Here is a 144179-nt window from a genome sequence, read left to right as displayed (position 1 = left end):
CAGACACTTCCACGAGGCCAGATACTCCTTTGGCGAAGGATAGCAGAACGGGGTTTGATGTTGTAGAAAAGAATGTAGCAGGAGAGGCTGTAAAGTCAATCCAAACAACGATGCACCTTGGGCAGATAGGTTGGTCCCAATCTCCTTCTGATTTTCAGAGCAGTTTTAGGCCGAAAGTGTTCCAAGTCTTCTGTTTTCGGTTTTGAACATCAGGTCACCTTCAGCACCTTAACCAAGGCCCCAGGGCTAGTGGGACTCACCTTGGGGGTATGGGACTCACTCAGGTAGGGCCCAGGTGCGGTATCCTGATAGTGGGGGCCTTTAGTGGGCCTTGTGTCCCTAAACAGGAAGTCAGCAAATTAGCATTTGGAGTCACTCTGATGGTTTAATTTGATTTGATGATTTGATTATTAATTTGTAAAGCGTGGCATATGCCCAAAGGCTTCTTGGTGCTGCTTGTTAAAGAGAAGAAGAATCAGAAAATATACTAGGGTAGAAGTGTTAAAAACCAAGTTTTAAGAAGCTTTCCAAAAGCCAGGAAGTTGGTAGAGTTCGTCAGAGAGCTTGACATTTGGTTCCAGAGGCGAGATGTGGAAAGAGAAAAATGTCTCCTTCCCCAGGAGACCTTACGAATGTGAGACACTGACAGAGTCTTAGAATTCTTTGACCGTAGAGCCCTGTTTGGGATATACCATGAGAGTTTCTTCTTAAGGATTTTGGGGCCATGCGAATGCACTTCTTTGTAAGCTATATACAAAGCTTCGAAAACTACTCTTTTTTTAACAAGCAGCCAATGAGGATCATCTCTGGCCTTGGTCACTGACTCCGATTTTTTAATATTTGTCAAAACCCTGACAGCAGCATTTTGTATTCTCTGGAGTGTGCTTAGAATACACTGCTGGGCACCGACCAGGAGTGCATTTCAATAGTCCAATTTCGATACGACTAAGGAAGAAACTACAGTTTTTTGTAACTCCAGAGGTAGGAATGAGATGATTTTTTTGCAAACTTTTTAGTGTATAAAAACAAGGTGAGATGGTTGGCATTATCCCATAAAGACAGCTTAGTATCAAATATTGTTCCAAGATTCTTGGATTTAGACACTGGACTGGGGACTGGACCCAGATCGCCTTGCCAACAGGATTTATTCCGAAAAGATATATCCCACCCAAAAAGGGGAACTTTGGTCTTTGCTGCAGTTAATTTCAGGCAATGGTTTCTCATCTATTGCTCAAAGGCGCTCATGCATTTTTTGAAACGCAGGGCCACTTCATCAATAGTGATAGTTGTGGGGACGATAATTTGGGTATTGTCCACATACGAGATTGTAAGAAAACCAAAATATCTTATCATTCATATGAGAGGGGCCAGATAAATGTTGAATAAGGTGGGGCTTATCGAGGAGCCCTGCGGGACTCCACATGGCAAAGAAAAGGATTCTGACCTAAAATCCCCTATGCTAACAGACTGTTCTCTTCCATCCAGGAAGGCACAGAACAGTTCTAAAGCCATACAATTGATGCCAATATCAAAGAGCCGCTGCTCCAGAATTGCACAGAAAAGCCACAGAAAGATCCAAAAGGACCACCTCAGCTCTCTCTCCACGGTCCTAAATTGGTCAAACCTCTATAACTAGCGCTGTCTCCGTAGAGTGGGCTTCCCTGAACCCAAATTGTGATTTTTCCAAGATGTTATGTTGTACCAAATTCTGTGTGAGACAGGTATTAAGAGATCTTTCAAGTACTTTTGCTAGATCCAGCAGTCTCGATATGGGGCGATAGTTTTGTTCTTCAGCTGGATCTAGGTATTGTTTCTTAAGGAGGGATAAAGTGGTAGCATTTTTCCACTCTATGGGAAAAGTTCCAGATTTTAAGATGCTGTTAAACATCAGGGAGAGTGGATGTGGAAACCATTCAGCTATTTTATGCAGCAACTTAGGGGGGCAAGGATCCGAAGGAGCTTCAGATTTCATTTGTTTAAGGAGATCTATCATTTGGCCTAAGAAAAATGGCAGGAAAGCTATCAAGAGACTGACGACCTAGATAAAGTTGGGTAGTAGCCTGTGGTTGATGGTTCAAACCACTTTTAAGAATGAGATCCTCGAAAACCACCTCAACTTTGTTTTTAAATAACCTTTCTAGATTGTCGCAAAACAGCTGTGAGGGGGTCCGAGTAGACTGGACAGCCAAGGCTGATAAATTGGACACCGTCTTGAACAGCTCACATGGCGAATTTGCCGACGATCTAATCTTTTTAGTGAAGAAACCCGTTTTCTCGGCTACAATCAGGTTTTTGTATTTGTGGAGCTGTTTTTTATATCTCAGTTTTTCCTCCAGAGCATAGTTAATTCTCCATTTCCTTTCCTGCTGATGACACATTTGGTAGTCCTGGGTTCATGTGAATATGGTGGCACAATGGCTGGGCTGGCCTCTGAGGGTCCTTCCACAGGTCCAGGAGTGAACTGAAGAGTGTGTCTGAGGGTACTATTTTAATACCATGGTGCCTTTCCACTGAAAGGTGTGAGAGGCTTCTAGAAAGTCACTTTGAAGTGCATGGAATTTCCTGACTCCCCTTCCCTGGGTCCGAGCTGGTTTCAGTGACAGTGTGGAGGTAATAAGTCCTTTGTGTGAAGGCAGAGAACAGCCAATTCAGTTGCAAGTGGGTCTGTGCTCAGCTCCGCCCCCTCATATTTACAGCAAATGGCCCATTAAGGTACACTCAATACATTTTTTTGTGTGGCTATCTGGGAGGAATTTGCAAAGTCCAACTGTCAGTTACACCCAGTCCTGTGACTCACAACCGGCCGAAGACTCAATAGGACTAAGGGCAAGAAAATGTCAACTTGCAAATTAACAATCACGCTGGTCGCAGACTCAAAGACTCAAAGAACAATAGGATTTTTAAGCAAAGACACACGGCGCTGCTCACAGGTAGGAAACTGATATGTATTAAACAATCAGTACAGGCACCTTCCACGCACCAACCGCTTGACTGGAATACTACTCTTTTTACAGAGTTTTTAACCAACACAAAATAAGAAAAGGGAGCTGTTGAACCGGCTGGATCCAGCTACACTCGTGCATAAGGTACATTAGTGTCTCCGACACCCGTTAGAAACAGGCAAATGGGCTTGAAAGAATAGAACACAAATAAGACGTCTTTCTCTTTTTTCCTTTCTGCACAAAAATTCCTTTAGATCAAGGAACAAAGTGAAAACGCCCTGATGAGACCGCGTTGATTCATTTAACCGGTTGAAACGCGTCGGCAGTAAGAAGGCCCCTCCAAAAAACACAAAAAAATGATTGTGATATAATATTAATTTATTTATATCCACTCGCCTTCTTGTAAAAAAAAAATTTTCTCTGAAGAATCACTATCTTGTTTCACTATTTGATACGTGTTATCACCATAAATAATCTTTTCTGTTTTTCACTATCTTAAGATATATCATCACTGTAAATAATGTGCAAAAAAATGTTTTGTATTGTATGACTTAATGTATTTGTAAATAATGTAGAATTGTCAAATTTCGTTTAATGACTATTTGTGTAGTGTTTTTCTCGTACATATCCAAACTCTTGATTTGAAATACCTAAAAAAAGCAAGGGCTAAAATAAATAAGCCTACGTAATCAGAAATTGTCCTGAATATTGTTTTTCTCTAAACAACAAGTTCTAAGTACAGGTGTGGGGGTCAAATTGTATGTTTATATTATTATTAACTTTCTAAAAGGGGCATTTACAAAATTGTAATAAAAAATCCGGCTTTACCATTAAAGAGGATTTTTCATTTCAATTTTATGGAGAACAAATATGAACTGACTACCTGGTCCCAATCAAAAGTTAGCATTTTTTAAATGTAATAAGGCAACCCAATGTTATGATATGGGACAGGTAGGCCTCACAGTAGTGAAAAACAAATTTAGGAGTTTTTCACTATCAGAGCCTGTAAAGCGTAAAAAAAACAAATGTCCAATACATTAATTACAATGCACCCTGCACTGTGTGTGAGATAATTCCTACCTCAGGGGTGACTCATATGCAATAAAAGGGGAGTAAATAGCTTGACAGGGGGTTTATATTGCCATTTGGCAGTTTAAAACTGCATTTAGGCTGCAATGGCAGGCCTAGGCCATGTTTTAAGGTGCAACATAAGTGAGTGGCACAATAAATGCAACAAGTTCCCTGGCAGCATTTAATTACAAGTCCTGGGCATATGGTATATCACTCTACAAGGGACTTAGAAGTAGATTAAAGATGTTAATCAATTGTAAGCCAATTAAACTATGTTTAGGGGAGAGAACATGTAGTAAAGATCATCATATAGTAAGTAGAAATAGGTAAGTTTATTCTTAAGGCAAACAGCTGCACAGGAAAAAGAGGACAAACATGCAGGAACTCCTCTGCTTTCAGCAACCGTCTCAACTGTTTCCTTAAAGCGCCATACACATTCTCTATGCTGCATCATCACATTCTACTACCAGGAATCTAAAGCACAGATGATTCCTTACAACAACTAGGGATGGCTGCAAAGGAGCATGTAAGATACAACAGGGCACTAGTTAGCAGTAGTAAAGTGCACAGAAAACAAAAACAAAAACGAATTTAGCAAAACAAAGTGGAGGGTAAATGCAAATAGTTCGGGGTGACCCTGCAGAGAGGGCCAGGTCCAACAGTACTCTTTAAAAAAGGGCATTTTAGGGACAAGCACATCTAATGCTTCATTTAGCAATCCCTTACTTCCCTTCAGTTCAACTCTAGTAACAAAGAAATAGTAAAATCCCATCCCCTTGCTTATTACAGTGTAGAGGTTTTGGCAATCTGAAAACTATGGGCAAAGCCTGTCTTCCTTTGTGCACTGCACCACACAGAGATGGAGCACTGATATGTACAAGAGCGGCGATATAATGCTTTCTGTCACCGTAACAGTGGGGTGGGGGAAAAAAGCTACAGACAGGAGGAAGTCAGCTGCAGAAACAGGAAATAAAGAAAACACTAGAAAATATGTGCGGATAATGAACATTAAAGGAGACCCAGGGAAGTAGGGAAAATTGAAAATGCAGGATGAAATAAAGCACATTTGTTAAAGGAAAGAAATACATAATAAATATTATTTATCAGCACCAACAGGAATGTCTTCCGTGGCCAACATATCTTTCCCAGCATCATTACTACCTTGGGCCCTATTCATGCTCCTGAAAGCCTTTCCCCTCTTGCCTAATTTGTCTATCTTCAGTTCTTATGGAAGGAGGAAAGATAAAGAGGACAATGATTAGTCAAAGTGTTAACAGAAGGGCATTCAAGCATTTTACTGTCTCACTAACCAATCCCATTCTTCCCTTCAAACTCCTCCCTAATATCAGTTCTCTTTCCTACACATTGTTTGCTGTCTACAATGATATTACTGCTCCTCCTGCTTTACACAATGTTTCTATTGATGATTAAAGTCTGTTTTCCTTCGCTTACTGCACTTACTATGTATTAGCAATATAAGGTCAGAGAGGATGTCAGCACCACTTATATCAGACTATCGTAGGAACTAACATCCTTTAAAGTCAGTCCAACCATGCACATGGCCCACTATGAATACAATCCGGGTTGTATGATTCTTTTGATGTCCACTCCACATCCTTTCTAATCCTCCAGTTCTACGCCATCCCTGTCAGAGTAGATATTGGGCAAGCATATCACATGCACAAGCACACACTGAAATGTACTGAGTTCTCATGGCTGTTCTTTTAAAATTAAGACAGTGGATGCAAAGAGTGCATTTATTTATGTGAGTGGCACATATCAACATTAAAACCCCCTAAAAATGACCCTGGTCCACTGCGCACATGGTACCACCATGCACATAACTACAAATACTTTTTGCATCCGATGGCACGTCTGTCCACATTCATTGCTGCAAAAGTTAACTGAATTACTATTTAAAATACAAAGAAAATGTAGGTGCATTCCCCGGTCCTGGACACTTGGCGGACATTAGAGTGCACTCCTCTGCAAAGAAAGGTGAAATCCTTATAGTTTGTATTCTTCGCGAGCCAACTAGCTGACAAGCTCACCTAGTATGCACCTGTGTGCCTGTGGAGTGGTACCGCAACCTGTGAAGACTTGGGCACCATTTCAGCATCCTCAGATTACTTCTCTCTGCTCTCTACTACTTCTGATCCCAACTGACGAAAGGCTAAACCCAGAAACATGTGTCTAGAAATAAAAGCAGTGCCTGTACCAACTTTTTTGAAAAACCATAGCAACTTTGAAGTAACTGTACTGCATTGACCAGAATGCAATGGAGTGAACTGTTCTGGAATGAGAGGCAGTGCGCACCCTCCAATCTTGTGTTTAAATGGCTCCCTTGAGCCAACACGCTCACAAGCTCACCTGAGATGCACCTGTGCGTCTGTGCAGGGGTACTGTGACATGTGAAGATGGGAGCACCATTTCAGCAACCCCAGATGACTTTTCTCTACTCTATATTACTTCTGCTCTCTATTGATGAAGGGCTAACCCCAGAAATAAGTGACTAGAGATAACCGCACTACCTAGCAACTTTGGTGAAAAACTGCAGCAACTTTGAAGTAACTCTACTTCATTTACCAAAATGCAACGGGGTTAACTGTACTGGGATGAGATGCAGTACACATCCCCTCCCCCTTGTGTTTAAAAGGCTCCCTTGAGCCAATGAGCAGATTAGCTCAATTGGGATGCATTTGCGTGCCTGTGGAATGGTACTGTGACCTGTGAAGTCCTGGGCAGCATTTTAACAAACCCAGATGACTTTTCTCTGCTCTCTACTACTTCTGCTCTCTACTGATGAAGGGCTAAACCGATAAACACTTGTCGAGAGATAGCAGCAATACCGGCACCAACTTTGGTGTCTGGGTTACAGCAGTGTCCTCACCTAGGAAAGATCCTCTAGTTGCCAGTGCCCACGCTGCTTCGTGTACCCTCTGAAAGTATCAATTCCCTATGTAGCCAGTGCACAAAACAGCAAAAGTGCCTTTGCCCACTTGGGTTGCTTGTGCTGCAGTTAAGAGAGGACCTGGTCTGGCATTTTAGTCTGGACTTTTGATTTTGGAGCAAGGTCAAGACTGATTCACTTATGTTCAGTGGCCAGGTCATTTTAAAAAAAGTTAGAAATTCACTGAAAAAAACAAAGATTACAGGGATGTTATAGTTAGGCTTAGGTTTCACTCACACATAACAGTGAAATTCAGCAATTATAGTTAGCTGAGCCAACTATAACTTGTGCCCCCACAATGCACTGATTATGAACTCACATATTACATCACTCAAGACATGGTCAGTGACATCACTGATGACATCACTTTTGGTCCTTGTGTAATGTTTGCTATTCTAAAGAGGGCACTGGAAAATATGTCAGCAGTCTTGGCCTATTTAACTTTCAATCTTTTCAGAGGGAAGAAAGCCTGGGACAGATGACATCTGGTCCAGGACCCTTTTACAATTGGTGGTGTTGGGAGGTCTTTGTTAGCCCTCAGCCTTGCTCAAAGATGGTATGCATATCATACTTAATCTCATTGACCACACAGTGCGATTAATGTATGTTTTTGTTCGTTTTTAAATATGTTTTGATTGGGTTTTCAATTTTATCAACAACTTATCAAACGTACATCACACCTCAAGATGTACATGATAAGGTGTACATGATACATTAAACATATTCCAATGACATCAGTGCTGTGCTAATTTTGAGAGTAAGTGTTACCTGAGCGCAGCAGACATGTTATGTTTATGTTACATTATCACGACTGTGTAGCCGCGGGTGAATTTCCCTTAGGCACCATGTATTGCTATTACTTGTCTCCCGACGCGCGATGTCTGGTAGCAACTGTATGGAGGGCATTAAAAAGGGGAAAAGAAAAACAACTGGGACTATTTACAAAATAGAACTATCTCAGAGCACCCCACCAGTGCCACTGTTTGGATTTGTATTCAGCTTTGCTTGTGACTGCTATCTGTATGCCCGCTCCCCACTCTGTGTCTTGTGAGCATGTGGATATATGTGCCACCTTTGGCAGTTGACCAGGTGTCTCAGCTAGACTAGAGCTGCCATGCATATATCTGCTTTCAATCTGCCAGGTCATACCCTGGGAGACTCTCTCCTTCATTTCCCATATTTCTTTACAATTCAGTTAGCACTGCATCCCAACTCAGAGCTATAGGGATCTTAAGTTTCCCCATAATGTCTTTGCGCCTAATTGCAAAACTCTCTACTTTGGCCCATGTGAGCAAAGAGCGGCGCCATGCCTGCGCATGCGGGGGTTTTGATGCCTTCCATCTCCTACTGATTAACCTTTTGGCTACCACTATCCCTAAATCGAGGAATCTGGAAGCTACGGGTTCTGCTGTATTGGTGGAGGATGTAGGTCGGCCATTCAAAGGGTATCACACATTCAGTACAGGCAAACAGCGCATCTGCCACCTCCCTCCTGTATGTGTGACAATGGGTACAGCCACACAGCATGTGTCTCAGGTCTACATTGATGATGGGATATCTTGGGCAGGCTGAGTACGTGCCTTTAAAGTACCTGTTAATTTTAGCGGACGTGAGATATGCTCTCTGGGTTATGTAGTATTGAATTTGCCAGAACCACATGTTTCTGGGGATGAGCACTGGGCTTTCCAATACCAGAGCCCATTCTATGTCTGAGAATTGGCGGCCTAGGTCCTGTTTCCAGTTACTCCGGAGTGGGCCTAGACTGACCTCTGCATGCTATCTAAGTGAGTCAGCAAGTCACCGCATGAGATGCCTGTCCTGGCCTACGACGTGCAGGTATTGCAGGGTGAGGTGTGTCTGTGGCTCAGTTGTGAGGTTGCCCCATTTGGTTGTGAGTGTGGCTACTAACGAGTGGTGCAGAAGGAATTGGCCCGGAGGCAGCCCCTCTTCCTCCACTAATACCATGTATGGGATGAGCGTTCCATCGCAATACAGGTCTCCCATGCACTGAATACCTGCCTCGTGCCAGCCCCGAAGGTCAACATTTGTAATCGGTGTCCGGCCTCTGGGAGATCCCTCCAAAGGCAGCGCTGGCACGTAGGGTGTTATATGTCTAGTTATGTAGAGGCTCCTGTGAAATCACTTATACGCCACCCAGAGCAGGAGGGGCTCCGGATGTCTTGCATTCGCACCGGGGTGGAATAGTCTTATCAGTTGCGTTAGTGTATGGGGCTGCTGCGTGGTAGCAGTACCACACAGTGGGATTCATCACACACACTTTTCCAAAATGCTGAGTATGTCAATTCCCCAGTTTTCCACTTTGGCCTTCCCACAAGAGGGATTGTTTATTCTCCCAATGTGCCCAAGGGCTTGGAGTATGTCATGCATAGGTTTGGTTCCTTGCTTAATAACGACGGTTGTTTATTTCATACTAACAGGGTTTGCCGAAGAACTTAGGTTATTTAGTGACTCTGCTTTTCCTAAAAACGATGGGGTCTTTTCTTTGTTTTATTCCTTGACTTTCCAACAAGGGAAAATGTCATGGGGTGTTTTAGACACTATTTCTTTGTCCTACATTTGTGAGTGTGTACTTAGTGCCTATCTGCCTTGCTAGCGAAGTGGAGGCAAGCTGTTCCACCTTGGCTGTTAGCTGGTGGATATATTTAAAGTCCACCCTGTTGCCCAAGGATGGAGGGTATTTGGTGCCCCTATAAATTGCCCATGAGAGGGGGAAGTTGTAAGATGGACAGAAAAGCTGCCTAGTTGTACCTGATTTCTCTCATCCACCAATATAATTGTCCATGTCTATGCTGCAATCCCTACTGGAGCTTAAACAGATTGAAGTAAAGTGTAAAATGTCACTGCGGCACCTGTGTACCACATCCTGTGCTCCACATGTTTATTTCGTGGGTATGTGGATTCCCAAATGCCTCTGCCTAGAGACCCAAACTACATATAAGCTCAATGAAGCAGAAAAATGTAAGGGGATTGGTTGCAGTTATGGCAGTGATGTAACTGGTCCCAGGACATTTGGACTTTGGACTCTATTGAGGGGGCGCAGGGGTTGACAAGATTAACCGCTGTATGGTTCTTATTGATCTGGTCCCATGGCCATTTGGGAAATGTTAGTAAAGTTGTGGACAGGCAGGGTCAGGGAGACCACCTGAGCTGGCACTAGAGTACATACTATCAGCACGTCTCTGTGTCATTTGTTTGCAGGCCAAAATGGCCTTTACCTTTCTCTACCGCCCCTCCCCTAGTAGCTGTTGGCACTCCTGACCTCCTGGAATTGGCCAACATGCTTCCGGTGTACACCTGAAGGTGTGCACTGGTGTACGGAAGCCATGTGCTCCCCTGGAAATGTGCGGTGCTCGTGCTGCACGAGGCAAGCACCGCACAGACCCCACAGTGCTGCGTGGGCATGTTTGAAGCAGAACAGCTCAAATGCAAAAGAAGAAGAAGCTAATTTATTTATGTGCATGACAACTTTACCTGCCGGACCCCTTTGTCTGCTGCAGCCTGGGTTCCTGCAGCCTTATGCGCAGGCCTCTCTTTCCCTGACATCAGCGCCTTGCCGCCAGGCTGTAATCACGTGGTGCCTGTATATCAGTGGTGGGGGCACACTGATGCTGTTTGTTGTGCTGGGTTTGGAGGGCAGATGAGAAGAAACGTGGCATTGCATCTCAGGTGCCAGAGGGAGAGAGCCCAGTCTACACACTATTGCCTGCAACCCAAGTAAAGACAGTCTGCAAGACAGCAAGGTGAGAGAAGAAGCCCCAGTCCCTGCACTCACAACACCCAGTAGTGTCAACTCTGCAACCACTGACCATACTCTCAGACTGTGTGCTCTGACCCAGGCACTGCCACCACCATGGCTAAAGTTCTAGCAAGCGCCCATATGGAAGGACTGGGTAGAACTAGCCCTGATGTTCTTCGAAGCCACAGATGTGGAGGATTGTTGGGAATGTCCCTTTCTGCAGGCTTATCTCCAAACATTTTGCTGTTCTCCTCCTACTTTTTTACCTTCTTATTGTAGGCTTTAGGACACTGGGCACTTTAACACTGCTAATCAGGGCTAAAGTGAATGTTCACTCACCCCTAAGACTTGGTATGATTGTCTTACACCTATTTGGCATATTTATTTACCTGTAAATCCTTTGTAAAGTGGTACATCAAATACCCAGGGGCAGTAAATTAAATGCTACTAGTTGGCCTGCAGCACTGATTGCGCCACCATTAGAAGTAGCATTTCAAACCTCTCTCCGGCCTGTCACTGCTGGGCCTGCCCGCGCAGTTTACTGCCACATTGGCTTGGAAATTTGAAAGTACTTGTTAATCCTTAACCTCCCCTTTTTCTACATCTATGTCTTTGACTGGTTGACAACTGCACTTTGTGCATACTTTCCAGACAGCCATCACACTAGAGTGGTAGGTCCTGATTGGCTTAGCTGCATACCCTAGCCAACCAGAAACCTAATTTATAACAAGGAAGAATGGAAAAGAGCCATGATCGTACATCTTGGGGGCAAGGCAATCCACAAAATCTCCAAAACAATCACGGAGGTGGCCGCAAATAAGCATAAAATAATCATAGTGGTGTTTAACAAGTATTTTGTACTAATCGAGAACTTGGATTATGAAAGTCTTGTATTCTGCCAGGCAACACAGGGAGGAGTCCCTTGACATATTCCACACCAGATTTTAAGAGCTAGCTGGCACCTGAGAGATTGCGGATAAGAGAGAAGATATGCAGGGTCAAATCATACAAGGTTGTGCTTCAGTGAAACTCCGTGAACACATCCTGCAGGAATCCAGCAAGTCCCTAGCTGACATTCTGATGATAAGTAGGACCAAAGAACTCTCAAAAGCCTTTGCTTCCCCCATTGAGGCAGCTCTACAAAGGGCAGTGAATACAGAACCAATTAATGCCCTTGGGCCCGTGCCAAGCCAGAGCAATCCCAAGAAACCAAATACCTTGCCGGGACCTTGCAGCTACTGTGGTGGTCCAACCCACTGTCCAGGGGCCAACCCAGCTAGGGGCAAAACGTGTGTAGTATGTGGAAAACTCAATCACTTCATGAAGGTCTGTTGATTCAACAAAGGACGTATTCCCCGCACCACTGTCAATATGGTGTCTGATACACATGGTCAGAACAATGACATGAATGACAATGACAGTGAGGAACACGTCATCTACTCAGTGTTCACCATAGGTACTGACTCACAGTCGCAGTGCCTGTTACCCCAGTACCATATTCATGTAGGTGTACACCCAATCGTGGCCATTGTGGATACAGGAGTGTCAATTAACATCATGTCCACAGAGGCATACCAAGACATGCCATCACTTCCGCCATTTTGAACAGCAGTCATCAAGGTGTTCACATATAGACAAGACAAGCCACTAGCCTTGAGGTTAAAATTCCATACCTCCATCTCTCATGGGTCTCAATCAGTGGAGTCCCAGATCTATGTTGCTGAAGAGGGCCAAGGCATGCTGTTAAGATGCCTGGCCGCGGAGCCCCTCTGGATAGTCACTTCACAGTTGGAGCTCCCACCTTGTTTGAAGGCATAGAATGTCTGAAGGGCAAAGTGATAAAACTCCATGTGGACCAGTCAGTACAGCCAGTGGCCCTCCGGGACAAGCGAATCACTTTCATGCTGAGGCCGCAGGTAGTGAGAGGGCTAGCAAAGCTGGAGGCGGTGGGCATAATTGAGTGCAAGTTAAGTGGTTTTATTTATGTACTTTTGACTATCCCGTCGTATGTGGAATTCCACTATCCCCCACCCCCCACACACCACACCACCCCTGCCCCGCCACACCACCCACCTCGTTTACCTGTGCAAGCCGTGACTGCTGCGCTGGCATCAGATTACATACTATCTGTGTGTCTTTTGTTTGCAGGTCGCGAAGGCCTTTTTCCCTCTCGACAGCACCTCCCCAGTAGCTGTTGCCGCTGCTCATCTGCTGGAACTGGCCAACACAACAGTTGCTACCTGGTGCAGTAGAGATATGGACTGGCATCTGAAGATATGCTTTTTTTGGCATGGTTGAAATGCCCCCTGTCTGCAATGGCGCAGACTCGATAACAGTGGATAGATTCCATTGTAGGAAAAGGTGATTTCTTGCACGATTTTTGAGAAACTACCTGATCATAAACATTGTGTTTGGAGTTAAATTATTCATTATATTTTTATATACCTATGGCGGGTTCTTTGGTTTGCCAAAAGGGATATTTGGGTTTAGTATGCTAAAAGCATACAAAGTTGTGAGCAAATATTTACGTCAGAAAAATGGCAGATCGATATCTTAATTTTCTCTGAATGCAGTTTGTAGTTATGTTACAAAATAAGGTTTGTTCATCTCTTTTGTATTTTCTTTATCTACTTTGCCATAGCGTTGCAAAAGAACACTTCTCTCGTTTTCATTTCAGTGTGAAGCACTGCAGCTGGCGGTGTAAATACATTTCCTCTTATGTTGTTGAAAAAACGACAGCAAGAGTTTTCAGTAAATGAAGAAAACAAATCTGCTCGTATTCAATAACGTAAAGTCCTTAGGTGTGAAATAAGAGCATTAATCCTGTTACTCTAACATGTTGCAAGGTGCGGCCTCACTCAGAGCTATTGCATTTATGTACAATTAAATCAGACGCCTTAAGCTTTGGTAACATGCCATATGGAGGTAGAGACATACTTAAAGTTTACTTTCATGAATTAAGCTGTGAACTGCATGCTCTGATTCGTTTAACATTTGGTAGGTTCAATATTATATTTGCCCTTTATTTATACGGAATGTATTTATTGAAAGTCACCTGATGTTATCTAATACCCATCTGGTGTGCCTTTATGTAATGTATGTTCCTGTCCCTAACTGCTCCTCCACTCTGCCACACGTATACGCATATGGGACATGAGCGCGAGTGCACAGAAATGTCAGGGCGCTCGCGCACCTGCTGTGCTGATGGTTTCTCCTCTGGTGTTGCCGCATACTGTGTGCTGGCCGTAATAGTGGGAATATCACATGCCATTTGTCCTCAACACTTTGACCCCCCCCCCCCACCCCCCCAAAAGACACTTTAGAAGTGTTTGGTGTTCACTGCAAACCTTTTATTACTTGTCAAATAACACCATCTTTATTTGTTGATAAACCTTCAACATTGACCAAATTTTATTAAACAAACCAAACACCCATTACTGAACATAAGGTGGCGCAGTATACATATGCGCCACAGGTTACCATGTATAAACAATTCGGCATCTCTAGATCCACTCTTGAGGCGTGTTGTGCCAACAGGAAACAACCCAACCCCTTTTCCACTACTTCCATTTGAGGTAACTATCCGTTGTCTACCCTTTAGACACGGACAACAGACCACTGCTTAGCGCCTTCCTGGCCCGAACCGCTCTCCCCATCTTGCTTCCTCTTAAGCACCGGCTACTAGGGTAGGGCCGGAGAGTCCAGGACTACGAGCAGGACGGCCCCCTCTCCCATCAGTCCAGAGCCCCAATGACTGCCTCCCTGTTGCAGGGTCAGCCAGTTTCCGCCAAAAGAAGTCCCCGGCCTTTTTCTCTTGTCCGGGACCCCGCCAATTCTACCATTAAACTTAGGGATGGGTGGTTGGGCAACTGCTCCAGCTGCGCCTTTCCAGCAACCCCCAGAGGCGAGAGAGCAAAGAGGCCTGCTCCCTCGAGTCCAGTATTTTATTTACCTTTGGGGAGGGATCGCAATCGCACCTCCCTATCTTCTCGCATTTCCTTGGGACCCTCTTCTTGACCAATTCCAGGGAAACTAAACCGTTCCCTCATGCCCGAAATCCCACTAAAGGCACCCCTCCCCTAGGTGCGGGTCGTGGCTCTCATAGTGGGGATATCACATGCCATTCGTCCTCAACACTTTAACCCCTCCCACAAAGACACTTTACATGTGTTTGGTGTTTACTACATAGCTTTTATTACTTGTCAAATAACACCATCTTTAATTGTTGATAAACCTTCAACATTGACCAATTTTTAATAAACCAAACCAAACACCCATTACTGAACATATGGTGGTGCAGTATACATATGCGCCACAGGTTACCATGTATATACAAATTGGCATCTCTAGATCCCCTCTTGAGGTGTGTTGTACCAGCAGGACACAACCCAACCCCTTTTCCAATACTTCAATTTGACGTAACTATCCATCCTCTACCCTTTTGACATGGCTAACAGAGCACTGCTTAGCGCCTTCCTGGCCCAAACCGCTCTCCCCATCTTGCTTCCTCCAAAGCACCGGCTACTAGGGTAGGGCCGGAGAGTCCAGGACCACCAGCAGGACGACCCCCTCTCCCACCAGCCCAGAGCCTCAATGACTGCCTCCCTGTTGCAGGGTCAGCCAGTTTCCGCCAAAAGGAGTCCCCAGCCTTTTTCTTTTGTCTGGGACCCTGCCACAGGGCGAGGAGCCACCTGGCAGTCTCGCTCTCCCCTCAATCGCAGCTTCACCTTCCAGTTGTAACGCTATGGCCCTGCTTCACTTTCTAGATGTAACGCTATGGCCCCCTGTATGGTTTGGACAAACAATTTAAGCCCTGCCCTGGACAGATGCAACCCCTCTGCCCGATAAAATCCGAGTTTAATGCCTGCAGCAAGCTATGCCTAATGGAACGTATCTGCAAACCTTTCAACAGTTTTGCTACCTCCCGATTCTGCTTTCTCACAGATGTGTTCACTTTGGCTGGTGGCGCGTCATCACCCCAAACTCTACGAGTGAGTACCTCTGACCAAAATATGGTGGTGTCTGGTAAGACCCTCCTTACCCATGAAAATGTAGAGAACGGAGCCTCCTTCACTCCCCTCCTGCACCCTGGAATTATGCTTTCACCTCCCGAGTGAATCACCAACACATTTGGAATGGGCATACCCTTGTCGAGCGCACTCTGAAAATGGGCTGTGACATCCTCCACACGTTGCCCGTCAATCCCTATCCAATTATGATTGACTCCCATGGCCTTTTGTGTTCTCTTTTCCCCGGATTCGCTGAATCATTGCCCTGCTCTGTGTATAACAGAATCTCAACACCAGCATACCTGCGTCTACTGACTTGCCACCACTGCTTGAGAGTCCAAGAAAGAATAGAAAGAAAAAGAGGGGCATAATTACTAGGCCACCCAAACCCAGACCCCTAACTAAACCAGCTGTGGTCTGAAGTGACGCTCAAAACAAGATGAACTCCATCTGCCCACCCTCTTGATTGTTTCCGATGAGAGTCCCAATTTAGCTGCTGGAGTGGCCGCCCCAATTCGGAATGAATGTGATGTGAAATAAGCAGTCTCCTCGCCCAACAGCCCCAGCGTGCGCCTACATAATCGCGTGAACTGAAATCTTGTCAGAGGCGTTCCATGCTGCATGTAGGAAAAGCCTATCATCTCTGCACTCAGGCCTCATCTTCAAGAACTTCTCTTTCGACACCACCGGGCAATACCATGCCCCCTGTACTGCTCTTATCTGGACCCAAACGCCTTTCTCTAGTGGGTCCGTTTTTGACCTCCTTAATATGACCTGAAGTAAGTCAATGGCCACCACCATATCACCCCTGCTGATTCCCCCTTTTCTGTCAACCTTAGAGCTTGGTACAAGGTCAGATATCCGAAATGCCCAGAAAAAGGCTAAGGAATACGCTAATCTCAGCTGGGGCACTTCATAAGGCGGCATACACACCTGTGGTAACACTGACAAGATATTTACCAACCTACTGGCATCTATGGGTCTCCTGTTATCTTTCACCCTTGGTGCCAGCCGATCCCAACCTTTTATAGCCCGTCTAACTCTGATGTTATTAGTGGGATCTGCTACCCCTTTTAATCCTGCAAAGAAGGCAATTGCAGACAACTACCTCCGAACCAGAGCCAGCGACGGATGTCTGACGGTACGACGCATACCGTCACAACGCGTGCTTTTACAACGCGTCTTTCACAACGCAAGTCGTAACCACGACTTGCGTTGGGGGCACGGATAGTAAATATTATAATTTACTATTCCAACACCAGTCCCCGTGGATACTAGGGAAGGTGTTGGAATAGTAAATTTATTATTCTTTATCCTCTAGCACCCTCCAGCGCAAGTCATGGTTACGACTTGTGTTGTAAAGGACGCGTTCTAAAAATACTGCGGTGTAAAATCCGCATCGAAAAGGATGTTCCCCGCCAGCGACCTTCCATTATCTCTCTTACGAACTATGAACAGAAGCAACCCCTGCGGTGTAAATTCCTCCGCACCCCTTCTCCCTTTAGCACTGCTAAGTATACCTGCTATGCATTCTCATACATACACTTAGTCTTGGGCGCAACATAAGCCACTATGAGGTCGGGAGCAATGGGGCACCAAGCTTCCACAGGCTTTCCGGGTAAGACCGTCATCTTAACGTCCGCTTGTGGCCATCGCGCTGTGAATTCTGTCAACTTAAAACGAGACAGGGCGTCAGCTACTGTGTTTTTCACACCTGGTACATGTTTGGAAGTAAAATACACATTACGAATACACATTACGCCTGAGGCAGCCCCGCACCAACTCTTTTAGCAAACAGATTACCCACAGACATTTTTCCTTTGACTATTCACCACCAGAACTACTGACGTACTGTCTGACCAAAACACAATGCGCTTGTTTCCCAGCAAGGCACCCCATATATGAAGTGTCACAATAATGGGAAATAGCTCCAAGAATGTGATATTGTGGACCAACCCTGTCCTGACCCACTCCGCTGGCCAATGCTGCATACACCACCTTGATCCTAGCACCGCCCCTAAACTGACACTGCCCGCTGCATCTGTGTAAAGCTCTAGCTCACCGTTTGCTTGTGCTGGTTGTTGCCAAATCACCGACCCATTGAAACGCTCCAAGAAATCTCTCCACGTGACCAAGTCGTCCTTCACTTCCACCGATAGCCTAGTGTGGTGGTGTTCTGCCCTTTAACCTGACATTACCCTCGCTATATTATGCGAAAAGACCCTGCCCATGGGTATCACCCGCAGTGCAAAATTGAGTTGCCCCACCAAGACCTGCACTTGGTGCAAAGGTAACCTTGCGTGCCCTTAAACACTCATCCAATGAAGTTTGAAAATCCCTTATTTTGTCTTGTGGGAGTCTGCACACTCCTTCTACTGTGTGTATCTCAATGCCCAAGAAAGTTATGCGGCTCAGTTTTCTCCTCTGCCAGGGGCACCCCAATGCCTCCACTGTACGCTAGAAGCCCAACAACACCTCCTGACAAGCTGATGAGCTAGGTGGCCCCAGAAACAGGAAATCATCCAAGTAATGCACCACCTCTTCCGTTCCTACCACATCCCGCACTGTCCATCCAAAAAACGACTAAATGTTTAAAAAAACGCACACACAATGGAACAACCCCTAGGCATACATAGGTCCATAAAGAAATTGCCATCAAACGTGAACCCTAGCAACCTAGTGTCCTTCGGGTGCACCGGCAAGAGGCAAAAAGGTCACTCAATATCTGACTTGGGCATCAGCGCGCCTTCGCCTAGCTTCTGTAATTTTTCAATTTCCGCGTCAAAAGTGGTGTAGCACACTGCACACAATTCCCGATCCAACCCCTCATTGACTGACCGACCAGGTGGACTGGATATATTATGTACAAGGCGATATTTCCCCACCTCCTTCTTTGGTACCAAGCCCATTGGCGAACAGACCAAATCCTGCCTCGGCAATTGTTGAAAAGGCCCCGTTACTCTCCCCAGCGATATCTCTCTCATAATTTTTTCTCTGGTTACCCCTGGATTTCTTAGCACTGAGAGCTGATTGTGCGGGGAAACTGCCGTGAGCAGGGCATATGGAAGCCAGATTTAAAACCTTTATACAAAAATTGAGCTTCCGCCCGACTCTTGTATCTGGCGAGCAGGCGGGCCAGCACATGCAGGCGTATGGGAGTAGGCAAGCTCATATGATTGTTGGGCAGAGCGGCCCTTGAATTGCGCATTGGCAGTGGTGCGCTGTTTCTTGGGCTTCCCCACTTTTTTGTAACACTTATTCTCTGGGTGCCCGAGTATTCCACAGAAAGAACATATGTGCTTGAACCGACATGCTGCTCCTCTATTACATTTGTTCTTGTTGAACTGCCAGCACACTTGCTTCTTATCCCCTGCTCCCTTGTCTCCCCGAAAGGAATGCGTGGGCTTGCTGACTGGCGCAGCTGAATAAAACTCCCGATGCCATATATTAATCTCCTGCTGATCCCACACCACTTCAGGCCTCACCGCTTTCATCTGCCTGAATTTATTGTCATATTGCAGCCAGGTCGTCCCCTGAAATTCAGAAGCTGCCCCATGAATCAATGACATGTAGCTTATCAACTGGGCCGCCAAAGTAGGGAACCGCTCGACCATGATTGCTGCATAAATAGCGAAACCTGTCACCCAGTTCTTTAACGACCATTCCACACAAACTTTCTCCTGTTTCAATTCCCCATCTTTGCCTGCTCTGCTCCTCCCAGGGACCACACCCGCATTGATCAGATCGAAAACGTCCACATATTCACCCTTAAAAATCTTCTCCTTGGTTTCTGCCGGCACGTGCCAAGTTATACTTGCTGATGGTGTCACTGCCAGTGATGCGGAACCATATAGAACCGGGCTGTGTGAAAGGGAGGTCTGAGCCAACACCACCATCGCCGGAGATAACGACAGCGTCACTGCAACTACCCCAACGCCTGAAGCCCCTGTATTACTCACTGGTACCTGAGCCGTCATAGCAACCACCACAGGCAATTGTAGAACTCCTCCTGACTGGACCCACACCTGTGCCACCCCACCCCCTTGTTGCGCGACTACTGGCACTGGAGACTGCATGTTATCCGTTGGAACCTGCACGGTAGCCCTTGGCGCAGCCGCCACCTCCCCATGAGTTTCCGAATTTCGTTGGCTATTAGCTGCAACCTGCGCTAGCATTGTGGCTGGCGCCACAATATATGTAAGCCTCCCCCATAAAAGACAACACGCCCTCATCCGGACCCTTCTGCGCAACAGCGTTAGCAACTTGTCTATTGTCCGTGCATACCAGATGCTGGCCCACTGCCATTGCCTCACCTGCAATGTTCATTTGTGATTCCGCGACCTGTTTGACCTTCTTCTGATGCGTGTCCTTAAAACGAATTGGCGTCCGCCTTATGTGTTTTGGCAAGGAGGGCTCTTGCTGCAAGCTCGTTTCAGCAACCTGAGCCAAAGTCTTCAGTGCCCAATTGATACCTCCTTTCTTCGCGACCTCCCATAATGCTGCCAAGGAACAAAAATCCTCCACTGACGCCGGGGCCTCCTTTCCCCCGTGTCCGCTTCGGATATGTCAATGTACGATCTTTGTGGAAACACGGGTATGATATAGCCCAAATAATAGAAAATATGAGGCTTGATTTGCTTTTTATAACAGAAACATGGGCCGATGCAGCCTCGGACCCGGATTTTATCTCCGCCACTCCAGAGGGGTACAGTTATGTGAAGGTGGATAGGCCTTTGGGTAAGAGAAGGAGGACTAGGAATTATCTTTAGCGATTGTATTGCTGTTACGGTCCATCCTTTTCCGTTTTCTGGCTGTGAAGCATTACATTTTACTGCCAAACTTAGCGCCAACCTGTCATTTAAGGGTATCCTTGTGTACCGTCCGCCTTGGACTAAAACCTTGTTTTTAAACAACCTTGACGAAATGCTTGAAACAGTGTTAGCTAATAAGGAATTCACCATTCTGGGTGATTTCAAATTTTATTTAGAGGATCTTGCAAATAAAGAGACTTCTATGCTCCTGGACACTTTGGGTGCAGCAGGGCTGTCGCATTTAGTTGGTGTTCCCACTCATGAAGCGCGGCACACGCTGGATGGGATCTTCTCCTCTTTTCATGGGCTTAAATTTAAAGAGGGGATTCCCCACTTCCTTGGTCGGATCACTCTCTTATTAGCTTCATCCTTCCTAAGAGTTTTTTGCGATAGGATCGTAAGCTTATGCTTCATGCAGCCCCCTACAGAGCCTGGAGTAAAGTGGACAAAATAGCTCTTCGAACGAAACTGGAGTGTTCCGCTCCTCTGAGTTGCGCTAACGTGGACAAAGCTGTCAATAATTACAATAATTAGCTATTGGACGCCATTAATGTAGCGGTTCCTACCAAAAATATTTCAGGTAATCGGGCGGCGCCATCAGCACCCTGGTTCTCTGATCTTCTTCGCAAGGAAAAACAGAAATGTCGTGGTATGGAACGCCGTTGGCGCTTGAACTATCTTGATTCCGACAAACAGGTTTATAGGACAGCTCTCAGGTCCTATTAAGCTCTTATGATTACTGAGAAAAGTAAATACTTTAAAGCTCAAATTGACTCTGCGAAATATTCTTCAAAAGAGCTGTGTGCAGTTATCAACAAACTTACGGTTCCCAAGGCACTGAACAAATTGGGAAGCCAACAGTTTGTTGAGGATATGGTCTCCAATTTTAAAAACAAAGTGTTGGATATTGTCTGTAACTTTATAGATGGCCCAGGTGCTCAGTCGGTATCCAAAATGCAGGCTCTAGATATCAGCAAGAGCAGGTTTCTTGAGTTTTCTCCCGTGTCGGCTGATACAGTGAGCCACTATATACTGGCCTCTAAAACAGGCTCTCCATTGGACCCATGTTCGTCAGCCATTTTGAGGGAACTGGTGGACCTAGTGAGTCCCGTGTTGGCAGACATTTTCAACAGGATGTTTACCTCAGGCAGTTTCCCGATCAGTTGGAAGGAGACCTCTGTTCTCCCTTTACTCAAGAAACCTACCTTAGATACGTCCATCACATCCAATTATCGCCCCATTGCCCGCCTCCCTCTACCAGCCAAAATTGTGGACAAAATTATGAACGTACAACTGACTCAGTTTATTGATGATAATGGGTTGCTGGACCATTCCCAGTTTGGCTTCTGTAAGGAACACAGCACTGAGACAGCACTCATTAAGGCGACTGAAGAAATTAGAGTGGTAATGGACGGTGGAGGTACTGCTGCATTAACCTTACTCGACCTCTCCGCCGCATTCGACACTGTTGATCACACTCTCCTGAGTCACCGTTTAAAAACCTTGGGTGTTGATGGCATGGCATTGGCCCTGCTAGCCTCCTTTTTGCAGGAGAGGAGATCAACGGTGTCGCTTGACGGTTTAATTCTGAGCCTTATGTGCTGCCTTGTGGGGCTCCGCAGGGAAGCTCGTTGAGTCCACTGTTGTTCAACGTCTACGTTACTGAACTTGCTCTGCTTGTCAGAGATCACAGCTTCTCATTAACATCATATGCAGATGACTCGCAGATTGTGGTTGCAGCTCATAAAAAACTGAGCTCACCTGCCGTGCAATTCCATAACTGCATGGCCGCAATTAACATCTGGATGAGTAGTCACTGCCTCAAATTAAACTCCGACAAGACGGAAGTGTTGATTTTTGGCAATCTACAACCTTCCTGGAGTAATCTCTGGTGGCCAGCAGAAATGGGCGTGCCGCCCACTCCAAATGCAAAGACTAGAAACTTAGACGTTGTGATTGACAACAGACTGACGTTCATTCAACAAACCAATGCTATTGTGTCCGCTTCCTACTTCCTGATAAAAAGATCAGGAAGGTACTTCCTTATATTCCTGTGGAAACTAAGAAAGCGGTCATCACTTCCCTCATACAGTCCAAGTTGGATTACTGCAACGGGGTCTATTTGAATGCCCAGAAGCAGTGCCTGAGGAAACTTCAGGCAGTACAGAACTCGGCAGCTCGCCTTCTGTTAAGCCCACCCGGCATAAATCCATCTCAGAGGAAATTCAGAAGCTGCATTGGCTTCCAGTGGCGCAACGGATCAAATTTAAGGTGCTTTGTGTGGCCTTTAAAGCTTTGACACAGAAGGTTATGTTGTTTCTGCAGGAGCTCTTTGTGTGGTACCAGCCATCCAGACCGCTATGTTCTACCGATGCGAAACTACTGGCAGTACCAAAAATTTGGACCATGCATTTTGAAGGGCGGAGTTTTCAGTATGGCACTTCGAAGCTGTGGAATTTGCTGCCATCTGAGATTAGGAAGGCTAGCTCTCTTCTGAGCTTTAGAAAAAAATTCAAAACTTGGCTGTTCCAGTGAGGGGTGTTAGGCAGGGTTTGCTTATGGTTCTTTAGCGCCGAAACACCATTTTGGTATTTGCGCGCTTTATAAATATCATTATCATTATCATTATCATCCTGCCTACTAAGAAAAATAAAAGTGAGTTAACACCTTCGCCGCTCAGCACATTCCCCTGCTGTGCTGGGGGTATGGTGGATTCAGTGCATTCATGACGAGCTGGGCTCGTCATGAGCGTGTGAGCGCCCTGCTTCATGACGAGCCCAGCTCGTCATGAGCGTGGAAGGGGTTAAAGACTGACAAGCCCCTTGGTTTCCCTTTTGAGAGGCCGTGAGCCTGCGCAGTCCATTCCTACCTGTATGCCACGCCTCCATGGACCGAGCACTAGAGATACTTACTGCCCTAGCGCCTCCCTACACCATGCCTCATGCACATACAGATGGAGAAAATGTCCCCCCCACGGGATGCTCAGCATACTTACTGGCTGAATACCAAGGGCCTATCATGAGCTTCCCCAAGCCATTATCATTCCCTGCCATGCATCTCAAAACACCCCTTCTCTGGGAAGCGCTCGGTCTACTCACCAAACCCTGCACCCCCAGGTGCCATGCTTGAATGCTTGCATGCTTCGTGCCACTTACTTCTGGGCCAAGGCGTATCATAACCCTCTCCCACCCCTGTAGATTGTGCTTCCTCCTCCATACCTTTGTGCCCATCCAACCTGCACACCACGGCTCCTTAAGTGTTTAACAATAGTTCTGTGCATCGCGTTTTTACAGCTTGCCCCCACCCCCTCATTAGGGCTCCCCCTGCCCACGCTTCTCACCATCACTGCGCTCTGGCGCGCCTCACCCTTTTGCTGAACAATCATCCTAATCACCGAGCTACAGCCCTAACAACCAATATTTAGCGCATTGTGTGCCCCGCAACATTTTCGGACAAAAGCGGTCGTACTCCGCCCTTCGCATAACGAATTAGATTGCCATTGGTGCACCGCTGGCTTTCCTGAGCAGTCTTGCGCTTCAAAGCCACTTCTATTAACGCCCCCACATTTTCCCCAGCAAACGCGGTAATTCTCCACGCTTTGCCTAAACGAATTAGATTACCATTGACGCCCCGCAGCTTCCCCACACAAACCTGCACTTCAAAGGCGTATCTATCAATAATTCCCTAATATTTTTCCGTATTATTAAAGGATTCCACACTCGCTCAAATAGAAAGGAAACGCGGTAAATCTCTGAGCATTGAATTACCCTAATTGAAAGAATTAGATTACCATTAGTGCCCCGCAGGCTTCCTCGCCCCCCTGCTAAGCTGCGAGAGCCCTCACCTTTTTGAATCACCACCAGCGCCGCCGGGGCAGCCAGCCCACTTCCCGCCAACGGCTCCAGCTGCGCCTTTACGGCAACCCCCAGAGGCAAGAGGACAAAGAGGGCTGCTCCCTCGAGTCCAGAATTTTTATTACCTTCTGGAGGGATCGCAAGTGCACCTCCCTATCTTCTTGCATTTCCTTGCGACTCTCCCCTTGACCAATTCCAGGGGAAAAAAAAGTTCCCTCATGCCCGAAATCCCACAAAAATTTATTTAAGTAACCAACTGCTAATACTGTTATCCTCCTAGTCACTCAAATTGGTTTCACCATATTGAAAGGTAAAATAATATGGGTTCAAGACTTCTAGGGCCCGATGTAGGTGGCCATTACCGGTCGGTAATGGCCGAATTCGGCAGTTACCGACCGGTAAATGGGTTATTGAGATGTAGGGGACCTTTTTTACAGAATTGGTAAATTTACCGAATCGGTAAATTTACCGATTCTGTAAAATACCGAATCGGTAATTTTACCGATTCGGTAAATCTCACATGTAGTGCCAAAGGCCTTTAGGAGTCGGTATTTTACCACCCAATCCAATTGGGCGGTAAAATACCGAATCCAGGTGTGCATGCACATCTGTGCATGCACACCTGTGCCATGTGGCACACAGACATGCCCTTAGGGCATGTCTGTGTGCCACATGGCACACATGCCTGTAATTGGGGTGCCAGAGACACCCCCTGCACCCTTGCAAAATTCGGTATTTACCGATTTGGTAAATACCGATTCGGTAATGCCCGTGGATTCCTATGGGCTTCAATGCCCATAGGAATCAATGGGCATTACCGATTCGTATTTACCGAATCGGTAAATACCGATTCCTTCCGATTCGGTAATTATAAAAATAAAATTACCTACATCTGCCCTCCTCTTTTGTACCACTTCTTAAATACCGATTTGGTATGAATCGGTATTTAAGAAGTGGTAAAAAAGATTTACCTACATCGGGCCCCTAGTTCTGTCTGAGTCAATCTTTTATTTTAGTTCTTTTTTATATCAAACCAAAAGAGATTTTTTCATTCTAACACAACATTTATATTTTTAACATCATGATTGCAACAAAAATATCACAATAAAAACATTCCACTATTCAATTTTCTTGTATCCACATTCAATCTCTCATTCAGCCTTTTCAACCACTCAATCACACATCCATCACCTTCACAGCGCACAACATCTATTTACAAATGAGTTATATTCAATCATATCGTTTTTTAGAACAATGCTATAGAACCCAATTTTGACACTTTATATTTTTATGTCTAATTGAATCTTTTTTTGTTTAGCATTCTTATGGCTATAAAGAAATGGTCTATGCGTTTCGAACTCTTGATCACTGTAGAGTTCCCTTCGGGACCCAATAGCTGCAAGAAAAACAAAAAACTATTTAACCTCTACTACTTAGTCTGGCAATCTAGGTGCTCTCCACCTTGGAGCCTCTTGTGAACCTCTTACCTTCTTAAATGTAAGCCTGTTGATCACCCGACGCAGGACACTGTACCAAGAACAAGTAGACAACAGTAATCACCAATTGGGAAAGTTTACTCATCTGCTGTTCTACCATGTGGGATAAAAACGAACACTACTTACATCAATCTTTTAGACTTGCGTCTTAATCAGCCTTCATGATTTCACCTGTGGAACCTAAGGGGAAATTCAACATTCATGAACATACATGCTCGAGTCCTAAGTGCGATGTTTTTTGAGAAAGGGGGTCATATAACTTACTCGTGTTTGTTCTCCACAATGCCCACAGGTCCTTCTATTTATTTCAGTTGATCCCAGTACACGCTCGGGTGGAACCTGTAGCGGACGAGACAGGTGGTTACTACTATCCACTCCTAAGTCCAATTTGAGGCTCGATGGTACCGATATTTTAAAAGTACCGATATTTACAAGTGGGCGAACGGGGAAGGGGGTGCATGTTACCTTTGAGCGCTTAAGTTCGTCCCAACATCATATGTCGGCGTGCTCTGTTGTTGCAATCCCTGGAGCATGTATGTTCATGAATGTTGAATTGCCCTTTATGTTCCACAGGTACAAAAGTCAGATTTCTACTCCAGATCGGAGTCACGAACACATCTTCAAGAATTCCAAGGAAGGTCGTCAAATAATTTTTTTACATTTTCAGACACTTTCTCCTCCGCAAGCAGTAGTGAGGGAGCAAATACTGAGCCCAGGAGAAATATAAACAGTAGAGGATCCTACCAACAACAGCAGGGCCCTTTTTTAGGAAGAGGCCAACAAAGAGCACGGGGACAAATAAGGTTCAACCAACAACCGTGGGAAATGCCACCCGTCGACACAATTACAAAAACTAACAGTGTCCCCAATATATAATCTTTCAGACAAGATTTTAACAAAAGAAGAGGAAAGTGTGCTACAAAAAGGCCTATCATTTGTACCGTCAAAAAAAACGAATTTTGTCAAACTAAAGACGGAGGCTATAGAATTTTGCCGCAAGATTAGGCTAAAAACCTTCTTTTCAGAAAATCCAGTTGAGATGATGGTGGAGACAACGGGCCTTAGGAACAAATCTGTTTTTTGCCCACTGACAAATAAAATCCCAAAGGAAGTATTAACCTTAGAAAGAACCATTCTATCAGCTATAACAGAAATGGAAAAGAAAAAAGACGGATCAAATATAATACAACCAAATTGGAAACCGAGGCGTTGAACAACCTTAAGAAAGACACATCGGTGATAATCAAACAGGCCGACAAAGGCGGTTTAATTTTTGTATGGCATAGGTTAAAATATATCTCTGAAGTCATGAGACAACTTGATGATATAAAATGCTTTAAAAAAATCAGTAAGGACCCCACATTTGGACTAAAACAACAACTGTACTCAATTCTGGATGAAGGCCAAATCCAAGGCTTTATTGGAAAAAAGGAATTCGAATATCTAAAAATCAAAAGCCCATAGATCCCTCTATTCTATGTAGTGCCAAAAGTACATAAGAATGAGACCACACCTCCTGGGAGGCCAATTGTTTCTGTATGTGTGTCACTCATGGAGCCGATTTCTAAATTCGTGGATTTTTTCCTTAAACCTTTCCTACCTAAAGTGAAGTCTTTCTTGAGAGATACAACTGATTTTATTAACAAACTGGCAACAATAGAATTTGATGAGAACGTCCATTTTCTATTGACTTTGGATGTGGTGTCATTGTACACCCAGATCCCTCAAGAAGAAGGATTACATGTGAATGAGTCTTCACACACGTGAAAGACCACAAAAAGTACCCACAGACTTTATTTTGAAACTGGCGAGTTTCGATTGAGAAAAAACTACTTTAATTTTGATGGGAAGTTCTACCACCAAGTAGGAGGAGTTGCCATGGGCTGTCCCTTCGCACCGGAACTAGCCGTATTATTTATGGCTAGGTACGAAGAAATGTACATCTACCAGAATAACCCATTTGTTGAATATATCAGCAATTGGAGTCATTACATCGACAACATTTTCATAGTATGGACTGGCAATGAAGAGAACTTGGTTAAATTCCATGAATAGCTAAATAACCGGACACAAGAAATACAGTTTAGTCTTAACTACTCAAAGAGCAGAATGCCTTTCCTGGATGTAGAAGTCTACCCATCGGAAGGAGGGCTAGTAATAACCCTTTTCAAAAAACAGACAGATCGGAATAAGGCACTCCACTTCTCAAGCAATCACCCTCGGAATTTAAAAGAGAATTTGCCGTTTGGGCAATATCTTCGAATTAGACGTAATTGCTATTTCAAAGATGAATATCAACTACATACTAAGAGACTGACAGAAAATCTAAGAGAACGGGGTTACCCGAATACACTACTCAAAAGGGCCATGAAACGCACCTGGTGGACCCCACGGGAGTGCCTCCTGGATAAAAGGACGAAAAAGAAAATAGATAGAATTGTATGTGTCTTCACGTTGTGTCCCAACTCGAACCTGTTGAAGAAGGTGATAACCCAAAATTGGCACCTGTTAAAAAATCTAAATGAGACACTAAACAGTGTGCCGTTGTTTGCCTTAAAAAAAGACAGCAGCATTGCAAACCAAATAGTGCGTGCTGCACTACCTCAAAAGAATCCAGTTTCAGTCAGATCTATTGTGGGATTACCCCCCATTCAAGGCCACCACAAATGCGGTACCTGCATATGTTGTGCAACTACAGAGGAAGGTTGTCTTTTCGAACATAACAACATTTACTGGAAACTTGAGACCTTCACAAATTGTAAATCACGTTATGTGGTTTACGGAAAAAATGTCCCTGTAACATGTTATATATTGGCAAAACCAACAAAGAAATAAGAACACCAATTAAACAACATAAATTAAGAATAAAAAAAAACATCCAAACGGCCCCGTTGGTGAACCACCGGCGCCTTAACAACCACACAGAAAAATATCTAATTTGGACAATTATTTCAAAAGTAGAACAGGATTTACGAGGGGGTGACCTTGATGCTAAATTGTCCAGAAGAGAAGCGATGTTAATTGTTAAATATAACACCGCAGTGGATGGATTAAATGAATTGTCGGAAATGTATAAATTGAACTGAAAGTTCTCCCTCTATTGTAAAGGACAGGAAAGTGCCATGAAAACTAGATGCCAAGAGATCAGATCATCTAGTGGTATCAATAAGAAGACCAAGATTGGAGAATCCAAGGAATCATGTAGGAAACATGCAAGAACGTACAATAGGAGATCAATAAAGTTTGACCAAATAAAGTGAAAGATAGGGACCTTGAGAAAACCGGCCGACACAGTTTTGTCCTCGTTCTTAGGCCATAAGGCGTTAAACAAATAAGACACATAAAGTTGTGTCTATTTGAAAATACTCTTGGAATCTTGAACTCGGTCCCATCATTCGATTTCACGGCCGTGATAGGCACTTCAACTCGCAGGGACTGTAGCACCCTTAAAACCAATGTGCCACAGTTTCGTCCTCGCCCTTGGACCAAAAAACAAACAAGACATATGGATTGGTGCCTACTGTTATTTGCAGACATTCCTGGAATTTTCATGTTGTCTCATTATTGATTTCTCGATTTTGATAGGGACTTCAACAACCAGGGACGATAGCGCCCGCAAAACCAATGTGATTACGATGAAACGCACACACAACGCGCTTCAGCGCTTAATGTACACTGGCTCATGTAAATTCATGTATAACTCATCGGCACTTCATGTGGTGAACAAAATGACTATTGGACACATTCAGACACACTTGATATTGGTCCCGTAAAACCCAGTGGACAAGATACTACATTTCCCGGAGATCTTGAGCTCCGGAAGACGAAGGGAACTACATATCCCATGTATCCCTGTTCTAGGAAGAAAATAGGAGTAATTCACGCAGCGTGTCTGCCTCCAGGGATTGCAACAACAGAGCATGATGACATATGATGTTGGGACAAACTTAAGCGCTCAAAGGTAACATGCACCCCCTTCCCCGTTCGCCCACTTGTAAATATCGGTACTTTTTAAATATAGGTACCATCGAGCGTCAAATTGGACTTAGGAGTGGATAGTAGTAACCACCTGTCTCGTCCGCTACAGGTTCCACCCGAGCATGTACTGGGATCAACTGAAATAAATAGAAGGACCTGTGGGCATTGTGGAGAACAAACACGAGTAAGTTATATGACCCCCTTCCTCAAAAAACATCGCACTTGGGACTCGAGCATGTATGTTCATGAATGTTGAATTGCCCTTTAGGTACCACAGGTGAAATCATGGAGGCTGATTAAGATGCAAGTCTAAAATATTGATGTAAGTAGTGTTCGTTTGTATCCCACATGGTAGAACAGCAGATGAGTAAACTTTCCCAATTGGTGATTACTGTTGTCTACTTGTTCTTGGTACAGTGTCCCATGTCGGGTGATCAACTGGCTAACATTTAAGAAGGTAAGAGGTTCACAAGAGGCTCTAAGGTGGAGAGCACCTAGATTTCCAGACTAAGTAGTAGAGGTTAAATAGTTTTTTGTCTTTCTTGCAGCTATTGGGTCCTGAAGAGAACTCTACAGTGATCAAGAGTTCGAAATGCATAGACCATTTCTTTATAGCCATCAAAATGCTGAACCAGAAAAACTTCAATTAGACATAAAAATATAAAGTGTCAAAATTGGGTTCTATGGCATTGTTCTAAAAAACTAAATTATTGAATATAACTCAATTGTAAATAGATGTTGTGCGCTGTGAATGTGATGGATGTGTGATTGAGTGGTTGAAAAGGCTGAATGAGAGATTGAATGTGGATACAAGAAAATTGTATAGTGGAATGTTTTTATTGTGATATATGTGTTGCAATCATGATGTTAAAAATGTAAAAGTTGTATTAGAATGAAAAAATCTCTTTTGGTTTGATATAAAAAATAACTCAAATAAAAGATTGACTCAGACAGAACTAGAAGTCTTGAACACATATTGTTTTACCTTTCAATATGGTGATACCAATTTGAGTGACTAGGGGGATAGCAGTATTGGCAGTTGGTTAGTTAAATATTGGTCAGAGGCTTGGCCTTACGTGCGGACGATCTCTCTTTTGAGAGACACTACCACCATATTTTGTACATAGGCTTGGCCTTACTGTTGGGAGCCCAAACCCAGTGGTGGTATTTGTCAAAATCCCACTAAAGGCACCCCTCCCCTAGGCACAGGAGGTGCCTTTCATTAGTAAGACGGTTGCTTTTGTGCTTAAGTCTTGTGTTGCCTCTTACTTCCAGCAGTTTCTGCCCCCTGCTGCCTGCTTGTCTAGGGAGTGGATCTTGGTGGTGCCTTTACAGCATGGGCACTCACAAACATTTTACATGGGGCCCAAGGTATGGTCTGTGGTGTGACTATGGGCCCCACTGATGCCAGCAGGGTGACAGTAGGTGGCCTCGGTGGTAAGGGATTGTGTAAGGTGGTCATAGGGGAAGCGAGGCATGTACAGGAGACATTGTTTACAATGACTGCGATACAACGCATCCCATTACAACGCGGTTGTTACAACGACCGTGTGGTTACATCGTAAACCATTACAACGCAAGTCATTCCATCGATTTGCTGAAGGCGGCAGAAGGTGTTGGATTTACAATCCAATACCTTCCCTACTGTTGCACAGACTGGAGTTGGAATAGTAAATTATACCATTCCAACATCCGGAGCCCTCTACAGCAAGTTGTTGTAACAGCTTGCATTGTAATGGCATGCCATGTATCGCATGCGTAGTAATGTCACATATTCGGGATGTACAGGTAGTGGCTCAATTGCACAATGTGAAGCCAGAATACCTGGGATCAATCCTGGCTTCTCCAATTGGTCTGTGTGATCCTAGGTGTTTTTTTCTTCACTTTGCCTTTATTTTTCTTTATTATAGAATATGAGACCCTCAAAATACATGAGTTCTGAATGTGCGCTGTACAGAACCTTCTCCTGTGTTTGATTATAATGCTGTCCGCGTATGTTAGCAACCTGGGCCACCCAGAGGGTTCACGTGACTACTGACTTGCCTCTTAGCTCGCTTTTGGCATTGTTGCTAGGGGGGAAAGGGGAAGCATGAATGTTCCTAAATACATGTTTGATACACTTTTTTGAATTTTGAAGAAGCATAATCCTATTTTTACATATTTGTTGCAAGATGCCTTTAAAAATAAAGGTGTTCCTAAAGTTAAGTGGTGCAGGAAACCACCTTAGTTACTTATTATCTTCAGTTAACCTGCAAATAAATGCTTACTCATTTATTTTAATTTTTTGTCAGAATATTTTTGCTTAGTAAGTAAACAGCAGCCCGTGCTACTGTTCACCAGTGGGGGCGCATGTAAAGTTCAAGAGGGCTGCAAGCTCCCCCCGGGGTATACTTTGAGTAAAATTGCCTACGGCATTGCCCATCTGGCAGATTGTAGCCACTACTGGGTGGCTTTAGACCTTCTAGTCTCCCAAAGAAGAGGGATGGGGCCAGTGGTTGAGGACACCTGACACTGTGGAGAGCGTCATGCATTGGGAACGTGCAGCGATGCAAGCAAGAGGAGGGGTTAGATGCCACAAGGGAGCACCAGGCATGCAGGAATGTGGGTTGGTGCGGCTTCTGGATCAATAAAATTTGAGTTGAGCCATGAAACCATTAAGACATCATATTGCTGTTCACGTAATGTTTTTATAACATTTGTTGTTTTTAGGACTCTTGTCACTGAGAGGTTAAGGCAGACGAGCCTGCTACTGTCACCAGCAATGCATAGGTAGTGTGTTGTGTATAGTTTGTGGCATTCGGACTATAGAATATAAAAGCCGGGACGTTGACTATTGTGGATTACTTCTGCCATTCAATCACCATACCCTAGTCACTATGTGGCACAGCAAGTATTTGCTAAGAAGTTGCTGTATACCCAAAAGTACCCAATAGGTTTTGCACGCAACATGATAATATACAAATTACGATCTTGAGTGGTGATGCCTAGAAGATCTTTAAGAGGGTACAATAGGATGTTTTCCACTCTGCTTACTTTGTTGTCTGTGGTCTTTGTCCAGACACCTGACTGATAGTTTGGCAAAGAAAGCACCCTCCCAAGAAACCAAAAAGGAGGTGCATAGGGACAATGAGTCCAGACAGATTTCAGACTTCTTTAATCCTGATTTTAAATTATCTTGAATCGAAGCAGTATTGGAAGCCTAACTATGGGAGAAGGAGGTAGTGGACAAATAGGGGCTAAGATCCTGATTTCCCAGGCGGAAGGAACTGAGGCAGGAGGATTGAGTGGTCTAGTAACTCTGTGCTTAAATATATGTAGACTTTGCCTCACAGATCGTGATGATGGAAAAGAAGCTACACTGAATGCACAGAACATGCATGGCATTCTATGTGATGCAGAGAATGCCCCCACAGTTCCTCCGCCTTTTGCCATAACCTCTGTAAGTATGGACTACATGCTCCTCGACTTACCAAGCCTAGGATGAGGTTGAAGAGGTGGAGAAGGAAGTTCATAACTCTTAGTTTGACGTCTCATTGAGCGATTACGATTTTAGTCTCTTGGGTAGACCAAATCCCATTTTAAAATAGGTGCACAGCACATGATAATATTAGAGACTTTACAGGCATTAATGAAAATCCTCATCTCTATCCTGGAGTTGCTGGAGTTAACAATGCATCAGGAATACTATCTTCTATATCAAAATCACTGGTGAGACTCGGGTCAAAAAGGATAGATCAATACAAACAGGCATGTACAATCCTGTGCTAGGCAATCAAACACCCTGAACAACGAAGGGGAATCTTACACGGGCAACAGATGGGGGTGTAAGCCCTAATTACTGGATAATAAGATGGCACTTTTTCACAAAATGAAGGCGGTGGGAAGGAAGAGGGCTAAAACAAACCAAAAAACGGTCAAGCTTTGAGCCTACTTTTTAAAGAGGATTGGGCTGATCGGCTGGAGCAATAGGGAGAAGAGAATAATAAGGTGAGCTGGACTCTGAAATCCAAAATCAAGGGACAGCGAATGGGAGCAAACATCTATAGCAATGTACACCATCCCTGAAAGTATAGCTATTATTCTTAAAAAAGGGGCTCCAATTAGAACTACTGTGTGTAAAAATGTAGCAGAAGCAGGAATAGGAATAGGTTCATGCCCTGCTCATGCGGTAAGTGGATCTAAGCCAGTGCAAAAGAAAGAAAGAAGAAAAAAAACAAGAAATTTAAGGAACTGGGAGAGAACAACAAAGTTGAGGCAGTAGATGGAACTGATAATGCTTCAGGATCTTATTCCGTATTAGTTATTCCACCCATGAACGATGTGGCAGCCCAAAATGAGTAGGTGGTCCAGTTTCAGTAGCACAGAACCGACTATCTCACATATTCCCAGTACTGAGACCAGCAAGTGACCGGGATGGGATGACAACAGCTTTTTCTCTTTCTAGAGTTATGCTAAATAATATAAGCACTGGTAGGACATCAAGAGACATGTAGGAGGCTATTCAAACTACTGTGCTTGACTTTGAATTTATCAATTTATTTAAGAATGGGTACCATTACGGGCTCTAAAGAGGTTACAGCTACTCAATGTGTCACCGTGTTGAGTACAATCTCAACTAAGGATATTTAGCTAGCTAACCTACTAATACATTTATGGGTCAATGAGAAAGTGCACGTGGAAGATGTCAAATTCAAATCCCAGAAAGTGGGTAAATTAATCACAGAAAATATAGACCACCTTCGTATAATGGCCATTAATGTCATCCCCTGCAACAGGAACAGAATTGCCTGCGATGCCCCATTTGAGTATGATCAGGCTCTAATGTAAAGAAGGCTCCTGCCTACAAATCTAAGGGGCATATTATCAAGCTGCAGCTAAAGCGGCGATAATGGGCTTGATAATACGCCGTAGAGAATTCCCATAGAAGCCCATGTTCACACCAGAACATGGGCTTCTATGGGAATTCACAAGGGCTGCGATAATTTTAACGCCGTTTCTTGATAATATGCCTTTAGGTTTGTTCAGGTCGCATTGAATACTAAGAGAAGACGAAATGACCACAGTTGTTGAGAAAGTTGATTATGATAATGAGAAATTCATGAAAATCTATAACCCAGTAAGAATTAATCTGGAGAGCATGGATGATGTCATTAAATGGGATTGGCATTTGTCTGCTTTGTGCTTGACAGATACAGTTACCTCCCACTTTAGCGTTTAACCAGTGCCTTATTTGTAAAAAGCATAAGTGCCAGGGCCATCGTCAGGAGGCCTCTGCAGCTTGCAAACTGATTGCCCCTGCCAGCGTTTCCAATGACAGTACCAACACAACCACTAACTATCACACTCCCACAAGTGTCACAATCCTGACCTCCTCAGTCCCAAAGGTTATAAGAATAGCTTGGGTGGCAGGTATTGGTAATTTTTAATGTATATTGAAATACTAAACAACGGTTGTGCTCATCTCTGTATCAGACAAACAGTACGTCCATAACGCAGACTTTCATAAGTGCCAGTGTTGACAATTAAGTGCTGGCGCCAAGCACAGGAAACCACTGGCTCAAATTAAGCTCTGCGTTTAGCAGGCTAAAGGCTGAGTTTCTAAGTGTGGTAAAAAGTAAGCCACTGTTAGCCAGAAAAGTCAGTTCCGCAACACACCATTTATGCTCCTTTTGTGGAATATTGCAGGCCTCAAGTCGAAGCTAGATGACATGGAGCGGCGGAAAGTTGTTGCTAACCATGATATGTGTTGTTTCCATGAGCTGGATCATGGAACAAAAGCTAGAGGGCTTTAGTGAATTTCATATAGCAGTGATAAGTGTAAAATCAGAAGGATCCAGTAGAGGCGTATTCATTTGTATTCGTAATTTAATTATGATAAACATGCAGCAGCTATATATGAAGGCAGCTCTTGGTATTGTAAAGCGTGTAAAAGTGACCTCCTATAATTAGACCGAAGGAAATCCAGAGGAATGGACATTTTAATTATCTTAGTCCCCCAGGCAACTCTATGAAATGAATGGCTGCAATTGGAGCATTGGAAGGGCTCATAGAACAGGTTTCAGATTCTGTAAATTCACCAATGAAACAAAAAACTCCGGTATGTGGTGATTTTGATACTGCTGTGCCATAAAGACTGCTTGGGAATATGGTTAGAGACGTGGAGGCAATTTAATACATTTCTTGCCCTGTCTTGGCTTGGGCGAAATACACCTAGGCGAGTCACATGCTTCCCAGATGTTATGCTGAACAGTTGTAAGGGGTTCTTAAAGTGTCAAGCAATTGTTTCTCTTCCAGCATCAATGACATTTAGGTATAGTAAACAGGCAAGCATAAAAAATGAGGTCATGATATGGAAAATTAGAATCTGGTCAGGAATTTTGGGGCATATAAAAGAATAGAGAGTGGTCATTAGTCACTGATTACCACCTTCGAGAGAGCCCTTTTGCCTATGTCTAGTTCACAATGCAAGGATCCCAGTTATACACCAGATATAACCCTACTGCGAATAGGAAAGTTGTTAAATCGGACCCACTGAGGTATAGTAGGTTGGCACCTATGCTAATGAAAGGTTTGTTGGGGGACATAAATGATATATTGAAAGCAGAAATGGAGAGGGAGGATGTTACTTGTTGTACTTTGATCAAATAATTGAGAAAGCATGTGTCATGTCAAAAACAAAGCCACATACCAAAGCCAAACTAGACATCATACATGAATGGTTTGGCAGAAAATGTTGGTTAAGCAAACAAAAAATGGGGCTTATTTATGGGCCCTTGCATCACTTTTGTGCCGCTTGTGCGTCACTTTTTGTGACGCGCTGACGGTGCAAAAAATGTAGGTAGATGCGTCACTTTGTAAACCCATGCTCCACATTATACCTGCGCCAGGTATAATGTATGCAGGGGTGGCGTTCCAGCACAAGAAAGGGTCGTAGAAGTGACGCAGTGAAATCTATGAGTTTTCACTGCGCCACTTCTATGACGCAAATGCGTCAATTTTTTACGCTTGCCATAAGGCGCAAAAACTGATGCAAGCACATTTAACATGGGACATGCCCATGTGTAAATGACCCATTGCTGAAGTTGCGTCACTTTTGTGATACACTCGAGCAATGCGTCATTTTTTAGCATACGGATACGTCAGAAATTTAACTACTTGCAACATGATGCCTCATACGTTAATAGTGACGCATCATTGCTATCGCAAGGAGGGCGCAATGAAAAGTGACTCATCGCTGTTTTCACGCAGCGATGCGTCACTTTTCATAAATGAGGACCCCTGTGTCTTACTATCTATCTATTTGTCATCGTAGTGACACTGAAAAAATATATTTAAAGCAAGGAGCAATTCTAAAGAATTTTTGAGGCAGAAGTAGAGTGAATTCCACCATAGGATATGGGGAGGGATAAAAACGTATCACTGACTAAATATCGAGGGACAAAATATAGACTAACCAAAATATCGATGCCAAAATATCGTCAGACAAAATATCGAATTCCTATCTACAAACAGATAAGTACCAAAATATCGAATCCAAAATATCGTTTAAAATATATACTTTGTAAAAATATCAAATTTCTTAACAAATAATGTTAAATTAAAAAAATATTAAAAATAAATAGCTAAAATATACTTAAATTACCTTAAAATTATTAAATAATTAATTAAACTTATAAAAAAACATACAATCATATATGTTAAAACATATATATATATATATTAACATAATATTAATAAAAAATACACAATATTATTACCGTAGGACAGCGGGAGTGTAACAGTAGGGCAAGCGTTGCATAGCGTAGGGGTAAAAATTACTATTCCCACTCCAGAGAGTGCAACAGTAGGGAAAGCGTTGGATAGCGTAGGGGTAAAAATTACTTCACCCACTCCAGAGAGTGCAACAGTAGGGAAAGCGATGGATAGCGTAGGGGTAAAAATTACTATTCCCACTCCATGAGAGTGCAACAGTAGGGAAAGCGTTGGATAGCGTAGGGATAAAAATTACTATTCCCACTCCAGTAAGTGCAACAGTAGGGAAAGCGTTGGATAGCGTAGGGGTAAAAATTGCTATTCCCACTCCAGAGAGTGCAACAGTAGGGAAGGCGTTGGATAGCGTAGGGGTACAAATTACTATTCCCACTCCAGAGATTGCAACAGTAGGGAATACGTTGGATAGCGTAGGGGTAAAAATTACTATTCCCACTCCAGTGAGTGCAACAGTAGGGAAAGCGTTGTATAGCATAGGGGTACATTTTACTATTCCCACTCTAGTGAAAATAAATTAATATAATTCACATACTTATCAATTAATCAATTAATAAAAATTACTTACCAATTAAGAATTAATTAATTACCAATTAAAAAAAATTAATGAACAATATATTCAAAATAAATACCAATAAATAAATTAACATATTTAACTAATTCTAATTAAATTACTTCCCACCCTATTCTCCTATAAACCCACAACACGCTACAGAAAATAAATTAATATTATTCACATAATTATCAATTAATAAAAATTAATTATCGATAAAGAATTAATTATTTACCAATTAAAAATTAATTAACAATGTATTCAAAATAAATACCAATACATTAATTAACATATTTAATTAATTATAATTAAATTACTTCCCACCCTATTCCTCTATAAACCCACAACCCACTACAGAATTAAATTACGTAAAAATTAAATAACATCAAATTAATTACTTAAAATATATTACAAAAAAAGATACACTTTTCACCCATAGACTAACATACAAAACACTTAAAAAAATTGATATTATAAAAAATGCGATATTTTTAATAACCTATATTATGTACTTCGATATTTTGACATTCTACATTTTTAAAATCGATATTACATTACTTACCTTAAAAACGATATTTTTGATGTCTATATTCTGTCCATTCGATATTTTGTCCATTCTATATTTTGGAGTCGATATTTGTGTTACTCGATATTTTGGACTCGATATTTTGACCATATACCGATAAAAACAGCGTCAGGAGATAAAAACACAAACACATTTATGAAATTAATGTCATTTGAGTATCAGGGAAAGACTTGTACTGTAGAATGCCTTATTTACGCTCACGATTAGCATAGACATTTAAAATCACTTTATAATGAGAGATTAACACCTAATCCTTGGTGGGGGGCTAATAAGAGTGAAGGAAGGAGTATCCTATTAATTTTAGTTCAGGAACTGGAAAGGTGGTGTGTCATTTACTTTAGAGTGTAATCATTATTAGCGTATATTTTATTACGTGTCCCTTGTGTATAATGTACGCTGCATATCTTGCTAGGTGTGTTTACTTTTGTAAGGTGCTTACATTCCCTGCACATGCTCTGTGTCCCATGTTTCACTAACCTGGACTGGAAAGAGCTGCTGCTGGAGTGAGGAGACCCGGAGAGGCTGTATTTCTTAAACTATTGATACAACAAACTTGTACTTACCTTAAGGAAACCAAGAGTCTCCTAGCCCTTTTACAAAATCTAACAGTGGAGGAAGACTCTACGATATTGGTGTCATTAGACATCGAGAGCCTGTACACAAGTATCCCACAGGATGATACAACCAAGGTACTTGGTGAGGCTCTGGATAAAGCCACATGGGACTACAAGACCCCAAGAAAGTTCATCATTGAGAGTGCAACCTTGGCCCTAAAACAGAACTTTTTTAAGAACAAAGAGGAGCTGTTCCTGCTGACAACAGGGACTTTGATAGGCAACACCTTCGCTCCGAGTGTAGCAGGCCTCTACATACATGAATTTTTTTTTCAAAACCAGGTTTTATTGACATTTCAAAAGTAGATTGCGGAAACAGGTACAGCACTCCAGTCACTGGAGAGGCTGTAAGCATAGAAACATGAATCACAGTTGCAGCAATCAGCACAAAAGGCAGGATAAAATAGGGACATTAACTACCCGGATCCCCCCCTTCCCATCCCGTAACAACCCCCCACCCGGATCCCACCCCCACCCCGTTCACGATGGTCACCAGGATCTAAACAAAGTAATCTGCACAAAGATGGTAATGCGCTCTCATTCCCGTCCCAGCACTCATGGTAGTAGATCTGCCATTGCGTCCTGCTGCAGTGGCGGTTCCAGCCACAACCCCCTGTACTCTGCCCACCTCTTCCAAATTTTATAGTGTTTGCTGGGGCAGCCACGGGCCTCATAAACAGGGCGTTCTAGTCCCATACAGTAGTCCATACCTCTTTTCCAGACCTCAATCGGGGGAGCTCCAGGGTTTTTCCAGGCCCGGGCCACATCCCGTTTAGCAACCGGAAGGCCCAGGATCAAGAGATGCCTCTTATAGATGTTACTGCCCACCTGCTCCAAGACATGCAGAAGACCCAGCTGCGACGTACGCGGGAGCTGCCAGCCCAGTATCTCATCCAAGCAATCCCAAATACGCCTCCAATATCGTACCATTGCCCCACAGGTCCACACCTTATGCAGGAACGTACCCATTTCCCTACCACACCTCAGACAGTCGGGGGAGGCAATCAAACCAGCTCGCCACAGCCTCTCTCTCGTATAGTAAGCCCTGTGTAGGTATTTAAATTGGATACAACGCAGCCGCAAGAGCCTCCCTCCATCCTTCCTCATCGATTTCACCAACGTCTCTCTCCCATTTGGCCCGAAGGCCATCTAGGGAGGGCGCACAGTGAGTGACTAGGGATTGGTACACGCACGAAATTTTCTTCTCCGTTAATTCTCCTATAAATAATTTAGCCTCTATGGGACTGAATTCCTGTAGAGAATCCAACCCCTCCAGGGCGGGGGAGATAGCATGGCGGAACTGCAGGTATTTGAAGAACTGGGTACTCGGCATGTCGTACTCATCCCTCAACTCCTGGAAGGATTTAAGGGTCGTACCCCTCATAACATGCCCCAACGCCGAGATCCCTATTGAGTCCCAGCCGCGAAACCCCGGCAGGGTCGACAAGGCCGGTAGGTGGCCATTTTGCCACAATGGGGTCTCCCCAGTCAGCCTATTCCACCACCCCATGCGACCAAGTGCCCGATGCCAGACTCGAAAGACAGTTTGTGTAACCACTGGAAGCTTCTTTCTTTTCCCGGCGGAGTATAGTAGCGTGTGCAAGGTATCGGGTTCCATTAGGTATCTTTCCAAAGCGTATGCCGGGTCACCCCGATCTCCATACCACCATTCGTTGAGGATCACGAGATGGGACGCCTGATAGTAGGAGAGGATGTCCGAGGACGCCAGGCCACCGCAGTATGTAGGGAGGAAGCAGGTGCGAAGGGCCACCCGCACCGTCCCCCCAGCCCAGAGGAAACGGCCCAGTGCCGAATCTACTTGGCGGAACCATTGTGGCAAAATAGGGTAGGGATGATTCTGCAGTTGGTAAAGCAGACGAGGAAGAGCGACCATCTTAAAGATGGCTGACCGGCCATATAGGTTCAAGGGCATACAGGACCACGTCTTCATGTCCGATCTGACTCTGTCCCAAACCGGAATAATATTACGCTCCCACGAGACTCCAGGGATGTCAGTCAAGAACACCCCCAGGTATTTAAGGCCTCCTGTCGCCTTTTGTAAGGCCGATGCCCAGTCACCAAGAACCACCCCGCTGCCTAGGGTCCACAAAACAGACTTCCGGACATTGAGATTCAGCCCTGATACTTCTCCAAACACTCTCAGTATCTCAAGTACTCTGGGGCCAGACCTGTCGAGGTCCGTCAGAAAGAACAGTACATCGTCCGCGTAGAGCGCGATACGGTCTGACGGCCCAGCCTCCCACTCGAACCCCTTCATTTGCGCATCCATTCGCACCCACGCCGCGAGGGGTTCCATTGCTAGAGCAAATAAGTATGGCGAAAGCGGGCAACCCTGTCGGGTGCCCCGCCCAATGGGAAAGGCGTCTGAAACCGCACCCGCCACCCGCACTGATGCCGTCAGGCCGGTATACAGCAGCCGCACATACGATAGGAAGCGAGGGCCAAGATTCAAACGGGGTAGGAGTGCCTGCAAGTATACCCAGCTTAGCGAGTCGAAGGCTCTATCAATGTCTGCCAATAGGAGCGCCGCCTGGGAGCCGGTGGCCTTCATCATCTCCAGAGCCACTTGGGCCCGCCTAATATTGTGTCTTGTGGCTCTGTGTGGCATAAAACCAGCCTGGTCCGGGTGGACCAGAGCGGTAATGAGAGGCAAGAGGCGATTGGCCAGCGCCTTCGCCAGTATCTTTGCCTCGATGTTCAGGAGAGAGATAGAGATTCATGTCTATCTGGCGGTCTCCCCGGCTTGCAAAACACCACTATCTCGGCATGTCTCCAATCCGACGGCAGCTGGCCACTTTCCCCGGCAGCATCCAATGCCTTTTTGTAATGGGGCCCTAACTGGAGGTGGAATTTCCGTAGAAACTCACACAGGAAGCCATTCGGCCCAGGGGCCTTCCCGGCATTCAGCTCGCCCAATGCCTTGCCCAGTTCCTCCGCGGACAAAGGAAGCTCCAGGTCAGCATGCTCCTCGTCGGAGATCCCCCGCGGCGGGAGATCCGCCAGGAATTTGTCAATATCCTCCGCCGGAAGGGAGTCCCGAGGGGCGTATTGCGCCTTGTAGTAGCTCGCGAAACTGGCAGCTATAGTCCCTGGATCAGTTATGGGGGTCCCTGCCTCATCCATCAGTGCCGGCAGCGTCTGAACCTGGAACGCATTCTGGCACAGCCTGTACAGCATAGAGCTGGATTTGTCCCCCCACTGGTATATTCTACTCTGCGTTGCGAGACATATTTGGCGCGACTCCTCAAGCAACAGGGACGCAGAATCAGCCTGTGCCTGCAGGAGCCGCCGCGCATCCTCTTCTGCCCCTGTCTCTGTGGAGTGTGCCTCCAGAGTGCGGACGCGTTCTTCCTCCTTCTCCAGTTCCTCCTTTCGAGTCCTGCGGGCCCTCGCACACCAGGCAATATCAACACCTCTGAGTGTCGGCTTCATGGCCTCCCAGAGGGTCACCACGTCAGAGTCCGGCCCCTCATTCTCCCTCCAGTAGTGGGCAATGGCCTCACGCATGTGGGACTGGTAGTCATCCCGTAGCAGATGCCAAGTAGAGAGGCGCCACCGGAACGGCTGTCGCCGTCTGTCAAGGAGAATATCGATCGTCACGGGGGAATGATCAGAAAGCCCTTGGGGCAGAATGGCAGTCGATGCCACCCTTCCGACGGTGGCGCACGGGACGAACAAGTAGTCCAACCGAGAAAATGAACGATGGACCGCGGACACATAAGTAAATTCCCTATTGTGTGGGTGTTGGCAGCGCCAGTCATCCGTCCATCCCATACCTCTCACCATCTCACTCAGTTTCGTAGTGGCAACCGCCATTTGTCCGCCCCCCGGCCTGTATCGATCCGCAGATCCATCCATTACATCGTTCCAATCGCCACCTATCACTGACAAGACGTCCGGCACCTCTGCCCAAACCGCAAACAACTTCTCCGCCAGAGACCATTGCAAGGGGGGGGGAGCATACACACTACCAAATACGACTTGTTCCTCACCAATCATTCCTTTGACAAAAACATACCTGCCCTGTGCATCAATCCACTGCGAGGAATGTACATAGGATACTCTCCGATGGACCAAGACCACCACCCCCCGGGATCCCCGAGCGAATCCTGCATGGTACACCTGATGATAACCATATCTTTGTAAACTCAGAGTCTTCGTACCTAGGAGATGAGTCTCTTGTAACAGTAGAACATCAGCCTTTTCCCGTTTACCCTGTCGCAATACAGCCCCTCTCTTAATTTTATCGAGCATACCCCACACGTTCCAACTCATAATTCTCAGAGTAGCTCTGGGGAGCTCCGAGGCAGGACCCCTAGCCGCCATCAAATGGAAAGGGGTGGAACTGTCCGGGCATGAGAGAGCGCAATTGCCCGTAATACATAAAACAAACCTGATGGACCATCGTGCGTGAACAAGTTACTCCTGTGGACCCAAACACCGTGTATCCCCCTTCCCCCAACCCCCAGACCCAACCCCGACCCAACTCCCAACCAACCGTCCACCCCCCACCCCCATACCTCAACAACATTGAAGTACCTGTCGCGGTGCAGGAGCACCCTAACCCCGAACGGGAGGTCAGCGGCCACCCACTCCAATGGATCCCCAAGAATCCCTCCTCAACAGACCCAACTACCCACCCAGCCAACCGACTCCCCCCCCTAACATCTCCCACTTAGGTAGGAGGCAAGCCCCTATAGAAGAGCTACCTGAACCCCCCCCACTTCCCTACAGAGTCCCATCCATGAATAAAGAAAGTCATGCAGCGATTATGCAGTCAGTTAGCAAGCCGCAGTCCAACTGAACACAGGAAAACCATCTCCCAACGGGAGCCTGTACTTATCATGAGCAGATTCAGTCCCCTGAGCCACCTCCCTCCTTGCCAGAGTGATCAGAGTCGGTGGGCGCGCCATCTCGTTTTCCACTACGTGAAGGGGAGCGTTTCCGCGATCTCGATCTCCTTTGTCTCCTGCCCTTGGCTGTGGAATCCTCCCACGTCGGTGAAGGGTCCCGTGAGTGACCCGGGTTCAGTCCCGGCTGGGCATGCGGTCGTACCCTCACTGTCTCATCCGTCCACTTAAAGACATCCTCCGGAGTGTCAAAAAATTGAGTTTTCGATTGAAAGATTACCCGCAAGCGGGCCGGATAGAGGAGGGAGTACTGGATCTTCAGGCCTCGAAGTTTAGCCTTGGCGGCGATGAACGAGTGGCGTTGTTGTTGCACTATCCTGGTGTAGTCGGGGAAGATCATTATCTTGTGGTTTTCGAAGAGAAGGGAGTCTTTTGTCCTCGCTTCCCGCAGGATAGTGTCCCTGTCGTGGAAATTCAGAATCCTAGCGATCACCGGCCTGGGCCGCTCCCCCGCCGGCGGCTTCTGCGTCAGGGCTCTATGCGCGCGCTCAATAACAAAGCACCGCGACAGTACATCTGGGGGAAGCCAGGACTCCAACCAGTGAGACAAGAACTGTTCCATGTTGCCCTTCTCGCAGCCTTCCGGAAACCCCACGAAGCGAAGGTTGTTTCTGCGCGCCCGCCCTTCAGCATCTTCCACACGAAGTGCAAGTCCCCTCTGGACATTTTCCATCGCCGCCATTTTCCGCTTCAGGGTCCCAACGTCGTCTTCCACCACCGATATCCTGGATTCCGCTTCAGTAATGCGCACCACCGTGTTCCGCAGATCCTGACGCAATAGGGTCACATCCGCGCCGACCGCCCCAATCTTGGCGTCCAGCATGTCTCTGGACTGGGTGATCGCCGCCATAAGTGCTGCATTGTCAGGGCCCGATCCATGGCCTCCGCCCGAGGCACCGGGCGCTCCACTCGACCCCGTAAATTTGTCCAGGGTCCCCTGCTTGGCGGATCCACTGCCCCCCCACCTCTGGTCATTGTCGCGGAACATCTGGGCCCAACTGGCAGTGGGTAGTGTCTACGCCAACCCCCGCACCTCCAAATGTAAGCAAGAGTACACCACACAAGGAATCTCAGGCCCACCAGGTCTCCACTCTATCGTCGTCTTCCGCCCGGGGGGCCACCAGGGTCCACAAGGCCGCTCCCAAGCGCAGGGGAGCACCACAGCGTCTCCGGTTGGTCCAGTGTCCCCTTCACGATGGCTCTACTCCCTACTCCAGACACAAGGGGGGAGGGGGAGTGGGGTGTCAAATCCACTCCAGGCCACGCAGCGGCCTCCACCAGCACCCAGCGGAGGAACCCCCCGGACCACTGGCCAACAGTCTCGGGCACTCACCGGCGCTACGTGGGTCGGCCGGTCCCGCCTCCAACCAGAGTCACCGATAGATAAAGGGTCACACCAGGCGCCGCCACCGGGTCCACGCAGGATCAATCCCCACCTCGTCCGTGGTCAGGGAGCACACCAAGTCCCCGGGCAGGCACCCACTCCGGGGGGGCACCGGGTCTTCAGCCTCTCCGATCAGTCCCTCGGGCACCACAAGGCTCCAGCCCTCGCAGCCGGGAGCCTCGAAACTCGAGGTCCCGGTCTCTCGGCCCCGGCGCAGGCCGCAGTGCCCCTCGGTCTTCCCCCTAGCTCAGGCCGGCACCCCACACCTGCGGGCAAGTCCGCCGATACAGTTAATGTTCCGCCTTCAAGGGGGGGTCGCAGGCCCAGAAGAGGAGCTGGCCCGGCCGGCCGGCGAGGAGACCCTCCGATCCGGGAGCGTCAAAATCGAGGTCCCGGCGTCACTCAGGGGACCAGGCCGCAATCTGTCGCTGCTGCTGTTGTGGCTGGAAAAGGTCTGGGGGCACCGAAAAGTGCACCGGAGAACACCTCCTGCCCTCCGCCACTATCTCCGCTCTGCTGGGTTATGTAGCGGGTTCAGGAGCCAGGATAACTGCCGGATAAATGTCGGGCCGGTGGGAGCTCTAGTAAGCTGCGTTGCCCGCTAAGCCACGCCCTCTCTACATACATGATTTTGAACAAAAACATATCCTGGTGGCGAGTAACCCTTTTTCATCCTCTATTTGCTTTGAAAAGGTACATAGACAATGTCTTGGTAATTTAGCAAGGACCGGAACAAACCTTACAAGAATTCCTTCAATGGATCAACACGTGTGACCTTTATCTTAAGTTCACACATGCTTTTGACGGCAACAAAATTGTCTTCCTAGATGTGGTTATATTTCAAAAAGTGAAGGCCAGCTACTCACTAAGACATATCATAAACCTGCAGCCAAGAATAATCTACTGGAATTTTCAAGCTTCCATCCCAGACATTTATGAGAGAACCTTCCCTATGGGCAATATTTACTGCTACGACGGAATTGAAGTAAGGTGATGGATTACTGAACCCAGTCAGCCGAACTAACCGAGAAACTGCACAATTGCGGCATCCCGACTCACATTCTTAAGAAAAGTTGTAAATGAGCCAGAAATCAACCCCTTGAGGTTCTCCTTACAGATAACCCAAAGCAGACTGAAGGAGTCACCTTGACCTGTGTCACAACAAACAGTGTTGCCAGCAATGTGATTACGGAATTTGTAAACAAACATTGGACAGTACAGATGACCAACAATTTGAAATGAGAAAAGCCCTTATTTTCCTACAAAAGGGCAACAAGCCTTAGAGATGCCTTGGTACATACCCGCCCAAAGAAAGCAGACAGTGAAGACAACCCGTCTGTACTTAATGCCTGGGGCCTACCGAAGGTCACAGGGCATTTTCCATGTGGAACAAGCAATGTTAGTCATCTCATCGCACCCACTAAATCCTTAAACCTTGAACACGGCAAGACATGGATACTAAAATCACATACAAATTGTAACTCCAACAATGTGATATACCTTATCACGTATCCGTGCGGATTAAGGTACTTAGGAATGACCACATGCAAAGTCAAGCAGCATTTGTGTGAGCATCAGAGCAATATCCGGTGCAAGAAAAGCACAACCAGGATGACTGATCATTTTCTGCATGCCAATAATATTGTTAATGATTTACGCTGGACTGTTGTTGAACAAATAAAAGCAGGAGACAACACACAGAGAATACTATTTGAAAACGAACAACGGCGGCGGTATCACCTCACTACATACAAACAGGGCTTGAATGACAACATTCTGTGGGGTTCAGTGCTAAAGGGTTAACGCCCCTGTGCATCCGAGGTTGTATTAACACCAACAAGGCAGGATTTGTGATATATATGTATGTATAGATCACACTCCTACACAGAAGTGGCCTTCATTGTTACTAGCCAGCTTGATCACGCTAAATATTTTTTGGACCTCGCCAGCTGGCATTTTTATAATTACCAATATCACATACAGTGCGCTAGCTACCTTGCAAACTTTTCTGTACATAATTTTGTACTAGTTACACTTAGTATGTCCAGTTTAGCACAACTGTCAGTTTTCCTGTGAGTTCAGAATCCGAATATATCAATATTCGGATTCTGTGTAGCACGAGAATCTGCACAATTATAGACTGTGCCATTTAAATTGAGCCCATAACTTTACCATCATAAAGAATAGTGCGGGACAGATTGCAGGGAGCATTGTACATCATTTATATTGTCCAGTTTTAATATTACGCTTTACACTCAATACCGGCCTCACATTTAGAAGGTTAGAGGCGTACCAGATTGACGCGGAAAGTCTGTCCAGTGAGCAAAGCTATGCAGTTTTCTTGTGAGTCCGTTCTTTATATTTGGATTCTTTGTACCTTGTAAATCTGCACAAAAACAGACTGTGCCATTGAAATTGAGCCCTCACTTTACATCATGAAAGCATAGTGCGGGACAGATTCTGAGTGAACATTTGTACATCATTTATATAGTCTGGTTTCAATATCACTCTTGATTGCTATAGTGATGAAATTTACTTTATTCGAAACAAGTTTCATAAAAGTACAATATACAGTATTCAAAATTAACTATACATAAAATAATTCAGACAATGGGCAAAAGTTTTGACCTGATGAACCAAGCATTCGCCACATATTTAGCCACCCCACAGACCATGTACATTGAAATAACATTAGTTTGAATGATACGCATGGCTAATCTATGTTCCCTCACCCCTAGATTCCTACAGACAGGTTTCAACCACCTATCTCTTGGTTTTTTGTAAGCTACACATGCAAATAGGAAGTGGCCCAATGATTCTTTCGGGCAGGGACAACCTGGACATTTAATCTCTGTTCCACTATATCCCTTCCAACCTTCTTTGAATGTGTTGAGGGGTAAAATACCATATCTGAATTTCATAAACAGTATTCTATCGCGAGGGACCTGGATGAAATCCAGAAAGGGCTCTAACTTTCTAAGAGGCTTATGCTCAAGGAAGGTACTAGTTAAATGGCCCCAATTTGGATTCCTAAGTTCTTTTGCAACAACCCAATCCCAATATAGTTTTTTAACAATTGTTTTTGGGGGTGGCATTTGTGAAATCCAACTCTCCTCCAGACCTATCGATTTCACAAGCCTCTTTAAATTGTTCAGCCATTTAATTTTATTGGCTACATTCAAAGTAATCAACTCATCCAAAACCTTAGCATAGTTAATGAGTTCTGGGGTCCTTCTAAGACGAACCCAAAATAACAGGGTGCGAATTTGCACCAGATCAGCTATCGATTTTTTACCCAGGTCTAAAAATAGAGGTTTCAAGGGGGACGATAGAGGAAGCGAAACCATGTCTCTAATAAACTTATTTTCCGCCACTATTAAAGCTTTTGTATTTTCCGCCCCCCAAAGTTCTGAACCATAGACTGCCGCAGCCAATGCTTTCCCTTCATAAACTGCCAGGGTAGGGGCTATAGGTCTGCTAATAGATCGTCGCTGATTCTTAAGAATTACTCCTGCAACCCTTTTGAGGTTTAAAACCATTTTAGCGATATGGGCAGACCAACTCATATTATTACAAAGTCTTACTCCGAGGTAATCAAATTCTTGTACCACCTCCAACGCGGTGCCATTCAACAAGAGGTTAACCTTCCTGTGTTTCTTTTTAGAGGTTAGCACCATCAACTTTGTTTTCGAAGTATTTATTGTCAACCCTCTGTCTTTACAAAAACTGCAAAAACGATTGAGCAGTTTTTGCAACCCCATAGGGGATTTGGACATGAGAAGGGTATCGTCGGCAAAGAGGAGAGTAGGTGTTTTCTCTCCTGCAAGGACGGGGGCATCAGCCGGGTCCTCCCTCAAATGGTCTACCACCCCATTAATAAAGAGGGAGAACAAGGTTGGGGCCATCACACACCCTTGTCTCACTCCCCTATTTACCGGAATCTTCTCAGTCAGTTGACCCTGGGATCCCCAGCGGATCCTAGCATAATTCCCTTCATGGAGTTTAATAATAAATTGTAGCAGGTAACTAGGAAAACCCATATCGGATAAGACCGACCAGAGCTTAGTCCGTGGGATGACGTCAAACGCTGTCTTCAAGTCTATAAAAGCCAAGTATAGACTGCCCTTAGTGATTAACACTGTCTTCCAACAGACTGCGCAAAATCTGAAGACCTGATCAATTGCACCTATATAACTTCTGAACCCGGCCTGAAAATGGGACAAAATGCCTTTATCCACAAGCCAAGATTCTGTGCGATTTATGATCACCCTTCCCACCACCTTCTGGATAATGTCTATCAGACTTATCGGTCTGTAATTAGAGGGGTCATCCCTTTCGCCCTTTTTGTAAATAGTTATCACCTCAGCACCTTTCCAGGAATCAGGAACGGGGTGACCAGCCTGGATCAAATTCATCAGACACGATATATACTTAGCCCACACATTTGGTTCATATTTTAACATGTCCCCAGGGAGACCATCTTGACCTGGGGCCTTCCCAGGCAATAGTTTAGAGATGGCATCTAATACTTCTCTCTGGGAAAATGGGTCTATATTGTGAATTAGATTTTCACAAGGCATATTTTCGGGGGTAGTAGCTGATTGTGATATCGAGCTATCCAAATTATCCTCACAATACAATTTTAAAAAGTGGGAATACCATTCCTGTGCCGTAATATGGTTTAAAATAGATCCTGCTCCCTTGCTATCTAGAACATTAATTAATTTCCAGAAAATAACAGCATTTTTCCCACATGCTGCTTCCTTCAACTGTTGCCAATGCTCTTCCTCCCAGTCTCTTTTTGCGGATTTTATACTCCTTGAGTAATCTTTCCTAGCCGCCCGGACGGCCACAGAATCCTTGCTTCGTATTGCTTTAGTAATTGCTTGCCTTTTGGTTCTACAGTTACTCGTGTACCATGGATTACTTGTAGTTTTAGTACCATTAAAACGTGATTTTGCCATTGGCTTCTTACAAAAGTGGGCTCCCAATTTACTTATTAAATTACTATAGGATAACGACAAGCTGGGACCAACTAAATTAACTGGGGAGAAGTCTAAAGCTGTCAATCTACCGGTTTCTTTGGATACTAAATCCTTAATATTTTGGAGCTTCCCCTCATCACATTTGACGACATTCCATTTTAGCTTCCGATTATTATTTACAGGGAAGACCTCTTTGGTTATCATCTCAGTTACCCGGCAGAGATCACGGTCACTTACCCACCTAAGCTGCATACATAAGGGGTTGTGGTCGCTATAGGAGGACTCCCTAACCACCATATCAATTAAATCGGGCCAGGAATGTTCATCTAAAAGGATATAATCGATACGGGAGGGGCACCCCAGCCTATTAAAGGTCATCGCTCCTGCGCGATCTGACTTTGTACGGCCATTTAAAGCCCAAAGATTATGATCTAACACCAGGGCATTCAACTGAGTGACTCTCGATGACCATTTCTTAATTGGACTAAGATTTAGCGGGGGTATTCTTTGTCTACCTTCCACTACGTTGGATCCCAATACTTCTTCCACATCTAGAGGTTCGAATGTGCAGTTAAAATCCCCCCCGACCAGTATTTTAGATCTGGTCGGGAGGTTTGACAACTCCACATCCAATAATTCCAATATTGGGGAAGCAAGCCCTCCCTGGAGACCTCTAGCATAAATACAGAAGATTTCATAAGTATAGCCCCCTACACTGTTCTTTAGAGTAATGTGCAAGATATCATTAGAAACATACTTGTTAGAAGTAACACAACAATTCAGAGATGTTTTCACCCAAATATGTAACCCACCAGAAGGGCGGCCTCTTCCTAATGAAACAGCTGGGACATAAAAGGTAGAATAACCATTCATGTATTCGGGGGATAGGCACCACGTTTCTTGAAGCATACAAATGTCAAAATTGTTAATAAAAATGTTCCAATCAAGATTTGCTAGGTTTTTCTTTAAACCTGCAATATTCCATGATACAATATTAATAAAGGGACCCGGGGGCTTCGGTTCCATTTGACCTGTAGAAACTATATCCTGCATACAGTTACCAACTACAACCAAAGGTTCAACAATATCTGTACCAACACTAATGGAGCCTGTAGTAGCCACTCTGTCTACTGGTGATTTAACTTGATCTCCTGGTAAGGCCTGCACCACCCGACTACCCAAACGCTCAATGGGCTGGTTGGTAAGTCAATCGACTTCCTCCAAACCATTGAAGCGATTATAACATTGGATAGGGTGATCCAACTGTGGGCCCAACCATCCCTCCTTAAGCCTATTTCCACCATAGTAAGTTCTACCTCTTCCTCTTCGCACTTCTTGCCAATCTCCATTTCCCGCACCTCCCCAATTGTTGGAGCGTTGGTTCCCTTGAGTTTCAAATCTCCTCCAACCGTTTTCATGCGGGGTAGCCCTTAGCCAACTCCATCTATTATCATGGTTCCCCGCGGGCGTATAAAAGTATGACAAGGGTTTAACAAGAATCTCGGAGTCATTGTTACGGCTATGCCCAGAGCAAATAAACTCTACAATACAAGGGTCTTCAAATGTGATCACCACACAATCTCCTTTGAGATGTTTCTTTTTTTCGCCCACCCATGGTGCTCTCTCTACCATAAGAATATTTTTGTTAATATTGGGAGGGGGTGGGAGATTCCTATCCAACCAGTGACAAACTTTGTTTTTAAGGCCCCAAAATGTTTCGGGGATGTCTGTGGTAAGCTCAGGGACGCCTGTTAGCACTATCACAAATGGGCAGGCGTCAGACGGTAAACTAATATTCCGCCGTACCCTTGGTGTCTTCACAGAGGGTGGGTGCGGGATAATGCTTGGAGCGGTAGAACTAGCTATTCCCAGAGGTTTATTAACATCTACAGCAACTTGTTTAGTGACCACTTTACCAACCTGCTGTACAGTTTTAACGGTTGGACAGGTCTTGATTTGCTGGGTAGGTGCTATTGAGGGATTCTTAACCAATGTTGGTGAGCTTCCCGATGTACCGGGGGTATTCTTCTGGGTTTCTTGGGTCACTTTTGCCCCCTTACAATTCAGCTCTTTTGATATAATTCCCAATTGATTTTCTATACCCTGGAGTCTAACTTCCAGGGGCAAAAGCAAGGACCTAATAAGGGTCGCTAGGGAGTCAAAAAAGGGCGCATCGTCATCCTCTATGCTCTCTGCAGACTCGTCAGGACTACCATTATCAAGAATACTAGCCAAGCTAGTGTCGGATACAGTTACATCAGGTAACTCTAGAGGTAGGGGGTGGGATACTCGATGTGGCCTAACAGAAGTTACTGAGGCATCCGCACTTATTCCTCCCTCCTGTGAACCATTTCCCACACCGGCTGTGTTCCCCAAACAGGGTAAAATATTTTGATTAACTACAGTAACACTAAGCACCTCTGTAACGGTTGATATTGGGGAAGATGTTTTCCCTACAACAGGGAGCCCTTCTAACTCAGGAGCGTCTGTATGTATAATAGCTGAGGTAACCATGGGAGTAATGAGGGTGACAGACTCAATTGTGGGTACTGGTAATATGGATACCGGAGATATATTTATACTTTGAGGCTGGGCCATAGTCAATACAGGGGTCACATGAGTGGCTAATGAATGAGGCGTATCTGACAAACGCAAATGTTTGTTCGGAGTACAAGCCAAAGCTATATTACCCAGTGACGATCTTTTGGCCTGAAGCAAATCATGGGAAACCCTCCGTTCCATCAATATTATACCCTCATCAATTAGGGTGTTAGTGCGAAGGATAAAACTATCCAAGGTATTAGTAAGTTTTTTGGTTTTAGTGTTTTTTATCCCCGCCACCGCCTGGCTTCTGGTTTTGCGTGTTGACATTATATCGCACCAGCTGATAACTAACACGGGGTACTCTAATAAAATGGAAAGAGGGACGTAACTTAATTAACAACCCCTATAAATTGAGTATTACTACAATACAACTAATATGCTCAGTAGTACTAAAAACTAAACAATGACATCGCATCCAAGATATAGCACATCCGTGACAACAACAATTTTATAAAACTTGCAAGGGGTGTGGCCAGTCCAGTCCTCTCGGTCCTCGGAGGGCCTCAGAGGGCCCGCCCTTTGCCCGGGCTTAGCCCGGGGCTATGTCCCGCGCGCGTCCCGCGTGCGCGCTCACCTCTACACTTAAATAGGAGGTTTGGGGGCGGGAAGAGATACCAGGTGCACTGAGTTGTAGAAGCGCTGAGCAACCTGGGTCTCGCAGTCCCGGCACCGGCAGCGTCCGCTTGTGTCCAGGGTCCTAGTTGATCAGGAAGCAGGGTGCAGGGCAGCAAGTTAAAAGCGTTCTTCAATAAAACAAAGTTCCACTGGATAATCCCCAAAGGCTGCTATAGTTGCTTTACATTGAATACAGCTACATTACTTTCAAAACCGGCCTCACATTGAGAAGGTTAGCGAGATAGTTCTTTTCTTTACCAGACTGAGGCGTGCGTACATGCTCACGTACGCTGTGATGTCATCAGGTACCGTGATGCGGAACCTATGGGAAAACCTCAGTTTAAATGCGCTCCATCGGAAAGCCCCACTGTAGGCGGGGTCCTCGAGACGGGAGAGTCTATGTGCCAAACGGGTGTCTTGCTTTGGCGGAGTAGGTACTTGATTATGTCCTTGAAGCAGCTTTTGGGGAATATTACAGCCAAATTTATGTTAACACTGATTCTTTTTGCCCATAGTGTGTGACTAAAAGCCACCACCCCCCGCCTGGACCCGTGTTGTAAAGTTTACATACATTGAAAGTAAGCTTTTTCTCCATCTTTGTTGCAAATTGGCATCTTTACTTTTAACATCACGAGCTTCAGCACGCTTGTGCTTTATTTTATTTATTTATTTTATTTTGAAAGTTTTATATAGCGCGAACAAGACCCTTACGGGTATCAGAGCGCTTAACAATAAATGTGTATAGGTATAACAATCCAATCAAAATAGGCAGGACCGTAAGGAATAAATTCAAAAAGCTTAATGAATGAACAAAGGGCAGATCAAACATTAAGGATAAACAGGACCATAGAGATTGGCAGCAAAGACAATCATAGATAGAAGGGCAAGTCAGATAAGGTGCAAGACCGGACCGGTCAGTATTGAAGGATGATGGTAGAACATTGATGATGAAAAAGTTACAATAAGTGGAATAAAGCTGTACATATAAAAGTTAAGCATTAGATTGGTTGGTAAGATATACGGAATGGGGGTTCTCCACTGTCAAGTCAAGCAATGTTTACGTAAATTTAGCAATAAGGATGCCTTTTACTTCCAGTTTGAAGGAAGAGGTGAAGGGGTTCCGTCACATTTCTGGTAGCAGGGCATTCCATATCGTGGGTGTCATTCCTGAAAAGGAACGATTATACGTTTTTTTCTTGAATTTTTGTGGTTTCAGAAGGAAGTTTTCCGCACTTCTTGTTGATCTTGATCCTCCAGATATTGTGAGTTTTTGTGTGAGATAGCTGGGTGCACTATGATGTAGGGCCTTGTGCGTCATGCAAGTTATTTTCAGGTAGATTCTGGCTTCAAATGGCAGCCAGTTTAAAGATTTTAGATCCGGGGAGATGTGGGCCCTTTTTTTCGAGCCAGTGATGAGTTTCGCTGCCACGTTGGTGGAGGCTCTAAGAGGAGCTGTGGCGGTTTTGGGGAGACCGCATAACGAGGCACTGCCATAGTCCAGCCTCGGTAGAACTAAGGCATGAACCAATAATTTGAAGTCGTTTGGGGGTAGGAAGGGCGTAAGCTTCCTTAGTGTGTTGATCTGAAAGTTTGCACCCTTTGTTGCATTGCAGATATGCTTCTGCATATTGAGGTTACAGTCCAAGGTTATACCCAGTGATTTCGCCGAGTCCACAATGGTTGGTTGAACATCTAGTGCTGTGAGGTGTTTTATCAAATTGTGCATAGTGAGAACTTTGGCGGGAGGATCAATGAGGAGGAATTCAGTTTTTAAGGCATTCAGTTTGAGGTGATTCACTGCCAGCCAGGTTTGGGTGGTCTTAAGAGTATTGTTGAGCAAAGTAATCTCGTCCAAGGTATTGATCTTGAGGTAGAGTTGGGTATCGTCTGCATACATGTGGAATTGCACTTTGGATGTTTGTAACAGATCGGTGAGTGGTTCCATGAAGAGGTTGAAGAGTGTAGGGGATAATGAGGAACCTTGTGGGACTCCTAGCGTAACCGGAACTGGTTTGGACAGTGTGTTGTTGATCTTGAATTTTTTAGTCCGGTTTTGCAGAAAGGAGGTGAACCAGTCGAGCACTGGTCCTGAAAGACCCACTCTGTGTTTCAACAGATCTATTCAGTGCTCGTGTTTGACCGCGTCGAACGCTGAGGAGAGGTCTAATAGGATGAGGAGACATGCTTTGTTATGATCAAGCAGTTGAAGTGCATCATCAATGATGTGTGTCATGGCTGATTCCATGCTGTGATTTGCACGGAAGCCGGACTGTTTTTTATTTAGGAGGTTGAAGTGGTCGATATGTTTTGTCAGTTGGTCATGAACACATTTTTCCAGACGTTTGGCCAGGGTAGGAATATTGGAGATAGGGCGGTAGTTGTTGAGGTCCATGGGATCAGCTGTGAGTTTCTTAAGGATGGGAGACACTTGCCCTATCTTGAGGGAGTCCGGGATGCAACCTTGTTGAAGAGAACTGTTGATGATCTTGGTCCATGTAGGTAGTAGCATCGGTGTAAGATCTTTAACCGCATTTGCGGGGAGAGGGTCATTAAGGTGATTGGAAGGTTTCAGGGCACTGAGAAATTTGCCTATAGCTTCTTCAGAATAGGAGTAAAAGTAGGCCCATGTTGCCTTATTTTTAACTTTTTCCACCATTTGTTTTTAATAGTTAAGTTCATCGCCTATTCAGTAATATATGAGTACATATATCGACTGGTAATGAAAGCATCAGCACGCAGTAGCAAAAGCATGCAAATGCCACAAACTACGGGTGCTAATAATACACCTTTATGGTAATCACTGTTTGCACTATTTCTGACACAAATAACAGAGGCACAACATTTATACGTCATTATCACAATTACTTATGAGTTGTGGTTCGACATGGCAACACCATTACCAACATGAGCTAAAACCCTTGTAAATAGTATTCTCATCAGCATGAGCCTGCTCACTCTTTGAGCAACACATGTCATTACAAAAGTGTATGTAATGTTCATATGTTTGACTGTCTCCCTGTCTGTTTAGTTTTACAGATTGATCTGCCTTCTAACAATGTTCTGAGGGTGGTATGAGAACCATAAGTTATGCGGTACCTCTGTGTTTCTGCTTCAGGTTAGGGCGCGCAATAGCGTGCGCATGCCTCTCTGGCAGTTTGTCCCTGACGAAAGCTTCGCAATTGGCACAAGGAGGCTGAAACATGTAGACCATTGTTTTTGATTTTACCATAGGATGTAACTGACCAATTTCCCCAGTTCACAAAATCCACTACACTGCTCTTATCCTTTACCTTATTACCCAATCATTAAACTATTATTGGGTGAATAAAGGTAATTATAGCACACAAATATTTTTTTGCACCATCACTGTTTCACACTCAAAAGACCCGCTCCGCTATAACTAGGCATTGTAGCACACCAGAGGGGCACTCGCCCTCTCTGATGGGAACCCTGTGATGAAGCATGTCATCAACTATGTTGGTGAGTGAGGGTTCTTTTACAAAATAGGAGTGACTGTTTTCATCATCTTTTTGTAGTTTACTTTGTTCCACTATTTTGTTTATGCATTGAATATTAGGGGGACTAACAGTGGCTTCACTTACCTCTCTCTCCCGTTGATTGATTATATGTTGGCTTATTCACAATTGGCCTATTTAATTTACTTATAGGGCCAGATGTATGAAGTCTTTTTCTCGTTCGCAGATGGGCCGATTCTCAGAATCGGAACCGTTTGCATACAGGAAAAAGCCTTTTGGGATGTATCATCCCAAAAGGCCATGGCAAAATATGGATTCACGAAATTTGGGATTCCCTACTTTGCAAAATAAATACAATTCTGGAAGCACCCAAGTTGGGTAATTTTGCCTTAAGAAATCGCAAATTACCACCAACTTCAAGTTGGTGGGATTTGCGATGTCCTAGAAAAATGCACTTTTTTGCATTTTTCAAAGTGCCATGTGTCACACATACATGCTCTTAAGGCATGTATGTGCGCCACATGTGCACACATGCATATTTCAGGGGTGCAACAGGGTGTCCTTTTGGCACCCTTGAAATTGCCTTCGCAATTTGCGAGTACCTATTGGGTACTCGCAAATTGCACATATCTTTCCTTTCATTCCTATGGGCCTCAATTTTAGCCAAATGCTTTATAAAAATTGAGAGGTTACCTGATGGCCTACCAAATAAGCGTTTATGTGTGGTAGGCTTAAGGATCTCATAAAAACCATATAGTACTTCGGGGATTAGTTCCCAAGTTTCCTGTAAACAGATTATGTCACTGTTTTGGAGGTATGCTCGTCCAGATTTCGAAAGTAAAGGTGGATGTCAGGCCTCCCACATTCCATGAGGTGATTGTTCGCTCTTTATTCTTTGGTAATTTATGGGTCTGGAGGAAGAGATCTTTGGTGATGCTAGGAATAGGTTTGTTGGGTATACTTGTTGGGTAGCTGGTTCCAACCCTCGAGGTTCTGAGCTCTTGACTGGTATTTAACATTTCTTTGGTTATTGACATAGGATATAACCAGTGAATTTGATGTTTTTAAGTACTTGGTAACCAGTCATGAGTGGTGCCCCATGCAACCTTCAGTATGCTTCTGTGTTCTACGGTTGATTTCTCCAAGAGTAATACATACATGTTGCGTAAAGTACTGCCCCTTCTACCTGCACAGGCCAGGCCGGAAGTAGTTCGCGGGACCATACTGAGTCGCTTAGACTATTGCAATGCGCTACTTTTGGAGGCACCAAAAAATCTGCTGGGGAAGTTACAACGGGTGCAGAACATGGCCGCTAAGCTGGCTCTCTCTCGTCCTAACCTCAGCTCCTCCACCCTAGCATTAAGGGATCTACACTGGCTGCCGGTGCACCTGCGCGTAGTGTACAAAGCGGCATGCCTAGTATTTAAGGCGGTACATCGACAGGGCCCAGTGCCATTGCAAAATATGTTTGCCTGGTATTCTGCCCCGCGGCCCCTTCGCTCCTCTTCGGCTCAACTGTTGGTGGTTCCGAGGTTCCAGAGAGTAAGGATGGGTGGCCGCTCGTTTAGTGTCGCAGCGGCCAAACTCTGGAACTCCCTGCCACTTCCTTTAAGAAGTTTTAGGGACTACCTTCCTTTCAGGAAAGCCCTAAAAACCCATCTTTTCCCTAGTATTGGCTGAGCAGTGGAAGTGCCGTTGACCGGATCTCAAGCACCAGGATGCCCTTGGGGCGACAGGACCGCGCTATATAAGTACACAAAATAAACACAAAATAATGCAGATATTTTGGCGGCTGTAGTTTTTGACGCTCAGTGACCCATCCCTCAAAAATATGTGCTTCTCTCAAAATGGCAGTAGATCCCCATTTGTTTATTGTGGTCTCTAATGTCCCTTTTCTGAGAATTTGGGAGAATCTTACAGAAATTCGGTCAGGTGATGGTAAATATTTCAGTAATGAAATGTGTTCTAATAGTCGGAGCAAATTACCTGTATTTAGTGTATTCAGGGGTCCCTTAGAGATAAAATGAGGGATAAACGCCAGGCCTGGATCGTCATGGTGCTCTGCCGAGGGAACTGCTCCTGTAGTGGTAATTTCGACTGGCTCCCACTGTTGTAAAGTGCTTAGTACATTGCTTGTATCCCCTAGAGAATCATCTAAGTCGGTATTTGTGAGAGAGCTGATTTGATGCACTTGACTTGAATTGGAGTTGAGATAATTATGTTGATGTGACCCTCTGAGTTTCCCGCCAATTTTATTTTCCCCTGTCAGGTGGTAGGTCTGATGCAATTTGTTACCTACTGTCCCAAAATCTAGCATAGGACTGGTTGGATTGTTACTTGAGGTATCTCTGATGTCCCCTTTAAGTGGGGCGAGAGACGAGTTGCCATGGGCGTGTGTACTAAGTTCCCCGAGAGCTTTCCTGAATTCCTAGCAGATTGACAGGTGAGGCCATACTTGCTTGTGAGCCCTTAACCTGGGCCTAGCGCGCATGTATATGTCCACTATATGGTGTTCTGCTGTTTGTTGTGCGGTCCATTCTATGTTGGAGAGGGGAGTAGATTCTGGGATTGATGGGTCTCCCCTGTCCAATCTGGTATTTCCCCAGAGAGCCCCGTTCCTTAACGCTGCCTCTGAGTTGGTTATGGTTTTTGTTCAATGTCAGGAGTCTTCCGAGATATGGCTTTTGCATGCAAAGTGTTATCCTTCTTGGTGGGTGCTTTTGCGGTTTCATAGCCTTTGGTAACTAGCTGGGATAGTATTTTTGTTTCCTTTAAGTTACCTTTCTCAGGCAATTTGCTTAATTTTTCAATTAATTGGGAGCAAGAGCAGAGTTGGCCCTCTTCTATCTGGCCAAATTTGTATTCTAAAGTTCCTAATCTTGACCCTTTTCCATTAAGCATGAGGTGATAGTCTGACTTAAATCAGTTTGAAGCTCCATTTTTTGCTATTGCCAAAGAAGAGCTTCGGCTATTGTGTCTTGTTTAGAGGTGTGAGAGGCCAAGGGTGGAGTTACAGGGCTTATGTGACTGGCTGGTGCACAATGGCGTGGACGGGTTAGATGTGGAGTCTTAAGGCTGTACTCCATCTTTAATACTGGTGTTTGCAGCAGGGGTGCTTCCATTTGGGCTTCTATTTGTGCTTCTTGTGTGTCTAGAAACTGATCTGATAAACTGCCAAGCTTGTGTTCGGATGTGCTGTATCTCCTAGATTTCTTAGGAGGCGAGTGAAAGGTAGAAAGGTCAGAACCTGTTGTTTGTGCTTCAGTTTCCAATTGAGAGACAAATTGAAGGCAGTGGAGAGCATGTATTAATATTCACAAGAATTTGAGCCGTTATCATGTGTTTATTTAAGAGAGAACCAACATCCTTGGGCTCAGAGTCTTGGGGTAGCACAGGGTGGGAGTTTGATTGCCTACGTTTTTTCCCAATTGTGGTTATATCCTCAGAGTCTGCCCTGTGTAAAGAGAAGGACCACCTGTTTTGCTCGTTAGAGCTTTTTAAGCATATAGAAAGAGGAGGGAGGTTTTGAAATATCCTTGGATCCGGCTGCGGTTGGGGAGAATTTTTATCCCGGTCTATTTTCAAGGAGGTGTTACTAATTTGTGTTGGCATTGGCCCAATAGTGTCTAGCTGCTTGAACTTGTCGGCCCCCTCGGTCCCAAAGGCCGAGCATAGGACATGGATTGTGATGTTCACTGCAGTGAGATCTTGCCGGAGAGACTCTTGAGGCGAAGTGGTACAGTCATTTGGGGGATCTGCATGCTTTATCTGTGCCGGGTTTCTCTTTTTTACCATGGTGTGTTGCGGGAGGCTCCCCCGAGTCCTTGATGAATTTCAGTTGGCGGGAGGAGCTGGCATACTAAGGTACTTTGATAATATGTTACTACAATATGTGAGCTTACCCTAGTACAAGAAGATTGGACAAGTCCATATGACAGTGACAGTGTGATATCTTTTGCTGACTTCCACCCCACTAGGTAGACTAACTAGGTCAAGGCCCTGTGCGCCCCCCCTAATTAAGGGAGAGGCACAGATGATTGTAAGCCCACTAAAGGCTGTGCTGTTCCACCTTGGCTTGAGCTGACCTTTGCTACAACGAGGGCAGTGAAGGCGCCGCCAGCCCCTGGGGCATTGGTATGGGTGAGAACTGTTACGGAAAGAATTGAAAGAGAGTGTTTTCTGTGCTTGTGACACATCTGTGAAGGCTTTGACCTGCTCTTTGGCACTCAGGGTGAACTTCACAGTGGGGCTAGAGTCTCCAAGAGACCTACTGGCAGTCTGATGGAAATGCCAGAGGGACCAGGCTGACCACAAGCCACACGCAAACTAGAAGGGCCACTTGTCTCACCCTGCCATCTTGCCTCCTGATGCTACTGTCCTCCCGCTGCCCTGCTGGGTAAATTTTGGTGCTCACCAGTGCTCTATGGGGGCTCAGTGTTAACCTCCCCTTCGCAGAGCATCATGCCGGACAAAAGAAGAAGACCAAGAAGGCCCAACAGAGAGGGTGATTCAAGAGGGAGTTCACAAGTCCACCACAAGCTGCACCCAGGCCTGCTTCTGTGAGGGCCTGGTTCTCTCCCTGCGAATGGTGACTAATGCTGTTGCACTCAGGCACCTCATGTGTGCCCCATTCACTGGTGGTGACTCCAGCTAGGCTGCTGAAATACTTTTCCCCTTCGCCGGGTCTGAACTCTGCCAGCTGGGGCTACTATGGGTGCCGGAGCTGAAATCAAAAACGAGAGCTGTGAGCAATCTGTAACGGCGGCTTCCGCTGTGTCGGCTTGGAAGCAGTAGCAGTTTGGCTGTGACGGCGTCCTGGAACTAGTCAGCAGTACCAAACAACAAATTTGGGAGTCACTATGCCTGTCCCAACACAAAGAGCTGCATATGCCCCTGTAGCAAGTCTGGAGCCAGGGCAGGAAAGTCAGAGACCTTGTGATCTTAAAAGTCTCCTTTGAAGTCTCCCCACTTCAAAGGCACATTTGGGTGTAAGTACTGGACACCTGACACCACCAAATCAGAGCTTTGTTGGAACCAAGGGCATTCTACAAAAAAGAGCTGCTGTACTGTAGGAGGAACTGCCACTCTGCTACCTGCATTGCTGTGTTGGACTTCTTCCTGCCAATTGCTGTGCTGTGGGAGGGACTGCTACTGTGCTACTTGGTCTGCTATGATGGCCTGTGACTTCTTGCCTGGGAGTGAGAGAGACAGGACATGCTCACTACATACCTGAACCCAAGTTTCTCCAAGGTCTTATTGGCTTGCCTCCTGTTCTCTGAAGTCAGCGATACAGCGAGCCCAAGGTAACTAGTTTTATTTTGGACACAAACAGGTCAACATGTTTCAGCCTACAGGACCCTACAAGGTGTCACAACTTTCGTCAGGACCATTGGATAATTATGCTACTGCGTAGAAAAGTGAATTGTGATGAATATAGAATTTAAATACAAAATCAGTAATCCCACAATTGCTGTGTTCGGTTTACTGGTCGTACCCGTAATTTACGGATAAGGCACCTCACCTCAACCTGGCCACAGCTCAGGGGAGTGGCACCGTTCTGTCCATAGGTAGCCCGGGCATCTACGGAGCTGGAACCTACACATCTACGGAGCCTCTCCCCTGAGCTGTGGCCACATTGAGGTGAGGTCCCTTATCCGTAAATTACGAGTACGACCAGTAAATCGAACACAACTGTGAGATTACTGGTTTTGTATTCAAATTCTTTATTTATCACCATTCACTTTTCTACACATTAACATAATTATCCGATGGTCTTGACGAAAGCTGTGACACCTTGTAGGGTCCTGTAGGTTGAACTGTTTGCGTTCACCATATGCAGTTATCATTTCAGACTGCATCTTGCTCTGTTTTTAATCCTGGCACCAGGAACTAATCAATAAAGTTTCTTTCACTTCGGGTAGCTAGTGAAAACCACTTTTCCAGGAAATATGCTCCGGGATACTCCTGCCTTTAACTGGAATCCTCCATAACTGGTGGTTGGTGTCAGGTATTGCCCCCTTTTTTTAAAGAAGTCCCCCCCAAGATGGCTGCCTCCTCCTGAGGTTTTGTAGAGGTGGGTGAAAGCAGATGAGATGCTGGGCAAAAGTTGACTTCTCTACAAGGAGCAAAGAAAAGTTTGAGCCTACAGTGTCTTCTATAACACAATGTGTACGCCTCATCTCTACCCTTATGTGCCACTTCAGCGGTCTTGCCGCTCTGGCAATTTTGATGAGATTGAAAGGAGCGAAAATGTACACATCAGTACTTCATTGCAGAGCAAAACCCTGATGTGAAGGTGCATGGCAGGTTTGGGGGTATTGAATTCACATTGAACAAAAAGGGTGTATCATATGTCTACAGTGAACATGGCTGCGTTTCAGCTTCAGGATGTTATCTACTGGGAAAAGGTCATGTATCCATTTCTGAAACACACTGAGATTTTTGGAACTCCATACATATGCAGGAAAAATAAAGATTACATCATATTGCCAGGTCCTTATAATAGTGCTGGAACTGTGAGGGGATTGAGAGACTGTTTAATGAGCTTAAGTCATATGCAACAGATCCTGAAGGAGAACTAAATATCAATAAGGATAAATACAGAGAGCATTTTCTGCTACAATAGATACTCTGAAATGTATTTGCATTGGTCCAGGACTGTAAATATATCACTTAAAATAATTTAGTGGGATCACTTTCCTCTACAAAAGGTGGAGAATTAGTTAAGTTGTAAGTAAAGATTTCCATATTTCAGGGATATAAAGAGTTCCAATCCTGAATAATCTTAATATAATAAGTATTGTCTACAAATAATTAAAGTCCATCACTGAGAATATTTATTCTCTAAATGAAAATGTGAATGTTCAGTTATTGTTGCATAGACCAAAGATATTGAAAAAATCTAAATATGCAATTATTGCATTGATTGCCCTGTTTTTGTGCAATAACCAACTTACATATGAAATGACAGTACGTGTAGAATCTTAGAGATTCAAGCAGAGAATACAAGGAAATAATTTTCTGTTGTAGATGGGAACTTGAACACACTGAATGAGATTATTTACTCACTGTCTGAAATGAGTTATTTTCCTTCTAAAATAACTAAGTGAAACTTAGAGTATCACTCTAGCGAGCAAGTTTAATTTGAAGCAATTTTCCAGTTGTAAACTACACTTGAAATGCTCATGTTTATTCAAGAAACTTCAAACATTATTATTAAGACAGATTTGTGTGAAGATTAAGATTTTCTCCTGAACAGTTTGCTATTTCTAAGAAAGAACTTTATGTAATTTAAGGTCTTTTCAGCAAAGTGTACATTCACTGAAATCACAAATCATTATTTCTAATGTCTCATATTTGATTTTTGATTAAATTAGAGTACCAATAATTACTAGAGAATGCAATTACTATATGAAAATGAATAATCCAAATTGGTGTCAAGAATTTGAGAATTAGACTGTGCAATTCAAAAAGAGTTTTAAATTTGATATTCATTGTATTTCGGAATGCAAAATATTATTTATTAGTGCAAGTCAAAGCACAAATTATTCCTTCCTTAATATACCATGATGTTTGTAACAAGTTATCTGCGTGTGAAAGGTTCATGCAAATGGTTTCACCTATGCCTGAAATAACTGAATTGAATATTATTTTTTAGATAATGGGCCATTCTTAGTGAGCCATAGACACAATTGGCCTACGGTGAATAAGAGTGTAACAAATATTTTAACAGTAAAGAAGAAAATGGTATGTTGCAATTAAATCTATTACCCTGTAACCCAACAAAAGTTATAACTGAAAGTCCTTTCTGTCCAAATACAGCTACATTATCTCGTTGACTGAATTTTATGGAATGGACTTCTCATGCTTGAGACTGTTTCCATTATGAGGGCAGAAACAGATCTATTTAGAACATTATAGAGAAGCATAGCAAATATCACCCACCTGCTAGAAAAAAGTTAATCAAATATTTTCTCAGAGTTTGACAGTACAATTCAAGCCTCAGAGACAAAAGGGCTCCTCTGGGTAATAGAGCAACAGGATTTATCAATGTTCTTCTTTTCATAATATACATGTACCCTAAAATGTCACATGAGTAATTGGAAGCATGTCTCTGACATGCAGTCATTTTAGCAGCTTGACAAATTATAATAGTTGTATTACTGTGAAAATATACACATGTGTGTCAGTTGATGAATGACAAGAGTGGAGTGGATGGTATCTTACTATGGCATGGATTGTTCACTTCTATTCTCTGGTTTTCCAGCACATGTTGCCAGCACAAGTAAAACCTGTATTCAGATATTTGAAAACTGCTAAGAAGATAATGTTAAGTGTGCCACTGGAACTAGCTTATAGAAGTGAAAAGTAGACTGAAAGAGATCCGGACGCATCCGCCTTACATTTTTGTCTTTGACTGAAGGAGTTATGCCCTTTGCCATCAGTAAAGAAAGTTACAAACTGACCTGTTTACTAGTAGGTCAGTTTGTGAACTTCCTACTCGAGTGAGTTGCAGTTTGACCTATCTCCAGAATAGTTTAAAGTTGCTCACAAATTTGTGACTCACTCAGATTGGTGCCCATCACAAGGATGGTGCCTGATAAGGTCAGCAGCCCACCATGTCTGTGATCACCTTTCAGTAAATTAACAATGTTCTTTAAATGCAGTCTGTTTCCCTTAAAAAAAGTCTGCTTTTTTATGTGTGTTTAAGAGTGGTCAGTGGTCCTGTGGTCCACTTCCTATCCCCTAGTAAACTTTTAATCAAGATACACAAAGGCAAAGTGGTCCCACATTGGTTACCACTCCAACTCAGGAGTCAGTAACTGTTCCTTGATTTGCAACTGGGCTTCAGCTCAAGACATTGACACATTATATACCAATTTGAATTGGCATAGGAGCAATCCCATTTTAGGAGTTTGTAAAAGTTTACTGATGCTTAAAATAGGTTTAGCACATTTAAAAAAACAGTTTTGTGGCCGCAAACATAGAATCTGAGTGTTTGCAAACATAACAAGCATTTGCAATGCAATAGGTCACGCATTCACGCGAGTTTGAGCTATTGGCATTATACATGACAATGCCCTTATTTATATTTTAAGTTTTAAAATATAAATAAAAGGCATTTTCATTTACAATACTAATAGCTTAAACTCTCTAAATGCGAGACCTATAGCATTGCAATAAAGGGCCTTCTCGACTGCTTGTTAGATTGTAAATATAAGAGTAAGAGAACGGCCAGCGACGACTTCAAAGTAGTGATAAATAGTGCAGTGAAGAGGATATGTAGTGTTGTAAATTACACAGACATGAAGTGTGAAGTGAGAGTTACATATGATCCGACCTATAAACACTAACAAAGTGCTCCAACACCTTTCGCTCTGTGATTACACTATCACAGTTCAGGAGGAAGAGAAGAAGGGGGGGCTAGTTACTGCCCTCTCTGTGATTTGTGTGTGGCATTGCGTAATATCATTGCTATCTTTGGCCTAATAAAAACACTCTAGCTGTAGTAGGGCCCTGGCTTCACCTACTGGTACATGGCGGGTTTTGCTTTATGGGAGGCATGGAGGGAGAGAGTGATGGTCTCAGCTGCAGCACTGGCCTTGTACAGTGCCCCTGCTATTACTACTGATGGACAGGTGCCGAGGTGGTGGTATTGGTATTGGTGGCGGTGGTATTGGTGGTGGTGGTGGTAAAATTGGTATTGGTGGTAGTGGTGGTGGTGGTATTAGTGGTAGTATTGGTGGTAAAAGTGATATTGGTTGTGTTGGTGGTAGTGGTGGTGGTGGTATTGGTGGGGGCATCAGTGGTGGTAGTGGTGGTGGTGGTGGTTGTATTGTTGGTGGTGATATTGGTGGTGGTGGTGGTACTGGTGGTAGTATTGGTGGTGGTGGTGGTGGTGATGGTGGTATTAGTGGTGGTGGAATTGGTGGTATCGGTGGTGGGTATTGGTGGTGGTATTGATGGTGGGGGTTTTGATGGTGGTATTGGTGGTGGTGGAGGTGGAGGTATTCATGGGGTGACATTGGTGGTGGTATTGGTAGTGGTATTGATGGTAGTGGTTATGGTGATGTTAGTGGTATCAGTGGTGGTGGTGGTATTGGTGGTGGAGGTATTGGTGGTGGCATTAATGGTGGTATTCAGGGCCGGACAGGGAACAACAACCGGCACTGGCAAAGTGTTAAGCCAGCCCCCCTCGCCACTCGGGGGTTGGAGATGCCGCAAGCTCTTTGCCGGGCCAGTTATCAGCAGATTTTGGTACAGGGCCGATTTTGCTGCAAAAACTGCCCTGTAACAAAAATGGGCCCCGGTGGCCCAAAACCGATTGCCCAGTGCCCGCTATGGTCAGTCCGACCCTGGTGATATTGGTGGTGGTGGAGGTGGAGGTATTGATGGTGGTGGCTGTGGTATTGGTGGTGCATTGGCGGTGCTATTGGTGGTGGTGGTATTGGTGGTATTGGTGGTGGTAGTATTGGTGGTGGTGAAGGTGGTGGTATTGATGGTGGTGGTATTGGTGGTGGTATTGCTGGTGGTATTGCTGATGGTGGTGGTATTTGTCGTGGTGGTGGTATTGATGGTGATGGTATTGGTTACAGTGGTAATGGTATTGGTGGTGGTATTGGTTGTGGTGGTATTGGTGGTGGTATTGATGGTGGTGGTGAAGGTGGTGGTATTGATTGTGTTATTGGTGGTGGTGGTATTGGTCATGGTATTGATGGTGGTGGTATTGGTGGTGCTGGTGGTATTGGTAGTGGTGGTATTGGTGGTGGTGGTATTGGTGGTGGTGGTACTGATGGTGGTGGTATTGGTGGTGGTGGTGGTATTGGTGGTGGTGGTTGTGTTGGTGGTAGTTGTGGTGGTATTGGTGGTGGTAATATTGGTGGTGGTGGTATTGGTGGTGATAATGGTAGTGGTGGTATTGGTGGTGGTGGTATTGGTGGTGGTAGTGGTATTGGTGGTAGTGGTATTGATGATATTAGTGGTTGTCGTGGTGATGATATTGGTGGTGGTGGTGGTATTGGTGGTGGTGGCATTGGTGGTCATGCTATTGCTGGTGATATTAGTGGTGGTATTGGTGGTGGTGGTGGTGATGGTGGTATTAGTGGTGGTGGTACTGGTGGTGGTGGTGTTTGTGATGGCGGTACTGGTGGTGGTGATATTGATGGTGGTATTGGCATTAGCTGGGGTTGTATTGGTGGTGATGTTATTCATAGTGGTATTGGTGGTGTTGATATTGGTGGTGGTGTTGGTATTGGTGGTGGTGGCACTGGTGGTGGTGGTATTGTTGGTGGTGGATTTTGTGGTATTCGTGGTGGTATTGGTGGTGGTGGGGGTATTGGTATTGGTGGTGGTGGTGTTGTTGATGTATTGGTGGTGGTAGTGGTGGTGGTGATACTGGTGGTGGTGGTATTGGTGATGGTGGTGGTGGTATTGGTGGTGGTGGTGGTGGTATTAGTGGTGGTGGTATTGGTGGTGGTGGTGTTGGTGAAGGCGGTTCCGGTGGTGGTGATATTCATAGTGGTATTGGTAGTGTTGATATTGGTGATGGTGTTGGTATTGGTGGTAGTATTGGTGGTGGTGGCACTGGTGGTGGTGGTATTGATGGTGGTGATATTGGTGGTGGTGTTGGTGGTGGTATTGGTGGTTTTGTGGTATTGGTGGTGGTAGTGGTGGTGGTATTGGTGGTTGTGTTGGTGGTGGTGGTATTGGTGATATTAGTAGTTGTGGTGGCGATGTTATTGGTAGTGGTGGTGGTATTGGTGGTGGTGGCATTGGTGGTCATGATATTGCTGGTGGTATTAGTGGTGGTATTGGTGGTGGTGGTATTGGTGGTGGTATTAGTGGTGGTGGTATTGGTGGTGGTGGTATTGGTGGTGGCGGTACTGGTGATGGTGATATTGATGGTGGTATTGGCATTAGATGTGGTGGTATAGGTGGTGGTGTTGATATTGGTGGTAGTATTGGTGGTGGTGGCACTGGTGGTGGTGGTATTTATGGTGGTGGTATTGGTGGTGGTGGTGGTATTGTTGGGGGTGGATTTTGTGGTATTGGTGGTGGTGGTATTGGTTGTGGTATTGATGGTGGTGGTGGCATTGGTATTGGTGGTGGTGGTGGTGTTGATGGTATTGGTGGTGGTAGTGGTGGTGGTGATACTAGTGGTGGTGGTATTGGTGATGGTGGTGGTGGTATTGGTGGTGGTGGTATTAGTGGTGGTGGTGGTATTGGTGGTGGTGGTGATGGCGGTATTGGTGGTTGTGATATTCATAGTGGTATTGGTAGTGTTGATATTGGTGATGGTGTTGGTACTGGTGGTAGTATTGGTGGTGGTGGCACTGGTGGCGGTGGTATTGATTGTGGTGGTATTGGTGATGGTGTTGGTGGTGGTATTGGTGGTGGCGGATTTTGTGGTATTGGTGGTGGTAGTGGTGGTGGTATTGGTGGTTGTGTTGGTGGTGGTGGTATTGGTGATATTAGTGGTTGTGGTGGTGATGTTATTGGTAGTGGTGGTGGTATTGGTGGTGGTGGCATTGGTGGTCATGATATTGCTGGTGGTATTAGTGGTGGTATTGGTGGTGGTGGTGTTGGTGGTGGTATTGGTGGTGGTATTTGTGGTGGTGGTATTGGTGGTGGTGGTGTTGGTGATGGCGGTTCTGGTGGTGGTGATATTGATGGTGGTATTGGCATTAGCGGTATTGTTGGTGTTGATATTGGTGGAGGTGTTGGTGTTGATATTGGTGGAGGTGTTGGTATTGGTGGTAGTATTGGTGGTGGTGGCACTGGTGGTGGTGGTATTGATGGTGGTGGTATTGGTGGTGCTGTTGGTGGTGGTATTGCTGTTGTGTTTGTGGTGGTGTTATTGGTTGTGGTATTGGTGGTGGTGGTGGTATTGGTAATGGTGGTGGTGGTGGTGGTGTTGGTGGTATTGGTGGTGGTAGTGGTGGTGGTAGTGGTGGTGGTGATACTGGTGGTGGTGGTATTGGTGATGGTGGTGGTGTTAATGGTGGTGGTGGTATTAGTGGTGGTGGTGTTGGTGATGGCGGTACTGGTGGTGGTGATATTGATGGTGGTATTGTATTTGGTGATGGTGGTATTAGTTGTGGTATTGGCCTTAGCTGTGGTAGTATTGGTGGTGGTGTTATTCGTAGTGGTATTGGTGGTGTTGATATTGGTGGTGGTGTTGGTATTGGTGGTAGTATTGGTGGTGGTGGCACTGGTGGCGATGGTATTGATGGTGGTGGTATTGGTGGTGGTGTTGGTATTGGTGGGGGTGGATTTTGTGGTATTGGTGGTGGTATTGGTGGTTGTGTTGGTGGTGGTGGTATTAGTTGTGGTATTGCTGGTGGTGGTGGTATTGGTGGTGGTATTATTATTGGTGGTGGTGTTGGTGGTGGTATTGGTGGTGGTAGTGGTGGTGGTAGTGATGATGGTGATATTGGTGGTGGTGGTATTGCCGGTGGTGGTATTGATGGTGGTATTGGTGATGGTGGTAGTCGTGGTGGTATTTATGGTGGTGATATTGGTGGTGGTATTGGTGGTATTGGTGGTGGTGTTATTGGTGGTGGTGGTAGTATTGGTGTTGGTGGTATTGGTGGTGGTGATATTGGTATTGGTGGTGGTGGTGGTATTGGCAGTGGTGGTTATATTATGGAAATTTCTAAAGTGCATGATTACCCAAGGGTGTCTTGGCTCCGAATTGCGGTGCTACAGTGCAGAAGGAGCAGAGGAGGCTAATCATTAAAAAGCCAGGGTTTAAGAAGTTTCCTAAAACTCAGTAACATGGATGCTGTCTTGATGCTTATATGCAAGCTGTTCCATAGCACTGCAGCTTCAGAGGAGAAGCAACTGCCCCCCATTTGAGTCTCTTAAATCTAGGATGTTGGACTTGGCCCTTTTGGCAGGTTCACCCCGAAACCTTTTGCATTTGCCTGGCCTGTTTCTGTAACCTGGTGTTGGTGATTGTAGGCCTCTGCACACTTTTTCACTGTAGTCCAGTGCAAAGTGTGTGCGCTCTCTGTGTATGAGTGGTGAGAGTGGCCTGCCCTCTCATAGGAATGCATGGGGAACATGGTAGTTCCGATGTGTGGGGAGTGCAGGGTCGAGTTTGGATTGTGCGAACTCGTGTGATTAAATGGTGCGCAATGATGTGCGCAGATTTATTGTGTCTAGTGTGGAAGTGCCACTTCTAGAAGTTGGCATGTCTGTGCAGTGAATGTGAATTGACTGTCTGGCTTGTGATTGGCTGGAGCTGGATGGTGTGCCTGGCTCCAATGGGGAGGAAATGGGGAAGTTTTTAACATCTAGTGCGCCTGAATTTCCTGCAAATGTCGATATGACAGAGGAACTGTATAGAAGGAGGATTGAGAATGCTTGTGATAAATTTGCGCCGATAAAATCCTTTACACCCAGGAGAGCGCAGCCATCAGCACACTGGTTTTCTGACCTTTTTCAAAAACATAAAACAGAGTGAAAAAGGCTCGAGAGGATCTGGAGAAGAGACTACTGCCCCACAAAGAAAGAAAAATATAAAGGAAGTCTATTTTGCTGAGTAAATTGAGGGATCCAGTTCCTCCTCTAGAGAACTTTTTAGGACCATTACCAGACTGACAACTCCAACAAAACCATGCACGCAGCTTTGTGTGAGTCTCTAGCCTCATCCTTTAGGAATAAGGTTGAAGGGATTTTCTCCTCCTTTCCAAAATCGCAAGGAGAGGCGGGGATTGTGGGAACCAGTATTGGTAAAAAAATGACGAAGGGCTAGGATAGTTTGGAGCGGTTCAATTCTTTACAATACTCAAAGGTTTTGAACCTATGGGTCCATTAGGATGGCGGACGGATCGCCACCGCCATGCAGGCGGTGGCGATCCGTCCGCCATCCTTGCCCATCTGCCACCTTTCTTCCCCCGACATATTATAATGCCGGGTGGACCGTGGCGGAGGGGAAGACCGTCTCGGAAAAGGCTGATATGGTGGCGGTGTCTATCAGACACCGCCAGCCATATTAGGATGGCTTGGGAGGAATGCCTTTCCGTGCCACCACGAAAAGGCATACGTTTCTGCAACGTGCCCCCAGGTTGAATGGGTGGGTGTGGGGGGTGCACATGGGTTGCATGCACAATGCGGCAGGCAACGCGTGGTGCCTGCCGCATTGTGCATGCAAATGCACAGCATGCATTTTTAACTTAGCAGCGGGTGCTGCAATGTTAAATATACGGAATGTGACCGCCAGGGTGGGGGTCACACCCTAATTTCAACGGAGGGAATGCCGCTGCCCCTGCGGACGGTCCCTCCACCTCGGGGGTGGCAGACGGACGCAGGTCCTTCCTTCATCATAATCGACCCCCTAGTGCGGACGGTTCAGTCAGGCTCTCCCAAAGATCCTTGTCCACCCGCAGTTCTTAAAACCTGCCCAGAGGTCATTGCTTCCACTCTCACTCCCATGCTCAATAAGATCATGGATTTGAGTGAATACCCCAGGAAGTGGAAAACCACATCCATACTCCCCCTTTTAAAAAAAACAGCCTTGATGCTAAAGATCCCAATAACTATAGACCAATATCCCGCCTTCCTTTTCCGGCTAAGATACATCAATCAACAACTTAGCTCGTTCTTTCAGAAGACCAACGCCAACAATTTGGGTTCCGTGCATGCCACAGCACGGAGCTTGCCCTTATCAAGGCCACGCAAGAGGTGAGAGTGGCGGTAGACCAGGGAGGGGCTGCTGTTCTGATTCTGTTAGATCTGTCGGCAGCCTTCGACACGGTCCATCACGGAGTGCTGATGGACCATTTGGCGGGGGCAGGGCTGGAGGGCTCAGCCTGGAGTCTCCTTAAGTCCTTCTTGACCGCCAAAATTCAGACAGTTGACCTGGGGGTGGAAACATCAAAGCCTTTTGCCCTTCCCTGCGGTGTGCCGCAGGGGTCCTCCTTGAGCCCCACACTCTTTAACATCTACGTCAGCCCTCTGGCAGACTTGATAAGGTCTTTCGGTCTGCAACTTACATCATACGCAGACGATACTCAAATTGTGTTATCATTACAACGAGGGTCGCGAATGGATATGACAGCGAGATGTCACGACTGTTTAAAGAGCGTAGCAGATTGGATGGCCTCCAACTGTCTCAAATGAAACGCCGGGAAGACTGAGGTTATTTTGTTTGGAAATAACCCCAATATTTGGACTCTGGATATGTGGCCAGAGGCACTGGGAAACCCACCTATCCCTACAGCGAAGGCCAGAAATCTGGGTGTGATTATTGACCAAAACCTGGATTATGGGGACCAGGTTAGTGGAGTAGTATCATCCTGTTTCTATATCCTTAGGATACTAAGGAAAATAAAATGCTTTCTAGCAGCAGAGGGATTTAGGACGGCTGTCACTGCCCTTACACTGTCGTGTTTGGACTACTACAATAGTCTGTTGAGAAAGAAGCATGAATACAGACTGCAGTTGGTTCAAAACGCGGCAGCAAGACTTTTGCTCGGGATTCCTGTGTCAGTACGTGAGCGGCTAAGACAACTACAATGGCCGCCGGTACCAAGGCGTGCTCAGTTCAAGGCTCTGTGCACAGTTTTTAAAGCACTGAAGGGCAAAGGCCCAGAGTTTTTGAACACTGAGATAAAATGGTATGTGCCTGGCAGAGCGATTCGATCAGCCGCCGATAGAATAGTTTTGGTACCTCGTGTAAAGAAGGCCAGACTGGGAGGAAGCAGCGACCTCATCTGTGCGGCAAAAGCCTGAACAACCTGCCCGGGCATCTTAGAAACACATCAGAGCTTCTTTCATTCCCAAAGGGGCTCATGACCTGGTTGTTCATGGATTAGCCCCCCTTCTAGCTCTGGAGTCAGTTTGCAGCGCCCGGACGCCCTTGGGCATTAGTGCGCTTTATAAGCTCAAAAATAAATTAATTATTTTATTAAATGCTTCGCAATGATGTGCGCGGATGTATTGTGTCTAGTGTGGAAGTGCCACTTCTAGAAGTTGGCGTGTCTGTGCAGTGAATGTGAATTGGCTTGTGATTAGCTGGAGCTGGCTGGTGTGCCTGGCTCCAGGAGTCAGGATGGGTCTTCCCCGGTGGTGAATGGCGAGAGATGCATGTTGATGGCAGGGAGGAGTGCACCTGGGACCTGAATAGGGCTTGGCCTTCCGTCCACAATGCTGGCTCCTCCCCCTGTGGTGTGTCTGATGTCCCTGAACCACCCTGTGAATAGGCAGAGGGGCTGAGCAAAACAAAGTGCTCCAGAACCTGTTGCTTCTGGTTCGCCCGTTGCCTGCACCTTTGGAAACAAAGGGTTTTTGTGTATAAAAGAGGGGTTGTGACACCATGATGATGTTCTTGTTCCTTCTAGAATCTACCAGGGGCGTGCTGCTGCTGGGGCCCAGGGGAAGGCTTACCTCCCTGGGCCCTGCCCAGCCCCTGGATGCCTGATGGACTTTTCTTTTTGACCTTGTTGCTGGGACCCCCTTTTTGCTTTAAATGGTGATTCCTGGGGGGCTTGGTGGTCTCCGTGCCCCCCCTAGTGCCTGAGAAGCGCTTTATCTTAATTAGCCCTGATACCGAGGGAGCATTCCCCTCATTGCTGCATTTACTAATGGCAGCGCGGGTGCCCACCCTGCTTATTTCGATACTTTCCAGCAGGTGCCTACCCTGCATTATGCCCGTGTTGTGTTAATAGCACGGGTGCCCACTCCATTTTAATGAGCTCCCAAAGCGGATGCCCACCTCGCCTTATATTTTGAGTTGTAGAGGGAGCATAACCCTGGTTTCTGCCCGCAAAAGTTCACCGCCGAGGCCTGTGGCGAACACAGGAAGCTAGGTCCGCACCGCCTGACTGTGGGCAGGGCTTGGGGAGTTCAACTTCCGCTTCCCCCCGGCCTGGGGAAGCAGCGCAAAGGCTCTGTTTCCAAAGTCACTGTCCCGAGAAGGAGGACCGGGTGAAGAGGTGATGAAAAAGGGTTCAGGCAGATCAGGTCGTTTTACCCCTTTTCTAGGTTTGCCCGGCGTTAGCCGCTTCTCTCCCAACTCACGATTACCAAATAAAGAGGCAGGCGCTGGAGACTGGAAGGCAGGAAACAGGAGTTTATTTCCGACGGAACAGAACACGTCAAATCAGACAACAGGGTATCTTCTCGAGGTGCTCTGACAAGTTTCTCTACGGCTCCGTCTTTTATACACAGGTTTATGATGTACAAACATTCTTTATTGTAATAAAGACACTTTGAAGTACGACAAGGCATGTTTGGAATCCCAGCTTCAGGCCTATTCCCATACCGGTCGCTCTGATGTTGTTTTCCCCTCCCAAATGTAACATGTGATTGTAATCTGCAGCCGGACGTCCCAACAGGACATGAGGGCAAAAGGGGGTGGTCAGATCTAAGATTGGGCAGGCGATAAGATCACGTTCGCTATGCGGGGCCGGAGGGGGTACATCCACGAGACCTAGTTTTATGATATGGGACTGGGTCGAGAGGCCAGGTGTAGCCGGGGGGGGTCATCAGAAGAGAGGAAGGGTGTTCCTGGGAGGAATGCAGGGGTGTCGGTCAGATCTTGGGGTGTGAAGGCCTTGATCAATCACCGCTCCTCTGATGTGAGGCGAGGTCCTACTGTAGGGAGCAATAAACTGCATCTGTTGGACTAGGTGATGGCCTGGGATCAGGCCGAGCAATCGGGCAGGGAGGAAGAGGTTACCAAAAGGGCCCGTTCTATGGGTAGGATGAAAGAGCGAGGGGGCAGGGGTTCAGCACGGAGACAAGGTCGTGTTTAGCGGTGCGTTTATGGCCCGAACAGGAGAGACCGGGGGCTGTCGGGGGGGGTACTTGCGAGGCTGGGGAGAGAGAGAGAGAGAGAGAGAGAGAGAGATGCAGGCTATTTGCAGTGGGCAGAGAGGTCATGCCACAAAGATGGCTACTATCTATGTTCGTGATGGGGCCTAAAAGGGAACAAGATGGCGGGGCCACTGTTTCGTGACTTTCGCTTTACCTTCAACAGTGGCGAGGGTGAACACAAATGAACGCCGCTTATGTACATATACATTGGCATTTTCCACAGTCGCCGCTTTTTACATAAGATAGGTCATTTCCGTGTTTATCATAACTGACGGGGTGTACATATAGTCGTGTGTAGTCAATGAAATAGCCTAATTATGTCAATACTGGTAGACTTGCATATAACCGTGTGCAGTTGATGCGACATACGAGGTGGAATACATATAAATTTACATTTGTCGTATTTAAAAAGTGACCGATGAAACATTTTACAGGCAAAAGTGGTTGAGGGAGGAATTTAGTCCAATACAAGCAATTAGTCAAGGGGTGTAGAAACTTCCGAAAAAAGGGGGGGGTCTTCGCCACAGTGTCTTTTTAGTAGCGAGTCATCACTAGTAGGCTCTGGTAGTTCGTTTTCTTCCGTTGGCGCTGTTGAGCACCGGCGGTGGAGCTATAGGTCCAGCTCGGGTCCTTCTTTACACGTCGCAGGGTGTGATCTGTCCTTTGCCGTTAGGCCACAGTCCTGTTTCCTAGCTAATCTCTCTTAAGGGTGCCTTATGCTGGGCACCTGCATTTCTTTCTCGGAGTCAACATCCACGTGGAAAGGATAGAAGGGGTTTTCTCGGATAATCGAGGGAGGAGAGGGCGGAGTGGGACCGGATCTTTGAGACGGACCAGGGGAGCAAAAGGGTGATGCGCAGGCAGGTCCATCAATCGGGCTCAAAGGGGCGGGGACTTCTGGCACGCGTGGGTCAACAAGTAGAGGGCTTCAAGGCAGCCCCCCATTCCTTCGTTTTCTGCGTTTGAGAGTGGTGCATCGTCCCGCGTCCCGTTGCTCTGCGCCTCACGATCTGTGGCCAGGCTGTGCGTCACGTCCAGCCCCTCTCCTCCGGTGACTGTGTATCCTTCAATGGGTACAAAACAGGTTTTAGCGAACTGGCAAGAGAAGGCATTTATACATTTCAATTCCGTCCCAGATCTAGGTAGTTGGGGGTACGTTTCATCGGTCACGGTCAGGAGTTATCACTGTGGAGCATGTATACAGGCATGTCTACTGAGTTTGTACTAAGTCTATTTGGCGTTCATTCATGTCGCATGTGGCTTTCTGACCCTAGCCCTGGCAGTCTTCTATCAACGTGAGAGAGAGGGATAGTGGCTAAACATTCTTTTCTCGGGGGGGCAACAGTTAATCGGGGTCATCAGTTATACTTCGTGTTATGGAGCTGGGGCCAATCGGGAGAAAACGGGGACGTTTGGACATCCGTACTTGGATGCAGAGGGATGGGGCAATCTGGACATTGTTTCTAACAAGCTGAGAACAGAAAACCACTGACATATAGTTCTCCTGTAAGAAGGCCAGATTAGGGGACTTCAGTCGTCTAACCTGTCTTTTCCTTCATAGCCAATTCAAGTTCCATCATTTTACAGAAAGGAGAGGTAGTAATATGGCAAATTACAATTGTTTTAGTTTCTGTCAATTTGCCGAACACCTTTGTGTTCGAAAACCAATTAGGCTCGTGCCGGCGGGGCACAAAGTTATCATACAAAGGAAGAGGGAACAGGGGGGAGGGGGACCCTCGGAGGGAGAGTCGTCCGCATTTTAAATGAACTATTCGGTACACGTACAACATGAAGAGAGAGAAAAAAAGAGAGAGAGAAACGTGTACAGTAATAGGCCATTTAATGCGCACACAACACAAAACAGTAGGGGTCATGGTATATAGAAACACAGACTGAGGGACAACGTAAATCCATATACTACGTACACATGAATTCAGGCGGGGGGGGGGTACATGTATTATATACAGAACTCAAGACAACACATAGAACAGTACTTGGCCAAAGATATTTCCTCCTGCATGCTGCGCACCCTTAGTATCCTATTTAATTCGCTTGGTTGTCTTTTGCCGTTGGCCTCTGTCGCAAATACTTACACTTTCGTCAATTGTTCGGGAACTAACCTGGTCGGGCTAGTACTTACGGTGGGATCTTCGAATCGTTATTAGCGAATGGGTATCCAGGCTGAGGCAACAGAGGGTGTCAGTCGGGGGAACAATGGGCAGCTTCGAGTTTCATGTCCATGAGGGTGCAAGAAGGAGGTGGTAAATCTTAAACATTGACAATATTCTTAGTCTTCCAGGAGGAGGGTACTTGGGTAAACCTCACCCTGGAATAGCCCTGAACCTTCCCCTATTTAGTTATCGCATGAACCTACTCGTAGGTGCACGTCATTCTTGGTTGCATTATTCGGGGGCCGGTTGGAGTCATATTTTTGTCATACTGCAATAACCCGTCAAGTTTCTGTTTCGGCACCCCCTCCAGTCGCTGTGTTCAGAGAGAGAGAGATGGTCGTTTCTAAGTAAGGGAGTGTTATATCTATGTTTGCTCGTCGTGTATAGGCACCATGTTCAGACCCCCCTTTTTCCCCATTCCATCGGTCTTTCGATCATCACTCAAGTCGTACAAAAACATCTCTCTTATCAAGCCAACGCGTGCAACGTATATCCAGTCGAGTTATACACATCCGGTCATACGCGTGTGCATTCATATCACCCAAAATCGTCATGTCCTCAGGGGCAGTCCCCATGGATAATGTATCATTTGTCCCCGCGGAACCATGGCGCGTTGCTTAGGTCTTCTCCATACTTTAGTCGATGTTCCGATGTGACCTGCAGAAAGAAGGGGAAAAAGAAGGGGTGGGGGCAGCGTTTTAAGACACATCCGCGCGCATAAACCCAAAAGGCTTTTACTTACCACGTATTCGACCTATCTCCGCGGGGTGCAGTCCCTTCCATCTCGGCGTTTTAAGCCCAGAGGGACTGGTAGTGCGGGAGGCATAATCATTGATGGACTGCACATTGCATAGATCGCCCACATGTGGTATTGCGGATCTTGTGTGGGGGGGGGTTGAAACAAAAGGGCAGTCAGTGTAAAGTGGGGGTGAACTCGTGTTCTTCTTAGAGGAGGCGGGGTGGTCTACAGTGGTACCGGGTCTGGTTTAGGGGCATCTGAAACAATTTCCCTGAGATATGTGGCATACAAAGTAAAACAGAACACCGGGACCTTTATCGATTGCCTTATGTTGCACAAAAGTAAAAAAAAAACACACGCAACAAACTTGGATCATTCACATTTTCAATATTTCTGGGTACTTTGCTTTTTAACCTTTCAGTAATCGACTTGCTTTATTTCGCCTGTATTTTACGTAGATCGGAAACAATGGCTATGTATTAGAACTTACCAATCCAAGAGCTACGACTATATTTGTTTGTCACAAAATCTTTATTTAAAAAATGTTGACGTACAAATGCAGGCCTACAACCACGTGGGCCAGCCACGGCGCAGACTGGAACTGTACATGAGGGCATATTTATCTGCAGAAAACATAACTGAGTCGGTGGTTGTTTTATTTCATCAAGGTACAATAAGTGCAATAAAATCATATCGAAAATTCATTGTGGGCAAGTACCATCAGTGTCAAAAAGATTCGAACTTTCAATAATACTGTAATCAATGATGCGCCAGAACTTAATATCAAATTCATTGCTCGAATGTTCAGGCAATACTCATCCCCTCCCGCCATGTGCTTCAGAAACTGCATACATATCTCATGATATCAAGTCTGAGCATCCGGAACACAACGGGGAATTGCGAGTTTCGTTTGTACCGGCGCAATTTTGGGTGGGGTCAGGCAGGTCCAAGTATAGTCAAAATGTCTCCACCAACTCGTGGTCGGACCAGAACCTCTTTCCGCAGTCCAGAAGTTTCGTTAAGGGGCAACAGAAGGGACCGGTGACATGAACCATCAATCAAAGAAAAGGGAGGGGCAACAATCTTTCCTACCGGGTCGTACTGATGTTCCACCGGAACTGATCAAATCGGTAGTCTGCAGTATTTTTGGTCATTCAAAAACTGAGGCTGGCGCCAGCATGAGGGCGCCAACGTCTCGTGGCTACGTCTTGGTCGTTCTGTGGGCAATCATGGCAGTCGTTCCCCATCGGGGGCCTGCGGCCCCTGCAGTTCTCGTAGAATCTTCAAAGCTGAGGAGAACGCTTCTGGACGGAGGACTCGCTTTTCTAGCTGGCCAGCGACCAGGCCATCCTTGCACGCCAGGCTCATTCCTGCAGAGTCGACCGCCATTTTTAGGAGTTCTGCAGCTACCGGCAGTCACTGGGTCGAAAGAGCAGACGGATTCCAGCCTGCCGGGCGAGGCGTTGTTGCACGCTGCAGGGGACGAGACCCTGCTGGGTGAGTGGAGCGTCGCTGCACCGCAAGAGTGGACGAACCTTTTGCCGGGTGCGTGGAGCGTCCCTGCACCGCAAGAGTGGACGAACCCTTTGCCGGGTGCGTGGAGCGTGCCTGCACCGCAAGAGTGGACGAACCCTTTGCCGGGTGCGTGGAGCGTTGGGGGTGCAGCTGAGGGGCCTCCACCTGGGGAGGCGGGAGAGGCTCGTCCGTGCCGCCTCTCCCTCCCAGTGCACCCCACGGCTTCTCGCTGACATTTGTTATGGCTGGACCAGGCGATGAAGAAGAGGGGGGGGGGTCGGAGGCATATGCAAGACATTCACCCCCCGTGGCCTGCAAGGCGCCGGGAGAAGAAGGGAATGGGAGGACCAGTTCATTCCGGGCCGGGCCATTCACCCCACGACTTCTCCGGCCGAGGGGCGGACAGCCGCTCTTTACCATGGCCACAGGAGCGGGTCCCTTGGTTCATCCTGGGGACAGGCCTTGGCGCGTGGTGTCGCCTCCGGACTATTCGCGTAATGGTTTTCCACCCCAGGCCGCCGCCGATGGCTTTTGTAGACTTTCTGATGCCCAAAAACCTACTAGAAAGTAGCCCAAAGTAGCCCGACATTGCTACTTTGGGGAAGGAGGGACAGGAACGGCGACAAGCAGACGGCGAAATGCATTGTGGGTTTGTTGTTGCAGCCGTTTGCCGTGTAAATAGTTGTTTAATACATTTTTGTTCAAATAAAAACGTTTTAACCTGTTACTTTGCTATAGTGTTGTATATTTCTAATATTTGCCTAGGGTTTGTCATTAATTGGGCGGGGTGGTCGGTGGAGCCGAGCTGTCTCGCAGTCATCATGGTGTTGAGTTCGGTTTTCCTCACTAGTTTCATATTTCCTGAGGGGTTGTTCCTAATGCTTCCATTTCAGTGAGGTTGAAAAGAGATCTCATCAGTGGCCTACTGATTTTACTCGATTCCTTTTGTTTTTCCTAACGATTTTTATGTTCTTTTATTTGCTAGCACGATACAGCGGCTAATCCGCATTTTCTTTATATATGTCCTTTTTATTAGGGGTGTCCTCCGGTGGAGCCAGATGGTCTACCTCTAATAAATGGTCCGGGCTGAACCAACTACTGAGCAATGGGGGGGAGATAGGCATGACGGGTTACAACGGGGACAAAAGTCAGCACTACCTATCCTTCACTACTTTGCGGAGACTAGGTAGAATATTTCTATACTACAGTATTCGCAAATAGGGAATACCCAAAGAGAGAACCAATTCCAAACAGTCAAGTTCGGACAAACAATCAATCAATCAAATGAGGAATAAAATAGGCGCGACGGGTTACAACGGGGGCAAAAGCCTGCGCTACCTACCCTTCACTATCTGCAAAGAGAGAGATCTTCCTGTTCCTCTCTGTTTGTAGGCAGAGAAGATCCTTTCCGAGAACCAATTCCGAACGATCAATGTCCGGTCAAACAATCAATCAGTGGGGGATAAAAATAGGCACGACGGATTACAACGGGGGCAAAGGCCTGCGTTACCTATCCTTCACTATCTGCAAAGACTAAACAGAGTATGGCGACTCTGTGCTTGTTTGGAAATAGAGAATGATCCAAAGAGAACCAATTCCAAAACAATAAATGCTTGGATAACAATCAATCAAATGGAGAGGGAAGTAGGCGCGACGGGTTACAACGGGGACAAAAGCCTGCGCTACCCACCCTTCACTATCTGCAAAGGGAGAATACTCCTATCCTTCCCCGTTTGTAGACAGAGAATCTCTCAGGACAAAACAATCAAATGCGTAATACTACTATTTTCCAATGACAATCAAACAATCAATTCGCAATTTGCCGTGTTTACACGACCTTACCCGGACCGTATGGACAGTTTCTCGTCTTCCGTTTCCAGCGCCCGATCGTCCTCTATTCTCCGTAATTGCTGTGGCATTCCTGATGGTTCCCAGTCAGGACCGTAGATCACTCGAGAGAGGTCTGTTCGGAACCAGTGAAGTTCGGATGATCGGCTGCCAGACAAGGGTCTATCGGGCAGGAGCTCTTCCCGATCGTTGCAGTCGTTCACTCTGTCGTTGGGACCTCTCTCACTGAATCCACGTGTCGCTGATGGGCCCCACGTTTGGGACGTCAATTGATGAAAAAGGGTTCAGGCAGATCAGGTCGTTTTACCCCTTTTCTAGGTTTGCCCGGCGTTAACTGCTTCTCACCCAACTCACGATTACCAAATAAAGAGGCAGGCGCTGGAGACTGGAAGGCAGGAAACAGGAGTTTATTTCCGACGGAACAGAACACGTCAAATCAGACAACAGGGTATCTTCTCGAGGTGCTCTGACAAGTTTCTCTACGGCTCCGTCTTTTATACACAGGTTTATGATGTACAAACATTCTTTATTGTAATAAAGACACTTTGAAGTACGAAAAGGCATGTTTGGAATGCCAGCTTCAGGCCTATTCCCATACCGGTCGCTCTGATGTTGTTTTCCCCTCCCAAATGTAACATGTGATTGTAATCTGCAGCCGGACGTCCCAACAGGACACGAGGGCAAAAGGGGGTGGTCAGATCTAAGATTGGGCAGGCGATAAGATCACATTCGCTATGCGGGGCCGGAGGGGGTACATCCACGAGACCTAGTTTTATGATATGGGACTGGGTCGAGAGGCCAGGTGTAGCCGGGGGGGTCATCAGAAGAGAGGAAGGGTGTTCCTGGGAGGAATGCAGGGGTGTCGGTCAGATCTTGGGGTGTGAAGGCCTTGATCAATCACCGCTCCTCTGATGTGAGGCGAGTTCCTACTGTAGGGAGCAATAAACTGCATCTGTTGGACTAGGTGATGGCCTGGGATCAGGCCGAGCAATCGGGCAGGGAGGAAGAGGTTACCAACAGGGCCCGTTCTATGGGTAGGATGAAAGAGCGAGGGGGCAGGGGTTCAGCACGGAGACAAGGTCGTGTTTAGCGGTGCGTTTATGGCCCGAACAGGAGAGACCGGGGGCTGTCGAGGGGGGGGGGTACTTGCGAGGCTGGGGAGAGAGAGAGAGAGAGAGAGAGAGAGAGAGAGAGAGAGAGAGAGAGATGCAGGCTATTTGCAGTGGGCAGAGAGGTCATGACACAAAGATGGCTACTATCTATGTTCGTGATGGGGCCTAAAAGGGAACAAGATGGCGGGGCCACTGTTTCGTGACTTTCGCTTTACCTTCAACAGTGGCGAGGATGAACACAAATGAACGCCGCTTATGTACATATACATTGTCATTTTCCACAGAGGCACCTAAGGTGCCCCATCCTGGGGCGATACGTCGTGGTGCGTGCTCCCATGAGCGAAGGGAGCCTCAGAGGCCGCATCAAGGAGAGTGAAGCTCCTCCTGTGCTGTCCAGGCAGAGCAGGAGATTGTCGCAAGAGGAGATGGTGCTAGAGCGGAGGTGGTTGGAGGACCATTGACGGTGCCTGCCCCTCCGCGCTGGATCTGAAGAGTCTCCCCACAGCCGGGACCACAGAGGAGGCCGACTCCAGAGGGAGCCCCTGAGGAGTGGAGGCTCTCCCGTGCATACCGCGATCCCAGAGTCCAGCTGGGGAAGAGAAGAAGCCCGGTGAGTGAGAACGGGCTGGGGGGGTATTCCGGGCGGCCAAGTAGTAGACGGTGCCTGTTTAAGGCCCAGTATGATGGCGGCATTTAGAGCGGCCCCGGATGACAGCGGGCCTCTCCAACGGTTTGCACAGTGGCAGGAGGCATTTAGGGTGGCCCCGAAAGGCAGTGGGCTGCCCCAGCGTTCTACTAGTCATTTCCTGAGCCCGAGGGCTCCAACGATGGCCTCATTTATTTAAAGGGCCCAAGGGAGTACCGAGGGGCCCGTGATCTTGCCCCTGAGGGTCCCAGTTCTAGGGGGCCTGTGTATAGTAAGAGCCTAGAGGGCTCCAATGCGTTGCACTGTTTATTCCCGAGCCTAGAGGGCTCCAGTATTTGGCGCAGTTTGTTCCTAAGGGCCAGTGAGGGCCCAGGGCGCAGTTTTGCATTCACAGCTTCCCAGCAAGTAGTGGTACAAAAGGGGGTGGTGATGGACGGAGCATATGAACCAATCAAACACTCACACCCAGTCAACAAATCTGGGTTTAATCCATCACCGTTCTTTAGCCCACTCTGCCACCCCAGTTCAGACATGGCCATTTGCAAATCAGTCTGACCCTGTGCCTCATGGGAACAGTCCAGCCCGAACTGCCAAGCCATGCCTTCTCTGGACCGGAAACAAAGCTTCCTAGGAACGGTTTCTGGCATTTCAGCCGTCTTCAGCCAGGCTTGCTTGAATCCAGTGACAAAGTGAGCAAGGGACTCACGTCTGAGCATACTCTGCCAACTTATGGCAAACAAAGCGCTACAAAAGGGGGTGGTGATGGACGGAGCATCAGAACCAATCAAACACTCACACCCAGTTGACAGATCTGGGTTTAATCCATCACCGTTCTTTAGCCCACTCTGCCACCCCAGTTCAGATATGGCCATATGCAAATCAGTCTGACCCTGTGCCTCATGGGAACAGTCCAGCCCGAACTGCCAAGCCATGCCTCCCCTGGACCGGAAACAAGCTTCCTAGGACCGGTTTCTGGCATTTCAGCCGTCTTCAGCCAGGCTTGCTTGCATATTAAGTGGGTGAAAACCTGAATGATCCAATCAGAGAGGAGAGTTCGATGACATACATACTGAAGAGTAGTGGACTCAGGGATGCTACCTGAGAGACCCCACAAGGGAGGGAAAAGGACTTGGAAGTAAGGTTTCCCAACCTGAATGAGTGCTCCCTATCTATTAAAAATGATTTTAGTAATTCAAGTGCTGTATTAGTGATACCCAATTTTTCAAGGCGGTTAATGAGGGTGGCATGATCCACAGTATCGAATGCCGCCGACAGATCAAGTGCTGCTGACCCTCCTTTATCAAGAATAGATTTTATTTCATTTATGGTCTTAGTTAGAGCTGTCTTCGTGCTATTCTTGGCCCTAAAGCCGAATCGGGCAGGGTCCAATATCTGATTGTCCTTGATGAACTGTTTTGTTTGAAAATTAAAACGTTTGTCAACTATTTTCGCTGGAAATGGCAGCCTAGAGATAAGACGATAATTTGCTGGATTGTCAGTATCCAAATTGGGTTTTGTAAGAAGTGGTAAAATGGAGGCCTTTTTCCACAGTTTAGGAAAGATCCACAAGCTAAACATCACATTAAAGATGTTAGTGAGAGGCGATAAGAGTCGGTACTTTCCTGAGAATTGAAGGGGGACAGGGATCTCGAGGTGATCCAGATTTATTAGACTTGAGAAGTTCGAACACCTCAGCTTCTGTAACAGGAGAGAACTGACTGAGTTTTGGTAGAAGGATTTTGTCCAAAGACTTAGGTTCAGGGGGAGAGTCTGGTGCTGGAGTAGGGCTGGTATTGAAACCTGTGATGCTAAAATGGGAAAACGGATTGTAGATTTATTCTACCTTATTATAAAAATGGGAGGCCATGTTCTCGCAGAAAGCCAAAGTGTAATTACTTCCTCTATCATCGGTTGATTTGGTAAGTTTGTTTGTAACTTGAAAAAGGTATTTAGAGGAATGTTTAGAGGTTTCAATTTGGTGTATAAAATAAGCAGATATTTCCTTCTTGATGGCAGCATTGTAGCTAGCCAGGACTGTTTACAGTCAGCTTCATCGGAGGATGTATAGCTAGATCTCCATTTTTTTTTTTAGTCTTCTACAGTTTTATTTTTTCTGATGGCGATAGTCATTGAACCAAGGTGCTGATTGTTTGGGATTATGGGGGCCTCTGCATTTTTTGGGCACAGCTTTTGAAATGGCAGTGTTTAGCCAATGTGTGTAGCTTTCTACGGCCTATGTTGGATCTGGCCCTAAGTCGTGATCCGCCCGAGAAATAGTTGTTGTAAAATATTAAAATTAGTTTTGGACCAAAGAAAATGTAAAGTGGGATTAGAATCTGATATCCTGCTTTAAGCCGGGGAGGGTACAGTTAAATTAAATGTAATAGCCTCGTGGTCAGACCATGTAAGTGGAAGAAATTCCTTCACTAACATGGAAGAAATGTTAGAAAAGATGGCATCCAAGACATGACCAGCACTGTGTGGGGGCTGCTGTACACATTGGGGAAGGTTAAAGGCTGTCATTATGTTTGGAAAAGCTTCAGTATCGACATCCTCCTTACAGTTCAAGTGAAAGTTAAAATCCCCAAGTACTGTAAAATTGCTATTATATTCTCCATCTTCGACCAGAGTTGAAATAGATTGACGGAAATCACATTTAGGGTGAGGGGACAGTATATAAGCAAGCCTTTAAAGGAGTAGTTGTTAGTTAATTCCAAACTAAAGGAAAGGTATTCACAATCTGAGTTGGGCATTGGGTCAGCCCTGCACTTAAGATGGTTTTTAAAAATGATTCCCAACCCTCCACCTCTTTTAGTTAACCTGTCTGCTCCTATCATTAAGTAGACTGGAGTTGTTGTTATCAATAGATCTGGGCCGGAACGCTCGGTGGCCCAGGTTTCTGTTACAAATAGAACATCTAATTGTTGATTTTCAATAAATTCGGCAGCCTCATTGGGCATGTTTAACCCCTTGTGTGCTCCCGTCTTACCTTGCTAGTGCTGCCGTTGGCCAACAGCCGATGGAGCCCCGCCCACCTAACAGAACGCCCGCACCGTGGCGGAAAAACCGCCGCGGTTAAGGCCTTAAAAAGAGAACGAGCATTTATCTGTGCCAAGCGGAAGTTGTTTAACCTTGGTTAGTGATTCATAATCAGGTACTTAAAATCGGCAAATATTGCACTGGAAAAACTAGACAGTGAACCGCAATGACACTGGGTATTAAGTGCATAAAGATCACTGCGTGAGCAAGCAATCCTGTCCTTTTTTCGGGGGCAAGTGGGGCATTATAACCGGCCCTCGGTGCGATCCTGGTATGGACGGAAGCAGATGGGCTTGCCTTGGGCATGCCGGCGGCGCGCCCGCTGCGTGTGTCCGCTGCACGTCCGGCTCAGCATGTGTTTTTATCACTGTCCGGAGGCATCCTGTGACGTTCTCACCGGAAGTACTAAGGAGGGGGAGGGACTGCTCCCCTCCGTGACAATCGGCAGAAAGCCGCGTCGGACCGGGGGAGCAGAACTGCACTGGTGGTGGTATTGGTGGTGGTGGTATTGGTATTGGTGGTAATGGCATTGGTGGTAGTGGTATTAGTGGTATTGGTGGTGGTATTGAAATGATGAAATGAAATGAAATGATTACGCACTTGTATAGCGCACGACTACCCGTAGGCATCACGGCGCTTGTCCGAATACCGCCGAAGAACCCTTCTTGGCCTTTCCCTGTGAGGAGCCCACTCCTGGGCACCCCCAAGGTGAAGTCAGGCATCCTTAGCATTGTTGGGGCCGTTGTAGAGATTAAGCAAGCTATTGTCCAAAGGTGCAGAGTGGGACTCATGCTTAGAATAGGCACCGAGGCGTGAATGATCAGGTCTGAGGAAATTGAGCCCGAGACCCGCCGAGGCGGGAATTGAACCCTGGTCCCGGCCAGACGCCTGCATCAGGGTCTGCCGCTCTATCCATTGAGCCACACTACTCTACTGCCATTGGCGGTGGTATTGGTGGTGCTGCTGGTATTGGTGGTGGTGGTATTGGTGGTTTTGGTATTGGTGGTGGTGGTGGTATTGGTGGTGGAATTGGTGGTGGTGGTTTTGTTGGTAGTATTGGTGGTGGTGGCATCGGTGGAGGTGGTGGTATTGATGGTGGTGGTATTGGTGTTAGTGGTGTTATTGGTGGTGGTGGTGGTATTGTGGTAGTGGTGGTGGTATTAGTGGTGGTGATATTGGTGGAGGTGGTATTGGTGGTGTAATGGTGGTGGTGGTGATGGTGGTGGTATTGGTGGTGGTCCTATTGATGATGGTATTGGTGGTGGTGGTATTAGTGATATTGGTGGTTGTGGTGGTATTGGTGGTGGGGACATTGGTGGTGTTTTTTTTTTTTTTAAGACCAATGGTCCCAAACTTTATTTAAATTCACAGATAAGCCAGTAAGTATACATACAGTGTCAGAACAACGGGTTATTGCCACAAACAGTACCTAGCAGATTGTACATGTTAACACAGCAGTTATACATGAGTGAAAATAAACAGTTGCTGGTAGAAATGCATTGGTACATAATTGACTGTGCCAGGGAGTGACTCATGGTGCAGTGTCCGCAGTTCGCAGCACTGCAGAAAGGGCCCAGCGCGTTCAAAAAAGAAAAGTCCACAGTCAGTGCATGAAATTGAGTTCCCTGTACAATGCAGCAGAGGATAGAGGCAACAGCATACCTTCCCATGGGTCATGGGTCGCTGGGTGTCCGCTTCCCAGTCCCGGACGTATCTAAGCAGCTCCATGTGAGATATAGACGAGGAGGTGTGGTCGGGCATGATTAGGGGTACAGTATAATCGGCCTCTGTGTCAACCAAAGAGTGAACTGGGAAGTCTAATACAGGGGGGAGGGAAAAACATTCCAAAAAACTGTTGGACTAGCATTCGTGTGTGTGGTAGTATACCCAGGATCCTAACTGTGTATGGTGCATCCGATATGGGCCATGCAGGGGCGGGGACAAGTGAGGAGGCGGCGTCACCGCGGCTGCGAGGCAAGGGGGGGGCACAGGCGGCAGGAAGGCAGATGCGGCAGGGGATGTCTCCGCCACACATGGTCTCGGTCACCGGGGGGGGAGGGGGAGGAGGCGCGCGGAGCGGGGGGAAAGACAGGGGGGGGGGACATTGGTGGTGTTATTGGTGGTGGTCCTATTGCTGTTGGTATTGGTGGTGGTGGTATTGGTGGTTGTGGTGTTGGTGGTGGAATTATTGGTGGTTGTGGTGGTAATAGTGGCGGTGACATTGGTGGTGGTGGTGGTATTGGTGGTGGTGGTAATGCTGGTGGTATTGGTGGTATTGGTGGTGGTGCTGTCGGTGGTGGAATTATTGGTGGTGGTGGTGGCATTGGTGGTATCGGTAGTGGTGATGGTGGTATTGGTGGTGGTATTAATGGTGATGGATTTGGTGGTATTGGTGGTGGTAGTGTTATTGGTGGGGGTAGTGGTGGTGGTATTGGTGATGGTATTGGTGGTGGTATTGGCAGAGGTGGGGATATTGATTGTGGTATTGAAGGTGGTGGTGGTATTGGTGGTGGTGGTAGTATTGTTGGTGGTGGTAGTGGTGGTGATATTGGTGATGGTGATATTGGTGATGGTGATATTGATGGTGGTGGTATTGGTGTTGGTGGTATTAGTGGTAGTATTGTTTGTATTGGTGGTGGTATTGGTATTGGTGGTGGTGGTGGTGGTGGTGGTATTGGTGGTATTGGTATTGGTGGAGGTGGTATTGGTGATGGTGGTATTGTAGTGTAGTTCCTATTATCCCAATAGGCTCTGCGCATTGGAATAATACCTTCAATAGTATAGGCCTAGACCAGACGTTAACTAGGTCTTCTATTGTCGATATTAGACTTAAAGTTTTGGGTTTGCCAGCTAGCTCAGAGTTCACTAGAAACTTTCTCGAATAGGCAAGGAGGAGTTGAACCTCCCTGGATAGACAAGAAGGGATTTAGTTTCTGACAACCATAGAACATGACAACTTTGCTCTCCCCTAATCAAGAGTGTATCTCTAGAGTCGTGTGAAAACAAAAGACAACTTATTTTACTCAGTCAGTACGTGCATTCTTAGTCTCACCAGATTGTAGAGAATAGGAAGAGACGGGCGTGTTCAATAAAAAATGTTATTTATTGATCAGTCTCTTTTCTCATACAAGAGAAATGGATCGATATTATCGCAATACTTATGGTTAAGTAAAGTGCATACAATAAAAGCAGAAGTATAAAATAATACTGTAAAAACATTTATATGGTTTCTAAGCCATAAGGTGGTTTAAAATGGATAAAATAGATACATACACATATACATTTGACTAATCGTACTCAACTGGTGTTTCTAACTACGCCTACCCCGGTGTACCTGACCTAAGCCTAATACGTGGGCGGGAATAGAAAGTAGCAGTTTAAGTTAAGTTTGTTTTGCCAAGTGACTGACTCAAGAATTCTCTGCAAGGGGTTATTCAGTTCTGTACCTTGAATCTAGGATGAATGAGGGATGGTATCTCTCGTCTCTGGTCTCGATATTCCAGGCTGCCTGCGAGGGCTACCCGGAAGCGCCGGAGCTGGATTTCTCGGCAGGAGAAAGCAGCGTCTCGTTCTCAGCGCGTCAGGAAGGCGGGGCTGTGCCAGCGGGGTCTGCTCTGCTCTGGGCTTCGGCAAGTCTGGCTGCTCCGATCTCGTCACCACCGCGTGTGTTTGCTTAAGGCAATACCGGTAATATTTATACCTGTAAGGTGCCGAGATTGACGTAAGGATGGAAATAGATATGTCAATAAGGATGTCATACGACTTGGTCGTTAGCACATTCTTTTGCTGAAGTTCTCGATTAAATCAAAACAATGGCCGCAGGGTTTTTCCCAGGTTGTCATAGGTTTGATTTGTTTTGAGAACTCCGTATGCCTTATCAGGGGCTGGAGGAATATCGCTTGTCTAATTAGATGGCAAGCGTTATGACCTAATCAGAACACGTTCCTGTGCCGTAGTGTGGCTTAATCAGATAACGGTTTCTGCATCATGGGATGGCTGCTAGTTAACTTGTTAACCAGAACAGGGTCAGGAATAGGGGGATCGATACAGAACCTATAAGAATACATCACACCCACTCCACGCTAACTATGGCCATGTTTACGAATCTAGGCATAGTAAAACATACTGTAGAGTATCGTGTATACCTTACCACCCCAAAATACATATAATGCATTTCGAATAATGTAATATACGGAAAAAAATATTCACATGTACTATATGCACTCAAGCTGTAGAATAATGCTAAAGTAATCACGCATATGTATACATTATTGCTAATTGGTATATGAGAATTTACACATGAAATGGCTCTTAATACAGAAGAAAAAGGTTCGAGAGCATTTCATCACAGAATAAAAATAATTATGAACATACCAGCGGGCAGCTAATGTCTATAAAGTTTCTAAAAATAGAAATTTTAGTTCTCTAAGAATAGTTCTTACTTTAAGCAGAAGATAAGTGTCCCGAAAAATCGTAAAAATATTTTGGGGCTGCTGAAAAAATCGCTGTCCGTGAACTGGAGGGAAAATTGTTCATGTTATTTTGCTATTAAAGTTGAAGGCCAAATTCAGGGTGTTGGGAACGCCGTGTGCTAGCTTGCTTAAAAGTCTCTATTTCTGCTCTGGTGAGAACATCATATCATTTAGACTGTCGAAAAAGCTGTCAACAGCTTCCTGGGAGAGTTCCACTAACTCGGAAAAAGGTGTAACCATGCATTCGTGCGCATGATTGTCTCCATTGACGTTTTGATTAGTATTGCTGACAGAAGGTCGTACCTGATCGATGCTGCTTTCATCTTGAACTCCACTACCCCTTAATCGTAGTGGTGAAGTTTCCACGAATGCCGTCATCAGGATTGGCAGCCGTTGAGGGCAGCACAAAGCATGAGCCTTTATCGGACTCAACAATGTTTCTGCATCCATAGGCGCATCCGATTGTAGCGTCAGACAGGTGTCCAACACGCATTCTTCTGCGCACAGCAGGCACCTTAATACAGGTAAAACACATCGATGCCACATTGGTCGAAATGAAAGAAACCAAGTCATGTTCAGGTCTCTAAGCCGGGATAGTCCCAGGATTTTTGATATCCGGTCCCGGTATCCAATGGCTCGGATTGTTTCTTCCCTTGTCGCAGGTGTTTTGTCTGTGACATGGTTTGCCATAACGAAATATTAGGACCAAGAATAGGATTCCTGCAATTAGTCCCAAAATGAGGGGAAGTCCGCCAAAAATCGAATGGACGAAATCTGGAAAAATACCCAGTATGGCTTTGAATGGTGTTAATGCCATCGAAAATGCTGTCTTAAATACCTTTGAGACTCCACTGGTATCAGAAATATTTAAGATTTCATTCAGGATTTCTGCGAAATGTATGGGGGAATTAGTTGATAACAATGAGTGAATCTCTGCAGATGCCTTGCGACTAGGAGATCATACGTTTCTTTTGATGACGTGAGTCTGGTCGGCGTCTGAAGAAGCACTGTTTTCATTCTGCTTAAAGTATCTATTCGAATAGAAGTAATTTTCAAGTTAGGCCATGCCCTTGCCTCCCTGTCTGGAAAGGAGCTGGGGAACAATGAGTGTCCACAGCACATGACCTTCGCAGTCGTAGTTACGAGATAAGGAGTCCCGGGCATAAGACTACAACATCTGCGATCCACAATTAGAATGTAACTCCCGTTATAGAGTCTTTTAAGGAATGGTTCTATCTCTGTTGCAGGTGCGCCTAGCTGGTGACATGAAAGGTTATTTGGGTTCCCTTCACAGGCTCCATGCAAACTAATTCCATTACACAGAAGTGTACCGCTTAGTGACATCACACAATTATTGCCACTAAGAAACACTTTCTGTCCTTTATTACTGACACATGCATGTGAATAGGGTAAGTTCCATGTTGTCTTAATGTACCCTTTTCCCAATTTTTCGTACATGCCAGCCTGTATATATTTTTGGCAGTATTGAAACCTGAAGGTTGATATTGGAATATTAATTATCCCATGTATTATCCATTCACTGACAGGTCGTTCTGACATTGTCACTGGTAATCTCTCAAGTTTCTCAATGCTCAGGATTGTATAATCAGCACCCTTCTGTGCCATACTGATTTGTTTATCAGTAAGGTTAAAGATATTGAATAGTGACGTTGTGTTGATTAAACGCCAAGGCACATAGCCTGAACGCAGATTTTGTAACGTCCAGCCAAGCTGTACAATAGAACGCAATTGAGACTGATCGTGTTGTAACAACAGTAAGTCTTGCGATATTATGTCGATTGCTGAAGACACAATGCTGTCCAAAGAAAAAATTCTGGAGGACAGAGTCATTAACCCATTGTCCACTACAGAAAGTTATTTTTCCAAATTAATACGGTCAATTTCCCGTATACTTTCTGCTGTCTCAATTTGAGTTACCTTCCAGGCCTCATTGTAAGCTGCATATACAGAGGCTGCTATGAAGCGTTTTTGACGCTGTTTGCGCGGTCCCATAATGAAATCACGCAAGTCAGCACCATCAGTAAGTAAAGTTAGGTGTTGCTTAATTTCTGTCAGTGTGGAAGTTTGTAGCCATTGAAGGCATAATTTGCCCACACTGTAGGTGGTTATTATCCCTGGGTGTTGTCTTTGGGAATATCTAGGGTCTGGCCTGGTCAATTTGAACCCCTGTTTTTTGTTCAGGAATCTGTCTTGACAGTTATTAGTATCTGTGGGCTCGATCAACCACTGTTTCCAATCAGGATGTGTTCTGTTTTGGTTTAATATATAGTTTACGTCTATCTCTTCATCTGTAGAGCTATTGCTGTTCATTGTTGGCTTTGGAATAGACGGTTTATTTAAGTCTTTGATTTTGGCTAGGCCAAGACAGGTAGTTTGTTGAACAGTGTCATTTAAAAATATAATTTGTTCTGGGATCATGCAGGCTCTAAACAATGATTCTATACCTTGTACTTGCCATTCTTTTGTACCCCAAACACTTTTAACTTCAACATTTTTGTCCCAATAATCAAAACCAAAAGTATTCATTTGTTCAAAAAATGAGTCTGAATATATCAATTTCGTGTTTGTTAGCATGGTCTTTGTCCCTGTCTTATTTGACAATTTGAAATAAAATGTTTCAGCATTACTTGTGTTGAACCCTGAAAAGTATGAATATTTGTCGTAAAAGGTTCTTGAGCTTCCTTTTGGAGGGGTTGCACAATGTTCCCATTGATTATAATTTAAAACATTTCTAGGTTGTGCAGATTTATGTAGAAAATGGTTACCATAGTGGTTGTAACAGTACATACTATCATAATTAGTCGAACCCTGCAAATAATCATGTTTGGTAAATTTAGCAGACATCACTAAGTCAGACATCATATTATTTATACTTTCAAAGTCCCAATCATCAGCAAATGAGCTTGTTTTTACAAAGTCACTCAACGAGATCTTAATTTGGTGTGGATATTTCAGGATCTCAACCGGACCATAAATTTCGTAGTCAGTATTGTCCCATGCTACCCCACCCGGTATAGGATTGGCTGTGAAGTTGACTGAAGAAAGTTCTCTTTTCTCGACGTGTGAAGATGTGTGTGGCTTGAGGATCAAGTTGATTTTCTGACTTGCTGTGTCCATTTTAGCATATTTTCCCTCAATGAAGCGTCCCAAAGTTAGTACCATGATGAGCCAAAGTATGAGGATAAATGCACCAAAGCCCACCCAAAATTCAATCCATGGAGAAATCAGATATGTTTCTTTCAGCTGTTTCAAAAGTTCTTTAGCTTTATCTTTAAAGGTTTTTGTTGATGGCTGTGTTTTTGATTCACTTAGGTCTTCAGAGGAATCATCGAAGTTTATGAAGTAGCCGGATGCAGTTCTGTCAATTGTTCCAATTGCTTCAGGATTACTGTTTCTTGCATATTCGTTTGTTACTTCATTGTAGGTTGGTGTGTCTCCACTAAATGTTTTTATTTGGGTTTTCAGAGGTTTAAGTTCCAATGCATTGTTGCATAGTCCTTGTTGTTCTTCTGTAGGCGTTTCGAATGTGATTAGCCTCTTAGTTTGGACCTCTGTATTGGCAGCAAATCTTGGTGTTCTACTACTTATCGGGAGTCCACTTGGCCTACTGTTTGTTATCGGCCACATGATTGTGGTTTTACCAGGTCGATGGATACAACTCGGTTCTCCTTTTTACCAGCAAGCGGCGGTAGTACAACTGATCTTGTCCCGTTGATAGACAAGACAGGAACTGCTTTTCTGTAAGAAGGCCCAAATTCCTTCTTTACCGCGATCTTTTCTCTGACTAGATCCCCGACTTTTGGAATCCAGACAGGTCTTGCTGGGACAGGTGGTGGTTCTTCAGTGGTTGTTGGCTGTTGTTTCAACTTTATGTTGCTCAGGTCTTTTCTTGTTTTGTTTAAGTCCTGCAAAATAGCCAAACGATCTTTGATATCAAAGCTTTTTTCCTTTACCACTGAAGTCTGACTGTCAAGATCTAAGACTAACATCCTAGTTCCAAACAATAATTCGTACGGACTGAATCCCTTCAGAGAATTTCTTGGCAGGTTATTTAGACTACGTTGGACACTTATTAGATGTTTGACCCACCCAGCTCCCGAACCTAATATCCTTCCTGTTATAGATAGCTTTATGCCTTGGTTTTTTCTTTACACCATCCCGTATCCCTCAGGAAGGAAGTGAGAAGAATCCCGCATCGCTATGCTCATTTGGCCGTGCTTCCCCACAAGCTTGAGGGCTAAAGTGAAAACATTGGTCAAACGTAGCATGCTCCTAGCGTATATGCCATTTAGACTCGCAAATCTTTGTATAACAGTCCAGACGTCAGCCGAGTGCTGGGGATCTACATTATAAGTGGAAACTAGCCTGTATATGTTAATCGGACGCTTTGCTTTTTACTGCTGATCCTTTCTGGAGTGAAACGCCACGGGAGTATACCGTTTCTCTTGCCACTGCGATCTCTGTTGCAGTTCTGGCATTTTTTTACAAAAATGTGATGCTGCAGGCTCATGCCTGGCCACCAGTACACTGATTGTAATTCTTCCAGAGAATCTTTTAGTTTGAGGTGTCTGAGACCCTCGCCCATATGTGCGTCTGCTATTAACAACGTTCTCCTGTCCTTGTTTGGAATTACCCTATCCCCCACTCCAGGGATTCGAGCAAAAGGGACGGAGTTTGCATCGATTATGTATGTATAATTGAGTGGATAGTTGATCGGTAGCGCTGAGCAGTCGCCTTTTGATGACGTTTTCACCGCCAGCATTGTTTCACCGTCAATGTATTTCACTGTACGCTTTTTTCTAGCTACGGAAGCCGATTTAGTTGCTACCGCTGTGGCTGTCTCAGCCAATGAATTCCCTGCAACGTGAACGCCATCACGTTGATGACTCAGTGTATGTATCACGTGAGTCTTTGGTAGTTCTTTTTGTAACAGAACTATTTGTTCCCAAAGCAGTTTTTGCTTTATTGTTGTACCTGTGTCATCTTTGTAACCGTTTTGAATCCAGGTCTGCAAATCGTTGTTATATGATTTGACGCAGTAATATGAATCGGACACTATGAGTGTCGGGAATTCGCGATCTGCATTATATAGCGCCATTTTCAATGCTATTATTTCAGTCTGTTGTTCTGAATTAGTTTCTACTGAGTGTGTTTTTGTTAATAGAGGTGTTAGTTTACCTCCGCGCCACACTTCTTTTGTAATCTCACATGTGGGGTTGTATGCTTGTTCTCCCCAAACGGAGGGTTGAGCATGTCCGTTTGTATAGATTACACAAGCGTACTGTCGTAAGGGCAGAATGTCGATTGGCAGAGGGAATGTTCTTTCATATTCTAGATTTTTCAATTCTTTTAATTCTGGATCAAAGTAGTATTTTACTTTGTCCGTTGTAATTGAATTCACCCATTGTATCCATTCCGGATTCAATGCTGTTGTTGGTAAATTACACGGTGTTGTTAATGCCTCAAAGGCTGATTCTGCTGTTCTGACTGTAATACGTCTACCGTCAGCTTTATCTTTTTCTCTAGCTATTGCGGTTTGAACTGCATGAACAATGTTTTCTTTAATGCTGAATTTCTTTTCAGCTTCTGTGTACAAGTGTGATTTGAATGCAATTGGTACCTTTTCTCCCTCGTTAGAGGTCAGGTATGTGAATCCGCATCTTCCTGGGATGACTCGAATCACAAGATTGCGTGTGTTATCACGTGTTTCTAATTTTGTTTTAATTAACATGTCTGTTTGTAAGGATCTCAAAATTTCTGTGTGTGTTTGAGTCCAATTGGTTCTTTTAAAATCTGGTTTTATTAGATCATAAAGGGGCTTGACCCTTTCTGCGTAATTTGCAATGTATGTTCTTCCGAAATTTAGGAAGCCTAGAATTGACTGTAGGTTTTTTAGTGTTCTAGGTGCTTGGAGTACGGCACATTTCTCTAGGAAATTGTCAGCCAGGCTTTTGCCTTCACTTGTTAATTCATATCCTAAGAACAGGACTGTTAGATGGGCAATTCTAGATTTTTTAAAGTTGAATTTGTAACCCTCTGCTGCGAACCCAAGTATTATGGTGTTCACTCTCTTCAAGTGAGTATCCAAGTCATCATCTGTTAGGTATATGTCGTCGACATAAGATAATGCTTCGTCATCATATGTTTGTAGTAACTCTGTTACTCTCGCTGAGAATAATCCTGGGCTGTTCTTGAACCCTTGGGGTAACCGACAGAATTGTTTTTGAGCGCCATTTATTGAGAACGCGAACAAATATCTGCTCTCTGGTGCTATATTTTGACAAAAGAATCCATTAGAGATGTCTAATGTTGTTTTGTATTTTTTGCGCACTATGTTATTCATTAGTGCCGCACTATGCGAGTTTTGCACTGCAAAAGTTTTGCAACATGAATTAAGGTGTCTGTAATCCAAAACTAGACGATATGAATTGTCTGGTTTGGAGACAGGAAACAAAGGGTTGTTCATTTGTGAGGTGCAAGTTTCAATCACCCCCTGGTATTCTAGTTGATCTAGGATTTCTTTTACCTGTTTTTTAGCTTCTTGCTTAATTGGGTACTGTCTTTGTGCAGTAGGTTGTGATTTTAACTGGATTTTGTGAGGAGGAGAGTCCTCATCCCATCCTACGTGATTTTTATATAAAGCAGGAGCTTGAGCTACTGCCCACTTTCTAGCAAGTGTGTATTTTTTATGAATTGGGATATGATTTGAGAAGGCAGGCATAATTATTTCTTCGCCATGAGGGCAGTCCCTGACAAACTCTGGTGGCCAGTCTTTTTCAGCTAGAAGGATGTCATAGCCCTTGGAGAGATTATCCCAAAATAGTCCCCTTATTTTTCTAGTCTTATCCCCTTCTATACGTAAAGTTATTTCATATATTTTGTGAGGTTTGCTAACTCTGGTGTCTGCAGTTTCCACTTGAAGATATTCATTCGTGTCCACTGTCTCCAGATGATTCATAAGGACTTTGCGAGCTATGCTCACTTCTGCTGCGCTGTCTAGCATTGTCTGAGCCCATTCTCCGTTTTTCAGTTGTGTCCTCAGTATTCTCGGCATTGTTAACTACTTTAATACTGGCTACCTTCTTTTTTGGAAATTGTAATTTCTTATTTGGATGAGCAGGTTCCTTGTCTTTGGACTTGACGTGCCCTTCCCTGGGTTCCGATCGTCCTCTTCTTTCCGATTTCTGCGAGGAAGTCTGAAAAGATTGAGAGGGACGTGTATCAAAATCTTGATATCTATCCGGTTTCTTTATATTATCCCTATTTCTAAGGTTGTATTTTTTCACAGAGGGCTCACTTTGGGGAGACTTGGGTCCTTGGTCCGGAGATCTTTCTCTCCGCCGAGGAGACCTTCCTCTGGACTGGAATCGCTTTTCTTTTGGATTGGATTGTTTGTTTCCATCCCAGTTCTTCTTTTGACTGTTTAGATGATTTTTAATAAATATTTTTTCAGGACTTTCAATCAGTTGGGGTTTTACTGGTATTCCACCTAAACTATCTCTACCTAGTTCCTCATAGGATTTTTCTATAATTCTGGCAATTTCAGCTGGTTGGTCTGCTATATCTGTTTCTTTTAACCTTTGGCGGATCGCCACGTTTGCTGCTTCTCCCTTTATATTGGCTAGTAATATAGCCGAGACCTGCTTGAAGTCTTTCAGTAATTTCATACCAAGAGTTAAAGCGGGTTCTGGACCGTATTCGTCTTGAATTTGTTTTAGCACATCTGGTATTACCGAAATGGATGGAACACCATGCGTTTTTGTGTAGATGGAAGCAAAGACTGTACCCCAAGTGTCACAGTCCTCCACGTGTGGTGCGATTCCCATTGGAAGACAGATAGTCAGAATCCTGTGTTTATCCACAGGGGTGGTGTCTGGAAACACCGCCTCTATTTGGGTGATTTTTTGTGCTAACCAGAATGGTATTTGTTCCCTTTTAGCTGGTACTTTACCTAGGCAGGACTGTATGTTCTGTGGTGTAATTTTATTTGTGTTCCCCTGATGAGGGGTCAGCTGTGGAATTTTAATTGCTGGTTGGATTGTTGAAGTCCGCATTACATATTGGACTAATTGTCTATGTACTTTTATTAATTGTTTTAGTTGTATTAGAAGATCTGCTGCAGACATTCTTTCGATGTCTGGATGTGGTGTGTATCCGGCTAGGACCGGCCACGTTGCTCCTGGTCTACCTAATGGACCGAGCCTGGTGATGTGAGGGTTGTGTTTTAGGGCGCCATTAAACAAGAGCGCGTGCTCTTGAAATTTAAGTGGTACTTCCACCTCCTCAAAAGGAGTGTATTCATCAGGAGGTTCCTCTGTTTTGTAATAGTGGAAGACCTTTGTTACAGCATTTGCTGCTGGAAAGTGTATCCATGAATAGAATACCTCTGTCTGCCGATATTCGTGTGCCTCTATTACGAATATGACTGTGCCACCTCTAGGTGTCAGTCCATTTTCTATAAGTTTTAAAGTTATAGATTTCCTTTTGTTGACCGGGATGAGTATTATATCCGGGTCTGCTTCTTGCATAGTATTATCAGCTGCTACGAGTTCAGCTGCTACTCTAGCTATCTCTCTTTCTTCTTCAGTGTCTGACATTCTACTGTCAGGAAGGTTATTTTGTTTGTTTGCAGATCAGGTTTCTTATGGGAACAAAGATTAGATGCACAATATTTTGGAACAGTGTATCCTTCAACGTTGACTATACCAAGAACCATACATAGGAGTTTCCTCCTGCGAGGTTTGGCGGATATGACCTTTCACCCACTCCAGACGTCTTTGGAGTATTATGGGAAAAAAGGGGTCTGAGTGAAAAAGCACGACTGAGTTACTCTAATGTCTTGCGTTAGTTTTATCGCCTTTCCAAACGTTTGGGCGCCATGTAGTGTAGTTCCTATTATCCCAATAGGCTCTGCGCATTGGAATAATACCTTCAATAGTATAGGCCTAGACCAGACGTTAACTAGGTCTTCTATTGTCGATATTAGACTTAAAGTTTTGGGTTTGCCAGCTAGCTCAGAGTTCACTAGAAACTTTCTCGAATAGGCAAGGAGGAGTTGAACCTCCCTGGATAGACAAGAAGGGATTTAGTTTCTGACAACCATAGAACATGACAACTTTGCTCTCCCCTAATCAAGAGTGTATCTCTAGAGTCGTGTGAAAACAAAAGACAACTTATTTTACTCAGTCAGTACGTGCATTCTTAGTCTCACCAGATTGTAGAGAAAAGGAAGAGACGGGCGTGTTCAATAAAAGATGTTATTTATTGATCAGTCTCTTTTCTCATACAAGAGAAATGGATCGATATTATCGCAATACTTATGGTTAAGTAAAGTGCATACAATAAAAGCAGAAGTATAAAATAATACTGTAAAAACATGTATATGGTTTCTAAGCCATAAGGTGGTTTAAAATGGATAAAATAGATACATACGCATATATATTTGACTAATCGTACTCAACTGGTGTTTCTAACTACGCCTACCCCGGTGTACCTGACCTAAGCCTAATACGTGGGCGGGAATAGAAAGTAGCAGTTTAAGTTAAGTTTGTTTTGCCAAGTGACTGACTCAAGAATTCTCTGCAAGGGGTTATTCAGTTCTGTACCTTGAATCTAGGATGAATGAGGGATGGTATCTCTCGTCTCTGGTCTCGATATTCCAGGCTGCCTGCGAGGGCTACCCGGAAGCGCCGGAGCTGGATTTCTCGGCAGGAGAAAGCAGCGTCTCGTTCTCAGCGCGTCAGGAAGGCGGGGCTGCGCCAGCGGGGTCTGCTCTGCTCTGGGCTTCGGCAAGTCTGGCTGCTCCGATCTCGTCACCACCGCGTGTTTTTGCTTAAGGCAATACCGGTAATATTTATACCTGTAAGGTGCCGAGATTGACGTAAGGATGGACATAGATACGTCAATAAGGATGTCATACGACTTGGTCGTTAGCACATTCTTTTGCTGAAGTTCTCGATGAAATCAAAACAATGGCCGCAGGGTTTTTCCCAGGTTGTCATAGGTTTGATTTGTTTTGAGAACTCTGTATGCCTTATCAGGGGCTGGAGGAATGTCGCTTGTCTAATTAGATGGCAAGCGTTATGACCTAATCAGATAACACGTTCCTGTGCCGTAGTGTGGCTTAATCAGATAACGGTTTCTGCATCATGGGATGGCTGCTAGTTAACTTGTTAACCAGAACAGGGTCAGGAATAGGGGGATCGATACAGAACCTATAAGAATACATCACAGTATTGGTGATGGTGGTATTGGTGGTGGTGGTATTAGTGGGGGTGGTATTGGTATTGGTGGTGGTGGGGGTATTGGTGGTGGTGGTATGAGTGGTGGTGGTATAGGTATTGGTGGTGATGCCATTGGTTGTGCTTGTATTAATGGTATTGGTGGTGGTATTGCCATTGGCTGTGGTATTCGTGGTATTAGTGGTGGTATTGGTGGTGGTGGTGGTATTGGTGGTTTTGGTATTTTTGGTGGTGGTATCGTTGGTGGTGGTGGTATTGGTGATGGTATTGGTATTGGTGGTGGTGGTTTTGGTGGTGTATTGGTGGTGTTGGTGGTGGTATCGGTGGAGGTGGTGGTATTGATGGTGGGGGTGGTATTGATGGTGGTGGTGGTGGTGGTATTGGTGGTGGTGGCATTGGTGCTATTGGTGGTGGTATTGGTGGTTGAGGTGGTATTGGTGGTGGTATTGGTGGTGGTGGTGGTAGTGTTATTGGTGGTGTTTTTGGTGGTGTTGATGATGTTGGTGGTGGTATTAGTGGTGGTATTGGAAGTGGTATTGGTTACGTTGGTATTGGTGGTGGTGGTGGTATTAGTGGTGGTGGTGGTATTCGTGGTAATAGTGGTGGTATTGGTGGTGGTGGTATTGGTCGCGGTGGAGGTGGTGGTATTAATGGTGGTGGCGGTATTGGTGGTGGTGGTATTATTGCTGGTAACATTGGTGGTGGTGGTATTGGTGGAGGTGTTGGTATTGATAGCGGTGATATTAATGGTGGTGGTATTGGTGGTGGAATTGGTGGTGGTGTTGTTAATAAAACAGGCTTTTGAAAAAACCCATCAGGTGGCTTTAGTACAGATGACATGTAGCACAAATGTGCTGTTGTCAGCTTCAGCGCATTAGTACAGGATTATGTGCTACCTGGAATTCACATGACCTTCACTAATTATTTCTAAATGCTCAAAAAAACACAAGTGATTTCACCGGAAGCAGCGCATGTCCGGCATGCAGTAAGGGAAACTCAATAAAGTAAATAGTGCTTACAGACTAAATAACAGGTCCCATGAAACAACCAAAGGAAAAAGGCCAGTCGCCATGGGAGGGTACAAATGAAGACAAGGCTGTACTGAGGAGGGACTAACAAGACTATTAACGCATCGGAAGACAGTATTTATGAAAGATAATGACAAAAGCCAATGAAAAATATGGGAGGAGAGTGGGCACGCCTTCTCTCCCGTACTCAACTACAGCAGTTTCGCAGAGCGAGCAGTGCATGAGTGCTGCCTCTAGGTTCGACCTAAAAATGGTTTGTACATCTGGCCCCAGGAGATTGCTTTTAATCAGGCCATAGACCCAACCTAAATATAGCTGTATTCCCTGAGATGTCTTAATCATAGCATGGGCCTTAACATAAACTTGATTGATTGAATTGCTTCATGATCCTGCATAATGAAATTGCAAAACAATTAATATAATTCCTTTTATTTTTCCCACCACCCATTTTCATCTAAGCTGGTATTCTATGCCAAGCTCATTGTGAACAGTGTTTGGGGTGACTGGGACAGGCCAAGAGATGTGCGGAGAAATTAATTGTCTTCAACCTGTAAAGTACTATGGGCCTGATTTGGATCTTTTGTAGGACTCCCATCGTCCCACCGCAGCAGAGTTTACAAGTACTCCCCCAAGCTGATGGTATCCCACTCACCGTATTTAGATATGGGCTGGCGAAATGCTGTCTGCATCAACAGACTGTTTCCTGTCACATAAATGGTGCACATTCATCGAATTGGCAGACTCCTCTGCTGGCTTCACCGTCAGGCTGGTGGGTTTGCGTCAGGCCTATTTAGATTTCCCCCCTGTGCTGGAGTTGTTCTAGCGGCAGTTTGTTGACAGAGTAAGTCCCTGGTGGAGTGGAGACTACTTATTAAAGTGTCAATACACATACATGTTGTGTTTGCTTCAAAACTGTATTTTGGTAATGTGTTATGCCTCTTTTTTCACATATTGCATAGCACACAGACAATACACACACTATTGAATGAACATCCACAACCACCAAAACAAGATTTGTTTTTTAATTGTCAATAATGTTGGGTTCATAGTTCTGTGATAAGTTGTCAAATGAACACTAATGCATTATACATAGGAACAAAATTGCATGAGAGAGCATTGTAAAAGTACATGCGGCTACAGCAATTGTCAACATACCATTCATAGTAAGACAAGTGTAAAAGAAGCTTACCTTGCGTCCCGGCGACAACAGAGTTGATTAGCATCATGGTCAAGTATACACAACAAAGGAAGGACCTAGACAATGGGGTTCAAGATGGAAACAGAAGTGGGAAGCAGAATAAAAGGTATGTTTCTACCTCATTTCCTTCAATGCAACCAATTCAGAGTAGGAGGTACCCCCTCCACTGTTTCCCAGATAGAAAGGCACATCGTGATTGGCCCGGCAGTAATCTTGGAAGGACTCTCTCCAACTGCTGATTTTGCCTGTGATGCCCTCTACATGGGAGAAAGATTCTGGTGGAGCCGGTGATACTTGGACAGTCGATGTTCCATAGACCCGTCAACATCTAAATAGTGTGGATGGACTGCCAAGTAGGGGGGGCGGTGAAACCGTTGACAATGTGACGGCCAGACCAGATCCACCAAGATCTAAATCAGGCCCTATGTAACAATGTACCACATCCACCAAACCCTTGGACTGCCCACTCTATTTAGAGTCAGACGGACCGTCAGGGTCCAGACAGCGGCAACCTTGCTGGCTCTGCTCTCAGAACGCATACTCTAACTGTTTTATGGAGTATGGCCCATCAGAGTAAGTATTTAAGTCTGCCTGTCCTATTTAGACTAGATGGTCCAAATTGTTTTCCTATCCTTCTTGGTGATACGGGAAAAATAATAATGACCCCACAACTTGGGAGAAAACTCAAAATTTATGGGGGTCATTAGTTTTTTTGCTAATCAAAAACAAACTCCCAATTTGGGAGTTTGTTTTTGAAAAACTAAAATGTTTGGTGTGTGGCTAATGGAAACAATGCAGCTGCACACCAAACTTGCAGTGGCTACAGAAAAATGTCTGTAATGGCTGTTTCACTGAAGGCACAGGAATGACTGCTGGGTTGGTGGATATCTCTAAGTAGAACGAGGGTAGATCATCATGGAGGGATATGCAATGTCCTTTGCCACTCTGATGGACAGCAGGCCAACCACCAAACTTTAAATTGTGGCCTACATTTAGCATGCACCTACAATACAGGAGAAAATATAAAATTCTTGCTATGATTTAGAGCTATATGTTTGTAGGAGTAGCTATGATCACTGTTATTTGGAGTTTGGTGCCGAGCCTTTTTTTCCTACCTTTATGAGAGGTGCAGCCTGAGTGAATAAACTGTGTTGGTAGATCCACAATGCTATGGCAGCATTCCATCAAGCCTTTCGTTTTCCTATAACAGCACCCTAAAGCAAGGGTCTTTTAATGGGAAAACATAACTAATCCCACTTATGCCGAACTGGACTGGTAATCAAAATCACCCCATGCAAAATGTTCAAAACAGGGTAATGGGTTTCAGATTAATTCCTCTAGCATTGTGTAAGAAGGTCTGTGTGTTTAAAAAGCTCAAACTAAGCTGGTCGACAAAAGAGCTCTGTACAAATGGGGAGCTTCTGTAAGTCAATGGGTCCAAGTATGAATTTACTTTGATAGAGGGTTCTCTTCATATGATATTGTCACTTGCAAAGACTGAGGGGCATATTTACAAGCCACTAATTCCACAGGAATATCATTTTTAACAATGTTCCTGTGGCGATAGGGGTTTTGCCTTATTTACAACACGGCGTTAAGCCACATTGAGTGGGACCCCTTGCACTCTACACTTAGCATGAAAGGGGTGGCATTGGCTGTTGCGGTGGGCATTCCGCCACAACACCCATTGATTTTGATGCTGCCCCCTATTTATAAGGGTGACGTAAATACGATGTAACGCCAAAATTAAGTTAAGAAACGCGCGTCAGTGCTGGAGTCCTCTGATCATTATGTCTCCTCCAAAAACTACCTAGTCGTGACCTCTTCTGAGGTTCTCATGAAATCTTACGAAAAACTCTCTTTCACCCAATGGAAAAATAGACTAAAAGGGTGATTGTAGATTACTACACAAGAATTATACAGCAAATTGTGGTTTATTGTATGTACTACATTGTTAAAGATCTACTGCGGGAGACCAACAGAATTTGATGCAGTGGACCACGTGTGAATTTTATGTATGCTTGAACGTATAAGTATGACTCTGGCTGAGAGTACCAGTTGTTTTGGGTATGTGTGTTGCGCCCGGGTTTCTTATATTGTATATTGTACATTGTAGAATATTTATTAAATGTATATTAATTATGCTTTTTCTTCTTTGAGAACTGTTATAATAAATCTGATTTATTTGTTCTAATAATTATGGTCTCAGGTCATTATCGCCCTTAACATTTTTGCCCTCCTGGCTTTGAGCACTCTGTACTTCCTCTCCGGGGAGATGGGACATTGCTGTTTTTGTGCCCTATCCTTGACATATAGCTTTGCTTCAATAATTACCTTTTCAGACAGGCGGTTTTTCCTTTTGGATTGCAAGTTACTTCCCCTGTTCCCTTGCCTAGGTATCTGTTCAGGGGACGCTTTCTATCCGATTCTAGGGTGGTACCACCCGTGCGGCCACACCTAGCGCTGACCTGTGGGGGGCGCTGTGGTTAGAAAAACCTTATGTGTTTGAAAGCGCTTGCTGCAGAGTTACTTGTGTATTGGACAATTTCCGGGCGGCAATAAAAATGTCAAGATAACTCGCTATTCATGTTTCGGCCGGAGAGAGATTGAGTTTTGTCAAATAGAGGTTCTAACTCATCATAATGTAGCACAGCGCGCTAATGTTCCTGCTGCAAAGAACCTTCACAACGTGGATCACAGAGCTGCATGTTATGTGGCTATCTCAGTGGGTTACTGCTTTTGTTACAGAGATCCTTTTGTTACTTGCAGTTCAAATATCACAATCCTAATATAGCACAATTTCCTATGAACTGTCGTCAAAGTGCTACATGGAAACTGCATGGTATAAGGAGGAATGTGATGATGTTTCCTCAATCTTTCATTATCTTAATATTGCTAAAAAGGGCTTGTTTGGGTAGCAATACATTCATATTAGTAAAGCCAACCCCAACCACTGTGGCATTTTTTAAATCCTGTGTTGTGCTTCTCCAGACAAAACACTTAAAATATATTTCCTACTGGCATGGATGACATGTGACTCATACACCTGTAATACTCATTGTCTTTTTGTAACATTTTCTGATGACTGATTTACACACCTATTATTCACTGTTTCTATGTAATATGTGTGATATGCAGTGCTCTGACCAGTGCTTAATTTGAGCCAGTGGTTTCCGGTGCTCGGCACTAGCACTTAATCATTAACACTGGTGCTTGAGCGCCAGCTAGGGACAAATAAATTTTTGGAAGGCACAAAGAGATTAAATGTTTTCACCCAGAATCACAGGATGTTGGGCCGATGCCGATACTCGAACCTGTGTCCCGAGCTCTGAGGTCAGCAGCTCTGGCCATTACACCACATCCTCTCCCCACTAACAGGAGAAACGGGCTGGTGGAAGCTGCCTCCTGACAAGAGCCCCAGCACTTTTTTATTTTTTATTTTTTACAAATTAACCATTGGTTCTGACACCCTACACTGGTATGAGTAGTGCTATAAAACAAACAAAATGCACGTGTGAGAAGGGTATGGAGAGATGTGGCACACTGTTGGAGGGGGGTGAGGGAATCTGTGGAGAAGGAGGTCATGGGGGGGAGTTAAAAAAGATTGTCGCACTAGGCTTCTATTAGCGTTAAAGCCGGCCCTGCTGAACAGCATATTTCCAAGTATACAAAAGCCCCATCTGAACCCGATTTATGAGGTGCGGATCAGCAACAACACATTGGATAAATGAATAAATGCCTGCAAGCAGAAAAGTAGATCGCACACAGGGCAGCACAATTGGTATCACTTGGAAAACTACTTATCTTGCTGGAACATCATAGTATGATGGACTCCGTAATCTTGAGGCTGTGTAAGTGCTAAGTAAATGTAACTGTAGAAAACAATTTTAATGGTGTATTCTACTTATTTGACTCCCTGCAGAACAAACAGGGAAACTAATGCATTAATGGAAGCCGACTGCAGGTATCCTACGGCGTTAAACAGAGCATCAGCGCAGTGCTGCTTGTTCTGATACAAGCTATTTTACCTGCAGAGAAGTCAGGTTTACGAAAAGACTGCTTTCGTCTCCAAAAATGATGGCATGTTAGTTTTATTTCCACTAGCGCCCGGTGTGACTTAGATGTTTATTGGATGAATTTACAAAGTATATTTAAGTGTCTCCCTTTAGCCAACTAATGTGACATTTCATGCAGAGATGAACCTAGTACCCATTATGACAGAAGGAAGTGGGACACGTCTCCTTAATGTATTTTACATTTCGAGTATTGTAATACAGTCATAGTTAATTCACAACCTGCTCACTGTGGTAAGAAGACTCGTATGCTTTTTCATGAACTTAATTTGTAAAATATTAAGTGCAGGTGCTCAAATTTTTCTTTAGGAGGCCATACCCACTTTACCGGCTCGCCCACTTCTTCCAGAGGCTGCACCCTCCTACTTCATTGGTTCCAGCCACATCCACAAGTCTCAAAACATCAAAGCCACCTCCTCACATCTTGAGTTCCGCAACAAGCTGAAGACCCGGCTCTTCACATAAGCACCTCCGGGACCTCACACCTACACACACACATGCCCAAGTGCCTGGATACACTCTCGGGTGTTTAATTTGATCCACAAATCAATATATCATAACATAATATAACATATGGGAAGCCTATGAGAACAACTTAAAAGTGAGCTTAAATTAGAGAATGTTTGTAATTCTCAAAATGCAGCTTTAGGAAAGGTCATTGGAGGACTTGAGGCAGCTTTGCAAACTAAGTAGAATGTGCTTGTACTGTGCTCTTTTAAAGATAGGAAGGGGTGAAGGAAGGAATACATTAAAGAAGGCAGCAAGAAATGAAGGAATAGAGGGCGAAAGGAAGTGAATGATGTTGTATAGAAAGAAGAAAGGAAAGGAGCAAGATAAGCATAAGGGGGGGTTGATGATAAGAAAGGATGAAATTAAAGAAGAGGGGAAGGAAGGATCAGAAAAAAAGAAAGTAAGGAAAGAATGGATGAAGAGGAATAAATGCACCAACAGGGGAAGGATGGGGAATGAATGAGGGTGGAAGGAAGCAAGAATGGAATGAGGGTGTAATGAAGCAAGAGGGGAAAGGAGGTATGGCTGGAGGTGCTGAGGAAGAGACAAAGGGAAAAGAAAAAGATGGAACGAAGGAAAGGAAGGAAAGGAAAGAAAGGTCAGGGGAATGGATACGAGTATGAAAGGTACAGGGTCAAGAAGGGACAGAGAGTGACAGTGTAATATTGCAAAGAAAATGAAAAACAAAAGACTAAAATACATGTGTGTGCTTAACATACCATGTATGTTTGTAAAGCACATATTCACCGAAAGGAGCCTTGACACAGAATTTAAAATGTTGTTATCCAGCTCATAGGCACACATTTTATCGACGTCAAAAAGATGAAAGACTGAGTTGCATACCAAGATTACAATTTATGACTGTGAGAACAAATACTGATTCCTGGAGTGTATATACAGAAATGCACAAGAAGGAAAAACATAAAAGAGAGAGTGAAGAAGGAGGAGATGTCTGAAGACAAAGATAGATACGGTAGACAAAGAATGTGAAGAGATTCGAGAAAAGCAGAGCTAGGGAAGACTGGGGTGGAACATTATGAGAATGAATAAAGGAAAGAGGAGAAAGGGAAGAAGAGCAGACAGAAGTGAGCTACGTGAAAAGAGAGTGCAAGGGAAAGATGAGAAGGTGAAAAATGATAAGCAGTTAATGAGAGGAGGTGGTGCTTAAGAGGAAACATGGACATATGGCAGAAAGTGAAAGAAGAATGGAAAGAAGGGAAGGAGTAAGGTGTGAAGGGTAGGAAGAAAAGCAGATTCTGAGGAACAGCAAGTAAAAAGTACACCTCTGCTTTATTAAAAATAGAGTAATTAATTATGTAAAGTTGAGAGGTGACAGGGCTGTATCGTTCCTGGCCTGGCTCATGAATGCATAGCTGTGCTGTCCAAGACACACAATAGCGATTTAGGGCACCACATCACTGAGTAGCAAGCTGGGGGCGTGCCATTTGCACATACACTGTGAGAGGACGAGCCATTGTTAGTTCTAAGGCCTAGTTATTTCAGAGTGATCACGGTGCTCCCCCCTTCTGGCAGACCCTGCCACTGATTTAAGGCATGATATGTGCATTGCTCCTTTGCCAGAGCTACCCAGTCCCTGGACGGATGACTCTAGGAGAGGCAACATCGAGGCCAAGCTCACAAAGGCTGCAGATCCGGGGGTCCGAAATCCTGTATGCGAAACACTATCACCTTTTGCCAACCAGGGGCTGGTAAAGTTAACAGGCTCCTGATCTCGACCGTTTAGCGGCAGAAAAGGCAGGACAAGCAAGGGCGGTAGGCGAAGCACCCAATTAACAGCAAGTGATGACCCAAACCAAACTTTGCGCAATAAGGCACTAAAGCCAAGCTTGTCCGAAGAGCGAGAAAAAGTGAGCCTAGCAAGTGACGTGCATGCAGACGCAAACTTTGGGCAAATGATGGGCTGAGTCATGCACTGCCTAAGGAGCAGAAATGAACTTTAAACGCACGACTAGCCAATTGGGAACTTTGAGAGATTATGAGTCAAAGTGAACTTTTTGCGTGCAATAAATATGCTAAAGTCAACTTTGAACTTGAATGAGTTTGTCTTGACCTCGGAGTGCAGAGTGGTTCTCGGTAGCACAAAGGATGCTTTATTGTGTAATTTAAGGAAGTTTAATGTCAACAGTCTCAGTACGCATCTGGAGAGTGTCAATAATAAAATGTGCCTTATGTTATTATAGCACTTGCAGCGAAGTACTTGAAATATCACAGCTTTCTGATTCACTGAGCTGCTGCGCTATTTGTGTGCGTGTCTCTTAGCCTCTTGCCCCTCAATGAATGCCTGGTGCTCTCTGCCACCGTGTATGTTAGTCTGTGAGTTTTTAGATTGTGTGGCCTCATTAACACAACACATCCGGCCTGCTTCAGGGGTAACTTTTTTAGGGTGGTTAACTACCTGCTTTTGAAATACCATTACGAAAGCTGGGGTTGCAAAGAGCCAGGCAACCCTACCAACTTTACTCCACACCCCAGGCGCTTACCCACGTCTCCTCAATCACAAAATCATGCCTATTGTTCCCCAAGATCGTTTCCAGGTGAACGCTTCCATCCTCTACTCCAGGAACGCATCTGGAGAGTGTGGGTGCAGTGATTCTCGTGATCACAAAGGATGCTTTATTTCGAATTGTCCTTTCTTTTCATGACCTCGCGGCGCTCCCCGCCGGCCAGCGTGTACATATAACGCCCTTTTGCAGCTCTTGTAGCTTTTATGAAGTAAATAAATCAAACGTATGAAAATTATGGCTGTATTGATTGCTGGCGCCCCCCATATAGTCACTTCTGCTGGACATTGTATATTGTACAACGTTTATTGGCAGTCCTGCACACTTCCAGACTGCCGCGCGGCCCGCGCCCCAGCTCAGCCAAACGCCCGCCTTCAGCCCCTCTTCACCGGAAATGAAACTATGTTCCGTGAAAGGCAGGCGCGGTCTGCTACAGTGTCAGTGACATCACTAACGTGATGACGACACGCTCTTTCAGTATGCCTGGGCCAGGGTGGACTTCCTATGAGGACACACCAGGCAGCAACCACGAAAAGAAAGAAGGCATTTATTTAAATAATAACCGGGCCATCGATCTGCCGGAGGAGAGCAATTGTATAGCCCCGGCCCGGTGAAATAAGTGCCGGTGCTGAGCACCGGAAAGCACCGGCACAAATTAAGCTCCCGGACACAGATTTGGCCTAGATTTACTAAAGACTTGTATTGTCCTTGAGTGAGGCAAGGCAACACAAGTCATTAGCTGGGATTTACTAAGCCTCACAAAGCTCCTTTGTGTAGTTTAGTTACTTTAAAGTAACGCAAGGCAGTGCAAAGCACTGCCTTGCTTTAACTTGCACCAGAGAGGTGTTCCATGGGTGGAGTATGGGCGTTTGCAGGCATCCATCCATGCATTTTGGTGTATTCCCAGATTTATAAAGAGTTGTAAGCCTGGGAATGTGTCAAAAGGGTGTGCCTCCCAGACCCAGGCATAAAAAGGGAAAATATCCTTATTCTGATTCATTACTTCCTTTTCCCATGTGTGATGCATTCTTCATCACACATAGTAAAAATGGAAAATGCCCTAAAGGATTTTTTTTGTGTAGAAAGGTTTCCTGCCCGAAAGAGTCCTGCTCCTAACGGAGGCACAGTGCACCAGTGCTAGGAGGGAGCAGAAACGCCCCCTATTTTAGTAGATATGGGCACAGTTCTGCCCTCCCCTTTCATGCAGTTCCCTTGCTGCGTTGTGTGAAAGATTATTACATCTGACTCTCTGTGTTTTACATGTGACTCGTCTCTCCCCTCTTTCATTTGGAGATTGTTTCGAATTAGGACTCTTGCCTTTATTCTTTTCTTTTTTTGGAGTTGGTTGCACTCTGTTGTTTATTAACTGTGATTTTGACCAAGAATCCATTTACTCTATTGCTATAAAGTTTAAATTACTTTTAATATTTTTTTTTAGAATTTAATGGATTTTAATGGATTTTACCATGTACAGCAATTCAATTGTTTATTCGATTTTGAATAAAAATATGAGTACATGAAACATTTTCCACTAATTGTTAAAATTAGACCTATTAAAACACTACACAACAATCGGAATACAATTCTTAAGTACAAATTACACCAATGATTGTCATACTTCAGTTAGTTCTAAAAAGTGTGATCAAAAATCATCCGCAAGTATTACTATTCGTGCAGGTGTTGGTGTTCAGATACATTGCACGTTATTCTAAAATGGTTCACGAACCACACAGGATACGTATCAGAGGGAATTCTGATGTAATCAAAAACAGAGATATAGTTTTTGCTCATTTAAAATATGCAATCCAGCTAAAATCACCAAGGTTACATATTAGTAATCACATAATACCACCCCTACTAAAACAAGTTGCTTAAAATGTATTAGGTCATTGGAATGTTGGGAGCTCCATTGAAAACAATGGAATGCTCGGGCTTCTAATGGCCGGTAGAAGCCCGGAGCATCGACATTCCAAAGTTTAACAAAGGCCTCACAGAGAACGAAGGAATGTCAACCCCTTTGGGCTCCATGAGGCCTTTGTTTTAGAGCCTGCTACAGTGGGCTCTAAGGTTGTAAAAGAAGTCATATTGTGTACGATATAGGCCAAGAGTTAATTACATAGGCGAAAAATTAGCCATAACCACCATGATCATCATTTCACTGCACAGGCCCTCGTGGACAGTCACTTAGACAAGTTTACTAGAAGCAAGAAAACCTTTAAAACTAAGGTCCATCATGATTCCTTTCTTATAATTTGACTTTGTTGGCTCCCCTATATTAGTTTACATATCCAAAGTTTATATGTGTGTATCTTAGGTGATGACGTCATCCATCGGAACATATCATGTCTAGCAAACAGATAGTAATGATGTTTTCAGGGGCTATTTTGGGTAACCCAACCCACCTCGGTGACGTAATGTTTTCCGTATATGCATTGCTGATAATGTGTAAGCTATTGCACTATTACGGACTGCAATATCATCAAGTTTGCACAGTTATCTAAAAGCTGCTTTATGGTCCCTTAGAGAGATCTTTAAAAATAGCGGTTTGAACTAACAGCCTTGGTGCTGTATAAAACTTGCAAAATACATTTATTGTGTACTGAGCTGAAGTTCTATCACAAGGGTATTTTGGGAGATGCAGTTTCCTTTTATGATTCTCAGGAAATTATCAATATTGATGTAAAATTCCCACCCTGAAGTGTGTCAGTATGATGCCTATAATACTGACTTTGAATGGTGAGAAGGTAATATTGTACTAACGATAGGTAGTTCCTAACAGAGTCTTTCACCATCTCCTTTTCCAATCACCTCCCGTCACAGACTAGCCGTAAGCAGGGCCGGACTGGGAACCAAAAGTGGCCCTGGCAAAGTGCTCGGCTGGCCCCTCCTCCCCACTGGGGGGGTTGGAGGTGCCGCCGAGCGCTTTGCCAAGGCCGTTTTTCGGCCGATTTTGTTGCAGGCCGATTTTGCAGCTATGCTGCAAAAACGGCCCTCTAACAAAATCGGCCCCCGGGGGCTCAAAAACGGCCCCCACCCTTGCGGCGCACCGGGGGATTGCCCGGTGCCCGCTATGGCCAGTCCGGGCCTGGCCGTAAGGATCTCTTCAGGGCATTTTTTGAGGTTAACACCACTCCCTCTGGATCATACAGGGTGGGCAAGTCCTAATTTCCCTGATGAAATCTTTGAATACATTGAAGCAAGGGAATGGTCCAGGATAAGATAACAATAGACAATCTAGTAAATCCGGTCTCTGGTTGAGACTAAATTCCATGCCGTAATTATACTGGCCGGTACCTCAGAGTTCGAAATGGCTAAAAAAGGCCAGAAAGGATCTAGGTCGGGCAAGCTAACTTTTATTACCATAGAGTATACTTTGTTTGTTACAACCTCCCCTTAAAGGCCAGCCCCATACTGTGCAGCTGGTACACATTTAGCATGGCATGAGGCCATAAATTCCTTTATTGGTTTACGCCCAGTTTAGCTGTGAATCTAAATATGACCTCAAGTCGTTCTTTGCAAGTTATTTACCACATGTTGTTTGTTTGTGTAACACCCATGAATTATTGGCAGAAAATAAAAAAATTCAGGTTGCAAAAAGAGACAACCTTGGCCAGGCATCCCACCTATAAAATGTCTTATGTTTTCCTGCCGTGCTGTGCCGCTAGAAAAAGTTTGTGTTTTGCCTAGGTTTATCTTTAGATTGCGCTGCTCCATAAATGCTGCAAACGAGTTAATGATCTTTTGCAGACCCCGACCTGTACGTGCAATTAAGACCTTGTCGTCTGCATAAAGTAGCAGGGGGATTGGATGATGATCTACTCTGGGGCATCTGCCTAGAGTGCTTGAAGGATGGTATCAATATCATTAATGTACAGTGAGAAAAACAAGGGGGGCAAGGACAGAACCCTGCCTAACCCCCCTTCTAATCTGATCGGCTCTTGAGCACTCCTCCCCTGGCCATAGCACACTCTTGCAGAGGCATGAGAATACAGTCTGGCTAATAAGCCAATTATATCCACCAGGGCACCCAATGTCAGCAGCACATTCCATAGCTTTTGATGGTGGAGCAGACTGAACGCGCTACTTAGATCTCTGTAGCAGAGGTAGATCTATGAAGCAGAGGTAGAGTGACTCCCCCTTCATCTCGACATATTACCTATTATCAGTTTTAAATTAAAACACTATTCTACTGTACCAATACCCCTGTGGAACCCATACTGAGAATCACGGAGTATAGAATTCCCCTCAACCCAAGTTTTTAGACTCCACAAGAGGTCCAAGCCTTTGCAGTTGAGTACAGGGGGGATCGTGCAATTCATTTTTCCAGTTCGAAGTTGTGCAGGCATGATTAAACCATCGCAAAGGTAACTGCTTCCCCTTCGGAGCTGGTCAGGTTAAATTACTGTTGATTATCTTGCACAGATTGTCATGCACTGTTCTAACTCTATCTTAATTTGATGGAAGAGTGAGAATTCAGTTAATCTTGTTGAGACCCTCCTTTACTATTACACTTGCGACAGCATTAGGATCATTACCTACCCACTTTAGCCTACAACAATTTGGTCGTCACCTCAAGATTTTCGGCCCTTGGGCCCTTTGGTTTTGTCACTACCTATTGATAATTTTAGGATAATATGATCACTTGAAACAGTCCTCTACTGTGGCCCCGGCAGATCAAGGAGGTGTATGCGAGGAAGAGGGAGGTGGATGGTTGGTTTCTGGCTTGCACCTTCAACTGCCATTTCTTCTGGTTTTAGAGCCAGAGTAACTTCTTGAGGTGGGGTGTGATGTGGATCTATCTGGGGAGGTCGAGGATGAGTTTTGACGCTGAGTTTTGTATTGTCTGTAGTCTCTTAAGGAGGTGTCTGGTGACTCCTATGTAGTGTGTGTTCCCGTAGTCCAGCCTGCTGGTGACAAGTGCCTCTGGGACAGTACTTCTGGTGTTTACTGGGAATCACCTGAGATCTGGCGGAACATGTCTAGGGTGTGGAAGCAGGTGGATGAGATTGCATTTACCTGTTTCTGCATAGATAGCTTACTGTTCAAGATGATGACGAGGTTGCAGGTGTCTTCTGTCAGGCAGGGAATGTTTAACAGGCCACCATGCATTGTTCCATGGTGAGGTGTTGTAACACAAGATGTCTTGTCCATGATGAGCTTAAGACAGTTGTCCATCATCCAGTCAATAGCATTCATCATTCATCTGTAGAAGTTGGCTTTGGTGGTAGAGCGATCTTCTGACAGTGAAAGGATGAGCTGGGTGTCGTTGGCATAAGGAGATGATGCTGAGCTATTGTGATCTAATGGGGTCATGTACGTGTTGAAGAGGGTAGGCTGAGTGATGACACTTGGGAGATGCCGCAGATGATTTCCTTGGGTACAGAGGTGAACACTGGTAGGTGGATTCTCTGGATTCTTACAGTGAGGTATGAGGCAATCTCCCTAGATTCTGATGTGGTGGAGTCTGTTGATCAAGATGTGATGAGAGACGGTGTCGAAGGCAGCTGACAGGTCTAGGAGGATGTGGGCTGCCATTTTACTGTTGTCGTCTGTGGCTGCCATCATGGCAGTCCCAGTGCTGTAGTTGGCTAGGAATGCGGATTGAGAGGGGTCTAGGAGGTTTTTGAGTTCCAGGTATTTGGTGAGTTGCTGGTTTATTGAGTTCTCTAGAACCTTCTCTTGAAAGGAGAGAAGAGAGATGGGCTAGTAGATCTTAGGTTCTGCTAAGTCAGTGGATGAATTCTTCAGCATGTTTCCAGTCTTCCGGGAGGGAGGCCAAGCTGATGGAGGTGTTCAGGACTTTCTTGAGCTCGTCGCCAATAATCTTGCTCCCGAGGTTGAAGATGTGGTGGTGCCAGGGGTATGTGGATGCTTCTGAGTGCACATAATTCATAATAGAGATTGCGGCTTGAGTTGTGGGAGATCCCTATGGGTGAGCAGGTGTTCAGGTTTGTGTTCATAGGTGTCAGCAGCTGAGGGTTGGGGTTGAAAGTTTTTAAAGATGACTGAGATCTTTAGTAGAAGAAGTCACCCAACGTGTCACGCAGTTCATTGGAGGGAGTGATGTCATTCTCGGCCAAAGCGAGGTTGGAGAGCTCCTTCACAATAGCAAAGAGCTCCTTGCTGTGGTTTGTGCTAACCTGTATGCGGTCTGCTAGGGTGTTCTGCTTTTAGGAGGAGGCTGTCATAAAATTGGTATGGTCACCTCTAATGAGCAGGTCTCTCCATAATCTGTTGGGCTAACGTTGGAAAGGAGATGTGTTGCAGGGTGATTTCCAATAAATCAGAGATGTCTGATTATGAAAAGAAGTCTTCTTTTATTGTAAAATCTTCACAGCATCATTCCTACACACCAGCCTGAATCAGAAGATCGGCACAACTGCCAAGCTTCGAATCCCTTTCACAGAATCCCCCCCAAACATTCTAAATACCGAAGAGAGAGAAACTAATAAGCAGAGCATCTACATTCTAAATAAAATGAGCCATAGAATATAACACATCTTCTCCTTTTCACACAGGAAAATAAACAACATAAACATTTATTTTATGTAATCTTTAAGATAATAAGGAGCATGAGTTTTATGTTTGCTCTTCCTGGAAAAACTTGTTACATCATTGGAAGCAGTATTTTCATCAGAACAAACATTGCTCTCCATCAAAACTGAAGGTGTAGAAACTGAAGATGTAGAACTCTCTTGTGCATCACCGCCACCAGAAAGTTGAAAAGAATTACTTGAAGAAGAAAAACTGAAATTCTGACAATCTGGCAAAAAAACACCTGAGCAGTTGTAACTCATATAAGGTTGAAAATTCTCTTGTACATTTTCTTTTACTAAGACAACATTCCTTTTACTCCACCATTTACCATTTTGAACTAGAACAGCATGTTTGGAAACTTTTACAATTTTTGTCATTGAATAAAACTTTGACTTATGACTTTTGTCTCTAAAAGGTCTTTTGACTTTTACAACATCTCCATTCTAAATTGTAGATCTTTTGTTTTCATTTTATCATCATACATTGCTTTCATTTTACTTTGATTCTTTACAACATTGTCGCGTATATGTTTTATATCAGGAAATTTTTCACCACATTATGTTTGGTCTAACACCCAATTAGGACTAAGCTTAGATGATCCAAGACGTTTTTTAAGTAGGACAAAAGGTGTGACACCAGGTGTGGAGTGTGGAGTATTATGATAACTCCATAGTCTCTCTTGAACAGCTTCTTGAATAGAAACACCCTAAATGGAGGATAATTGCATAGTGTCTTTAAACATTTTATTCACCCTCTCCACCATTCCATTTCCTTGAGGGCTGTACATAGCCACTGTCATGTGTTTAATGTCTAAATTGGTTAAAAATGTTCGCATGACCACAGAATTAAATTGAACACCATTGTCTGAGACTAGAAAACTTAGGAAATACTTCTCTATAGAACAATTCATTCAAAAAATTAATCACAGAATCAGTGTAAGGTTCAGAGAGAAATTTACACTCCACCCATTTTGAGAAATATTCAACAATGACCAAGGCAAACCTCATGTTGGGCTTAAAATTGCACATAGGTCCAATGAAGTCAATACCTAATTTCTCCCAAGGTCTTTCCGGAAAATGAACAGGGTGAAGTGGAGTATTACGAAGTATCAAAGATTTATCAGCATCAGAACAACTCGTGCAACGCTCAACAAAATTCTCTACGTCAACATCCACCCCTGGCCACCAATAATACAATCTTAACCTCTTCTTAGTACCAGTCATGCCAAGGTGACCTTGATGTGTCAGATTCAACAATTGCAATTTAAGTTGACTCGGAGGAATTAATAGACTTTGTCTCATTACAAAATCATTTTCAACAGTAAGTTTATCCTTAACCTTGCAAAATTGACGTAAACCAATGTCTAAATTTCTTTCATCAGGCCAACCATCTATGATGTGGGATTTAATTACATATTGGACATTGTCATGTTTAACACAATCTAACCACTCTGAACTGTTGATAGTACCTTCAGAAACAACTAAGCCATCAACTAAACCAATAACACATTCAGTGTCATCGTTGTGAAAAATAGAATTGCCTTCTATGTGTAAGGGACATCTAGACAAAAAGCACGTGTGTTTTTTCCACCAGGAATATGTTTGATACTGAAATTAAACTCAAACATTCTTGAAAGTAATCTTGGTAATCTTGGATTCACTTTATCATGATATTTTTTAGATAACAAAAAGACTAGTGGTTTGTCATCGTTACTAAAATTAATTTTCTGCCCCAAAGAAAAGTTTCAAAATGTTTGGTGGCCCACAGACAGGCTAAGACCTCTCTTTCAATGGTGCTGTATCTTCGTTCTGTTTGAGACAGTGATCTGGATGCAAAACCAACAGTGTACTCAACACCATCTGCTAATTGTGTAAGTACCGCACAGAGTCCAATGCCACTAGCATCAACTGTAACAATAGATTGAATGTCATCTCTGAAAGAATGTGAAGCAGGTGCATTCACAATAAGTTTTTTAAGTTGTTGAACGCTTTATTTTCAGACTCTTTCCAAATGAATTGTTCTCCTTTCATGAGCAATTTTCTTAAAGGTTTAGTTTGAAGAGCGAAGCTGTCAATGAACCTTGAGTAATACTCACATATCCAAAGAAAGGACCTCAATTGGACTTTGTTCGAAGGACATGGACTATCAACAATGTCTTTGACAAGGTCTTGTTTAGGAGAAATACCAGCCTCAGAAATGTGATGACCAAGATAATCAATATTATTCACCATAAATTTGCATTTCTCCTTTCTGACCGTAAAACCATTTGACTCAAGAATCTCTAGAACCTCAGATATTATTTTGATATGTTCATGAGAGTTTTTTTGAATATTTCAGGATGTCATCTTGATATGCAAGAACATTTCTGCAGTTACCAAATAGTTTTAACATTAACTTCTGAAAGACCGAAGCGGCTGATGCAAGGCAGAAAGGCATCATTAAAAATCTGTAAGCACCAAATGGAGTGTTGAATGAAGTTAATGAAGGAGAATCTTGAGTGAGTTCAGCCTGATGATAGGCGGACTTTAAATTTCAATTTCAAAGTTTGAAAATGAGGATAATTCATATAAGTACAAAAATATGACACAAGAAGATTGGGATGCAGTAAAGAGTTTACAGGACAACTCAATGTTAACTATAAAATCAGCCGATAAAGGGGGAGCGGTTGTAGTTTCAAATACTACTGATTATAATGAGGAAGTGAAGAGACTCCTCACTGTACGAACTAATTACCGTCCCTTGAGTAATGATCCTGCTGATGACTTACTAAAAGTGATTCGGGAGATGGTGAGTGAGGCTAAGGAGAAGAAGTGGATTACAACTAAGGAGGCAGAGTTCTTGGTGAATGACAAGCCAAGGACTCCTGTCTTTTATATATTACCAATAATCCCGAAGACCAAACGCCCGTCCCCGGGACGCCCGATTGTCTCGGGCATTCAATCAATACTCGAACCTTTATCGCAGTTCGCAGACTTTTTTCTTCGCGAATCAGTGGTAAATCAAAAATCGTTTGTCAGAGATACGATCGCTGATATGAAGTTTGATAGTGATGCTGAATTCCTTGTCACTATTGACATTGAATCTCTCTACTCCTGCATCCCCCAGGATCCGACTCTGGTGACAGCAGCGCGCCTTGGGGGCCCAGGAGTGGTTTTATGTTGTTCCACAAACCTTTGTCATGCAATGTGTGGAACTAGCATTAACCAGAAACTATTTCAGTTATGACAACCAATTGTACTTACAAACCACGGGTACATCAATGGGTGCAACAATGGCGCCCAGCCTAGCGTGTATTTATGTAGGGCAATTTGAAGAACATGTGGTGGAACATCCCACTAACCCCTTCCAGAGGCATCTTCGCCTCTGGAGGAGGTATATTGATGATGTCCTATGCATTTGGACAGGAAATGAAGAGGAACTGTTAGCTTTTCTGAATTGGCTCAATATTCAGGATGCCAGTCTTAGGTTCACGTGGACATACAGTGCAAATAAGGCTTTATACATAGATTTAGACATAGCAGTCGTTGGAGACTCACTTCAGACTAGCGTCCACCAGAAACCCACTGATAGAAATTCTCTTCTATTGTATGACTCGTATCACCCGAGAGCTTTAAGGGATAACTTGCCTGTGGGACAATTACTGTGTTACTGCAGGAATAGTTCCTCCACAGAGGGAAATATGGAACAATCCCAGCAATTAGGAAAGAAGCTGCATGAGAGACACTACCCTACAAAGATCATAAATAATGCCAGGAAAAGGGCATTAAATACACCTAGGAGTGTGCTCCTAGAAAAGAATGAAAGAACTAAAAAGGAATGTGTACCAGTAGTCATGACATATGATCCTCTGAGTACGGAAATACGTCAATCTATACGTAAACATTGGGCATTGCTATCCAATAACAACTTTAGCATGCCCCCTCCGAGATTTGCATTTAAAAGATCCAGAAATCTCAAGGACAAACTGGTCCACACCCGGGCACCACCTGCATGTGAGAACAAAGAAAGTACTATTCCCAAGGGTCACTTTCCATGCGGTATGTGTTCGGTATGTTCATTAACAAGGAAAACCACAAGTGTGAAATTGTCTTCTGGACATGAATGGTTCCTCTCGCGATTTAGCAACTGTAATACCACTAATGTGATATACAGGTTGCAGTGTACGTGTGGCCTGTATTTTATAGGCATCACGACCAGGAAAATTAAAACGAGAATTCAAGAACATTTGAGTACTATAAAAGCAGGAAAGTTGACGACTAAATTGGTTCAACACTGTCATACCACCAAACACAGTTTTACGTGGGTGGTGCTTGAAACTGTGAGAAGTTCTAACAAAAACATTGAAAAAGCCCTCTTCACTAAGGAGGCACGCTGGATATTTAAAGAAAAAACTGATCAAATGGGGCTGAATGAGGTGATCGAGTGGAACAGCGTGAATTAACCATCAGTACCCGCTCCACTTTGACACGTTTCATAGAATCAGAAGTGAGGTGTCTCTCAATGTATGAAGTATGACTTACTATCATTGAAACAAAATAACTGGGTTGGCTGGGCGCAATATAGGGTAGCTCTGCACTTTAGTCTGTATGGTGGTGTGATGTATTATAGAGCATACCTTGAGTGTTAATAACCAGGACTAACACATCTCGATTTTTCTAAGGATGAGATATGTCTAACTAGAAGAAAGATAAACAGTGAGTGTGTCCCTAGATAGTGACTGATCATTTACCTCCATTCTTTGATTTCTATCTTAATACAATACAGAGGCAATGTAAGCATTGTACTATTATTTACAAGGGGTTCTGACTAATTACTGAGGGGATAAAATTGTGAATATGATATATCCATCATGTGGCATTGGCTATTTTACCATTATACTCAGTATGCCTCTCAGTTGCATCTCAGAGGATCTCGTAGGTGTCGATAGAAATAGGACTCCAGTAGAATGCATACCTTCAATTTATCATGGTGATACAGCACTACCCTTAATTCTATGAGTGTGGGAGGACAGTACCAAAAGATACACTGACTAAGAATTAGAGATACTGTGTCGAGAGATCAAGTTGACCGCTAATAATTGTTAGGGTCTTCTGACTAACTCGCCATGAAGCTCCGTTCATTTTAATAATTCTTTAAAAAGGTTTGAATAAAGTTGCAGTGAGTTCGGGGTTTGTAAAAAATAAAAAAAGTACACCGACTACCTTGTTTTCATTGACCAAAGAAGTATGGCTGACTTGGTTAAGTTGTTGTGAAGTTAATGAGATCCCTATCCCATTTCAAAATGGCGTCCTGTCCTCGCGAGACTACGCGAGTGGTCGCGTTAGTTAGAATTTAAGCAAGCAGAGCGAGGGAGACGTCGCGCAGAGGGAGACAACATGCTCCGTGTTGCCTGGGCTGTAAGGAGGTTAAAGACTGACTGTGAGCTGTGGGTAACAAAGTCAGGTGGAAATACCCGTGTGCGTTGTAACCCTTACGAATGAAAATGTGATTTACAATGTACATAGGGAGACAGCATAGCCCATGACTTTGAGGTGGTAACAAGGTAGGACACCATTTGTGAGCTTCCGGACAAGGGGGGTTCTTTTGTAGTGATTTATAGTGACTTTCAGAAACTATGATTAAGCTGAACTCCGAGAGTGAGAGAGGGGGCAGCTTGTGTAGATACAATCACTGCTAGTACATCTTGATAGGTGAGACCAGTTGAAGGCATGCAGTGAGTAAAGTAAAGCAGGTTCTTGATATCATGATCTCGTTACAGCATACACTCTTCAATAATGAGAAATCTAATGAGAGATTGATTAGTTCTGTTAGTTTAGACGTAGCGGCTAACTGTTCATTGTCTGTTCCACCGATACTTGTGACTGTTGAAGCACTGTGTTGCTGGCAAAGGGTTACACGTGAAGAACCTTTTAGCCTATGAACCTCTTAGCCGGTAGGCTACACGGTGGCTAACAGAGGGTAAATATGCTCAATGAAGTATCTATTGAGCTTTAGAATGTATCCAGAGGAGTTACATCTATGCATGTTGTCAATGTTTTATTTGTATTTTTATTTGTTGACAGTTTTTTAGATTGATGTGTCCAATATTCGGTGCTGTGGTGAAAAAACGCTCGGCCCTGATGAATCTGCATAAAATGTGTGAAGCAGAGAAACATGTTGGCATCTAACAGTGGTACGCATACATAGCATCCTATGCTGGTTTTTAATTTGAGCGGGTTCACTGAGTAAAAGAATAAAAGTGTTGTGCATTGAGTGAATCCCTTCAATTTTGACCACTATTTTTCCAACACTGTGAGGTGTGATTTATCCTTTCACTTCACTATTCGCACCTGTACATTTCTGATATTTTCCTTTGGACACTTTTTCTGTTGGGCTTAATGACCGCCAATGATGATAATAATGGGCTTATCTGGTGAGTACCTGCCAGTTGCCCACTTGGTGTTGCGCCCGTGAGGGGTCATTTCGCCTTTTCTCACATTTTTTACACAAATGAGTGTGTGTAAGGGATTGAATGCTTTTTTATGAGTCCCTGATATCTTAACAACTGTCAACAAAGTATTGACATCGGGCTTTTATGCTACAAACACTACTGTTTAGAGTGCAAAGAGGGCTCCGTAGAAAATTATAAGTCTTCTGTCTGACTACATTAGGAAATATGATAAATTAGTATTCCTGTAGTCATTTGATTCTGGTCTTGTGGTTGTTTAGGACTTTAAATCAAGACAAGAAAATATCTTGGCATCTCCTAATTGGGCTAACATATCTTGAATTTTGGGTAAGGGAAAACAGTCAATAAGAATATTTTTATTTAATAATCTTAGATCAACACATAGCCTGATGTCTTTAGAACCCTTTTTCTTCACGACAACAATCGGAGCAACCCATTCAGGTGACTTAATAGGTTCTATAACTTTATCTTAACAAACTTTCTCCAGGTGTTGTTTAAGTTGATCCCTTATACAAAGTGGTACATTTCTTACCTTATGGATGACGGAAACAGCGTCTTTTTTTATATGATTTTGTGTTCAAAATTGTGCACCAACCCTAATTTGTCACTGAACAAGGAATCATGTTTGTAAAATAGTTGTTGTAAAAAGGAATTGGTAACAGGTATGTCTACTAAAGAAATGGGACATGAGGTACCAGGTCTTAAAACCATGCCAAACATCCCTTGATCCTTCTATCCTAGCAGATTGTACCGTTTTTTAGCTACATATATTTTAGTGGAAATAACTCTGTCTTTGAATTTAATATTGTTCTGAAAAAATCCAAACATGTCAATGTTATGACCTCCAAAAGAAATTGTATGAATATCAGGAGGAAAAAGTTGTACAGTGTTCCAATGTTTATCAAATAACGTATCAGTTATAAAGGTGACTGGAGAACCAGAATCAACGGTTACTTGAATATCCACATCACCGATGGTGACATCACATAATGGACCCCCATCATCTAAATCCGAGTCAATGGAAAGTACATTTTTCTTCGAACTTTAACTGTGCAAACATTGTTTTCTAATGAATCCTCCACATTTTCAATTGAATTAACTTTGATAGGGTTCTTATTGCACATTCGTGTCAAATGGTAGTGAGACAAAATATCGAAATTAAAATATCGATATACAATAATATCGATGTTTTAATTTCGATGGTATAGAATATCGATGTCCAAAATATCGACAGACAGAATATCGTTTTTTTAAGGTATGTATGTTAATAATATCGAAAATATCGAAATTTAGTAATATCTAAAATTTGTTTAGTGTTATGTATTTTATTATTTTGTTTATATGTTTGTTAAATATGTTTTGTAATGTATGTTTGAAAATTAGTAAATTTGTTTACATTTTGCGTTTTAGTATCAGAGCGGGTTGTGGGTTTATAGGGGAATAGGGTGGGAAGTAATTTAATAATAATTAATTAATTAATATATTTTTGTAAATATTAATAATTAATAATTAATTGGTAATTAATTTATATTAATTAGTTAATTACATTAATTAGAGTTAATGTTTTAATATATATACATTTTTGTTATTGTTAATTAATTAATTGGTAATTAAATCATATTAATTAGTACAATAAATTAATTAGAGTTAATGTGCTAATATATTTAATTTATTGTTATTGTTAATTAATAAATAATTGGTAATTAAATATTATTAATTATTTAATTAAATTAATTAGAGTTAATGTGCTAATATATTTATTGTTTTTGTTATTGTTAATTAATAATTAATTGGTAATTAATAATTATTAAGTGATTAAATGATGTGATTTATTTATGTGTAGTGGGTTGTGTGTTTATAGGTGGATAGGGTGTGATATAATTAATTTTAATAAATTAAAGCAATTGTATTTATTTGTTGGTATTTATTGTTAATTAATTAGTAATTAATATGTGTTAATTAGTTCATTTATAATTACATCAATTTAGTAATATTAATTATTATTAATTGATTAATTGAAATTTATATTAATTGTCTTTTTTATATGTGTAGTGTGTTGTGTGTTAAAGTGGGAGTAGTGTGGGAATTAATTTTTACCCCCATGCTATCCAACGCTTTCCCTACTGTTGCACCCTCTGGAGTGTGAATAGTAATTTTTACCCCTACGCTATCCACCTTTACAACGCAACTTTTACAACGCACTACCATTACAACGAAATTTTTATGACGCAAAAACCATTACAACGCATGTGTTTACAACGCATGTTTTTACAACGCAGGTACCTTTACAACGCATACCATTACAACGTAAGTATAGGTAAGTATATAATAATATTTTAAATTTTATATGTTTTAGTTTTTTTAAGGGGTATGTTTAAGGGTTCAGGGTCAGTTTTCAGTTTTTGGGTAAAAGGGTATTTTTAGTGTTCAGGGTCAGTTTTCAGTTTTTTGGTAAAGGGGTATTTTTATGGTTCAGGGTCAGTTTTCAATTTTTGGGTAATGAGTATTTTTAGGGTTCAGGGTCAGTTTTCAGTTTTTGGGTAAAGGGGTATTTTTAGGGTTCAGGGTCAGTTTTCAGTTTTTGGGTAAAGGAGTATTTTTAGGGTTCAGGGTCAGTTTTCAGTTCTTGGGTAAAGGGGTATTTTTTGGGTTCAGGGTCAGTTTTCAGTTTTTGGGTAAAGGGTTATTTTTAGTGTTCAGGGTCAGTTTTCAGTTTTTGGGTAAAGGGGTATTTTTAGGGTTCAGGGTCAGTTTTCAGTTTTTGGGTAAAGGAGTATTTTTAGGGTTCAGGGTCAGTTTTCAGTTCTTGGGTAAAGGGGTATTTTTTGGGTTCAGGGTCAGTTTTCAGTTTTTTGGTAAAGGGGTATTTTTAGTGTTCAGGGTCAGTTTTCAGTTTTTGGGTAAAGGGGTATTTTTTGGGTTCAGGGTCAGTTTTCAGTTTTTGGGTAAAGGGGTATTTTTAGGGTTCAGGGTCAGTTTTCAGTTTTTGGGTAAGGGGGTATTTTTTGGGTTCAGGGTCAGTTTTCAGTTTTTGGGTAAAGGGATATTTTTAGGGTTCATGGTCAGTTTTCAGTTTTTGGGTAAAGGGGTATTTTTAGGGTTCAGGGTCAGTTTTTAGTTCTTGGGTAAAGGGGTATTTTTAGGGTTCAGGGTCAGTTTTGGGTTTTGGGGTAAAGGGGTATTTTTAGGGTTCAGGGTCAGTTTTGGGTTTTTGGGTAAAAGGGTATTTTTAGGGTTCAGGGTCAGTTTTGGGTTTTTGGGTAAAGGGGTATTTTTAGGGTTCAGGGTCAGTTTGGGGTTTTTGGGTAAAGGGGTATTTTTAGGGTTCAGGGTCAGTTTTGGGTTTTTGGGTAAAAGGGTATTTTTAGGGTTCAGGGTCAGTTTTGGGTTTTTGGGTAAAGGGGTATTTTTAGGGTTCAGGGTCAGTTTTGGGTTTTTGAGGTACAGGCGTGCAGGGTAAAAATAAAATACATTTATATTTAAATTAAATCAATTAAATGAAATTATAAAAAATAAAATTACATTAAATTATTACGTTTTTAATTTATTTTAAATGTATATGTATTAGTTTTAATTTTTTAATTATGTTTTAATGTTTTTATTTAATATTTGTAAATTTATATGTATTTTAAAATTATTTTGACATTATTATTAATATATTTAAAAAAACGATATTTTTATTTTCGATATTTTTGTACTACGATATTAATTTTTAGATATTTTTGTACTTACCTTTATGAAGATAGGACTCCGATATTTTTGATTTCGATATTTTTGTGTCGATATTTTTGTATGTAGATATTCTGTCTGTCGATATTATGTCATAGATTTGTGTCAAATGACCATGCTTTTTGCAATTAATACAAAACTTACCATGAGCAGGACAATTCTTGGCATTAGCTAAATGTGATGAAGATCCACATCTATAACAAACGCTTTGCTTCTTTGAATCTTTAAAGTTATTTTTGTTGAAATTGGATTTGTGTTTTTTGCTCAAAGCATTGATTGCTTCACAAACATTGTCAGTTTTATTCTTACTCAATTCTTTTTGAGATACTGCCGATCTTTCAATACCTCTAGCCAATTTGAGTGTTTCTTTTAGAGAAGGTCTCTACAACAAAGAAGTCTTTCCTAAACTTTTTTGTTATAGCAATTGACGATTAATTGATCTCTAAGATAAGAGTCTATATTACCATCAAATTCACACGTGGCAATTAAAACTCTTAAGTCTGTCAAAAATGTATCTATAGTTTCAAATTTGTATTGACATCTAGTGTAAAATGTGTGTCTTTCAACAACAACACTAGTCTTGTCAATGAAATAATTAGCTAAATAGTCTAGATACAGCTTCCTTATAAACATCCCAATCAGTTTCAGTAGTTTGTGTATCTGAAGGTAAATGATCAAAAATACGTTGTCCTTCAGCACCTAGGTTGTTGTAGAGAAGCGCTAATTTTCTAACAGGATCAAATTTAGACCATCTAATGCTATAATATAACTAGCGAAACCCTTAAACCATTGTTTCCATTTCGTTTTTGGAATGCCTGGTTCTGGTAAGAAATGTGGAGGAGTAGCAATATTTTGAGTCATGTTAAAAATAAATATATTATGTATAATGACTTTGAAATAGTATACAATTGAATGTATTAATTATACAGACAGTAACTCAATAATGAACAATAAATAATGAATTTAAACGTCATGACAATGTATTCATCCTTAATAAAATTAATAATCACGAAAGCTTCCGGGTGTGTAAAGTAAAGGTAGTTGTGAAGGTGTGCACACCTCCGAAATAATAAAATAATGAAGCTGAATGAGTAAAATTTAAAATGACACTGAGTCTATACTAACCCTGGGCGTAGTGGGCGTAGTGGGGCTTCGCGGAGCTACGTGAAGTGGGTGAGAAACTACGCCCACCTCCGCACTCCGCGTAGCCCCACTACGCACCGCAGGCCTCCCTCCCGCCCTCCCTAAATACTTTAAATTAAAAGTGGAAACGAATTAAAACGCACTTACCTTGCCCGCCGCTGCCCGCCGCTGCCCGCCGCGTCTCCGGGGCTCGCTATCTTCATGGCTGCCGTCTTGTGTATCTAATGCGCATGCGCGGCCGCTCGCACATGCGCATTTCTCGTGAGAAATGCGCATGCGCGGCCGCTCGCGCATGCGCATTAGATACACAAGACGGAAGCAATGAAGATAGCGAGCCCCGGGGACGCGGCAGGCAGCGGCGGGCAAGGTAAGTGCCTTTTAATTCTTTTACACTATTAATTTAAAGTATTTAGGGAGGGCGAGAGGGAGGCGGGTGGTGGCCAGCTACGCTCCGTCTGCGGAGCGTGCATAGTGCCGGATTCTACGCCTGCTACGCAAAATGCGTAGAAGCCGGCACTACGCACACTCCGTGCACGGAACGTAGCCGCCCGCCCAGGGTTAGTCTATACATCCATGTGCACACTGATAAAATAAAGATGTGCGCATCATCGAAAATATTGAGTGAATGACTTAGTAGATTAATTGAATTTCATGAAGATGGACGAATAAATTGTTCAAATAGAATCAAATTTCAATGTTCGTGTGCGTGATGAAAAATAAAGCTGTGCGCATCATCGATAATGTAAACAGTAAACGTGTCTAAAAATGAAATCTTCAAAAGGCATTAATTTCAATGTTCGTGTGCGCGATGAAATAAAGATGTGCGCATCATCGACAAAAACACAGTGAATGCCTAAACAGAGCGTCGTAAACTTGGTGCCTGATTCAAAGATGGAGGCACATTGTGTCGAATACGTGGTGCGTAGATCACGTGAACGTGATGCTTGACGTGTGCAGAGGCTGTGTGGGCGAGGAGAATGGCTGTCGAACTTCGGAAACTGAAGATTCTATGCTGCGCATGAAGGTAAGGTTGAGCGCTCGCGAAGAATGACAGTTAGAGGAGTAGGTCAAAGTAATAATAAATAATACGACCTGGAAGGCCCCTTTTAACCAATGTCGCTCCGCTTCAGCACTCGCTTAGAAATTAAAGTCGCACAGCTTCAATGTTCAAGCAGTATCCAATCGAAGTTCATACACGAAGTAAAAATCTCCCAGAGGATCAGAAAGATGCGAAAATGTGAAGAAAAGATCCCGATCGTCGCCAAATGTTGCAGGGTGTTTTCCAATATATCATAGAAGTCTGATTATTAAAAGAAGTCTTCTTTTATTGTAAAATCTTCACAGCATCATTCCTACACACCAGCCTGAATCAGGAGATCAGCACAACTGCCAAGCTTAGAATCCCTTTCACAGAATTCCCCCAAACATTCTAAATACCAAAGAGGGTCAAACTAATAAGCAGAGCATCTACATTCTAAATAAAATGAACCATAGAATGTAACAAGATGTTCTTCGAGTTCCTTCTAAGATTTTCCTTGTTCTTGCTCCTGTTTACTTCCAAATTCCATAGGGGTACTGATCACTGTGTTGTATTCTCCCCCATGCGGTTCTGGGGGTAGACAGTTGATCTCAGAGCAACTTCCCCGGTTATAAGATCTAATTGATGGTCGTGTTTCCATCAGAGAAGGTAATTTAGCCCTTGATGTTGAAGTGCCTGCCCTCCCAGGCTGTCTACTCTGGCAGATCATGCTCCTGTAGAAAAAAACAAGTGGACAGTCCTGAATTCCCCCTCTTCTTATTTGGCCCAGAGCGTTTCTGCAGGAGGGACCACACAAAATGTGGCTGTCTGAGGTTTACTACAATTCAATCCCCCCTACAGGTCTTTCTTTCCAGTCCCACCCAGTTTATTGCTATTTTGATTTCTTTAAAAAGGATGTTAGTGTTACTGGCTTTCTGTGATAGGCAGTATACAACTTTGTTTTTAAGCGAACACCACAACTCATTAACACTCATCTGAAGTTACGGGGACAACCTTAGAACCAGGGTGTATAGTGTGGCCTGCAGTGGAAGATTTAAGATGTTACCTACTTTGTGGTCATGAGTGGCTCTGACATTGGTGATACCCCTTGCAATTATTTTTCTATAGCCTGGTACATTACCTCTGTTTTCCAATCCCTGCACCCAACCATAATTTCCTGCCAGGTGTTGTCTCTCCTCCTTTGTTGTACTTCTTTCATAACTGTCGGTATTAGATATTACTCTGTCATTAATATCCAGGGACAATTGTATTTGATGCCTACTAACCTCTAAACTTAAAAAGTTCACTGTTGTGTTATTAGTCGGGTTTTTACAAATCTGATCCCTGTTTAATATCCCAGGGTTCGACTGGGTTCGTCTAAATTTTACTTGATTGGCCAGCAACCTCATGGCCTTTTGAAGGGAGTCTATTTTGATAGTGACTTCAGCAAAAAAGGCTATTACAAGATGTTCTATTCTTTCTAGTTTAGAGTACAAATCTTTGATTTGTTGAAGTGATCTCCCCTCTAACCCTGTAGAGCGTGGTCAGTCATTATTTGGGTTTTGAGAATGGCAATACTTTTCTGTTTAGATGCAGCAGTCAATTTGCCCCTTTCTTTAGCCACTACTTCTATAGATACATCAGTTAATTCTTGGGTTTGTTTGATATACCAGGATTGGTGTGTCGAACCAGCTCGGCCAACTCCCTAGCAGCTAAGCCCTCTAACACCCCAGTTAATACCATGTCCTGGGATAAATAAGAACCCGCAAGGTCCTCTTGCTCAGTTCCATCGGTCTGGGTTTGAACAGATTCTAAATCCTCTTATATTATTCCCATTGCATCTGCCACATAGTGTGTAATGCTATTTTTAGGTGCTCCTCTTCTGTGCTGTGATTTGAGTTGCTTTCCTTTTCCCCATGATTCCTAAAATGAAACTAGTGCTGTGGGGTGATTAGATGATAATAATAAGTCTCTAGTTTTGTCACACCCATGCCTCTCTTCCAGTATCCTAGGCCTCGTGTTCTGGCCACCAGACACTATACTGAAGGGTGCAAATCTTTTTAAATTGAACTAATAAAAACATGTGTACCTGCACAGCAAGAATATAAGTTTGATTATAAATGCTGGTGAGAGGGTGTATTAATGCCCAGCACCTCCTCCACCACAGGGCTGCTGGGTATTGCGCTCCTCCTGCTGCCCTGAGAGCGTTTAGTTGCCTGTCCAGTGACCTCCTTATGTCACAGGGCTGGTGAGTTGTCAGGGCCTCCTTCCTTGCCCCCAGAAGAGTATAAGTACGTCCCCAATTAGCATGCTGACATATAGGCTCTCTTCTTCCTTGCACTAGTCTATGGAAGGACCTGTGTCCAGCTGTTAACACTTCTCTTCCTTCACCCAAGAGCACATTTCAGTCCCTCCTTTTTTACTGTGATAGGCTAACTCATATAACTTATATGATATCTGCAAAGGAAAGTTTTTTCTACTATTTTATGTTTAGTCGGATATATGAATTTTATATGTAACTACTCTCTCTGTAATTTGCAGTGCAAATCTCACAGCACAGCCTCCTGTTAGGTGCAGATTGTGTAGAGCTGCTGCCTAACCATGCCATTTTGGTAGGCACAAGTACATTTTTTACTTTACAAATAGACAAAACCAAGCAAGCTTGTCTGTTGCAAAAGGGCATGTGACTTGTATAGTTCCTGCTTTCTGATTTATATTCACACAGTATGCTCTCTTGTGTCACTGACTTTCTGGAGAGGTAATGATGATGGAAAACAGTTGCAGAGTGCTCCTCTTATGGCCAAACATGGACAGTGGCAGTCAGGCAAGAGGGCAAGCTTGCACTTCCAAATTTCAAAACAATGTTCGCAACAGAATTCTGTCTAGGAAAATGTTCTTTTTTTGCTAAATAGTAATTCTCAAAGTTCAGTTTTAAACGAAGTGTATGAATTGGTGCCTAAAACACTATATTTCAGGTAAAAATGTGATTCGAGTTTTATTAAAAAAAAGAAACCTTTCACATTTTGAATGTAATTCCTTAATATATATTTCACTGTCAGGTAGTATGCTGTGGTATTAGTATGCCACTGTTTGACTAGAACTGTGTTTGTCTACATCGTTAAAACCATTGTGTTTTTACGTTCTTTGTTTCCATTCCTTATTTTTAGTCCTCACCCCTTGATATACCTCTGAGAAAAAAATGATGTCCAGAGAATTTCATTTTTGATTTGTGTTTTGTATCATTAGAGACATAATTTAGATTGGATAGACATTGCTATTAAGTGTCGAATTTTTCAGGACAACATTTTTAAAAATGGCAGTTGTGTTACAGTGATGATGTAATATTTCAAGAACCATGAGACCTATATACTTCATTTTGGTGTCAAACCATAGGTTTAGGAGGTCAAGTAGTCTTATAGAGACCGAAAATTACTCCTCAGAGCAGTCCTTTCATCATTTTCTAGAATAGCAGCTCTATAATGATTTTTTTCAGCCATCATATTGGCAATTTATTTTAATATTGTTTTTGTGTCAGGTCAGGTTTTTCATTGATTCAAATTCGTAAACATGAGCGAAGCAGGTGGCAGCAGAGGATCTTTATCTCCTGACATAGTGTTGCTAACTACAAAATCTGAGGACTCCTTTAGCAAAGGACAATGTGTCATATGCCAAACTAATCCAAAAAGAAAAGCTAACATCAACTGCAGCCAGACAAAAGAGAGTTTGAGATGCTGCTGAAATACGGCAAGACAAATTTCACAAAAAAATTAAACTGATGGGTGAAGAGGATCAACTATTTTATCATTGCAGCAACAAGTGCTAAAAGTTGGACACAATGAAAAAAAGCCTGGAAAGATTTGTAAAAAAAAATGCAGAAACCAGTGAATCACAGCAAGAATCAGAATCTTCTGACAACAACCAACCCCAAAGTTCATCCACTTAGAAGATCGATGGCTATCCCTCACCAACTCCCAACAACTGATCCGAAAGCAGAGGAATTTTAATGTGTTATCTGTGGTTTAGCGAGAATAAGAGCCAAAGGGATTGACGAAAGAACAAAGTACAGAGTATCTGAGTCTCAAAGGGCAAACATGTTTTTATCTACAGCTAGTTTCTTTGCAGATGACATTTTCAGCCAGGCAGCTGATCTAAACAGCTGGGTTAATGTATTTGCAGTGGATTTCTATGCCAACCCGAACTGCATGCATTCATACATTAAAAAATATGAATGTGCAGTGAGCACCCAGCAACACCGTAACCACCACCCTTCAGTTTATTTAAGAAAATTAAGTTTTAAAGCCACTCTTGAGTGCTAACTGTCGGTTCGCACTCAGTCAGATCATAGAAATAATGGTCAACATTGATGAAGGTGTATTGATCCACAATAGTGATATTTTGATTTTTCTTGTGAGCATGTACAATGACAGAATTTGTTTTTGTCAGTCTAATGAAAGAATGAGCCACTTATTGTGTTCTCAGCTGATTAAACTCCTGAAGTTCTTGCTGGCAAAATAAGATCATATGACACAATTAAATCAGCAGGGAACATTTTATGAAACTTCCTGAAAGATTTAGATTTTGGACTTGAAAACAAATTTTGTGATGCCCCAGAGCTCTGCAAATCATGGGAGTCGACAAGAATGTTGTCTTATCATTTTGACATCATTGTTTAATATCACGAAATCAAAACTTTTACAAACTAAAGTTCTTTAGTAAGGAACAGAAGCCGACAACATTGATGATGGATTTGCAGATATAAGTGAAGAAGTGAAAAATAATCCCATGAACCAACAGGCTTATGCTGTGCAAATGTACTGGCTTTTTCCAATCATGTTTTATGAATTACATCACAGCAAAAAGAAAACTCTGCTGCACATGATGACTGCTCTTGCAATCTATGACAGTGCAAAAGTAGAGAGCAAATCACTTCAATGAATAGGATTGGTGTATCAACGAGCTGTAATGACATATTATGGAGCAGGAACTGGTTAGCAGCTCATGCTGTAAAATTTTGTGAATCAAACAGCACATCACTTCAAAGTCACTTTACCAGGAAAGGATTTATAATTGCAGTGCTTGATAATTTTGATTTTCAAGACAGCTCCTCTTTGTCTGGAATATCAAGCACACATGATACTGCCATGGTGTTTTTTTCAAAACTTTACCAATGAAGTAGCTGCAATTAAACAGCTGTAGGCACAAACAAATAAAGCTGCAAACATATAACCCAACTGCCTTGCCAATATAAGCAAAATCACTACAAGCCATTAACACATCCCCGTGTACCAGTTTCAAGGTAGCTGAGGGCATGGATATTCTCCTACCTGATGCTGCAGTCCACAAAGCTGATTTAATTGAATTTGTCATATTGCCTATTCAGTGCGGCTGAAGGATGAAGAAAAGCCGGTTCCTCCATTGGCTGGAATTCAAGCTCTGATCTTCCAGAATACTCTCACACTGAAGAAGGGTGGGTTTTAACCAGTAATACCATCCCCAGTCACAAACTACGTAACAGTAAACAGTATACACAGCGCTCTAAAACATTTCCACAATGTGCATGCTCAGCTTGAAGACCAACCTATCCTGCCAATTTACTGCAATGAATATGTTTTCCGTATTGTAGCTGACATAGTTATTAGCAATCCAGATGAATTTGATGATCTTTATCCATTAATGGTCATTTTCCACATTACAAACTTTGTGTTGTGGTGTGCAGGAAGTTATCTCAGTGGTTGTGGCATAGACAATGCACTCATTGAGGCTGAAATCTTTGGAAGCAAAACAGTCAGTCAGTACTGAGCAGAACTTGTTAGGTTTGTTTGCTACACAATATGCTCATCATATCTGAGGCTGTTGAAACATTGCGTTGGAATGCTTTCTGTAGCAAGAATGACACATTTAGGGGCATGTCAGCACGGGCCACTGATAATTATTACTAAGCGCGCTTGGATAATTATCGCCGGCTATCACTGGATTGTATCACTGAGATAGCGTGCTAGCAGCAACGCTTATCTCAACAGCAATACAAGCAGCCAAATGTGCGATTATTGCTGGAAATCCAGCAATAATCACACAACGTTTGGCGATAGCTTGTTGATAGGGCAGGGCATACTTAGCCATGATATCCACCTTCCATTGGATACAATGGCTAGGTCAGAATGAAAGCAGGCATAAGGAAAGTATGGATAACCAAGGTTAGCGCTACTTTTTTTATCACTATGCTCTTTAGTGTACAGCTTGTTAATTGGAGAAATGTTGGTTAGCGACATTTCTCATGTTATTTTGGGACGGAACGCCCACTTTGCATCTCATTAGAGATGCAAAGCTGGGCCTTTACGGAAAGGGCGCTAAGGCAAGGATTCAAATGATAGCATGACCTTGCTGATAATGCGATAAAATTATCGCCGATTTTCACCCGAAAATGGACGTTAAAGCGACGTTAATTGTATCGCCCCCTCTTGATAATATGCCCCTTTGTTTTGTATATTTTATCTCAGAAGTGAACAAGGCACAGGGTGCACTTCATTCAAAAGACATAAAGCAAAGCCAGGCAATGGTCAATTCGCTCATTCAAACTCAGAAATGTTTTACACATGATTGCTTTAGTGAAAAACCTGGTACATGCTGATCGGGAAGGCGATTAAGAGCTGCACATGAAAACTGTTCAGACTGTGAGTCACTGATTTCTGTTTTTCGCAAATTTGATTGCATAAACCACCTGAGATATGGGTCCTGGTATTTGGAAAGAGTGAAGAAGCAAGAGGTTGAAAAATCATACATCTACAGAAAATTCATCCAAAGACATTTTGTGGTGAAAGACATAGTAGGACTGTTCAATGCTGTGGCTCCTTACATGAATCTAGAACAGACGATCCAGAGATCACAGAAAAGATCCAGGGAAGTATTGGTCAGACACATAAAAGTGACTATGTTGCTCATTGGCAGATAGTTTACCATGAAGTCCTTTCTATTTGCAATGTTTTCAGAGAGATGACAAATTCAAAATTAATGAACCATTGTGAAACTCACCACAAACTTGTTGGAAAGAGAGGGGAACATTTTAATAAACATATTGGCAGCCTTCTTCATTTCATGCAGCAGCCATGAACCCCCTTTGAAATTACTGAGCCTGTGTGACTACACAACTTTGTGACCAAACAATATATGGATAACGATATAAAGACACATCTACTAAATGTCCTAGAACATGGATCAAAGCTATGTGTAGAACTGAAGCAGGAGAGATTTGTATTGAAAGAGAAAAAGCTGTTTATCATAATCACTAAAGCTAAACTTCCATGCTTTAATTGCCATAGTAAGAGTTTTGTCCAACCAGCTACCATAAAACAGGTTACAAAAACACCTTTGGCAAGCACACATAGAGATGGATGTATCAAAATAAAGGGGTGAATTTAGAAGAACATTCTTTGACATGATATTCTTCCAACAGATGCATTATTTGATGGAGATGCTGCATCCAAACCAGTGAAGCACAAACTCATATGAGAGCTAAATAAAAACCTTTCACCTGAGAAATTTCAATTAAAAAAGGTGTCCTCATTGAAAACTGCTGTGATGGACTATGTCACAATTACGAATGGTCAAGATTTCATCCATGCAAAACTTTACAGAGGTTGTTAGGACTGTTGTACAGTTATCAAAGTCAGTGTGCACCTTCCACAAACTGCACATTGTCTTTGACAGTCAAAGAATCTGAAAGAATCAGACAAATGTGTTCAAGTGGAACAATTTACCTTACCTGCATCGAACATTTGACACCTATACCTGTGCAAATTGATAAATTCTGGTCACCAACATCGAACAAAATGAACTTGAAGATGTTAACTCATCAAAACTTTGCAGATGCTTCAGTGAACACTGAGTTTCTAATTATTGCTATTGGAATGATAGTCAGTGAGGGGTTGGTGTTTGCAGAGATATATTCAAAAGGTATTGGCAATATTGTTAAGAAACTTAAACGCAAATTGGAGGAAGCTGACCTTCGTGTTTTGCCACATGTTGAGTGGGCTGTTTGAAATGGCTCCAATCGTGTCACTGTACTGTCAAATAACACAGTTCTTATTAGTGTGTAACTTAGATTTGTTGCAATGTTTACACATCAAGGAATGTCAGAGCTATGGATACATTATGGAACAGGTGGAAAAAGACACTTAATACCCCTTCATATTCCGTACAAGAAACTTGCCTCAGAGCTGCTCAGCGTCCTTATCAAGGCACATATTCTTATGGGTGATGACACCACGAGCAAAATTGGAACAAAGCTTGGCACTTTACCTGCTAAACCTATGAAGTTTCTAAAGGAATTTGCTGAGACAGAAGAAGAATGTAACTTTGAAGACGTAGAAAAATACTTTGTGCATATGCGGGAAGTGAGTTCTGACTGTCACACATTTGATGATCTTCGGTGCAGAGAGTTCAAGAGATTAGTCCAGCTAAGGGACCTTCCACCAATGTAATATTCTGTGTGAGGACACATTAAAAGATAACTCTATTTGATCAGAAGATGTGTAAATGTTTTGGATCATGCATATGTAGAGAAAGATCGATGTGAATCTGGTTGGGAAGATATTGATGGGGTGCTAAAATCTCAGTAATTTCTAAAGCCTATACCCCCAGAACTTACACGGATATATACTTGCAAAACCTGTGCTACAAAAAATGTCCCTGTCAATATGCTCGTCTCGAAAGCTCAACAGTCTGCAAATGCACCAGGAGCGATTGGCAAAATAAATAAATAAAGTGAACTTTGAAAATGTGTAGAAGCAGGAGTGATAAACATTATTATTTTCATATTCAGATTATAAAATGATTAAAAACCATTGTTATTTGTTTAATTTCTATATGCTCCCCTATTACAGCTGCCATTTCGGTAAATGGTGGAAGGGTTGCTCTGAAGAGTTATTTTCTGTCTCTATAAGAGTACTTGACCCCCAAAACGAATGTTTTGAAACAAAATGAAGTATATAGGGCTCATGGTTCTTGAAAAATTACATCATCACTGGAACACATCTGACATTTCACAACATTTAGTCCCTATAAATTTGGTCCAGATCAGCAATGTCTCCCCAAGCTAAATCACTTCTCTAATCATCCAAAAACACAAATCAAAAATGAAAATCTCTGGACAACAATTTTCTTACAGAAGTATATCAGGGGGCTGGGCATATTTAGAATTCTGTAAGGTGTGTTAACCACTTGGCTGCAACCCCGTCCTCTCTCACCCAGCGCTAAGCCCTTTTTGAATGTTTGAGGATTTTCATGCTTAAATTTTCATGAGGTTTTTTACAAAATATGTCCACACTTAAAACTTAGATAGTTTAGAAAAAGCTCCAAACAGAAACGAATATGAAGATACAGAGCACCCCAAATTATTAAGAGGTTCAATATGCGACAATAGAGACCCTTGAGGAGTGATGTACCAGAATACCATTTGTTTAGTGGCCAATTACAATGTACTGAAATACCACTCCAACTGAATTACCTTGGGACTCCCAAGAGTCTTTATTAGCAAGAGGTCCACAGTAAAGAGAATGACAGGGATCATGAACTCTGCACTATGCCAACATTAGTGGATAGTTTTAGGAGTAATTTAGGTTTATGTTGAAATTGTTGACTGGATTTGAAAGCACCATTACGTTTTTGTTTTTTATGCACTGTAACCAGACAATTATACTTTGTGTATTGATGGCTTAGCAGTTAAATAACCGCTTCCAGTTTTGTTGGGCATATTTGTGGTTACCGAAAATGTTAAAATATGGCCTTCCTTTTTTGATATGTTTAATGTATATAATATGTGTTGAAATGATACTGAAAGAATTGTAAATAAATACATGGGCCAAGATAAATGTCTCACTTTGCTTTGATTTCTAAAACAATGTTGGTTGAACAAATGCAGCTAAACCCTGGTTATTTACAATTGTTTTACAATGTGAGCAGATGGAAAATGTTGGCCCCAGTTCAGCTGTCATGCAGGGAAACCTACCAAACACACACATTTCTGAAAACTTGAAACCAGAGAAGTATTGGGTAGTGTGAGTCATGTGGGTCACACAACTTACTTCCTGGGAGATGTGGGGATCCACAGAATTCCTACCACCCATGTTTTCACACATGATACCTCACTTATATGACAAACCTAGTGCCCGAACTGCAAACCTTGACACCCAAGAAGTTCAGGATTGTTTTACTTGTGTAGATCTCAAAACAATTTTTTACCCAGAAGCCTTTGCAACATTTTCAGTAATGTACAGTTTCAGAATCTGTGGGGCTCCACAACTTTCCTACCACACTTTTCCTGATAAAAGTGGCTACCCACTTGTGCAGGTGGGCATAGTGCCCCCAACAGGAGAGACACCAAAACACAACATAGACAAATCGAGCATTTCTAACCAACCCTTTTCTGCAATGTAGGTAGTTGTGGATTTTGCGCCCTGCGAGACCTACCTATATTTAGACATTTCTGTATCGTAGACACCCAGAGGAGTCCAGGATGGTCTGGTTTGTGTGGCTTTCCCTACCATTTTATTCCAACGATGCCCTTCAAACCTCAAACTTTGGCAAAAACAAGCATTTCCTCACATTTTTGTGGGAGAAAGTTTTGAAATCTTTGGAGATCAACAAATGTCTTACCAATTGTGTGGGTTGCCCTACTGCGTGAGACAGGAAAGGTCACTCATAATTAGGGTATAACTGATTGACAAAAAACAAATACAATCAAGAAAATTAGAAATGACATAAAATATGAAGGATAAAAATGTAATGCATAGACTTGTTGAAATATTGTTTTGTATGACTTTATAAAGCATCATCTATGGACATCTGGGCATTAGCAGCAATTTAGAAACCCTCTCTATGTCCTGTTTATGTAAATCAAAATCACCTGCTTAGTAACTGGAGAAAGCCCCCTTCATTAGCATAACTATAGAAAAGTACTAAAAAGGTTTAAATAAGTTTAATCACAATGTAGTTAAATTAGTTTCCTTGAATGGAACTGAAATGTTCCTCTTCTCATATGGGCGGTACCCTTATGTCTTAAAGGGAAGTTCTACATTATATACATAGGGCCCAATTCTCAAAAGTAAACTTAGACTTAAGTCTAAGTTTACTACTTTTTGGCATTTACAAAGGCACTTATGAGTAGTATCTGAATGACTGCTGAGTTTTCACACTTAAGGAGGAATCTCTACATTTGGGACAGTGCACAGAACAATTAAATAATTGGAAAGATGGCAAAGCAAACGTCTACATGTAGGTTCAGAAGAAGACACCATATGATGAAGGACATTTGCTAGTACTACAAGCAGAAGTCCAAAATGAAAAATCACAATAAATTGCAGACTCAATCCTCCGCCTGCCCCATTTGTATACATTTACAAGTCATAGGAAACAACAGAGAGTGGTAACATGTAACTAAACATTGGAGTACATATTGAGTGAGGAATACAAATAACATGGGAGACATATGCCAGTCACTGTGTATTAAAAATGTAAGGGAACTACAGAAGAGCTATTAGCTATATTGGGAGGGTCTTTGGAGGGTTACTTGGATTGGCAACACTTACCCCCAAAACAGTGTTGAAATATTAATTCTAAACCATTCCCAGTAATATGAATGTATTATCCTACAAGAGGCACCAATAACAAATAATTTAATTTTGTAACTTCCTTGAAACACATCTAAACATGACTTATCTGTCCAATAATTTCTCTGACAATCTGTTCTTCGGTTAATGTTAGTCATAAGTCAAAATCTCAATTTCCAATAGTGTTTCAAACAATTCACACACGTGTGGGGCAAATACTCTGCACTCAGTGTAGAGATCAACACTAAATTACATACAGGATATAACATACAGGAAATGACGTACAGAAAGCTGTGATCATGCTCTGGCATCCTCATATCAGAGAAACATCCTCCTACATCCTGATGCTCTGTCCATTTATTCTGTCTCACATGGTTGAAGATCTAGATGAGAAGGCTCCCCCCCTTCATTGAGAGTGAACTGAAGATCATTAGTGGGGGTCCTTGCTAAGTACCTCAGCTTTATGTGGGCCCTAACACCCAAATAAGTAATGTAGTGTGTGCCCAATTCTGGTGGGACATTGCTATGTGCTGCAGAGCAGTGTACAGGCAACAGGGCAAAATGTGGCAAAAATACTGGGCGGACCTGCAACGCTGGACCTGAATAAAGGTCCAGGAAAGCATGGGTGTGTCCTATCATCCTCATCCACAGTGGCCCCGCATGACCACGCAATATCAGAGGGTCCTACAGGATTCAAGGCTGACCCGCAAATCACAAAAAGGTAGGGTGCCTGTAGAAACAGAAAAGGTACAGAGACCCTGGATAGGATCGATTAACTCCTACTGTATGCAGCATGGGACTGTTTAAAGCAAAAAGGCCATCCGAAATGGAAGAGGATGCGTCACACACATAAAAGTGTCATAATTCATCATCGGCATCCTCTCCCCACCCTGGTAAGGTGGTACTAACAGGGTGGACTCAACCTCCGCGAAGACTTGGCAATAGGAGGGAGTTCTTACATAAAACTACTAGACAAGAGCGGAATCCAGACAATCTAAAAATACCTTAGGGTTCCTTGGGTATCCCCCTATCCGTGAGGTCTCTAGGTATATTAAAAACACTTCTTCTGATGGGTATCATAGAGTACAATGGCTCAGGCCTGTCCCTTATTTGACAACATGTTTCTGCCCTCAATTAGCCTAATAGGTCTGGGGCAATCTTCGGGGCTAGTGGATCTCTATAGTGCGAGCCTGAGTATCAAGTGGACCCCAGATGTTGATGCAAGTGCAACCCACACTAAGTATACCCAGGTGAGTCCTACCTGGGCTTCTAATTTCCTGGATTCCTTTGATAGCCTATTTAGGTGGATCAAAAGACAAGAAAGTCTGTGTATATGTGCGTTTCCAACCAGGATACAATATAGGAACCTCTCATGCAATTAATGTCAGGGAGGGAGGGAATCTACCAGATGCCTTCCCAAGTTTCATCAATCCCAACAAGATACCACCCAGTAGACGCCTCACCCACTTTGTATAGTGGAATATTTCAGCATCAGCGCTATCCACACCCTGGCAGTAGAATACCACCATGGCTGACTCAGTTGAGTTCGGGAGTTCTGCAGAAGATATGTAGGTTTCAAATGCAGGCATCGTTATTCGACGAATGTGTGACTACAGAAGCATGCCTCCCGCCTGATTCGTATGATTCCTGAATCACCCATAACAAGGGCTTTCTCCAAGAAGAGTTTTAACAGAAGGTGAGAGCCTTAGGCCTCATTTCTATGGATGGCGTGAAAGAGTAGATCGGCAGAGATGCTAATGGCTCTGACGAAGGCCTCTGACCCATGTGGGCTTTAAATGTTGTCCAAAACATGTTTAGGGAACATTGAGGTAATTGATACTTAAATAGCCCCACAGCAAGTTTTAATCATGTCTAGGGTACTCAAACCATAAAGGAAAATTCCTTTGGGTTTACCGTAAGACATTTTTATTGCTTTTTTCTCTGAATCCGTGCTCCAAATCCAGTAGCGATTTGTATAGGAACTCCTGACCTCGGTGGAGTCCGCCATGGTGATATTATCCTACGAGGGAGTGGATAGGAGCCAATGATGAAGCATGCCACTATACAAAGTGGGTACGATGTCTACTCCAAAATCATTGGATTCTCTCCAAGACCTATCTTAGAAATCTAGTTGCCCATAGGTGTTTAAAGAGGGTTAACTTACCAGGACTATGTGGCAGTTTAAAACTGCACACACACACTATGCAGTGGCAGGCCTGAGACTTATTTAAAGCGATTGGCATAATCTGTGCTGCAGGCCATTAGTAGCATTTAAATTACAGGATATGGGCACATGTAGTGCACTTTATGAGGGACTTAAAAGTAAATTATATATGGCAATTGTGGATAAGCCAATGTTAT

This window comes from Lissotriton helveticus, chromosome 1_1, assembly GCF_964261635.1.
Source record: "Lissotriton helveticus chromosome 1_1, aLisHel1.1, whole genome shotgun sequence".
NCBI lineage: Eukaryota > Metazoa > Chordata > Amphibia > Caudata > Salamandridae > Lissotriton > Lissotriton helveticus.
The sequence above is the reverse complement of the archived record's forward strand: the minus strand, read 5'-3'. Positions refer to the sequence as shown.